General features: G+C 30.6%; 2 protein-coding genes across 3 annotated transcripts; one reads left to right on the top strand and one right to left on the bottom strand.

The window, feature by feature from the left end:
- Positions 1–15,204: 15,204 nt before the first annotated feature.
- LOC132923339 (low-density lipoprotein receptor-related protein 2) lies at positions 15,205–78,953 on the top strand. 2 transcript variants are annotated; one of them, XM_060987266.1, is made up of 47 exons: positions 15,205–15,804; positions 52,113–52,259; positions 52,688–52,819; positions 54,851–55,111; positions 55,226–55,477; positions 55,549–55,665; positions 56,231–57,166; positions 57,660–57,797; positions 57,897–58,106; positions 58,213–58,408; positions 58,862–59,115; positions 59,807–60,256; positions 60,660–60,919; positions 61,007–61,220; positions 61,593–61,869; positions 61,940–62,117; positions 62,195–62,378; positions 62,467–62,669; positions 63,110–63,294; positions 63,357–63,657; positions 63,725–63,953; positions 64,015–64,220; positions 64,297–64,556; positions 64,629–64,800; positions 64,881–65,106; positions 65,173–65,397; positions 65,548–66,068; positions 66,163–66,600; positions 66,681–66,988; positions 67,064–67,719; positions 67,902–68,083; positions 69,160–69,607; positions 70,457–71,090; positions 71,520–72,099; positions 72,522–72,813; positions 73,081–73,405; positions 73,490–73,785; positions 74,796–75,554; positions 75,646–75,906; positions 75,973–76,107; positions 76,194–76,715; positions 76,806–77,069; positions 77,143–77,295; positions 77,368–77,523; positions 77,617–77,866; positions 77,935–78,046; positions 78,119–78,953. In XM_060987266.1, the coding sequence occupies exons 1-47, from the start codon at positions 15,684–15,686 to the stop codon at positions 78,419–78,421; spliced, it is 13,929 nt and encodes a 4,642-aa protein (XP_060843249.1). In that variant the 5' UTR covers positions 15,205–15,683; the 3' UTR covers positions 78,422–78,953. The 2 variants fall into 2 exon arrangements, with proteins under 2 accessions (XP_060843249.1, XP_060843247.1); XM_060987264.1 differs by having other exon boundaries at positions 52,110–52,259.
- On the bottom strand, positions 78,935–89,259 carry LOC132923340 (clavesin-1). The gene is made up of 8 exons (XM_060987267.1): positions 88,994–89,259; positions 81,704–81,973; positions 80,878–81,037; positions 80,307–80,467; positions 80,122–80,216; positions 79,902–80,018; positions 79,492–79,585; positions 78,935–79,246 (listed from the first exon to the last, which is right to left on the bottom strand). The coding sequence occupies exons 2-8, from the start codon at positions 81,876–81,878 to the stop codon at positions 79,092–79,094; spliced, it is 957 nt and encodes a 318-aa protein (XP_060843250.1). The 5' UTR covers positions 81,879–81,973; positions 88,994–89,259; the 3' UTR covers positions 78,935–79,091.
- Positions 89,260–134,431: the final 45,172 nt, after the last annotated feature.

Below are 134,431 nucleotides of genomic sequence, written 5' to 3'. Positions count from 1 at the left end.
CACAATTATATATTAAAATATTGATTTATTCATACATGAGCCATTTTATTATTACAACACAATTTTTGTTATTTTTTTTTTAAATAGTAATATACGAGTAGAATGTAGATATTATATTTTTCGTTAAACGTATTTTCCGTATTATGATTTAACTATTTGTGCAATGGCCAATTTTAAAATTTGTCCGTAACATATTGTAATATTTAACACTGCAGGTTAGGTTGTATTTTAATTTGAAAATGTATAAATAATAATACATTTGTAACTTATAAATATATAACAATAAAGTTTTCTTTTCGATCTCCAATCAAATGTATCGATATTATTCCTCTAAACTTTCTAATACACAATTGTCTATATCATTTTATACAAATTCTGTTAGTCCTTTATGACTTGTCAGGTTTTATTCTTTACAGTTTATATACAACATATGAATCTTATGATTCTTTTTTTATCACGTGTTAATATAATGAGGAGAGTTATATCGTTGTTAAGGCTTTTTGAAATTGTAAGTATGTTGACATTCGTTGCAATGATGTATGTTAAAATTATTAAGACTACTTAAGTTGAATACGTCAAATCAATTGATTTATTGATATTTAAAAATAATTTTTTCTTCGTAATATCTAAAAATATGGTATTCTCAATGATTAGAATCATTAGAATATAGACGAGTACTTATAATTTAACGAATATAATTTTCTGTCACGAACTTCCGTGTTTTATTATACAGCCATTAAGACTTCTATACTTATTTATTCGCTCGTTTATTTATACTTGTTAATAACTAATGAAATATGTTCAAAATAAAACTTATTACTGTTGGCAATATTAATAATAAATATTTTTTTGATAATAATTTTATATTTTCACCGAATTTTTTTCCTTACGGAGTTTGCGTCCGAAATGAGCACGATTGAAAACTTAAGCCTTAAGGACAAGCCGGCGGTGGCCTACGACATGACTTGAATATATATTATGTATATAATATATCATTTTTCTACGTGTATTCGCGTGGGAATCGCGTTTCGGTTTTTCGTTTTACGATGATTTGGTCTAATTTTTCGTCCGTATGATTGTATGTACATATTATTATTATTATATGCTATCGGGGAGACGCCGCCGAGTTCGCTGGCGTTACTAATTTTCGGTTCTCGTAAAATCAGCGTAGGTACCACGTGTATATATATACATAATGTTATAGTGTTGCGATGTGTTTTTTCCTCTCCATATTATTACAAGCAGCGACGATCGTTTCAATATGTTTTTTTGTTACTCGAATTTATTCTCCAAAAAAAAAAAATAACAGGCATATACATATAATAGGTTCTACAGGTGGGTATTTTATAAATCTATTATAATATGTATTTAAACTTATGAACGTCATATTATGTATTATTAATTATTTCCAGTGCGCGCTTTGGCGATAATTATTGGTACCTATATAATAATAATAATACGTTATACCATATCATAGAAGACTTGAAAACGTGACACTATGTATTGCTAAAACAGTTGGGTGCCGGAAAAAATGGAAAACGTGTTCGTCTAAAATAATGATTGGTATATTATTCGTTACGTTAACAGACGTGTACATTTATTAAGTACTAACATCAGTATTTTGTGTAATGTAAGGAAATCATTCTCTTGTTTATTATTGTTAGGTGTTTTTTATTCAACATAACCATGAGAATTTGATATCGCGGTTTTACAATTGAATTATATACACCACGTAATGTATCTACGCAGTGTCTAACGAGTAACGATTAACTTATGACTAATTATAAAATATATTATACTTAATATACATTACACAATTACACGTAATATTATAATGTAATGCTATCGTTTATTCAGAAGTTATTTAGTGGCACAATAATTTCCACGATTTATTACAAAATAATTGAATTCCACAATATATTATATACAATAAAAATCATTTTTACACACGACCGCTGAGTTAAATTTTAATAATTTGTTCGAATTTTGAATGTTTAATTTGTCTGGAATAAATCTGTGTAGGACGTAGGTATAAAATCAAGTTTTTCAAAGAAATAAAATATATTATGGATTGGTTTATTTCTAAAATATCACGTTAGACTAGACATTAGACATATTATTACATACACGTAAAAAATAATAAAAACATAATTATTAGAAAAAAATATGTATATAATATTTTATGATATTTAATGGAAGAGATTTACTATATGTAATATGGTTGTGAATAATGACTTTATATGTATTAAGTGTCTATAACTAATATATATTAATTTGCATTTGCCCTACTTATAAATTCGTTAAATATATATGAGACATATTCATTCTTCGTTCCCGTTTCCCATTGGCGATTGGCCAATAATTGCATAGTTGTAACTCGAACATTATAACTTTATACTTATGTGTCTCATATACAATAATATAACCATAGTATAAATAATATATTTGAATTTAAAAACTCTTTAGGGACGTTCGAAATGTTTGAATGAATCGGTTTTTCTTTGTTTAACAAATCTTGTGAACTTGCCCATTAGATTTTTAGTAAGCCAAACGTATACCCCACACCTAATTATTGTCTATTTGAAAAAATATCAGCTGTTTAGGACATACCTACTTATTATATACGACACTACACTGTTTGCATTATATATATCGAGTACTAAAATAATATAATACATATTACATATATTATGTGTCCAGCAGAACAAATATAATATTGTTTTATACTCGTATGTATATGAACAGTGACAACTGACGATGATTCGTATCTTGTGTAGTTGCGTGCAACAAACCGTAACATGATACATGTTTTAATCGCAACTATATCACTGCTATTTCACCTCGATTATACGACTTATAAGACTTGTAAGTGTGCAAGAAAAAACGGCGACGGCAGCGGTGCAAGTGTGCTCGCGTACAGACGTATAGTGTAGGACTGTAGGCTAATACAACGGGAACCTATTATATATATACATATATAGGTATACCTGATGATTTATTTAACGTAAGACACCCATTATTTCGAAAACTATTAAGATTTTTAAAATTATTTACTATAAATCATTTTATATTATTGAAAATCAACAATTTTCTAAAAAAATATATACTCTTCACTATTTTTGAAATTTTGAAATTACATGTATTTTTAATTCCTTATTCCAAAGTACTATAATTTTTGGAACATTTTGATATACTTTAAATTTAATTTTAGAAGAGTGTGTTATTCGTTGTAAGTATTTAATGTTTATAGTTGAGCGGAGCGGAGTGGTAAAGGAGAGTATTCCGCAAAATGTTAGTCCAATACTCTAATTATTTTAACATTCTAAACACCGAATACTTATGAAAAGTTATAAAGGTTAAATTACTTGTCCGAAGTTTAATTTTTATAGATAAAATATATTCTGAATAATATTTTGCTTCAGAATATGAAATTAAAAATGTATGATGTCATTCAAAACACTTAAAAATGATAGTGATAAGAAAATGTTGTTTTGTAATGAATTAAAATTATATAAAAAAAATATTTTCAAAAACATTATTAGAGTTGTTTGATAATGTTTTACGTTAAATTGATCTCCCGTATACAGTGTAATTGTTGATTTCTTTTAAAGATGATACATAACGCGAAATATGTTTGTCCAATAACCAACCTTGAATTAAAATAGAGTTAAAAATACACATTTTTTGACGAATTTCAAATTGTTAGCTCTTTCATCGTGCGCATTCGCAATACATTACGGATTTTTAAAACCACTTAATTTGAATAGACTTATTTTTTTTATCTCTTTGCTCTAAAATAAATATTGATTAAATTTATTTACAACGAAGAAAGTTTTAATTTAAACGACTTTTTTTTTGAAATTTTAAATAATAGTGCTACAATTTTCAGCGTTTCTGTGAGTTTCAATCCTGCAATGTCCCCGGACAAAAATATTTCGCGTTACCTTTAACAGGAAACACACTGTATAATTTATTATGTATATGATGTACAGTATATTGTGTGTTGTGGGTTTCTTCGACGGCAATGGCAGCGGCTGCCGTGGGTGTGGGTTCGATGTCCCGTTATGCTTTTATCCCGCCGTGACTGTGCACCATCGTCAGTGGCGGCGAAATTGTCTGCCGGCGGGCCACGCGCATCGTCGACGTCGTGTTATTTTGCGTATTTTTTTCTTCGTATATACACCTATAGTCCCGCGAGCTGATTATATTAGTTATTATTATTTCATTGTGATATGATCGAAGCACCGCAAATTCTGACGATCCTGCAGCAGCAGCATCGATTCAATGTACTTATAATCTGCATGCACAGGTGTACGGTACTATACGACGTACCGCGCAGCTATTTATATTATATTATTATTTGACGAACGGATTTCGCTCTTGGCACCCTCTTGTTGTCAGAAAATTATACGCGCCACTTAAACGTGTCATCGTAATAATCACTAATATATTGCGATTTGCAGCGGTTCAATGTTGCAGGCGAGCGTATATTTTGTCGCGAGGCTTGGAAATAGTATATATTTATTATATTAAATGTTAACAGTTTTGTCTCATCGCATATAGAATTATTGGTTAGCTATCAGCTATTATTCAATTCTACTACCCTTCTCACACACACAGTGCCTCTCGCCTAACACACTATTTGGTTTTAACTAATATTGTTGTACCTATACCTATTTACGTATAATATAATATGGACACATAATATATTATACATTATAGTCTCGTTGGTCTATATATAATATATAGGTATATTTAGAATGAGGCCCTAAAGTTCCAGCGCGTTATATTATTATAATAGATATACCTATGTCCACCTGTACACATCTGCGATGCTTAGCGAGGCGGTTATATGGGGGGGGGGGGGGTGATGATGCGGTACGATGAGTATGGTCCGACGGAGTAAGTTGGTGATTCCACATTTCCACGTCCCGGACCCTATAGTTACAATAAACACGCAATTATCTGACTTGTCATCCCGCACCAAGTTTAATTGTAAAACTTTACACTTTACCGGCTCGACATACTATACGCATTGACTGTGATGTGTTTCATTTTAATACTGAATCCCTCTCTATATGTATGCAAAATGCAATACATACTCTCCGATCTTCATGTATATATAAATAAAATTGCAATGAGAAAATGAAAAACTACTGCGGTAAAAATTGATTTTTGTAAATATCTAGTGTTATAAATATATTAAATATGTACTACAATCTAAATTATAAATAATTTTTTTTTTTTAATAATAATAATCGTTCAAGAAAATTAGTATAACTTATTGTTAAATGGATCACCTTGTATTACGTTTTTATACAAAGATATATTTATACCTAACGTATAGTTGTATAGTATCTATGATGAGAAAAAGGCGAAAAAAAATACGTCCAATGTGTTAATACAATTTTATAGTGGAAACACTCGTGAACAATGAGAAAAAGCAAATTCGCATTATTATATTTTATTATAATATTATATCTATTATGCAGCAAAGTACATTTTTTCTCAATGTTTTTGAAAGACTTCCTCGTCGTGGTTTGAAAGTTATTTGCGGTTTTGTTGTTTTTTATCAAATTCCAATCACTTTTCTTCAGAATATTATTATTATTAAACAGACTACAGGAAGGTACCTATTATATATTATTATATTATGTAAACATTTTATTTGGCGATAATTTTACCGTATATTATTGTACACACTTCAATAAATTTAATTACGAGTGACGAAATAAATATGTACTACACTAAAACCTCAGATTAGCGGACACTCTCGATCACCGAAATTTCGTCTGCCCTCAAAGGTGTCAATTATTCAGAGGGGGTAAAATTTTGAAATTTTTAAAGTGTAAATGTGTACAAGGAAAAGATATGTGTTAGGTTAAATTAAATTATAATATTCTTATTTATATTTTAATAATATTATAATTTTAATATTTAACAATAGGTACATATAAATAAATAAGAATATAAAAAAGAAATGCATATGCCCATTTATATATAAAAACAATTCAATTTGGTATAAAAAAAATTTGTTTTTGAATGAGTTCGTTATCATTATACTAGTGTTAGCGTGTTTTTCTGTCATCGTTTTGTCATTATTTTTATATTAAGATTAAAATATGAATCCGCTATTTGGAGGTTTTCCTATTCAAACATAGTAAAAATATCCTTGTTTCCAAAAAAAAAAAACCGTCCGCTATTGGAAGATATATGTTGGGGAGATTTGACTGATGTATACATTATGTAGGTAAGTTTTCCAAAAGAATGCCTCGCAAGTTTCTATTAAATAAATATTGCTTATAAATTAAATGTCATAGACACTAGACAGACCTTTTTCAAGAGTTATCCACCACTGATATTTTTATAGCATTTTTTTACGTTAAAAATATAGAAATATTAAACTTAAAACAAATCAAAAATTACTTAATACCTATGAAAGTATAATAAGTATTTATTATTATTTTTTTTAAACATAAAAGTATCAATACTTTACAATACTGCACAATAAATTTCTATGCATTTTAATTACTGAAAAACTAATTGTTTTAATTTTAAATTAAGTCTATCAATATTTTTAAAATAATTATTCACCAAAATAATTGAGGATAAAAAAGGGTGGTTCTCATTTGATAAATAAAAATTTGTATCACCACAGGACGCTACTTAATTTGAATTTGAAAAAATTGGGGTGAGAATAAGTGGTAAACACTATATAATATAGTATATTATGCACAATGTATATATATATATATATACACATTGTATACACATTACACGCATTATTATAGTAAAATAAATGTATGTACTATTTGGTATAGTATGTATATTCACTTCGTAGGGGAATTATGAACTAGTGAACTATGAACTATCAAGCGTAATATAGCCGTCGTTCTTAAATACTGAATAGAAGTTTTATGTGGCAAATTAAACGAGGAGAATGTATTATCTGAAAAGTTTTAAGTTTGGTCAAGACTGCCCTGCAGTGTAAGTACAGACGATAGCAACTACAGCGTTATACACTTATACTTTAGAATGCGATAATTGTCATCACGTCAGTAACTTTGAATGCGAATCATTAACTATAGTGGGAAACTATATTTAACCATAACGTTCCCGACTGCCGTGGTTTATTATGTGGATCTAGAAACTCTACAATCATCGTAATAAACGGTGTTAGTGAGATCGAATTCCTCGGAGTAATTCCTTTTCAAATTTTCAACACAACAATTATATTCTATAGCGTTTAACATTTATCGCCTAATAGTTTTTATAAACAATTTTAAGTCATTTTTTTAAACTGTAGGTATATACCATATATAATATATAAATAGTGTAGTTGATGAAAAATTAATGTATCAGCCAACGTTCTGGAGACCAATTTGAGAGGGGAGTGGGTGAGGCGCCTTGTCAAAAACTTACAAAAACAAATCAACTCATTTTAAATTATATATCTAATCTTAACATCTATTTTTGATTTTAGTTTAGCAAAAATATCTAAAATAATAATTTCATAATTATAATCTATAAAATTATGTTTATAATCTTATTTTTATTATAGGTACACCCTTAAGCCTGGTGGTAAGGATGTGGGGCCTGATTGCCTCTAAAGTAATAACTAATAACCGTCATTGTATTCGCGCAGTAAATATTATTATTGCTTTACTTCATTTTGTACAATATGCATTATGTTATTATTTATATAAACTATATATTATATTTTATAACTTTAATAATTTTGTAATAAGTCTTTGTATTGGCTTATAGTTTTTTTAGTACTTTTAAACCATAAATAGTAAATGTATAGTGTCTAAGTATCTTAATGACATATGTACGATATACATAAAAGTATAGTTACATTAAAAATACATTATTTTTAATTACGAAAGGAATAATATAATTGTTTGCTTTTTTTTTTAATATACAATTTCATAATACTTCATACAAAATAAAGATTTTTGGATAGTTAATTTCGTATTGTTAAAGATTCTAAAAATAATAATTAAAATATTTTGTAAATACTAAATAAATAAACAATGATGTTTATTTTTTTTCTATAAACTGTACGTTATACGTACTTGATAAAAATATATTTCAATTCTTTTGCATCGTTTACTAACAATATTTATTACTTATTTATACCTACATATATTATCAGTTTATCGGTTATTATTTTGTGTGAAAACAAATGCGTGGGAATAGAAAACTAAAAACTAACTGCACTTATATACTATAATATAGTTTAGATATTTATTTATTTTAGTTTTATTCTTATAAGTATGTTTTTCATCTACATTTAAGTTTTAATATATATATATATATATATTATAACAAAAAAAAAAGATTTATGGTTGAATTTGTTAATTTTTTTAATCAATATTTTTTTCACATTTTTTGCCAGAATAGATTATACACATTACACTATATAGATATTAGATATTAAACAATTTAATTTTAAACATAACAAAGGACTATTATTTAATAATATGTGAACAATGAACATGGATAATTTATAACATATTCATCACAACTCACTAGTACCTACCATATTATCTATATAATATTAATTAATTTTATGTCTGATTATTATGTTCTTTTTTCTTCCTGTTGACCAGTTCTATTATTAAGAGATGACGGCTGGGGAACACCTCTGTGATTTAATCTGTTTTACTAATTTATTTTTTGCAGCATAATGAAAACATTAATTCTCAGAATACACGTTTCACCGTGTGCAATTTTAGCTATTGCCTATTACATCGCATTATTATAATTTGGTATGCATAGTTCATATTTTATACCCACCGGCCACCGACTTGCTGCTGCATATCTCGGTATTTGTCATTTGGCTAACCGCAATCAGTGAAATGACCAATTCCAACGTCTGTTTGTAACGGCCAGTTGTTGACTTGTAGCTGTAGGTTAAATTTGATTGTCATTAGTTATTACTTACTAGTTTATTATATTATTATGTAGAATGCATTGATCGGCAGTGGGTGAAACATTTTTATATGGTCTCAAGTGACTCAAGTCACGTCCACATCGGTTTATAATACAATATTATAAAATATTTAAATAGTATTATAGGTATGTGTGTACCTAAATTAACTAAACTCTATTGGCTAGCGATTCTCAATAATCTTTTTATATAATTATATCTTTATATCCGAATACCCCCTTGCTGCATGTCTAAGAATTTTGAAAATTTCCCTTACCATTCAAGAATCTTATATACTTTCATTTTTTGTTTTGCTTATCATAAAATGTATCTATACTTACGTTATTATAATATTATTTAGATATTAACAATTTCTAGTTGAAAAGCTTTAGTTAGGATTTAATAAATAATTATGAAAACAACAGCAATTATTACACAAAATGTGAAATCTAATATTTTATTTTTATTATGTTATAGTTATTTTATTATTTTGATGGTGGTTATGATTTAAATTCATCAACGAAAATTTGTATGTTATTTAAAATTAACAATAGGACGTTAATATTTCGGGATCTGTAATGGTAACCTTCAGTCTAAAATCATTCAAGTGATTGTCATAGGTACACGGATTTTAATAATAATTAAAATTTTTTCTTAAACCGTGATTTTCTTTGTTTATCAGCTACTTATGCGTTACGGCTTTCAGCGTTGAGAACCACTGCTACAGACTATTTACTATAATAATATGATAAACAAAAATATTGTGAAAGTAATATTTCTATACTATCAATGGATATACAAATAACCAACATATTATCTACATACCAAATAACAACTGGAGTATTACTCAGAATACCTAGAAAATGATTTATAAAAAAAATACGAAACTGTTTTTAATTTCAATCTAGATAGGGAACGGCTTTATAAAACTATCATATTTTGAACCTTATTTTTAAACAATTATTGTAATACTAATTCGTTAGGACTCAAAGTCAAATTAATGTGCAAAAATTTATTTTTGTTTATTTCTACATCAATAAAATTACAATTGTTATTTGTTAGTCATTAAAAGAAAAATAAAAACTATGAAGTTATAATAGCTGTTTGTAAAATTGAAATATTTTGAGATAAAGTATAGTAGTAGTGCTCGTGTTATTTGATGGAGGATTTTAAATTACTTTTTATGATGGATGAAAATATTATTATATTTAACAATATACTTTGAAAGAGTTATCCGAATTAATAAAAACAAGTAAATGTTCTGTTCTATGAAAGTAAACAAAGAATAAAATATAGTCAATTATTGTACATAATTATTCTAGATAATAATAATATACTTTTTGCATCGTATAGAATTAGATAGAAATATTAAAAGAGACATATGCGTACATTATCGTAATTTATAATTAAAAACAAATTAAGTACTTTATATTCTATATTACATCTTATTATTTTTATCTTTTATACCTTTCTACTTGATATTTTGTTGTACATCTTGTTAATCATTATCGATAGAGTAATTAACCAATATGTACATTCAAGTACTCAATCAAAAATAACAATTTTGATGGGAGGTATATATAGGTTTAAGGTTTTTACCGATTTTGTCGTTGTAATTTTTAGGTAGGTACACATATATTTAAATATTTAATTATTCTAAGCTGATTAAAATACAGTTTTTCATTATTAAAAAGTAAAGAATGTAAAATTTTTAGTAAGATATACGCAATGGTAAAATCCTTATAAACTACAAAGTTTTTATAGTGATACATGTATAATCATAAATATATTCTATGAGTGAAACTACGCAGTACAAACTTAAATAAATATATTTAAAAGATTTTTCAATTAATTTATATAACTAATATAAAATAAAAGAATGTGAATATTATTAAGATAAGTCTTTTGAAATTTAAATTTTTAATTAATAAAATGTATCATATATTGCATGTATTTTGGTGGTTGTTAAGAAATAGAAGTGGATAGGTCATGAATCTTGATAATCAGCTAAATGGATTAAAGCATAAAAAAATAGAACGTTACCATAGTGTACTAATGGATTTGAAGTAATACACGGTTTAACAATTTATATAAAAACAGGTTTGTCACAGCATGTAATATTATCAGTTTTCATATAGATTTTAAAAGTTGCTTGCGCATCAGTTTTTACTTGACAGTAATTTATTTATGAGTAGTTATAGTAATATAGTGTATAATATCTCTAGAGAAAATAATTTTTTGATAAATAATACTCTATACTCAATTATTTATCTTTGTTTTCTGTATAATGTGTTTATTATTTATTTGTTTGTGCTTGGATTTAATGTTCAAAATTACTATTTAATATAAATCTAACATTAAATATGTTGACTAATTAGTAAATAATATTGCATAAATAATATACGATTTTTAGTCTCTGAATTTATTTTTGTTATATTAATACATTATATCATTAAATAAATAAAAAACAATAATAATTCAATTACGTGTTAAAAAATACAATTTTATAGCTATACCTGCTCTTGCCTGCAGTATGTAATTTACATTATTCTATATTTACGTTGACTATATTATGGATATTATCATGTTGTTTTTGAATACCTATTTAAAAAATATATATTGGTTTTTATTTTTTAATATACACTTAACCAATTAAAATTTTTTTCAAAAGGAATAATATACCATTAAAATGTTAAGTACTTATAACACTTTAAGTAAAAATATCGTTTACTATAAAGCAAAAGATAAATGGTCTGGCTAATGAGGGAGTAACTACCGAACTTAAAACTTTATAGAACTTCCAAGGATAAAAAAAAACTGGTAAAATGTACCACTTTTTCATTGAGATGTATATTTGGGATTTAACATTTATACGGGGATTTTTATTCGTATCTTTTTCGCTGAAGAAATATTTTAATAAGTTTTTTTACTAAAAATTTGACATTAAAGTTTTGATAAAATTAATCATATTTATATGTATTAAACTCTTAAATGATAAATTGACACGTAAATAAATGGTTCGATTTACTTTTTTTAATTTGTGCAAAAATGTGTAGGGATTTTTCAATGATATATTTATACAGGTATATCTCGTAAGACATTTAGGAAAATTCAACGACTATACGTCTCTACAATATACATTATACATTAATTATATATATATTGATAATGACCCTAAATTGTTTTGAAACAAAGGTATTTTTTTTTCAACATATTCAATGTAAGTACAAGTAGTTGCACTGCACCATGTAATTACAATGTAACGTACACCATTATTTTTGATTTACTTGGATTTAGTAATAGCGATGATGCCAAGTTTGTCATACCTCCCCACAACACACACAAACACACACACACACACACACACACATACGATTATCCGTGGAATAGGGTGGCAGGACATCCACGGATAAACGAATTCCGCGGATAATCCGCAAAATTAAATTTTATAATAAAAACTAAATTGGAAATTGAAATTGAAAATTATTATTACATATGTATTATCAAAAAAGATACATATGTATGTACATGTATAATGAAAAATTAACAAAAATTATAAATTATTTATGTGCAAAAAAATCAGTCACAAGTTGTTGTTTCTTTGTTTGAAAACTCTTCTTTTTAACTTGTGATTGAAGTTTTTTTAATAACATACCTATAATGATTTATAATGGAAAGATACAATACGTATATATTTTTTTGTATACATATAGGTATGTAGACGATTCCGTGGAAGACAGCGGATAATCGAGAGTAAACTGTATATATATAAAGTATTATACAGGGGCGGATTTACGCATAGACAACCTAGGGTATGTGCAACATCTTTCGGGGGCGTCGCAATTTTTCAGTATATTTCTACTTCTATTTATATAATATAATAATGTTGTAATGGCTTGAGGCGGAAAAATGGTAAGTCCGTCCCTGGTATTATATAATAGATAATAGAATACTAGGTGTCTAGGTAGTAGATATATATGTATAGTTGATTATGATGTTGATACAGATCATTGATGTAGCCGTGTAAGGTATAGAAAACTGTGTTTTATTGAATATATATTTTTATATGATGTTTGTTATGATGGTAATAATATATATGTGTAATACATATTGTGTATATATGTATATTATGATAATAATAAAGCTGTATACGAATAAACACTTTAAATGTTTTTGTATTAGTCAGTGTGTTAGTGTATGTACTAACCTACAGAGAGCATATCCACTAAAAGTAATTTTAACTCTATTAAAAATTAAAATGATTCGACACGGCTAGGACGGGTAATAACAATACCGAACAATCGACGCCGAATTTATCAGACCTCTGCACTATGCCATTACGATTATCACGGCGCAGTTGTCCGTTATATAATAAAATATGTATTCAAATATTTATATATCTGAATAGCAACATAATATCAGTGTATTATATAAATAAGATATTGATTATTAGGTACAGCCAGATTTTGGTTTCAGGTGTACAATACGATCAATGGCCCGTACCTTATTCATAAAATAAATATATATATAATTTATATGTAAGTACCTATTTTAAATAAGGGGTTCTGAAACTTTTACCGAATTTGACCTGCAGATCTTGCCGATCTTGCGAAGAAAAATAATCCTTAGTTTTTATATAATATAAATTAATCGATTTTTAAATATTATTTTGTAACGATGTAGATATACTGTATAGACATTATTAAGTATAATATAATAAGTATAATATATAAATATTAAATACATGTCATTGAGTAAAGACTCAATAATAGACGGTTATTGGTTGTACGAGTATATTAAGTATTTTATTTTCTGTGTAGGAAAATATTCTTGTTTTTCTTATTTATTGATAAGGTATAATAATAAGAAATTGGTCATTTGAGAAACTAACTAAAGGGCCAGATGACCTTTACTTAGAAAAATAATTTAATTTTTAAACACAGTTTGGCCTGAATTCGTGCCCATTACTGTTATAATAAGCGAGGTTAGAATTACGAAGAATTCTAGGAATTTAAAATTTAGAGGTTTTTTACATTTTTATGTATTGTGTTACTATTTTGAGGTATTTGTATACTTAATTGCAAATTTTTTATATAAATTATTAGTTATTACATAAAATATATTTTGTTTGCTACAATCTTATATCAACTATCGTTCAATAAGTATTTATTTAACTTATTTATAAATGTATATTTCGTGTGTCATAGTGTATCAGTCGAAAGTTGCATGCTCCTAAAGTTCGAAAGCATTTTATCGTTTTTTGCAGTTAATTTTTATTTGTTGACTGTTCTATTTATATTTTTTTCTTTTGCATCACAATTCACAATCACTATACAATTATTGTAGGTATATTAGGGATGTTAACAATACATAAGCTTACATAAGTAGGTACATGTATACTTTATAAAAGTTTACTAAACGATGTATCTATATTGTCCACAGTAAGTAGTTCTATCTATGTATTTTTGTATTGACACTATCGATGTTTATTTATCACTAATAAATCAATAAACGACAGTTTTGTTGTGCACGCGTCTTATTATTTTTACTACACTTTCGCCTTTCGGCCATTTCATCACGGAATTTAATAAACTTTACTATAAAATCATATCTTAAAATCGCTAGTTCTGTCACCCCAAATTTCTAACTAAAAATATAATATTAACCGTCGTTCGCGCAGTCGTTTGGCGAAAAATAAGACAGCAATAACCGACGACGTTTGGCACTCGAAAAAACGTGGGATTATTTTTCTGTATTCGAGTGCCCAACCTGCGACCTGTACATATACCACCCCTCATCGTCGCCCTTAAGAATTATTATTATATTTTACCTGCGACGCGGTCGCGTTGGCGCCCGGCGGGTGGCTGGACGTTTTGCGGGCGGTGTAGAATGCGTATACGCGGCGCCGTTTGCACCGGCCGGGGCTGGAGGAAAACGAAACACACGATCGCCCGCCGTCCCCTATCCACATACCCACCCGAAGACGAACCAGTTGTCCGAGACCGTGTGTTGATAGCAGTGTACCTGCACGAGGAAAAAAAACTTACCTACGGCAAACGCGTACCCACACTCGTGGATCGAGATGATAATAAACGACCCGGCCGGGACGTCATCGCGTCGCCGTCCAAAGACGTCCGAAGCAGTGTCGTCCGTCCGTCGGTCGTCGCGCGCGCTCGGCCGCAGTGTGCGTGCGTGCATCCCGTGCCGAGTCGTGTGCGTGCGTGCGTGCGCGTACGGGGGAGAGAGCAGCGGCGGCGGCGGCCGGCTCATTCCAGAGGCGGCAAACGCAGTCAACAAGTAGGTAGTGCCGCGCGACGTGTCCGCCGACCGGTAGTTCATACTGTTTATAGTAGTGACTTGTACGCGCGCGCGCGACCACGACGTGTGTTTCACGTTTCGTCGTCCGACCATCGTTTATTTGTGCGTCGTGTTAATAGTAATAATAATAATAATCGTAGTACGAAATCCGTCATAGACGCGCATTATACTCTCCCTCGTATAGTGTGCTGTAGCAGTACTCCGCCACGCGACGATCGGAATCATATAATAATATAAATAAAACCGCCTTCGCGATTGTCGTTCGTTTTCGGTACGTTTCCTCAGATTTTTGCCGTTTGCGCGCGTGTGCCTGTGCGCGACCGTTCGCCTATTATCCCGCCGCCGACGCGGGTTTTCCCGGGAACGTGCGGCCCGCTGTAATGTTCTGAACCGACCGCGCCCGCACCACTTTGAACGCGCGCGCGGGGCGATGGTGACCCGACGAACGCCGGGCACGGTGGCGGCGGCGGTGACGTTGCGCTCGGCGCACGTCTTGGCCGCCACCGCGGCGGTACTCCTGTTGGCGGCCGCGGGATACGGTCGAGACGCTGGTGAGTTCGAAAACTATTTTCAATATCAAAATTTAATATTATTATCGGATACCTGATTACTTTTAATTATCATTGTATGAATGATAAGTGTCAAGTCCGTAAACTTAGATACGGCGAAACGGTTCCTTGGAACCCAGGTAAACATCGCTAGTGGAAATAAAGTAGGACTAAAGGTAACCAGAGAAACGGATTGTGTCGTGTAGGTACGTCGTCGTTATAATGGATATTTGTATGTCTGCGGTGTGGATAATAAACGCGCGTGAGTGTCGTCGAACGCCGTGGAGGGATCTGCTGATTCTGATACAATTACATCAATCAACCGCCCGCGGGGTCTCTTATATTATACTACTACAACAGTGTTATATTATATTATATTATGAGGAGACGGGTTTTTTATTTTTATTTTTTATTATTATTTATTATTATTATTATTATCATCATCATCGTAACTGTGATCCTGCCACCGCCACCTACTCCATGGATCGTTTACTACGCGGTCGCCGGCCGGCCAACGATTTGAATACGTACCTACCTATATCCCGACAACAATGAAACGCGTTACGACTGTGATATTATCCGTGTATACTGTATTATGTATCTAACGGAAATCCCGCCGGCGGTACTTTAGTTAGTATACAATGTCTATGATCCACTGAAATACTGGATTTACCGATTTGTTTTTTTGGTGTTATGCTTATACTACAACACTTCGTGTATGGATTACGTTTGAGATTTGAGACGCAGGGTTTTTAGTATAGAAAACTTAGACAGAAATACATTGTTTCAGAACATTTTTAATAGGTAAGGTGATAAAAAAGGCAGTAATAGGTAAACAGGATGATCTTTAAAAAATTCATCAGGTCGCGTGAATTTATTCTATGTATTTAACTGATATAAACTTTTAAACTTGCTTCATTATTTAGTTTTTGGAAGTGACAAATCTACGGACAAGGTTAGAGTTTACCGATGTTTGACTGAAAACGAATAGTTTGAATACCCCCTGTGACCACTTCTATAACCCCCCTATGTTAGGTCGTCCGGTTGTATATTGTATGAGTGCGTGTCGATCGTCGGTGCTGGTTGCGCAGGTGTACGGTTTGTGTATTATAATAATATGAATATGAGAAAAAAATTGCACCGCTACTCTGCGATAATTGATAGGTATAAGTGCCTCGATAAACTCGTTATTCGTTGATACGGAATACTCACCGTCACCGATTGAACTTCGAAGTTCACCGATGATTATCTCTTATATAGATTATCTAATATGTAGACATTATAATAATATTATTTCTTTATAGTTATTTGCGAGTTTGTTTAGGTTTTTAGTAATGATTTATTACTTATAATATAATAGTCTTCTATTCAATTTATCGTTGGCATTTATATGTCACAACAACGTCACGATCTAACGTAATGAATTTAGAAACACAATGATTTAACAAAAGAATATTCTGGTTGTTTGTTAGATGAGTTTAATAAATATGGAATAATATAATAACTGTTAATTATATGTTTTAGTTGAAAATGTTACGCCGCAACTTATAATCACAATTGTTTATTATATATTTTAATTTTCAATTAGTAGTTATTAAATATAGTATAAAAATACGATGTTTAAAGCAACCGTTATAAAAGTTAAACACCAAACACTTAAAATAAAAACAAATTATCTTGTTTTTGGAATACAATATTAATTTCTATATAATGTATTAAAATATATTTATACCTATAATCTATATGTATTAAGTTGTACTTTAAAAACATTAAAAACAACTTTTTAAAATAGTTATGTTTTCCTGATTTTGTGAATGTGGGTTATTACTTATTTCACGCTAAGCGAATATCATATTTATTTTGATCCAAAAACCACAGAATATAATATAATAATATAATATAATATATTCTGTGCTAAAACTGCGGGCTTTTAACATGTTACAAAACGATAATAATGAGTAAATTAAAGAGTTAAAATGTTTTGCGATTTGTTCCTACAAGCTTTAGTAGATAACACTACACACAAACCAACTTTTTTTTTTATAAAAATCACACAAATTAAATGTTATCATAAAAATCACTGACAAAGGGTTTTGGAAGAGGTGGATTACAGATAAAAAAAAGTTGGATACCAGAAGTTTCAGCAACTAAAAACAACCATTTTTACGAACATACTTTCTCACGTACAAATAGCATTGTGTGATTATCTTTTAAGTAGGTATGTTAAGACCATATTATTTGCTGACTATTATGTTATTACACCGGTATCGCAGGTTTTCTACTTTATAGTATTGTGCAAATACCTAATTTAGTTATTTACTTTTCGCTCGTTATTATACTATTCAATGTTTTTTCACAATAGAATGAAAATTAAATAATGAATTTCGTTTTAATTGTTCATTTGTTGCTTGTCTTTCTCTATATTTTTTTTTACCATTACTATTTTATGGTCCGACTGTTGACTCAAAATCTACTTGCGAATACTTGTGAAAATTGATTGAGTATCAAATTTTGTTTATAATCTATTTTAAATTGAAAGTAGACGATAGTGAAATGATTTTTAAATGTTGTATGCATTTGTACGAATGTTATTATGTTATTTTAACATTACGATGAGATGAACAAAATAATATACGCAGGACGATCGAACCTACATAATATGTATAATCATGTGATCATGTGATTATGATTCATGATCTTGGATATAGTGCACTATATTATAGACTATAGTCCAGGGGTCACCAATTTAAAAAAAATATTTTTGAAGGGCCACATAAAGAATCATACAATTTTTCGCGGGCCATCAAAATTCCAGGTACATATTTACATTATTTAAAAACCAATAATATTTAACAAAAATAATAATTTAGTATATAATTTGGTCGTAATATGTGTTATTTATTCTTTGTCTGCCGGGTGGATAAAATGTGTTCGCGGGCCATTTGGTGACCCATGATATAGGTAATCTATAAGGTTAGACTTAAATTGCGGTTGGTCTAACTTCTGTGTCCTGTGGTTATCGTCACTTTAAACCGGATGAAAACTTTATAATATAATCTATATTTTCATAATATATATATATATATACCTATTCGTCTTATAATGTGGATACGAGTTTTCTATTCTAGTATACACTGTACCGTGACCGTCTGGAATCATCAGTTTTCCGTATATACTCTACCTGTGATTACGAGGAGAGAAGATCATATCATAGTGTAGTGCTGTAGCGAATGATGACAATGCCTCCCCCTACCCTTATAACGATTATTGTATCTCGGCTCGCCCCCGTAAAGATACTACCTCGTGCTGTTAACGAGTAAACGGTGTACACAATGATAATTAATATATGATGTTTTGGGCCCGGCTCGAAAACAACGTGGATTTAAATGACGATTAAAAAACCGGTCACTACCGTTACGTGAGTACTAGTCGTCAATATTATACTGGTTTTAGGTACAATGAATAGTGGAACGAAAGAAAAAACAATACACAATAATTTTACGAGGAAAACGGTAGTTTTTTTTTTAAATTTAATTCATAGTTTCTGCTTATTACACTTGGTATAGTTTTACATCCTAATTCTGAGCAAACAGGTATATTCTAAACATAATAGTCGTTCGTCGCAGTAACGCGTTATATCAACGACGAATATTATAATAACACGTACATGATCTTATTTAGCTATACCGTTATAAAATATTAACGTAATTGACTACTTAAATACAATACGTATTTTTCAATAACACACTACAGAGTATAGATTAATAGATTAAACCATCTCTACGAATTACCAAATTTTTTTCAAGTTTGTGTGATTTCAAAAAGGGGTATGATAAAAATGATTTTAATATTACACCCACGTGTATTAGGTCGTTTAACCGTATTATTAAATATATACATAGAAAATTATTTTAATTTGACCGTAAACTATTGTTATAATATTAATCGATGTGTTATAAATTTCGGATTTAGAAAGCGGATATTTTTATATTAATATGTTGATAATAATTATGCCTTTGTTTTTCTTCCGTACATTATATTCATATAGTTTTTTAAGTGTTAAACGCCTCTACACGGTTGACATGTCAAGTGTTTCAATGTATTAAAGTTGGCGTGTTACCAAAAAAACCCGCTGTAATACGGTTGTTTGTAGAAAAATAAACGTGGTGCTGATAACGAGAACCTATCTAATCAGTCTCGATGGCCTATGCAATTGGATTTCTTTCTCGGAACGGGTTCCCGGGACAACCGGTTTTTCGCTAGCCAATATAATAACGCCACCATCGCACACACATCCGACGCGCTTTTTCCTCGCGAGTCTTATACTCTTGTTGCGCATATGCGCGCGCACACTCGTATTGCGTATTCCGTATTCGAAAAAACACATTGCACTTACGGCACGAAAAAACCATGACATTTTTTTTCCACGAAACTATCAGACTTCACGTCACGGAAAGGGCAAGGTAAACCGGCTATTTATGTATTTTTTTTCCCATTGTGACGCCCCGGCGTTGATTTCGTTTGGTTTTTTTTTTTTTCAACAATATCAAATGTATTACTTCACGTACTAACGACAACAATAATGCACGACGCGACGAGCAGGGTTGTGTGTGGGGGTGTTCGAACAGCAGGTCGTAAACAACATAATATATGTTACGTTTATTATACGGAGCGTATCGCGAGGATTTGACATTTTCTTATGTAATTTGTACTTTTTGTAGGTACGTTAAATTTTCGTTATGCACCACCTTGTACAGTTGTACACTGTTGACTCATTCACACACACACGCACGCTGGTATTAACCCGACGAGGTTTACGGATTACTTTTTTTTAGGTATAGTTTACGCTTCCTTTAAAGAAGGTTCTTATCGTAACAATTTTACTGGTATCTAAACAATGAAGGACATCGGTTACTATTGTAATGGGGGCGGCTCTCGCAGCGTGGCAAACGTTGTAACAGATCACAGTTTTTCTCGTACCGCCTGGTACAGTGTTACCTAAATATCTAATTCACTTTCTGTAAACTTATTCGCTTATTTTCGGTTGTCGTCGAAAAGATACATCACGATATTTCAGTATATTGATAATATATGGCAGCACTTGGGTTTGCGCAATTCCGGTCGGTGGCGAGGAAATCTCGCTCGATATATTGTCTGATTAATGGTAATTTTTTCAAAGGTAAAATCTGCGACGTACGAACGAAAAACAAATTGTTTATTATGCGTCACGTACAACGACCATGTCATCCATAATATTATAATATATTTGAATAAAACAATATTTCTAAACAACCGCAAAGTCTGTTTCAAACGTATAACCGTATAATAAGTCTAAGTATTTGAAATAACATTTTATACCTACACTATATTCTTGACATAGTCTTGACTATTGACGGTATTCGTAAAAAATTATTATATGCTTCTACTACGCATAGGTAGTAACAATGGGTGTTATCTATATAGTTAATTTTACAGACTAGGTACTTGTATTATGACGTTGTATAAATGTCCGTTAATGTTCGGAGGGGCTTATTGCGAGAAACGATTTCGTATTTTTCTATACTTTGTACGACCATTATAATACATTCCGATATGAGTATTCACATACAGACGTTATTTTGTCGGTAGGAAATCGAAGAATACGATTTTTTCCTTACAGTTCCGCGTGACGATAACGTGTGATGGATACCACTTGGGTATTATATGTTATATGTGCAACAACTGCAACAAACGGAAATATATTATATATAAACAGTCAACCATGAGATCTGTTATTATACGTTTATACTATACTTTGGGGAATATTGAACTTGAACACATACGATTCATAGATAATATGGGTAATAAAATCGCAACATAAATATATGTATGGTGTCCCTCTGCGTGCTATTTTAATGTAGCTATAATAATATGAATGAATCGGATTGCGCAATATTGCGCTTATTATATTATCATTATTTGCAATAATTATGAAAAAACGTCGCGATAGGTGTAAGTACTATTATTATTCGAATCAAACGCATATAGGACAAGATGGGCCATATAATACATTTTTGAGACGAATGATGCCAGCGTGCGTTTGCAAGTATTATTTATACATACGCTATGGCATTTGCGGTATGCACGTGTACAAAGCACGCATATTATTTGAATCAACACGATAATAGACCAACTAATTTCATCCGAATGAAATAATATTAAGACGTCGCTTATAGTTTTTTTTATAACAGATTTTATACCTTAATGGTAGATAATAGTGTTTGTTGACGTGTCGGTTTCTAAGCGACAGACTTAACTTTTTATTGATCGATTGATCCCCTCCACGCCCCTACACCTGCCATCTGCAACGGATATAATATAGTATGCGAAAAATGTACAACGTTTAAAATATTATTTATTTTCTTCGTCGGTACCTTCACTGTCGAATCGAGAGTAAGACAACAATGGATGTTTTATGCGCCCACTAAAATGTCTAGTGGTAATATACCTTCCTATTATGTTATTATACATCACATCATGGTCTGCAAAACAATCGACTAACGAAATATATTTAATATTCATCGCACGTTGTATCCGGTTATTTTAAAAGGTTTTGAGCAAACATTTATTTACACCAATTTCTTGATTCGCTGCGTATTGTACTTATGTATGAGTATGACTGTATGAGATGAACTCGAATATATTAGTTATTAATTAGGTATTAAATGCACCTTATTTATTTGTATTCTATTTGACATTGCTCATCATTAGGTTTAATATGTTAATAAATATTATGTAACTACTCACTAAAACGAGTTAAAATAAATTGTGGTAGTTCATAAATTAACGATTTTTTATATTTCAAGGTGATCTTGTTTCTCTCGTAGATTCAATAACATAACGTTAACTACACAAAATTCTTCTTTTTTTTCCTTTTTATGCAAGTTTTTAAAATTCAATCACGATACAGTAATAGATTTTTACCTGTTGACGATGTAATAAATTTTCATTTCATGGAGATGAATTGCGGTCATTTTTCTATAGGTATCGCCGAGTATCGCATTACTTATTGTTGCGAATACATAAATGATACGGACAAGTGCAGTCACGGTCAACGAAAATATGGCCGGCGAGAAATATAGTGAAGAGAGAAGGTAAAAGGAAAATAAACCTAATCCATACATACCATTAATTAATATCCTATAATCTAAATTATGTATATATGGCCCATTAATGCACATGGTAAATTATATATGCTTAGCTATATATAAGTAAATACATGAGTTATTACGATATATTGTCTCGACTAATTGAATATCTATTGATTACAATTTACATGAAATACTAATTAAAATCGACCAAAAATTCATAGTACATATTTATCTGCGTGTCATTATTTCTCAATTAAAAGACCTGTAATTCTTACTATTTTTGTATTCAATGAAAATTTTTAAATTTATATTTAAAGAATAAAAATAACTTAATAAACCGACAACAGGTATAGATGTATAATTAGCATATTAAATAGATAAGAATACACAATAAAAATAAAATAGCTTATAGGTAACTAATTAAATATATTTAAATAATATTAACGTACGTTTACTGATAGATGTTTATAGTTTAAAAAAAAATAAAAAAAATAATAAATAATTTATTAAATAAGTAAATAAATTATATGTTTATATATTTTTAAAATCTTTAAATTTGAATTAAAATGAATTCAAGAATTGTTGATGAGATGATCCTTAGAAATAGCGTCGGATATACGTAGAAATTGATACACTTTGCATCAACTACTACGAGTTAGTGATTAGTATTCTTAATTTTGTTTTCAAACAATCTTACATTTTTATATTGATCAAATAGTTTGTTTGTTGGAACTTAAATTTAATAATTGATAATTTGTAATCGGTTATTTTTTTTTAATTTTTACAACTATAGGTTTAATTTTGGGCTTAATATAGTAATATACTAATATTATACACCACGGTATATAGTTCGTTTTTATAATAACGTATTGAAAGAGCTTTTATAGAAATCTATTGAGAAGTAATAATAGTCTTAAAATTGTCTGTTAAAATGTGGCCCTTTCGTACCCAATAGTACCTCTAGTGTAAAAAAAAAATTTGTATCTACAACACCTACATTAGTGATGCTTTACATACCTCTATAGTCTATACACTAAGCGCGATTACTCGTCAATTTTAATTTTCTGTATACCACGAACTGTTGTTTAAAATATCGAGTGATGTTAACCTGAGTGTTGTTGTTATTGAAAAATGACACTCGGACATTTATTTATTTCCTATGCCGCAGACGCGACACTGTATGTGATAATAATCAACCGATGACACACTTACGGTGGCGTCGGGTTTACAAAACAATTCAATTTTACTATTCGACATATGAAGTATACAAGAAGAGAAGTCTGCAAGTGTGTCACACGGACTAAATTATTATTGTTATTATTATTACTATCATATATAAAATAATATCATTATACTGTGGTGACGATGACGTCTGATATATGCTTGAAATAATACAAATGTCAATGTAAACATACATTTTTAGGATATTAAAAAAAAAGTTAATGAGCCTATTTTATGAATTGAAAATTACAATGAGATTACATTTAGGTTTTTTGTTATTATATTTTTATCTGAGTGGTCGTTGTTGTTGTAATAAAAAACTATTTCAAATTTATACCTATTCAATTTTTTTCGCTATTGTTATCAGGGTAGGAATATAGTGTTTTTACTATTTTATTTTCGAAACCGTTGTACAATCGGATATCCGGTCGGTCGGTTCGTATGTTCGATGTGTGTCAGTGGCGACCGTGAAAATCGGACTTGTCCACAACGTACGCGGGCCACCGGAGAAGGGGTGACCTAGTTATTGGCCATGAAGAGATCACCAAAGCTTAACGATAAATACAATTACACATTTATAAATACATAGTATTGTACATGTTCATAATGCAATAGTATGCAGGTATTATTAGGTATATATAGTATATATACAAGTATAATATTTTAACAAATTTAATATTAACACCTTAATATGCACCTTATATTGTTGCATATTTATTTTCTATTAAATTTTACCGGCAATGTGTTTTAACCTACTTTTAAACAAATTCATGTGATATATTTCGGTTTTGAATAATGATTTTAAAAAATACATCAAAATAGTAGCTTTGTCAGCTTTGCTTTTTTTTCTAAACATACATCACTACACTGTCAGTTTAAAATTCACGTAGTGTCGATTTAAACAAAAAAGTAAGCAATTAATCCTATGTCTTATCCATGATTAAGCTTAAATATTTAGTGATAACATGAGACAGCTAATCAAAACAATCTTAAGTAGTTAAGTATTAATTTAATTAATATTTAAACTTATATGTAAAATGTACCTATTGTACCTAATAAGTACAAATCTATTTTTTAAGTAGAAATAATTATTAAAAAATCAATTGTCGTTATAATAAAACATTTTTATATTTTTATTTTTCTCTCATTTTAATCAGGATGTTATCAACTACAGTACCTGTCCATTAAACCTAACCATTAAAAAAACACTAAATTTAGACAATATACTAATATTTAATAACAGCTATAATATATACTTAAATATTATTACATTTATGTATTTTTATTTTCTAATTTAAATTGAATAATTATTTCTATTTATTCAGTAAAGTGTTTCGATTAGAATTGCAGTAGAAGTAATTAATAATATTCAACATACCACGTGATTCAAGTAACTTATATTCAAACATTTATTTTTTATTAATTATATTTCATCAATATTCTTAATTAGTTTTAATTACTTAATTAGATTTCACAGTAGACAAATAATATTATGATACTTTTATAACATGAATTAAGTAATAATTTAAACTGAAGCTATATTGTATATATTTATAACTTTTTAAGCATGATAAATAACTATAGTTATATGAAAAATACTAAGTATTAAAACCATAGGCTATATCCATAAAATAAATAATATAACACAAATATATATATTTTTTTATAAACTTATAACTCGCTTCAAAGTTAGAAATGTTGAAAAAGTTCTTTGAGGGAATAGAGATAATTATGTTATTGTTATCTTTAAGTTTTATAATAGATAAATATTCTATTATAATAAAATGTTGACTATTTATAGTCCACCCACTCTCCCCTATAATATTAAAACTGTTTGTAATAACAAAACTAAACTTCAACTGTTGAACGTAGATTTGTAAATGTTAAAATTTTATAACACTCTAAAAGTGTGAATGTAATATTGTTACGATATAAAAATGATTCAAAATTAATGATTATAATTGTTTTGTGTAATTTTTATAGAAATTACAAATTTACTTTCTAATCAGATAGCCCAGTCTATTATAATTTATAACGAAGGTATTTAATGCTCAAAAGTAACTAAATATTTTAATTTATTGTGTCAAAAGTATTCTGAAGGTACCTATATTATTTTTGAATATTTGAAAAAAGGTTACTATTGTATTTGCCTTGGTACAGTTTTCCGTTTCAAAATACCTTCTACAAGTATTTTAATATTAATTAAAGTCTGCAGAACAGAAAATAATCCCTAGATGTTCAACTGCAGCGTATAATACTATACTAATATACTTAAAATTCTGATTAGTGTATGATGTATTGCACTTTATTGTTTTTACACACAGCGTAGAAAGTATTTATTTAAATAATATTTCCTATTTTATATTAAGTGAAGAATAACATAATAGATTATATATTTTTTCTTGAAAATTATACGATGAGGTTTATGACCAAAACAAATTGTATTTATTATTGTCTTACTTGGGTACTATTATTTTGGTATACAAACTATATTATTCACTTACTATGAACACAGTAAAAAAAAATACAAATCACAAGTATTATGAGATTCAATTTTGTTTGGTCATAGTATATGTGATTGATTGTGTGATGTGTCATCATTTTAACTATTCGTCCGGCTTCTTTTTGTACACACACATACACACACACACTTACATTACATAAAAACCTATTAAATTATTATATTTTGTGCTGTACAAAATGCAGATTACGGTACATATCCTATTTTATATTCATGTACTTGTATCTATAATCTTTTGTGCATGGTTTTGCGTTGTTTTTCTCGTTTAATTTTTTAACGGTGACCTCCTCACAAAGTTAATTGTTATTAGTTGATACTGCAAAAAATGTCAATGACGAATTGTAATTTGATTAATTATTTACAAGAAATCATTTAAATAATCAATTACTCAAGGTATTTGTTTTACATTTAAGTACGATTTTTTTTTTTATACTTTTTGCTTAATCAGTAATCAATAATCATACACATTTTCTACAAGCTATGGTTATGGAATAAAACAAAAATTACAAAAATAAATAAAAGTATTTAAGAATAATTATTGTTAGATTATACGTGTTTTTAGATTTACTTTTAAAACATCATCATAATATGATTGAATGTTGTTTTATTTATTTTTAATCGTGCTAGGATTGAATAACTGTTTATAATTATATATTTATATGCCCATATGATAATCACATTTAAGATGTATTTTGCTTAAATTATATACTTAATGAGGTAAGTTTCCTTAAATAATTTAATATGTGTTGTATATCTAGACAGATTTGTAAAATTGTTAAACATCTGTACCAAAAAATATGTTTGTTATTGTTTTACAATCCTATTGATTTTTGTATTATACAGATAAACGGAAATTACAAAATTAATCATAAGTTTGATTTTGAACATATTCATCGTATTAAAAAAATGATGTGAATTAACTGTTTCACACGTAAGTGCGAATTTTTAATACTGTTACTAAAAAAAGTGAGTGGATTTTTTTTTACCAAGTATATATTTTTTTGGGGATAGGTGTACCTACTATTAAATCTATACGATGAGAGTTTACTCGCTGCAGTGTGAATTTTAACAGTAAATGGACAAAGAACGGTCGAGTCGTTTATTTTTCGCATTTGTTCTATAAATTATAATACAACTTATTAGGTTTTGAGGAAAAAACATAATTATGTGTGAAAAAAAGTCAAACTGAAAGATTTCTAAAGTCATTATTTTATCTGGAGAACGGTGTTCCTAGACCACGTATGCAGTATAATATTCTGTTACAAAACGCTTCGAATTATGAACTCCAAAAATGTGTTATAATAATTGACATTGATTCGGTTACACGTCGTACCAACCAGTATGCACGCTGGCTGATTAAATCTCGGCGTAATGACTGCAGTGTATATAGCTGATATTATTGTTTAGTAGGTATATTATATTAATGTGTGTATGCGACGAGGAGTTAAACAAACGAGAAAGTAACTTTAACTAATACAATGGTGTTAATTCTCACATGGTACGATGTTCGGCGGCGACACCGACGGTGTAAGTGAGTTATAAGCTCGTTGTATAATAATATATTATACTATAGACGTAATATACAGGTGTATGATCGTGTAACGCCATATCGTAGCGCACGAAACACCGTAGTAATTTCGTCCCTTTTTTAATTGAACTAGGTACATATTATTATTATTATTGTATTATACTGAAATTGAATTCCCCGCCGGGGAACCGTTTCCAATTAATTATGCGATAAAAAGTCTGTATAATTATTCGGGTTGGTGAACCCTTTTCGGATAGTGTGCGATCGCCGCGTCAAGGTCGAAACCGCGGGGTACACGCATCGCATACTTTCGTACATCGTACGCAGCTAGTGCGTATATTGTGTACATTGTGCGTACGCACATAATAGACGCGAGTCGACGGTTTCTTTGTAAGATTATTATTATTATTAATATATAAAATACACCTGTGTGTGTGTGTGCATGCGTATGTAGACGATGACGTAGACTAGACAACACACAGACACAGACACAGACATACATACACCACCGTTATCGGCAGACCCTTCTCATAGATATATGATGAGATTGCCTTTGACTGAAGAATGCGCGTAAGCAATTTATTTATACACATACAGATGTAATAATAATAATAATAATAAAAAAAAAAAATCATACACGTAATAAATGAAAAAAAAAATATAATATTAATTCGTGGATACACGGTGAATCACCTATAATAATATACTCTGCATTGCTCACTCTCTTTTTTTACTTTCATAATGCATTTATTCAAATTTTGATTTTTTGGAATTATTTATTTATGATAAATTATTCAAGATATTTTCAATTACTTCAATTTTTATACTAGTTAAGTATTGTCTTGTGACAATAATACAAACTTTTGTTTCTAAAATGAGAACATTGAAAATCACCAATTTTTCTGTGAATTATTTAAAATTTAAAATAGTTGTTTTTGGAAATAAAATTAGTAGTTTCCGAGTTATTAAAAATTATGTAGTAAAGATAATAGTTCATGATAATGGGTTTAAATATATTATAACAATTATTATTGTAGTAATTAATTCTAATGTATATATTAATATTTTATAATTTTTAAAAATTTTCTGAGTTTATAATAAGTTATTGATTGAATATTATAGGCACATTATTTTTATATTTTTAAAAATTATTATCTATGAACTTTATAGTATTATTATACTTCATTTTAATTACTCTGTAACATAAATAGTTTAAATTTTGATTCAGATATATTACAATAATTTTCAAAAATATTATTTTTTTAACAATTGACAATAAAAAAAAGGAATATTCTCATTTGAAAACAGAAGTTTTTATCGCTATGTCATGAAATGGTACAAAAATCGAAGTATTTAAAAACATGGTCTTTCAGTATACTTGAAAATTCCAAAAATCAGAATAAGAATAAATACATTATTAAAGGAAAATAAGGGGTGTGTGAACATGCTTCGTGAATCACCTTATATACTCGTATTTACAACATATCACGTCGATTTTATATTCACGGTGTCTGGGCGTGTGTATATAACATAAATCATTGCAGTATTGTTGGATAATCGATTTATTACAATTATGATATACTTAGTGTATAGTATATTATATTATATATAGACATGTCGAGTCTTAGGGTATAATATAATATTACTATATTATGTTATATTTATTACAATTGTCATTGAATATTTATCGATTACCCACGTAATACTATTTTGGCCATTCCGTGATGTTGGTAATGATATCCCCAGATCCCTTTCGATTGATGATCGATCGCTGTCGCGATGCTGCAGTGGCTTGTCGCCAAGTAGGAGACGTTCAAAGAATTTTTCGCATCGCGACTTGGTGGAAAGCGAGTAGAAAGGAAAAACATTAGATAACCCGGAAATAATCGAATTAGTTATATCGGTCGTACTGTAAACGAGAATCATGACAAATCTGTAACAGATCGTCGCCAAGTTTCCGTATCGGTAAATTCTTTTAAGCTTGTTAATATATATATATGTGCGTGCGCGTATATTGACAAGACGTTGGCCACGTGCCCCATCGTAGTGACAATTTTTCAACGCTAACTGTTTTACATCACGACTGTGGCATTTTGTTGCACCGTATAATATATTATTATTTGTACGATTATTACGTTTTGTGTAAAGGTATACTGCTTGGAATAATATAATAAAGGCATTGGTCCGTAACAATGTAACACGCACATTCTACATCGAACTCTTGTACAGTCACTTTGTTTCTCATCATAAGTATACGGATTTGTTTGAAGACTTTGGAAAGAATCGATTTCGTAGTGTATCAGTATTGTGTTAGAGTATTATATAAAATAAAATAACTACGTCATAAAAATAATTGTGCGTTTCCGTTAGCAAAGGTTATTTTTATAATAGTCAACTCGTCGTTCTATTTGCGCACAATGTATATAATATATATATATAAATATTGCAATTTAAGAAAAAAATGCTTGCGGTCTTCTATACAATAATCATTATTTTGATTGCGCAATATTGGATCAGCCTAGTATGTCATTCGCCATGGCCGTGAATAGGAAGTTATATTGGCCGGAAGAATGTATTTTAAATGTATCAACTTTAAGTGAAACGAAAATACCTTTCAACTTCTGCGGCGCTCGCGTATTTTTGTCAGACATTTTCGTCCGAGCGGCGAGATTATGATGGTTCCGTTGTGTGTTATACGTCAATTATTATTTTCGGTAGCACTTCCCGCACGCGTATTTAACATAATATTATAACATCCACAATATATGTGACAGCTTATTCTTCGTAACAATAATAATCATATTAATAACACGGCGACCTATAAATGTTAACAACTGCTGGACCGATGGTGTGTGCGTATCACTTAACTCTATAAAAAGAAGTGTCTAAACTAATTCTTCCGGCCAATTTGGTGGTCATCGCTCGTGTGCGAAAGCCCCCAGGTCTTATAATAATAATAACGTACTATGTATGTATATAATAATAAAAATAATAATAATAATCGTTGACGCCCTCCTGTTGCTGGAAAAAATACACTTCGTTTGAACGGCCGTGTCACTTCGTCTCGGGTCGTTGTTAAAATATTATTATTATTAAATTATTTTTCTTCATTACAGTTATTATATTTTACTTCAATATAATGATCAAATCTTCGTTTCACCAACGAGTGATGATGATTTGGTCCTCCGGGTTTAGTGTAAAATCGCGCGTTCTATATAAACGAACACGACCATTGTGAACGTTCACTATTGTGTTGTGGCGATCGGAATAATTTGGGGTCCTGTAGTAAAATAAAAATAATGACGTTAAAATTGTTTATATAAATGACAATAGGTGATACGAAAAAAATTATACATTTTGTTTCGAGCAAAAGTCGAAATCGATTTAGGCATAGAAAACGCGAACTGCAGTCCATGGTACTTGGGAAAAAAAGTCATATTTCGACTATTGTTTGGGTAACCTAGGTGAGTCCAAGTTGGACAGTTCAACATGCTTTGGGTGCAACCAAAACTGGGATTTATACATTTGAATACTTTACAGCATTATAAAGTAAAGATGCTTCAGAAATATATTTTTATTACTTATAATAAACTATAATGTACTATTTTATGTAATATGATACATTTATTTGATAATAATTAGTTTGTGAATTTCTTTATGATTTTTTTTTTTATTATTATAATTAACATTATAACAGGACTATTGTGATTAAAGCATAATATTATACAATTATATTTGTACAATAATATATTTATATAGTTATTTATTTTTAATATTTAAAAATCCTGTTGTGAAATATTCAAATGTCCTATAGTTTCTATAGTCTTGTTCATATTCTGTTGGTCACAACTAGGTTTACTAGGCAATAAGTTCGAGTTTTGTCCAAAATTTTCTGAGGTTTGCCAGGTTTCGAGTTTTGTTTGAAACATAATTATAATATAATATTATGTCGTCAACGTAACGTTTATAAAGCTCAAACGCATCTTTTTTTCAACCTGTCTGTGGTTTGCTAGGTGTTATCGTCACCATCGTCATCATTGTCTTAACTAAAAGCCAAAATGTCGCTGATCCGTGACGATTAAGATGCCCCTTCAAAACGACAAAACTTGAGGTGGAAATTTATAATTTCGGTTTAAACACGTGTTGTACAAAACGAGATTATAAATTATAATTCAAATATATTGTCGCAGTCATCGTTTAATGTAATACCTATATTGATCTTATTTGTCATTCAATTGTTTTGGGGAAATTTATTTAAAAAAACAATCATGCTGAAATAATTATATGCAAATTATAATTCGTGACACATTATAAAAACCATCGCGAACCAAAAATTGGACTCGTGATTTGAGATTAGAATATAAATACTGATATGGTGGTTAATGAGTAATGGTATCCTGGTATTCTTATATCATATATAATTATGTAATATAAGTAATATAACTTATTAGTTTGAATTTCGAATAAATTAGCTATTGGTTGATAGTGTTGATACATCTTTGAATTAATTTATAGAAAAATACTTTATGAATTTAGATTAAGTTTTACACAGTTTTTTAATTCATAATTTATCTGGGTTATACATTATAATTGTATACAAGTATCGAGTTGTATTTGTACAATATTATGTTGGGTAAGAACTAAGAAGTTAAAAAGTGAATATATTTTCGGATCAATAATGAGTTATAGTCTGTAAATTATGAGTTTATATAATTGGAAATATAACTATATAATGATAAAATTAAACTCATAAAAAAATACATTTTTACGAGTATATTATTAGATTTTATATGTTTCGTGATAGTATTTTATGCACGCACATAGATATAAGAAATTAAAATTAATTTTATTAAAGTAGAAGCATTAATAATTATAAGTGAGTGGTTAACCTTTGACTATCAAAACTTGTATAGTTCATGTCAATTATTCTGTTTTTTCCAATCATGTTGAAGTGAATGAGTTATTATGATGACACGTAAACATGTAATTCTGTCCGAATTTATATATTATTTTAAAACAAGTGCTATTTTACCTTTGTCAATTAACTGAAAACAGATAATATAATAATCATTATTAATTAATATAACCTAAGTTCTTAACGAGGAGTATTTCTTAATAGTTGGCAAATATTTATAATACCATTATGTTGTAATGTATTATAACTGAAAGTAATGCGTAACTAGATAATAGTTAACAAATGTATACAATTTCTTATTATTTTCGAAAATTATTTGTTACAGGAACGTCCATTTTGCTTATTTTGTAGCTTTGTCTATTAGACTGAGAATTCATGAATTATATTGGTATTTCATATTTCAATTTTCAACTACAATTTTTTGTAATATATAATAGAATTATTTTTAGAATAGATACTAATTTTGATGTATATGTTTTTGATTATTGTTAAATTTATAGAAATATGTATGTATAGGCAAAATTTTAAAATTAATTTTGTAAAACTAACATTAAAATCTTTCTATTTTTCATAATACTTATATTATTCGTACCTCCATAATTTTGGCAGAAATTATATTAAATCATTTAAACATTTTAACAGTCCTAAAATTCAATAGAAAAGTAAGATTTATTATGTTATAGTTGTATGGCTAAGATTTTATTTATATTGATTTTTACTTAAACAAATTTCTAATAAAATGATTTTATAGATCTGCTTTGCAGTATGTGTATACAGATATAAGCGTAATTTGAGGTGAAAAAGAAGGGGCATTTGCCTACTAAAATCTTGTTTAAAAGGAGTTGCTAAAAAATAATTTTGCTTTCTTGTTTAAGTTCTAACTAATTGAATATTATAACATCTATACTATAATATCATAAAACTGAAGAGTTTGTTTGTTTTTTTTTTTGAACGCGCTAATTTCTTGAACTACCTGTAGGATTTAATAAATTGTATTTGATAGTCTAATTCTTGAGTAAGGTTATATAGGCTATTAACGTCATATTACTAACTTTATAAGTCAAGTAAAAAAATAAAAGTTTGTAAAGAATGCTAAGCGAAATTGAAGTAATTGTTTATACCAAGTATATTGTATAAACTATACCATACGAAAACAAAATTAAATATATTGTGTATGCTGAAATACCTATACTCTAAGGGAATACATATAGCTATTATATATACTATAAAAGTAATACGAGTATTGTTTTATATTTTTTTCAAAGACATTTTATAAAATAAATTAATACCTACGAATTTTAATGGAAGTAATTAAACGCAGTTAGTGTGATGAAATGTGCAAAATTTAATTTTTGTGTTGAAAATAAAATAAAAATCTAAGTTAAACTTGAATCTTTTTATTTTTTAAGTTTTGAACATCTTAAAACCAAGTATTGAATAATGAATTGACTAACATTTGAATTATATAAGATGCAGATTTTTTACGGGTAGTCGGGCAGCGTAACACATAGGGATTGCTAGTATGGCTGTGTATCCGCGGAAACAGGGTACATTTTATCACTTATTACTCTATAAATATTTTTTAATTCTGTTTGTGGGACGTTAAACTAGACTAATAGATCATGCATTTCTATGATTTATGTATAATATGGTGTTTAGAACAAAAAATATGTACAATTAAAAAAAAAAATTCAAATTTAATAAGTTTTTTTAAAAATTATACCTAGCTCTAATTTCGTCAATTTTGGGTTTAGAATACATGTTGATGGATCAAAATTACTTAAAAAAATTGATTAATTCGAAAATGATATTCAAAATAAGGATTGAAATTAAAGAAAAATGAATTTGTGTTGCGTATGCGCAAAATAAAGGTGTTAAATAATGTAAATCATAGGCATTTATGATTCATTAGTCTAGTTTAACATCCCTTAAACAGAATTAAAAAACAGATAGTGATAGTATACCCTGTTTCCGCAGACACGTGGTATACATATATATATATTTTAAAGCATTATGCTCTTAAATATTATTTTTCTGATGCATTTTATGTATAATTATTAATTTGTCATTAAAAATACACACACACACACTAGCTGTTGTATATAATGCTATTACATGTAATGAACAGTGTTGATTTAGGGCTTAGTCTATTTTGCTCCCCACTCTCCAAAATAAGAACAAATTACCTCAAGTTAAGTCATTGTAGTGTATACAAGTATAATATATGCGTTGTGGTTCTGGGTTCATAATAGAGAAACACTTTTTTTCTTTTGCTGGCATTCATATTTTATATTATCGGCGTTGTTTGGAGCGTATTTATAGGTATCTGCTATCAAATAACAATAACCCAGAGATTAATGTTGTACGGAATAAATTATGCTAAAACTTAAAACTGCAAATAATTATAATTTTACCATTATAGGGATGGTCTGTGTATATTCGTGGTAATTACACTATAAAAAAATTACAGAAGGTTGTATACTATTAACAGTATAAACCGTAATCGACCACAGCGACTACCGGTTGTTACAATATTATGGGTTAGGTCGTTAGGAGGTATGTACCTAATATGCATCCAACTCGGTAATAAATAATAATTTAATAAATTACTACGTAAACGATGATGATCATATAATACTAATAATATACTAATATAGAATGCCTATACGAGCGAAATGTACAATATCGATGAAAGAAAGTGGCTCATTAACGAGGGTATTATTATTTTAATAACTGCAGGACGCGTTTTTTGTACACGTATATTATGTATACATTACATACAGCGTATTTCAACGTGAATGTTTCCGTCAACACTTTTTTCAAAACAATGTTTTTTTTAAATACCTAGGTATGATTTTGAATTATCATTGCATTATGAAAAAATAATCGTTATAGTAATTTTTGGTATAGTAAAGTTTTTGTTTTATTTGAGTACAAAATTAAATTTCATTAAATATGTTGGATTTTGTGTTCCTTTAGTTGAATATAATTTATTTAAACATTTAAATGTCAATTTATTCGTTATTGTCACATATTGTATATAATATTAAGTTGGGTGTATATGTACAAACATGGTGTAATTGATGTGACATTCTGTAAATAATATTATGTATGACAATTGCCATAGTATTTGTTTATTATATATTATACATAATAATATTATTACAATATATTTTATTATTTTACATATTTTACGGTGAACGACAAATTATGATAAGTACCTGTATGCGATTATATAATATATAGTTTCACGTGAGGTCTCCGAGGCAGCTATGGCCAGTGCCAGTGCCCAAGTGATGCTGCTCTGCCTGCGAACGACTTACTATACGTGCGTTGCACTTGCGTCAATAACGATGGACCAAGGACGTCCGTTATCGATCCATGTACGACGAATTTATACGTCGTATACATAATATTATAATAATATTATACACCGTATATAGATGCAATTATCGAGTGTGCAAAGCACATACACACACGCGCGCGAAATGACGTATTAACGATTTTATTTTTCTTATAGTCACGCGGATGTTTTCTTTTTTCCTACATCTTATTATTATTTCTCGTCTCTTGCCGCGCAATGGCGTCGTCGGTCTACGATGACAATGCGAATTTCGGACGTTTTTACGTACATGCCTACCTACCTATACCTGTTGCTGGACGACTAATCTTACCGGGCAATTATTCACGTTGTTGAACACACGTCGTGTTCGTCGTCACACAACGACGGTGCATCCGTGCAGGAATATGACCTCGTCATTATTATAATAATTTATAAGCTTTTATGATGCATCTTATATATATTATGGCACACGAGCGATAAAATTGCCGTCGTATACGAGTCTGCACAGTCTGCAATACCTTCGTACCGTTGAATTTCCGCCCGGAAAGGTCGATCTCGTACGAAATACATTGTGTTAGTATCGGGTATCACTATGTATGAACCCTTTGTTACCGCTTCGAAACTCACACGCTCCTGTGAGACATCACCGGATCTGTACGTCGCCAACCACCCTCTATGTAGGGTCAACGTCACGCGAGATTCAATTAGTTATCGTCGTACAACAACAATTACAACAATAATATGTGTAACAATAATGTCGAGGAATGAACTACCTATATGGGGTATATTATATTATTATTAAAATATTATCGATCTATAGGATGGTATAGGTACCCGTCGAGGTATTATATTGTATAGCCGACGAGGACGCGCGTCATGCGTGCGGCGGACGTCCCGCGGCGACGGCGCGATAGTTTGTTTACATAGCGCGTGAGTCCTTGGCGAGAGATCGATGCGCGTGGCGTCCAAACTGATTTCGATCGACCCTCATAGTATTGTATCGGCGTCGTTGAGACGGGACCGGTCTAACGTCGAACTATATAAAATGTCTGATGGTCATATAGTCAAAGAGCGGTCGTCGTCATAACTGGTAACTGCCAGGACTGTAGTTTGGGGCCAGGGGGGGAGGGTTGAAAGAAATAGCATTATTGTTTTTTTTTTCAAAAATACATTTTGCGATAGCACTGGTTGAATTATTATTTGTTTTAGAATATATACTCATGGCAATACTTGAATCAAACGATCAAGAACTAAAAGCATCGCTGCCATTTTATATAATTTGTATATTTACGGTTTGCTGTTGAAGCAATCGTTGTTCGTCTATCGTGTGCATTATAATTTTGATGTTTGGAACTAGGGAAGGGGGGGGGCACAAGTCTATTATATCGTTGGACCAATCTATAATCAAAATGTCTAGTTTCGCCTATATGCTCGCGATAATATCACCGTCGTGTATATAATAGGAGGAGCGTGCACGCTACATGAACAGAATTACGAAACATGCGGAATTCATAATGCCATGTCTATTACGTGTCTATGATGGCTAATTGAAGAACGTAAATGCGCAATTGCGTACCAAATCGTAACTATAACGTAGGTAGGAATACATACATATACAATATATACGCCCGAATAGACGTGGATTCCACATTATAATTTAATATTGTATTTTAGGCGCTGTATAGTTCTTCCGCACCTTTTCGTTTCTCCACTACTCAGTTTTATTATTATTAAACCCTCGGGCGCAACGTTGGTCGATTCGTTTCGATGTGTTACTAATTACTATATAATCTCGTGAAGAAAATCACCTGTGCGCCCTGCGCATCTGGTGCATTCGATACTCAACGCACAGTATAAGAGTGCATAATATTATATACTATGAAACACGAATATATAGTATAGTTATATAGAATTGCTATTATATACTTGTACCTAATTTCGATACCGGCAACGGGCTTTGTGTTCGCAGTTTATTGTATATTGCTCAACAATAATTTAACGACAATATTTAATACGTATAAAAATAATATGATAATATGTGGCTGGCTGGTACGGCGTCGTTTCGTCGGTGCCTCGAAAACGTTTATGTGCAAATCGCTCGAACGCAACAATTATTATCGTATATATGCCTATGCACATTCGTCCGGTATTTTCGCTCTGAAAATATAATATATAAATATGTTAGTCTGGAACAGACTTGGTCTCGCGTGACTGACGTGTGCATTGCATATCAAAGTACCGTACCGTTTATTGTGGCAAACTGTTGCAGCGGGATTATAAAACACGATCGTGCGCGTATACTCTCATAAAATGACTATAGGAATATTTTTGTGTTTGTTGTCGGTATTCACAGGTCGGTTCATCACAATCGTTATTTTTTTCGCGACTTTCAACGCACACTTTTGTCTCCTGCAGGCCTATTATACATGTATGATTCGAAATTAGAAATCTTCTGTTATTTTATAGGCTTCAACTGCCGTCCACACACGGCGATTTCCACGAGTTACCAAAACCTGTGAGAGAACGGGAGTGAAAAAAAAATCGACCGTAATACCGTATCACGACCAATTATTAATATCCAGTGCTTTTCGTTATTTGCTGACCTGGAGCGCTACCTAATACGCTCGTTCGAAAATCAATAATAATCTATGCGTTGCGATTGCGTCACATCAATAATGATCATTAGGGGGAAAGCACTATAAATAAGTTAGTATAGCTATTATAGGTATATTGTAAAATATATTTTGGTTTTTTATATTTTAAAGCGAAAATAGGCGACGCATAGTCGGCGGCATCACGTGTAACAATAATACAATAATATAATGTATTATAATAATGACTTGGAAACGCGTATTGTAAATGTATGTATTGTACAGGTATGTAATGTCTGTGGTTTTACGCATGTGTTTTACGAAATAAATGCAGTTGGACCGCAAAACCCACGGCAAACGTTAAACATGTTATCATGTATACACGTGGACCAGAAAATGTATATATTTAAGTTGATGGGTTTTGACCGAGAGAGAGAGATTTGATTTTTCAGACAATCGTTTATCTTTATGATGTATTATCAGCTATATATGTTTTAAACTGAGAGCGAACCATGAAATTCGATACGACTTCTCAATATAATATGTAGGCATATAATGCGATTGTTGCACATAGAATTTATACTGTTGCTGTAGATCTGCGTTTCTCAACATTTTTATATCCGAGTACACATCTACACGTTTTTTAAAAAAAATACTATTATTAGGTACTATAATGATCATGTTTTAAATACTTTAATCAGACATAAGTCGGTATATTGTTTTGAATGAACGGAGATTTGACGTTTTGAATTTTATGTTAGTAACTAATTAAGTTATACATCATTTTCTTCATTCAATTATATATATATGTATATATATTTATTTTTATTAGTTTATGTATATATATTAAAAAGTAATATAGGAAAGTATATTTTCACACAGGTATGTAGATAAAAATAAAAGGTAGACTATAGAGCTTGTGTAGACAATGCCAATATTTAATGTTAATAAAAATTCTATTTTTTTTAACAAGCGAGATTTCCTTTTTGTATTATCTATATGAACTTTTCGTGTACCACAGGTTGAGAAATGCTTCAGAATCTGTAGATCATCGCGGTAAGCCGTAAACGTCGTCATCTTTCGGTAGTTGCTCACGAGTGTGTATATGTATAATAATAATACCTAATATAATATCATATACTATATTATATATTAATATAGTATCTCGGCCGCTGGCGTTAAAGTCACCGTGGTGTGTTGATGATGATCGATTTCGTTGAGCAGCAAACGTACGTTAATTAAAAACTTGGCTTACCAGGTCGTAGAGATAATAGATTTTAAGGTATATATAGGTACCGACTGTGATTATATCGATTATTATTATGCTGTAGACCTGTAGTATTGTCAGCGGATAAACGAAAACCCTATTTTGTGTTAAGTCTTGACTCTTTTTTCTGTGCCGATGTTGACTTATTACTTGGCACTCTACAATAGAATATGTTATTATAACATAATAAACTGATGAGATGTCACGCCATTTTGTCTCGACAGACTATCACAGTAAAATCAGTAGGTATACCTACTGTATTTCACTGCATTTGATTGTAGTAGAGTACGAATTCCCGGAATACAATACTTAATGTTATTATGAATATATAGGTAGGTATTTTAGTTAATGCATATATCATATTAAAATATTGTATAAGTAAAACAATTATTAAAAATTAAAATAAAGTATTAAAGAATCATTAAATTAAAAATCCAAGCTATTTAAATTTTTTTTCGGTGATTTTTATTCCTATTACCACTTTGATCATTCTGCAATGTCAAAGTTAGTTCAAAACTTCAAAATATATTTTGACAACAAAATAACACGGATAAAGAGTTCGTTACTGATCATTCTTGATGTGGCCACTATAATTTATATTATACCTAGATTTAAATCTCGGTAGTTAGTATATAATTCACGTACGCGTACGCGAGATAACCGAATTTACTGCTGTGTCCTCTTGAGGTTTTCTTTACCGTTAGACTCGTCGGATTTTTGGTTTATTTATTATTATAATATTAATATAGCGGCATGGAAAACGGAAACCATTTACGTCATCGCACACTTGTCGTACCCTACATATTATAATATAATAATATATAATGCACTAATATTATTATTTTAAATACGATTTGTATCTATTATATTATATCGTTGTGTTTACGTCGGCGGCTTTGCGGTGCAGTTTAACTCGGCAATCGCTATTCATTATATTATAATAATAATATGACGTGTGTCGTCGTCGTGAGCGAGTATGTTCACAAACACGGAGCGATTTTCAGACTTAAAATAGTTAATGGTCTTGTTGTTTTTCAAAAATCCTCATCGCATGATGCACGGGCCAGTGATAACAATCGCAACCGTCCGGGTTCGCGGTACCTATACGCACTTTACACTACCCGCGTTAATGGCGTTTTAACGATAAACAAACGTATAAAGATATTATTGTATATTATCATATTATATACGTGCTTATATAGGCTTGTATGATCGTGTGCGTACACGAGTCGGCGGCAGCACAGCGCCGTGTACCCGAGTCGTAGTCCCCCCTTCATGTAGTGTTGTTCTCCCTGCCGGGTATGAAACCAGTTAGAGGTCGACTCCGCGCAGATGGGTGTGACCCGGGGAACCGGGTGAACGAACTCCGGGCCGCTCTTGGGTTGGATGCAGGTCATGTGTGTGTGTGTGTGTGTTTTATGCATGTCTTTCACGAGAAAAGAAATCAAAAGTACAGCAAAAACGGACGAAAAATGTCACATTGACATTGTGAATCGGTATAGATGGTATAGAATTCGGGATAACTTGACGGTGTCTTATGTATAGATTTTTGTTCCTTTTATTACTTATTTTTTTTTAAATATTTAAATTTTCGATAATTTTTGTCAATGTATTTTTTTTTTACTAACGAGTCGTGTTATTATGAATAAAATCGCAATAACGTTATAATACGTACTATTTTATGTGTGGGGGACATCAGCGTCGTCCTTCGATATCCACGCGGCGCACTATTTTCGATGCAAAGTGCGCGCGCGAGCTCACGTGTGCGTGCGCTACGTTTCCTGTAATTACCGTGTTTGATGGCCCTTCAACGACGTTAATGCACTCAGTAGAGCTGTTTTTCGTTCGTTCGTCGACAATTGCAAACTATCCGCATTCCGATATGATGTATAGATTAGATTTTTATTGGTGATATTCTACCATTACTGCATTGCAGTTACGTTATTGTTGTCATTATTTATTCGATGATAATGTTGACACGAATGAGAGGACTTTACCTACACGAGTCGTCCGATCGGTAGTCCACATAATTTTTTATTGATACACATCATCTTGGTGATTATGGAATGTAGTAATTTATTATTCTACACAAAAAATGTACACGCAGTGGTAAGTGGGAAAAGATACGAAAAGGTCTGCCCCGAATGTTAGTTGAAAACGAATTCGGGTTCTGTGAAAGTAGTGTAGGTATAACGAATAACGATGTTATAGATGGACATTTTTCTCCCCTAAATGAGTAATTCATCCCCATATGGCATATACCTATATTGTGCGTTTACAATTTATATGCGGTTATTTGTGGACTGTATAATTTCTATTGATTATTATATCTACCGAAGACTGTTGGGATATCTATTTATCTTTTATACTTGTTAACCTCGTGCACTTCGTTGCCTATTAAAGTTATGCCTGTTATGTGATTCAAACGTTGTTGAATTCGTTGTTTAATACTCGTCATTCGTAGTCGATACGGCGTTCCTTTTTATAGCTGTCCTCGTGCACTTCGTTGCCCGTAAAGTGATAGGTCATATTAATATATATTTATTTTTGTAAAAATGTTTTGTATCTTATGATAAGATGTGAGTCGTATGAGTCTATGACGCGAGCTGTAGTTTGGCTACTCCTGGTATACAACCTTCCTCAAGTATCATACATAGGGTCTTTTTCACTTAAGCAGCTCTATATTCTATTATTATTATAGGTAGTTATAATCTGGAAAGAAAATTTCCTACAATTCAATTATTCTTAATGAACGTAGAAGTATGTAAATGATTATACTTTATACACTATACCTACATTATAATATATAATAATTATATTAATATCACTAAAATTATTCCTTTTTTTAACAACCACGCACACCTGTAATTGAATATTAATGTTTTAATAGAATTTTATACAATTTAACGATGTTTAAACCAGTGGAGGTCAACTATTTCGTTTTTTCATCTGGCTCGTGCATTCTGTTTTTTCATTTTTGGATAATAAATTTGTGACGTTTTTTAAATGTATCATTTTCTCGATTTCGTCAATGCACAACATCCAAATGTGTTTACTACATATATTATATATTTATTTGTTAAATAATAAATGTACACCTATGGTGAGGGGTATAATAGCTAGTGTAATATAAAATTATAAAGGTATACACATAATATCATATGAATAAGAACATAATAATATACGAATTATATAATTTATATAAATTAACTTTATTTAATAAATAGTGTTGTTTATATTTATATTTTAGAATACAATGTTTTAATTTTGATTTACTATATCTATATGTAAAGACATCATTATAATTTAAACCGTTACATAAAGAGGTTAACGTTTTATACACGAGGCTACATAGGATATATTTTCTTACGCAAATTACGAACATCGAACATTCAGTACATTATAAAATATTTTTCGCAATTCATTTGAACTGTCACCAATTTAAGTTTATACTCAAAAAATACATCAATAAAATTGTGTTTAGATTTCAATGAATTCATTTTGCATTGACGTTCAACTTCAGAAATCAATCTGACTAGTCAAATTAATTTTATGCGTTACCTATGTAGGTATGCTATATATTATGACAGACGCATCTCATTGCTAACGATAATTTCTTCGATATCATTATAATATCCGTGTAATAATAAGTAGGAGTATATAATATAATAACGTGAGAAACCGAAGTTCTATAATTACTTATTAGCCATTCGAACCAATTTAAATAAAATGATAAATATAGCATCGTGTTTTAGGTGTTCCGTGAATCTGCAGCGATTCGAGATGATCGTTTCACTAGAAGTGGTGTAGTGTATTATAATATACAGTGAATATATATTATATTATTCTTGAGATTTTCTGGAAATTTAATCATTGCCGTCAAATGTTTTTATAATGTACATGCTTTATATTATATTTTTACGTCCATTAGTCAGTCCACAAGTCGTATGCCTAATGATTTGAGCCTAATGGCCTATAATGTTCGGTTAATACATTCTCTACCGCATGCGTGAAATCGGTGACATTGATATTTCGAAACGAAACGTATTTTACTTTAATAATAAATAGGTATAGGTATCTGCATCAACGTTTTAACATTTTATGTTATAAAACGATATTTAATAATATCGTGTTCAATCTTGAAATAGAAAACATACATGCAAAATTTGCTAGTTGAATGTTGAGTAATGTGGTCTGTTAAAAGAAAAAAAATAGTATTAATAATATCAGTTCGAAAATGACATCACGTTCGGAAAAATCCACTATCCAGGTCGTTAGAAAAGAAGACGAAAAAACGTCAATTATTATGGTTATATATATTCGACGAGTATAGGTGATTATATATCTATATATGCGTTATGGATTTGTTTTTTATACCGTGTTTAGTATATTAGGTACACATTATACACCTATCGGGTTTTCTCTTTTGCAAAGACGAAAATAGTGTGTGAAAACCATTATAATCGAATTTTTTTTTTTTTTTGGACACTTTTTTGCGTTTTTCCATCATTATTGCATTACACGTGCAATTTCTTAAGTTAACCTATATCGTTATTACACGTATGTGTGTATATATATATATATGTATGTATGTATATAGTAGCACGGATACGCGGACTGGAAAAAATTACGAATCGTTACATTGTTGTGGTAAATTTGCTTTCACTTCGGATGACACCGAAGAGAGGTGAATGTTGTGCGTTCTTTTTTCTTTTTCGTTTTATATTATTGTAAAACCGCGACGGCCGCGCGGGAAGAGTACCTTCAACCTTCGTCGCTCGTCACGATTACATACGTGTTGTATCTTGAATGTGTGTGTGTGTGTGTGTGTGTGAGTATGCAAATATTATAAGAATCATTTTGATGGGTATTTCCGACAGAGAAAACACACGAAGGGGTGTTTGGATGACAAGGAGTGTGAGTAGAGACTAGTAAGAGAAGAAGGGGAACATGTTTTTTATTTAGTTTATAAGATATGCGAGATGCCGAAAGATACGACGAACACTATTGTATTTGGTGATTGATTAATCGTATCATATTGTTTATAAGACTCATTGTTTGTGCTCGAGAGGTTTTCAGCTGTCCTGATGTTGTAGGTACACGAATTTATTCGTCGATCATATTAGGTATATGTATAATATTATGTACGCTTATATATAATAATTCTACGTTCATCAATTGCAGCTAGAAACACCAGTTTAAAAGTTTTTAATTTAGATACTTCCTCTTAACCATAGTAACCATACCTCCAATAACTGTACTGTGAACTATTAAAATTTTTTCAATTTTCTCGGAACAATTTAAAACCGGCAAAATGTATTTATACAGTTGTGTAATTTTACCGAAAAGTAATAAAATAACTGCAAACGTAAACATTTTAAATCGCTAAACGAAATGACGTAGGTACCTATATAGAGTTACGGACATTTATTGGTATTATCAAATTTCTGTTTATCTTTGTTATATTTTTTGTTATATTCAACCGTTCAAATCGTGCTTGGTCGGTTGGAAATTAATCTGTTATCATCACTTTAGTGATGTTATATTATTTTAAACTTGTATTGTGTTCGCTGTTTTTATAATATAATATCATATTTTTTTTATAAAAAAAATTACAGAATAATGGGGTACCTATCTGTCATTGTTTTTCGTGATACTCAATACAGTTATTATTGATTTTTATTATTATATTATCAATTAATTTTTTCTCATAATAATATAATGATATTATATTATATTTTTAGTTTATAAGTGCAAAGTGTGTATTGTGTATTGTTATCTTAATAATTAGTTGTATTTTTTTATGAGAATAATGATAAAAACGATCCGCATGAGACTTAAACTAAGGTTGAATAATATTTCTTACCTAATGCTTCTTTTTTGATGGTATTTTTCTTCATCGAGCGTAGGTACGTAATAATTACGCATTTATTGGAATATCGGTATATCGCATATGGTTAATTATGCATTAATCGTATTAAATATCATCGTTATCATATTATATAAGTGCTAATTTTAAATATGCTCAAATAACCCGACTTTAATTTAATTTTTTTATATGGCTGTAGGTATAGTGTTATTATTAACATCTTGAATTCTGTATAATTTGTATGTCACGTAATCATAATATAACTTGATATCATGACTGTGTAAACGATGTCATGTGTGCATCCCGTGATCATCGGGTATATAATATCATATTATAATAATGTAATAATTTCTCGTACCAGTCGGAAAAAATAAAGTTATAAGCGCTGTTGATCTGCTGTTGTATCGTTTTGTATACAAGGTCAACACATTTTTAACGCAAGGCCAATTATTAGATAAATAATAATTATAATAAAAAATTGAACGAATTGAAATTTTAAAAAAATATTCAAAATTGAAAATAACACCTACGATGTTAAGCTATACGGGTACATAGAACATATAGAACTATATAAACGTGCCAATATTTTATTCGTTGGTGATAAACCGTAGTTTTCATTATTTTTAATAATATATTTAAATAATACAATGTTATATGTATATAGATATACTATCAAATATATTTATACAGCACAAGGTGATCAGGGTTGACAATATTATTTATAGGTACATATAGTCCATTCTAAATGGAAATACATTTTACGATACCCTTTATCACGACAAGGTCGTGTGTGATAAATTAGGACTTGTAAAATAATTGTATTATTATATAATTTTTTTTGATGAAGATTAAAATAATATTTCAACATTATTATACGCGTATACTATTATATTAGCTTTAATAAATTGCTAGTGTATAGGTACGAGAGATAAATAAAATAATTAGTTACAGTGGCTTGATAGATGATATATAGAACATAATGTTGTTATTGTTGATGTTTATGAGATAATAATGTTTTATTTTTTTAATCACCATATTCGTTTGGGATTCTATTTTGCACGATGACAGTATGACACAGAGAGTTTTACGTTGTAACTTAATAATAATAGGTATGTTAAATTATATTTCATATTTTAACGTCATAAATAATATTTAATTGATATTTCATATACTAATATTTCTTAATGTTAAAAATATCTCAATAAATATTTCTTGGAAAAGTCTAAACACTGGCACTATACACGATATATAGATTTACTCATTATTATATATGTTGCTAATTTACATTTCGTATATCGTTTTTGAAATTTTAAAATGCAATAATCCCATAATTCAACCTTAAAACGTATATCTTATAATATATTATACGTAAATTAAAAGTTCATACGGTCAGAACCTTAGAAAGCTTATAAAATATTTTAACCAAATAAAACTCTTATACTGTCTGTTGTAAAAACAGTATTGTTACATACTGCATAATCTACAGGGCATAGATAATGCTTACGTATAAATTATAATATATTATATATATAGTATATTAAAAATAAAACTTGCAAAATTGTATTAAATATTTTTTTTGACTACAACATACAATATATAAATGAGTGTTGTTGTTATAGTGTCATAAAAAAATTATAAAAGTATTAGACCGAAAATGTATTTGAAACTTATACTTATGCATAGGCGCGACACGATGACGCATGTTATTGATTACTTACAAACTACTTAGGTACGTCATAGGTACTTGTCCAGTTGTCCGCACGGTGAATAATGTATATTCGTTAAAGTCACTTATAAAGCGTGTTGACCACCAATGTGTATCGTATACTGTGTATTCAAAACGCTGGTAACAAAATGTTGGTTTGCAAGTTTTTTTGGGGCCCAACTTTGTGTCGAAATGATCCTGTATTTAGAGTTAATAACTTATAGTTAGAACCTGACATTACTATCGCGTGAATGCTTGTAACGATGAGTGTGCGTATGTTATACGGTAGTTGAAGGATGGACGAGACCTCTCGTAAACCGATTTCAATGATCTCTCATAGATTAATGTACAGCTTTAAGTAGACTACGGTGACGATTCATACACTCGAGCGTGGTAATTAATATAATGTATAATATTATGTTTGCCCGTACACACAGGTACTTACTACGATGTATGGTATTTGACGTATGTATTGTACTTACACTCCGGTAGTGTGTTCGTGTCAAAGGTTGCATTAAAATTTCATATTTGTAGGGTAGGTACGTATTTAATTTACGCGCATCAGTGACTATGGTGACGCAGAGATAACATCATATTTGCGTTAATGCTTTTTATAATTAATTTTCTGTTACTATACATATTGATTTATAAATTAGTGTTATAGGTTCGTGCTATAAGAAAAAATGTCAGTATATAGTGCTGATACCTTTAAAAGAGTAACGGAATAAACGTTGTTGTATTTATAAAGGTGCAGGAATAATATATAAGAGGAGCTAACCAGAAGTTTTATATTGCGATAAATCCTAAGAATAATATTTTATAAAGTTTGAAATAGTCTTACCCCCTCCCCCCGAATAAATAAATAAAATAGTGAATTTTCGATCTATTATAATATTGTGTTGCTTACTTGCTTATAGATTATAGACTATATACAATTATATATAAAGTAAATTATGTCGGAGAAAGTCTTCGTAGACGAATTCACAACGGCCGCGTAGTAGCACGAAAATGGTATATACCTTTATTGTTACATACACTGCGACACTGTGAAAACGTTATTTGGTTGTTCCTGTAGGACAAAAGGATTGAGGTGTATATATATTTATATACATAAACACACATGAGTATATGAAATATTATTATATTATTAGAATTTAGAATACATTATACATTTACATATTATATTAAAACTTTTGCGAACCCGCTCTATAATGTATTTACCTACACATTATACATTTACGTATATAAAAGAGTATATTACATATTTTGTGTGTGTTCGATTTTCCAGTGTCATTACGATGGATTGAGCTAGAACACTTTTAATATAGTTTTTTTACGACAGGGTGTCGAATTCTGATAAGAAAAAAAAAGTAATTTGAGAAGTATATTATATCGCGGTCGTCGCTATTCGGTTGGTGTATATCTATATATAATATCTGTTTTACAAACCACAAGAAAGATACATGTATAGAGTCTCATATTATTGTGTATATATATTAAATGTGCATATAACAATTATATTATTATTTGAATTACGTATAGGTATAATATGGTATACTATGTATATTAATATATGTACAATATACATATATATATATATATATATTTATTTATTAATTATTCGTATTTATAATAGGTACTATACGATCGTGAAGGAATGATTGATACAATAATGATACGTCTGCAGTGCGTTAAAAAAGTATAATATATACTATATACTATATACGTGTGTGTAATATAGACTTGCAGCTTATATTTTTCTCAGTCGTATATAATCGATTCTGAATTTTATACGTATTGAATATTAATACTCTCTTCATTTTTTGCGTGATGAAAAATATCACTTAGTAATAGTTCAAATTTTTTGTTAATTGTTTTTCTTTCGTATTTTAGCTTAGAAATAGTTGAAGTAAATTATTATAACTGTAGTTGACATTTTGATTCATCTATAATAATTACTTACTATGATACTTTTTGTGATCAAAAATAGAGAAACAGAAATATTCCTAGGTCAATTATAATATAATATTAATGTACCTATCTGTATTTTAATTTTCTTATAACTGCTAGATGAGTTGTAATGGTTTTATATTATCATATACAATTTGTAATCGAACTTTTCGCCTATGCGATCCGCAATAATATTTTAATGGTGTGGGTTAATTTGCAAACGACCTGATTTCGCGATGTCCGTAAAATGCGGGCCAATATAACAATAACACAGTACAAATAATTAAATATAATAATATACACTCATGAAACAATTTTTTTTTTATTGATGTCCAATTACAGTAAAAAAAATCGTACTTTTTTCCCCTTCAAACAATACTAGCGCATGCACCACACTCATAACGGTGGCGGTGACTATCGTCCCATATAAAAATTATATTTGTATGTATGTATTATATTTATATACATGCTTATAGAGTTATAGGTATAATGTATATAAATACGCTTATTGTAACCGTGTCCGCTGCCGCTGCTGTGTTTCAGTCGATTCATTGGTTCGTAAACTTGCGAAAATTGCCCACTGCAAGTACAGAATATATTATTTTTTATTGTCAACCGTTAAAGAAAATACAAGGAATTATTATTTTTTTTTTTAGAATTTTTAGAACTGCAAGTACTGATATCATCATAGAAAAATGTAAAATTAAATATAAAATATATTATATATTTTCAAATGTTTAAGAAATTTATATTTTTATAAATTCTTTGTATTGTATTTTCTACCCGGTTCACAGTAAAAGAATTTATTATATCATATTACTTTTATAATTATTATTTACATATGTTATAAAATATGGGATATCATTACGTATGTGCAGATTTTGGTTTAAGGTATATATATACTATATAGGTATATCCATAATCAATATATGTAATATGTGATAAATTCCTGACCTTTCTTAACCTGCTCAAAACTTATACTGTCGTCCTATTCGTGTGAAGATATTTAGTTCTTGTATTAATTAGTAATTGATAGAAAAAAATATTTTAATATTTTATACCACTTAATATTAATTTAATAATACGCTTCTGAACTTAGGTATCATTTTATTTAATAATCAGTACTTATTATACAAATGATATTATATTACATACCTCAAAACTGTTAAACTATAATAGTTATTAAAGTATAAATATTAAATACGATACTATTACATAGTTTCATTTTCGTGTACAAATGCTGGTTGACGTTTTTAATTTATTTTTTGACTTTTAACCCCTTACAGATGAAAATTATTAAACCTGAGATTTACAAATTTTCATTTCATATTTTAAATTCATAAATTACCTTATTTCTTACAGTTTTGTTAATTGTAAAACTTAATTGTTTTTAAGGCCTGCACCAAAAATCCAAAGCCAAACTTAAATTATATTTTTCAATGTGTAATTCCAAGTGATGGTCTGCAATGGATTAAAAATAATACAAATAATTATACAATATTCGTGCCGTGTCCATAAGTCTATACTTTTATTACAACTGTTAGTCGCACCAACTATACGTATACCTACTCCCGAGAATGTATCTACTCAAAATTATAAGTCACATTGTTAATAAGCTTATGTTTTATAGTTTTACTACATCAATGCATATTCATTCTTAAACGGCATAATATAGATCATGTACATAATCGCACCCTAACATTTAATTTATTGTATAATATTCAATAATAAAAACAAAAAAATAAAAATGTGTATCTATCTCTCGGGTACGGGCGTAAGTGATACGTGTCTGGTTCGATTATTATTGTTATCATTATCCGTGTATGACGACGACTACCACCGGCTCCGATGGCGATGTCGCGAGATATTACCTACGTGTTGTACATACATAATAATATTATATATATTTATTATAACTTAAAAGCAGACGAACCAGTGATATATTTTATTATTTACCTGTAGTAAATGTATATTACCGTATAGCCAGTATTAGGTACATATATTATAATAATACCTATATGTATACGTTTCTGGCGTCCGTTCGTCCGAAAGGTGTGCTCGAAACACAATGGTCTCTTGTACAATATAATTTATATACCTATATTGTATATTATATCGTGGTGTGTCGTTTATTGTAGACCCGGTACAGGAGTGCCCAAAGTGTGCATACCTGTGTCGGACGGCGGAAGATTTTCGTTTTTAGGCGTTTAAATTTTAAATTTTACGACTGTGTGTATTAATCATTTTGTTCCCGTTTTTGTGTTTTAGTAGCCGCCGAAACGACGACCGGTGCTCCGGCGACGACGACATGCGGCTCGGGCATGTTTCGGTGCTCGGACGGCAAGTGCATACCTTCCGACTTGCTGTGCAATATGCAAAAAGACTGCGACCGAGGAGAAGACGAGTTTCAGAGTTGCCGTAAGTGACAATTATAATAATAATAACAATCAATACGTATAGTAGCATCATAATTTTTATCATTAATTTTTCCACTTTCGACGAATACGTAAACTTTTAATCATGAAGGCAGAGCGGACCTTTGATTTTATTTTTCTTGATGCTATAGTCAGTTTGTAGGTACTTCTTTGTTTTTCTGTACAGATTGACAGGTTGTAAAAACCTTTTAACCTAGTAAATAGTTTTTTTTTTAAATAATAGCCATTTTACGGTTAGGTAGTTGTTTTAGTTTCATGGTTATAATGTCGGTGACACATAATGTATAATAATATAAGCACACCGACCCCAAGTGCCGCGTCGGTTTTGACACACTGTGTATTATATACAGAGTGGTCAGTGACGGAGAAAAAACAAATAATAATGTCGTATCCTGTTTGATTTTCCATTAGCTCCACCCGAGTGCGAACCCACGCTGTTGCCGTGCCGTCAATATCATTGGAACAAGACGTACTGTTACCCGCCACATTACCGGTGCGACGTTACCGTAGACTGTGTGGACGGTTCCGACGAGGCTGATTGCAGTGAGTATATTATATACTTATCACTTAACCCAAACTCTACCTATATATGTTTAACTATATAACGTATAGGTACATACTGATAATTTGAAACAGAAAGTAGGCATGTGAATATAAATATCGAGTTCTAATTTGTAATATATACGAGTATATTTCCGGTCATAGTTTGCGCATCAACATCGACATGTTGACATTGTTCAACAACAATAGAAGGATATTAAAAATATTGAAAAGATGGTACTTTCATAAGTTGTAGGTTGTACATCACTTATTAAAAGAACTTTTAACAGGTACTAAATTTATGTATGATAATATAAATAATATAATACCATGTACCCAATACCTATATAACATTTTAATTAAAAATATATTGGCTTATTTACAAATTTTAAATAATATTTATAGTTATGACTTATAATACATAATATTATATTATATACTACGATAAAAATCTGTAGGTTGGCCATGGTTACGAGTCATTTGTACTTCAGTTATTTAATTTCGTCGTACATATTTTTAAACAGAAATACCTAGGTATGCAATATTTGAAAATGTAATATTACGACCGTCAAATGTTCAGTTACCTACCTAAAAGTTAGTAAACAACTCGCGATTTTTGGCATTCCTAATCAATGTTGTAACTAAGTGAATCATAATGGGTCTAAGCGTGACTATTAATGCGAAAGGACCCAAATTTAAGTTTTTTTTACACCTATCCTTGTTAACAATATTTAGGATCAATAAACTGTTTATTAGCAGAAGATAGTATAATTTATTTTTATATCGTATTAATATACATTTTTTTTTAAATTAAAAAAAAATATATAGTAGCAACTTAGTGTTTAGTTTTCATTTTTTGGATTCTCTTTCTCTTCCAGTACTATTATTAAATATGCTGACGTGCAAATTATAATATATGATAATTAAGACGTAAAGTAGACGGGAGCTGCATAACCCAAAATTGGAACAATTGCAGCAGTGTTATAAAATTGGTCAAAATGAACAATAGTGATGCACAAACAATGTACGGTCATATATATGTATTATATAAATGAATCGATTCGTCTGCAGTGTTTACAACTGCATTACAGCAGGCTACGCACGTTTAAACACTTGTCTATATCTGAATGCGGCCGTCAGCGGTTTAAACGAATTGTGATTTTAGAAAAATCCGACGACGTATAGCATTATTTTTTTTCCACTTTATCTCTCGCGTCATTCTCCAATATTATTCGAGTGCCCGTCTACACCGTGTATTATTGTATATTATAGTGGTTTGCTAGTAGAGAAAAATATTATATTATATCGAAGTAGTACCTCGCACGCGCATTCCTATTGCATACGATCTGTTTACAAATTAGACTGTTTGATAATTATAGTGTTTAAGTAGGTTTATATACTTATAATGTTATCGTCATGTGTGACTGGTGTAATAATTTCGTCGTACTGAAAAAACGGAACGATCTTCCGCGATGAGTTTTTTTCACCATTAAAACGCCGATTTGAACTCCGTGACTTGCGAATGTAAGGAGACTGCAGAGAGGTGGGGTATATTATATTAAACGACCTATAATAACAAATAACGTGCTCTCAGAGAGTTTTCAAAGATTCTAATCTAAAATTCGATTATATTGTGTGCTGCGCGCATATTATAAGTAATAACTTTATATACACATTTTCGAAATAAAAAGAAACGGGTAACCATCAAACGGGGCTTAATCGTTTCATCACATCTGTCGTACTAAACATTTGGCGGAAACGGGACGAAACCATCGGCAATGATTCGACGTCGTTTACATTTTAACTTCGTGTGTTGAAACTCACGCAAAACCTCTTATCAGTCGTGTATCGTGAAGTGTTTTGATGTTTGATCTCTCCCGCGTTGCTGTCTTGTCAATTACGGCTGGAATTTTCTTTTTCACGTCGTACCCGCGTCGATCTCGGGCTGTCGTGATTTATCTCTAAAAACACATTATTATACAACACGGTATATTATATTGTTATGATGTACATTATGTGCAATTTATTGCTTAGCGTACCGAAAATGTCAGACTGAAGACTTCCGGTGTGAGGTGAACGGTCCGGGCAGTGGTCCATGTCTGCCCAAGACCAAGCGGTGCGACGGTTACTTCGACTGCCGCAACCACAAGGACGAGGAAAACTGTGGGCCGTCCATGAACATGTCGTGTCCACTAGACAAATTCCGGTGTCTAAACGGACAGAAGTGCATCGATCCTAAACTGAAATGTGACCATCAAAACAATTGCGGCGATAACAGCGACGAAGAAAACTGCAGTGAGTATTATATATACATATAAACGCGATGATCTGCAGGTGGTAGACGTAATCGTCCATCCACTTTCGCGATTTATCTATTGGTTTCACTTAAACGTTTGATTTACCATAAAGATTTCGCGGCTTGCCACGTCGGCCAGTTTCGGTGCGGCAACGGACTTTGCATTCCGCTCAACTATCAGTGCGATGGGTACGCCGACTGTCACGATGGCACAGACGAGTTGAATTGCACCGCGCTGGCTTGTCCGGGTAAATATCTATGTCCTCAGGGCGGACCGAACAAACGGCCCAAATGCATAAACAAGTCACAACTGTGTGACGGGCATAAGGACTGCGATGATAACGCCGACGAAGAGGCAGCGTGCTGTAAGTGTTAACAAATAAATAAATTATTTTTCCCTTTCATTCTATTTTATACTTACGTGTCTTGTTTACAGCGACGCTCAGTTGTCCGGCTCTAGGCTGCGAGTACAAGTGTCAGGCATCACCCACCGGTGGCTCGTGTTATTGTTCGGAAGGAAGAAAAATTGCAAACGATTCGAAAACGTGTATAGGTTAGTATATATATTTTATACCTATTGACCGAGTCGTGAAGTGTGACGTACAAGTAACTAATTACTTCGCCGATTACGGCGAAGGCGGTTAACGACAATAAAGAACTATAATTTCATTACTTTTGACCTTTTTTATAGCACAACTCATTTCTTGTTAGTTCATCTAACTTCGTATAAATAATCTTTCAAAAAACCTAAAAATATTTACTTTGTGCGATGTTTAAATTTTAAATTTCTACATATAAAGTCATTGATAATAAAATATCGTAATTTTACAAATAAGTATATTAAATTTGTCTTACCCAATAATTCAAATAAAATATATTTCATTTTCTTTATCGGATTTCTACGAGTTCAACGTGATAGCGTTATATTATTTATATTTTAAAATACCATATAATTACGATACTTAATTATAAAATTTACTAAAAAAAATGTAGTAACTTTATAGATGATTTTTCATCGACAAAAGGTGACGCGTGTCCCGATCCGTATGACTCATATGACGTGATTTTCGACAATATGTGTGTGTGTGCGTGTAATATTATGATCGTTCTGCTTTCAGATCGTGACGAGTGTTCTGAATGGGGATTCTGCGAACAGATGTGCAAGAACACGGAAGGATCGTATACATGTAGCTGTTATCCCGGGTACACGCTGATGGAACGTAAAAAGTGCGTGGTCAACAACCGGACGCAACCGTTCCAGGTATACTTCGCCCAGGACAGAAATATCATGAAAATGGATTCCAAGTACCAAAACCAGGTGGTGGTGGCCAACGCCACGTCGGCCAGCGGCATGGACTACCATTACGCGTTGAACGCGTTGTACTGGTCTGACGTTAAGCTGAAGAAGATCAAGTCGACGAGGCTGCTGGACGTGGACAAGTTCGTGCGGGACGGCAACAACTTGTTGTCCGAGATCACGTTGCCTGGAATGTGGGAACCCATTTCGGTAGCGGTGGACTGGATTGGTAACAAGCTGTATGTGGTGGACGGCGTGGGCCAGAAGGTGGACGTGTTCGAGCTGAATGGCCGGTGGCACGCGATCGTGCTGAGCAGCAACTTGACCAACCCGTCGGACATCGCGCTCGACCCCACACAGGGGTACATGTTCATAGCGGACGGCAACCAGCTGATCCGTGCCAACATGGACGGAGGCGACACTAAAGCCATAGTCACCGACGCTGTGTACAAGGCGTCCGGCGTTTCGGCTGACATACTCGACAAGCGGTTGTATTGGTGTGACTCGCTGCTTGATTACATCGAAACGGTCGACTATGACGGAAACGACCGACACCTCATACTCAGGGGGCCGCAGGTGCCATCGCCGTCCCGACTGGCGGTGTTTGAAAATCGTGTGTACTGGTCGGACGGCACTAAGCAAGGCATACTGAGCGTCAACAAGTACGACCCAACCAGCGTTTCGTCGGTGTACAAGAACCGCGACATAAAGGACCCGAAATCGGTGAAAATCGTGCATTCGCTCGTCCAGAGAGATGGTAAGTGACACGTACAAAATTTGCGTTCCTATATATAGTATAGGTATATTGAATAACCACGGGAGACCTCTCCCTTTATTACACATTAAAAAATATTACCACAAATCGACAAGTATTTCATAACTTATTAATTATTTTATTTAAATTACAACTAAAAGCGTACGTAAGTTTTAGAAATCAGCACGTACGCGAAGTTGGCACCCTTACATTACTAAATTATTTTTTTTTGAAACTAATTTGTAATAATTTGTTTCGTAAATAAAAATATTTGAAATACAATTTTTTTTTTGGCGTTATAAACATAACATTGGGGTGCCGACTGTAGTCGCACCCCGACTTTTTCAATTGATTCGTGAAATTTTATATATATTGAGGTAATACTGTCATTTGTTTTTAATCAATGAAAAAGTTTAGTTAGTTATAAGTTAGTAGGTGTTAACGAACGATAATGCTTTAAAATATAATATTTATTATCGGTGTTTTGTGTTCTCAGTGCCGTCACCTTGCAGCAAGAACAACGCTGGTTGTCAACACATGTGTATAGTGACTAGGGGCAGCGATGGTTTGTTAGCACACAGATGCGCCTGTAACATGGGATATCAACTTGCGCAAGATATGCATAACTGCGTTTGTGAGTATATAATATATTTACAAACATTCGACAGTGATTCATGTGTTTGTTGAATATTAACGGTTATGTGTAATTGATGTTCTTCGTTTTTTATTTTAGTGGTCGACGAGTTTTTGTTGTACTCGCAACAAAGGTTTATTAAAGGAAAAGTCTTGAATAAAGTTTCGCAAGGGTTTGCTGATGCCATACTACCAGTGTCCTCGAGGAGAGCGAGGTTTGTGGGTCTAGATTTTGATGCTCGTGACAATTACATTTATTATTCCGACGTTCTTCAGGACGTTATATACAGGATACATAGAAACGGGACAGGTAAGTGTTTACACACCTTTTCACGCTTAACGTTGTCGTTACGTAATAAACACGTTTTGGTGAAAACACCATTGTGTACTAGCTTATAACCATGAAATATTTGCAGGTAGAGAAATTGTATTAGCGTCTCAGAACGAGGGCGTGGAAGGTCTTGCCGTCGATTGGGTGGCCAAGAATCTGTACTATATCGACAGTAGAAAAGGTACATTGAACGTGTTAAGCACTCGAAACGTGACCAACAAAAGAGTGCTATTGAAGAATATGAAAAGACCTAGAGCAATTGTTGTTCACCCTAACAAGGGGTAAGTTGTCATAAGAAAAAATATAATAATTTATGACTGATACCGTGATTTAAAGTTTTTTTGGGTAACCACTACTAAGTACTAAGCAATGTGATTCAGGTCCTGTGAAAATTACGTTTTTTTTTTTTACCTAAATTATTGCCAACAATTTTAGTACGTGTTTTATTTTATTTTTACATTCGTAATAGCAGTTAGGATGCCGTTTTCTCGAAAATAATTAGTTTAAATTATGATTTATACCGTTTGCAAAAATTGTTTATTTCAATGATGTATATTCATAATGATTTCAATATAAATTTTAATTATATATAATTACCATATAGTGTGCCTAATTGTGTTTAAAATCTAAAATTAATTATTTTAAATTGTTACATAACGATCATGACCGGGTTTTTGTTATTGTATAATATTTAACATTGCTTATGTTATAATATTATGGTTAATGAATTTTAGGTACATATTCTTTTCCGAATGGGATCGGCCAGCCAACATTAGTCGTGCGTACACAGACGGTTCGAATCTGATCGTGTTCCGTAACATCACACTGGGATGGCCAAACGGTTTGGCCGTGGATTTCGCAACGGACCGACTGTATTGGTGCGACGCACTGCTGGATCATGTCCAGCATTCGAATTTGGATGGAACGGACGTGCGGACCATCAACTCTACGCTAATACGACATCCGTTTTCAATAGTCACACATTACGGTATGCTTTTCAGCAATTTATTCGGTTTTGATAGGCTGTTTTAGTTTCTTAATACCCCTCCCCCCTACCAATCGAGGATTCTCAGTATCGATTAAAATGTTTGTTCTTTGATTTTAATTTTATAATACGCAATCATTACATTGAAATATATTAATATATATAATATGTTAAGTTGGTTATAAAGTTAAAAATAAAATTAACTTTTTAAGTTACTTATAGTTTACTCATTACTACTTACTAGTATCATACATTTTTGTCAATGATTAAAGTATGTGTTGTCTTCGTCTTGCAGACGTATAGTGTATAGCAAATTTTTATTACACAGTTCCAATTTTGTACAGTGCTTAAGTTTTAATAGTAAAGCAAACGAGCCCATTATAAAATTAAAAATGATGAAACATTTCTCGATAGATCATTAAAATGCTGTAAAAAACTCACTATAAAACGCTTATATTATTTTTGCCTTTTAGATTGATAATAGTGATCAGTTATGACTTTAAAAATAGAGCTCACTATACAAAATGAGAGCTTATTATTAAAACACAAATTCACGGTTTTTTAATCAACCCTCACTTCTCTCCCCCCGTCTTTATAAGTGCCGATCCCCGCATAGTCGGTTCGCAAGTTGTGCGGCTGCTGTAGTTGGCGTTTGCACAGTGGGCTCCATTGGCTTTATGGTTTTCTTGTGTAGATTGGATGTACATCACCGATTGGCGGCTGGACGCCATAATCAAGATACACAAGCTGACCGGCGTCGTGGCCAACATCGAAGTCCGGGAGCCGCAGAACAACCGGCTATACGGCGTGAAGATTTACAGCGAACACGAACAGCTCGTCGACTACTCGCACCCGTGTTCGGTCGCGTCGGACTATGGCGGTTGCCAGAAGCTTTGTTTCGCGGTGCCGTCCAATAAGTCGTCGACGTCGTCGCTACAGGCACAGTGTGGCTGTCCGTATGGCGAGAAGGTCGACTCGGATGGCAAGACGTGCGTGGCCGATCCAAACGCCGAACCGCCCGTGACGGCTTGCCCGAACACGTGGGACTTCACGTGCAACAATATGCGGTGCATACCCAAGGCCTGGGTGTGTGATGGTGATGACGATTGTCTCGACAACTCTGACGAGGAACAAAACTGCACCAGTGAGTATACTATAATAATAATAATATTATAACATTTGTTGTTTTTTAACTAATCAACGTGAAATTACATTAAAATAAGAAACAATAAAGTCAGAATATATGTTAAGTTTTATATTTTTAAATTTCTAATTTAATATAATAACTTCAATTGGAAGTTAATTTTTATTAAAAAATAAATTTAATAAAATATTAATATTTTTTTAATTTAATATAGATATTACGTTCAATTATTAGTTATTATTCAACTAAAATTAATGGCAATAACTGATAATTTTTCTAAGGTTTTCAATTATTAATCTTAATTCCTCACAGATAATAAATATTTTCCGTTTGGCACAAACAAAAAAAAGTGTGTTTACATGTTATGCATTGTTCTTTACACATTTTCATTATCGTTTTTCAGAACCTACCTGCGCTCCGGGTGAATGGCAGTGCGGTTCCGGCCGTTGCGTACCGGGAACGTTCCGGTGTGATGGCGAGAACGACTGCGGCGATTACAGCGATGAAACAGGGTGCACGAACGTCACTTGCTCTTCAACTCAATTCTTATGTGATAATGGTCGCTGCGTACCGGCTACATGGAAATGTGACTCCGAAAACGACTGTGGGGATGGTTCCGACGAAGGCGATTTTTGCGCAGAAAAAACTTGTGCCTATTTCCAAGTAGGTGTAACGCCAACCCATTGCTCGCGATCGCTGACGATCTTCAATAACAGTAATAATAGTAGGAAATTCTTCATTTGTTTTTAGTTTACTTGCCCAAGGTCTGGTCACTGTATTCCGCAGACGTGGGTGTGCGATGGCGACAACGACTGTTTCGACAATCAAGACGAAGAAGGTTGTCCGCCAATCACGTGTTCACCGACACAGTTCAAATGTGCCGACCTCAGGCAGTGTATACAGGAGACGTACAAGTGCGACGGAATATTGGACTGCAACGATGGAAGTGATGAGCTCGGTTGTCGTAAGTGCTATTGTCGTTAAATATTGGTCATTAGTCATTACGCTACACGTGATTGCCACAGTAGTTCAGTTGAGCTGAATACATTTAGAGAAAATTTGTCATGTATAGCGATACACCTTTTTAAATAATTATTATTTAAATATTTTTATGAAATTAATTTACTCACTTATGATAATGATAAAGTTATGCACTTAAAATATAAGCAGATACATAATTTTTCATTTATTTTTTTTTGTTTAAATATATTTTTTAGCAGTAAAAATGCTCAATTGCTTATATACTTGATACGTAACGTGTAATTGTTATGTGTATATTGATACAAAACTACAAATAAATTATATAAATACGAATTTATTTTTGTATTTAATTTAGCTACATTGGCTCCTAATCAGTGTGACACCGAAAAACAATTTCGCTGCGAAAAGTCGGGTATATGTATACCAAAAACGTGGTACTGTGACGGAACCGCTGACTGCGACGATGATTCAGATGAACCGAAAACTTGTGGACAAGTTTCTTGCCAGTCGAACTATTTTAAATGTAACAATTCCCAATGTATTTTCAAGGCATATATCTGTGATGGCAGAGATGATTGCGGTGATGGATCTGATGAAGACTATAGACTTGCTTGCGGAGCACCACCATTCAAGTTAGTATATTTGAAATTGTTCATTCAATATGAATTACAATTTTTACTTTGAAATATATTATTTTTGTAGATGCATGTCAGGTGAATGGCAATGTCCTAATACAACAAATCGCTGTGTTAATATAACAAATGTATGTGACGGAATACCTCATTGTCCAAATGGTGCAGATGAAGGACCTAATTGTGATCTTCCTGAATGTGACAAAGAGGGCAGTTATTGCTCAAACGGATGTAAACAAACGCCAGTAGTAAGTTAGTTTAGATTGAATGGCTAATAAAATGTTGTACTGACTTCTAGTTTTTATTAAAATAACAAAAATTATAGGGACCACTGTGCACATGTCCTCACGGTGAAGTCTTAAACACTACATATGAATGTATGGATCTCAACGAGTGTGATCCACCTGGTCTTTGCTCACAACATTGTACAAACACCAAAGGAAGTTATTTTTGTTCCTGTGCATCTGGTTATATTTTAGAATCCGATAAACATACATGCAAAGCTTTAAGTAAGACGAGACCTTATTTGTAATTATTATTAAATATTTCAGTTTTATATATTTTTCTAATGGTAATTTTTATTTCATTTTTTTTTAGATCACAGCGCAGCGTTTTTAATAATTTCCAATCGCCATTCTATATTGGTTGCTGATCTCAAGGAACAAGGTTTAGAACGAGTCCCCATCATAGTGGAAAATGTTGTAGCGACTGCATCAAACATGCATACTGGAACTATATTCTGGTCAGATATGAAACTTAAAAAGATATCCAGGCTGGACAAAAGCAGCGAGCCTAAAGATGTTAGTAATTTATATGTATATATTCAATTATAAATAATTATAGTATTCTTATGGATAGTTCTAACAAGAAATTTGAGAAATTATTAGTAGAGATATTTATATGTTAGAATAATAGAGTTAATAAACTTAATGTGATAAAAAATAAGTTATTTCTATAATTAATAAAAAAAACAACATATTATTCAAGTTTAATTTTCAAATATTAGATTGCAAGAATTGCAATATAGGCTTTATTAATAGGCATTTGAAGACCACTTCACTTTGATACTCATAATCTTCTATTGTATAAAAAAAAATATATTTCGACAATTTACAGACATTTCATAATAATTTTTAGAGTACCTATAAGACTTCATGTTTTTCACATTTTTAATAAATTATAACTTAATTAAAAATATATTTATATAATATTGAATGTTTTTTTTTGATATATTATTTAGATAATTACATCGGGATTAGATTTAGTTGAAGGTTTAGCCTATGATTGGATTGGAGGACACATTTATTGGTTAGATTCTCGACTAAATACTGTTGAAGTGGCTAATGAAAATGGAACTAATCGTATTATTTTGCTGAAAGAAAATATTACTCAACCGAGAGGAATGGTGTTAGATCCAAGTCCAGGGTAAGTTATTTAAACTTAATAAGTCAGTGAGATAAAATTATCATAACACTATACATTTTTAGAGCTCGATGGCTGTTTTGGACTGATTGGGGAGAAAATCCAAGAATTGAACGTGTTGGTATGGATGGCACAAACCGTTCCGTTATTATTAGTTCAAAGATTTATTGGCCTAATGGTTTAACCTTGGACATTGTTAATGAACGAGTATATTTTGCCGATTCTAAACTTGACTTCATAGATTTCTGTTATTATAACGGAACTGGTCGTCAACAAGTTATCGCTGGAAGTCATTATCTACTACATCCTCATTCGCTTACTTTATTTGAAGATACACTTTACTGGACTGATAGGCAGTTGAATAGGGTAACATAAATTATTAATGAGGTAATTGTAATGTTAATTTTCTATACATTTTTTATTTTACTCTTAGGTATTATCTGCTCATAAATTTAAAGGAAAAAATCAAACTGTTGTTTCTCATTTAATTTCACAACCTTTAAGTATTCATGTACATCATCCGTCTTTACAACCAATTACACCAAATCCATGTGAAAATGCTACATGTGAACAACTCTGTTTGTTGTCACCTTCATCACCCAATGGTTATACATGTAAATGTAAACCAGGATACAGAGTAGATAATGGCAAATGCAATGAAAGTAATAAACAATATGAAAATTGTATTTTTTTTAAACTGTCTAATAATAATTTTTTTCCTAGACGAATCTCCGTTTTTATTAGTCATGCGAGGTTACCAGATTATCGATGTCAGTTTAACCCCTGGTGATAAAACTACTGGACATATTGTTCCAATTGTTGGTATCGAAGGAGGTACACAAGTTGATTACGATACTGAAACTAAATCATTATTTTGGGTAGAAGGATTAAAAGTGAACGAAGAAGATGAAAGTATTAATAGTGTCAATGTATGTAACTATTATTTTTTTAATAGAATTTTATTATTACTAACAGTTTTTAATTAATATTTATATGAATGTTTAGTGTACACTAATGATGTCTCCATATCACGGAGGAAACAAATCATCTTTGTTAGGCGAACTGACTGGTTTTGTTGGTGCCCCATATGTCATAGCTTTTGACTGGAATGGTAGAAACTTGTATATTGGAAATAGAGAGTCATCCAGCTTAGAAGTAGTCAAAGTAGATGGTATAAATAAATACCGAATGGTATTATTATCAAACAACGGAAAGGACATATCTGTGGCAACGCCAACCGGCATTGTTTTGGATCCCAGCGAAGGGTAAGTGTTGTAAAATGTTTTTTTTGTACTACATTATTCCCAATACTTAACTAAACTTTTATACTTTTACAGAAAACTTTATTGGGCCGACCAAGGAGGTTTTGGTGTACCTCCTAAGATAGGTAAAATCAATATGGATGGATCTAATCCTCAAGTGTTAATTAATGACGGTCATACACCTGAAGCAATTGCGATTGATCTAGAACAGAAAAATATTTATTACAGTACACAATATCCTAGCAATGTAAATTATATCACCATATTTATAATCACAAAATATAGGTTGGTTTCTTAAAAAATAATATAAAATTTTTTTTTTGCCAGATAAAAGTCATGAGTGTGAGTGGTATGAATCATAGAACATTAATGAGTGACTATAATAGTATCGCTTTCCCAAAATCAATGGGAATCTACGATCGGTATCTATATTTCATAGACTCTAGATATGATCACCTTGTAAGAGTCAATGCTGAAGATGGTTCTGGGATGGAAAAAATTTTAGATAACGATCCAGATCTTAAATCATTAAAAGTGTTTTCAAAAAAAACCAGTGAGTTTCTATAATATTTTTTTTTGTTTAAATGGGGTAAAACTATATAATAAATAATTTTTTTAGATGTAAATCATCCATGTGCTGTGACAAAGAATGGAGGATGTCAACAGTTTTGTATTCCGAGCGAAAATGGTAACAGAGTATGCGCTTGCTCTGTGGGATACAAGAAAGAATTTGATATAAAGTGTACACCGCATTCTTCATTTGCGGTCGTTTCTCAAGTAGATTTAGTTAGAGGATACGGTCTTACTGATACACTTGATGCCATTGTTCCAATATCAGGTCCAGGTAAATAATATATGTGATACTGTAATATGTTTAAAGTCAGTACCGTAACTCTAATAATTGAACATACTTTCATACTAATATAGCATATTTTTTGTATTGTGTTCTCTAAAATTTATCTTCTAATCGACCTATATTAAAAATATTTCATAGGACATCATATCTTACATGTGGACGTCCACGTGTCCCAAAACTGGATATATTGGGTGGAGTTCAACCGTGGTATATGGAACGGTATTTACAGAATACGACCAAATGGTACCGAGCTTCAGCACGTAATTAAAGATGGCATCGGTTCTAATGGTATACGAGGTCTGACGATTGATTGGATCGCGGGAAACATGTATTTCACGAACGTGTTCCCACACGAAAATTACGTAGAAGTGTGTTGGCTAGACGGTTCAATGCGCAAAGTTCTCGTGAAGACAACAACGGACGCGCCGAAAGAACTGGCGGTGAACCCAATTAAACGATTGTTATATTGGATTGATTATGGCCAGTATCCAAAAATTGGGAAAGCATATTTGGACGGATCTAATTGGATGCCAATCGTGACCACCGGAATAAGTCAGCCTAGAGATTTAACTGTTGATATGATCACTCACGACGTGTACTGGGTGGATGCCAGATTAGATTTAATTCAGAAAGTATCGTCCAGCGGAGGTGAAAGACAAGTGAGTCCTTTAAACCATTTTCGTATCTATCCAAGGTGTATTTATTAAATACGTTTATTATACGTATAAATATTATTAAAAATTTTTTTTTTAGATCGTGCGACGAAATATTCCAAATCCGATGGGTATCGCTATACATTTAAGCGATATGTATTGGGTGGATAGAAATTTGAAGACTGTATTTAAGGCTTCCAAACTCCCAGGGAACAACTCTATGCCCATTCCGATTAGAACTGGACTTCCTAGATTGCGCGATATAGCTATATTTGACGTTAACACTCAACCTCCGGACGAGTCTAACTCTTGTTCACGATTTGGTAATGGGGGATGCGATCAATTGTGTTTCTCGTTTCCGCCTTCATATTCGATAAATAAATTCTTATTCCGCTGTGACTGTGCTACTGGAATTATAGCAGCCGGTACGGGCACCAAATGCGACACTGTATCCGAATACTTAGTATTTGCTACAAGGACTGAAATTCGATCGGCAAGTTTGGACCCTCTATCGACCACATTGCCATTTAAACCAGTAGTACGTATTTCATATTTCATTTGGTTTATGGTTATATAGTTATAATTTGAATTGATAATTTATATTTGTAATTTCTAAAGGGTAATCTATCAAATGTGGTTGGACTTGACTTTGACTATGCGGACAACAAATTATTCTTCACTCAAATAAGACCAATGTCTCAGATATCTTCTGTGTCAAGTAATTCGCCCAGTAACAGTCAAATAAAGATGATATTAGGCCGGCGAATCAATCCAGAAGGAATTTCGTACGATTGGACCCAGAAAAAAATATACTGGACAGATTCATCCAATAATTCTATTTATGCTATGAATATAGATGGCACTGAAGTGGTGATGATTGCTAGAGTTGAAAGACCTAGAGCAATCGTGGTTGACCCATGCAATGGGTAAGTAAAAATGTTTATAATTGTTAAAGTTCTTGTTTTTGTTTATTAAAAACCAAAAATCATTGTTTTATTTAGAACATTGTATTTCACCGATTGGGGTCGTTTCGGTACTGCTGGAAAGATTTTCAGGACTACAATGGCAGGATCTCTGAAAAAAGCCATCATTGATAAAGACTTATCACAGCCTAGTGGTTTGACGATTGATTTTGATGACCAAATGTTGTACTGGTCTGATGCCGTAAGAGAAAAAATAGAAAGATCTACACTGGACGGCGGTAATCGTGAAGTATTGATAACTGCAACTATCTATCCGTTTGCGTTGACCGTCCACGGAAATTATATATATTGGACAGACCTTCAGTTAAGAGGTGTTTATAGAGCAGAAAAACACACCGGTGCTAATATGATAGAAATAATCAAGAGGTTAGACGATTCGCCTAGGGATATAGCTATATACTCAAAAGACAGGCAAAAGTGTTCGGTAAATCCTTGCTCGATTAGTAACGGTGGGTGCACTCAGAGCTGTCATCCCGGACCAAACTCTACAGCTGAATGCAAGTGTGACGATAATTCGAAACTCGTAAATGAAGGCCGTATGTGCGTTAACAAGAACATCACCTGTGACAGTAACAAGTTCCATTGTCGTAACGGCAAGTGTATATCGCGCATGTGGTCTTGTGACGGCGACGATGACTGCGGCGATAACAGTGACGAAGACGTTAAATACTGCGGTATGTAAAGTTGTTATACATGATTTTCTAAAATTCTAGCAGTGTATTGTATGTAGTTTTATAGTAAAATTAATAATATTTATACAATCATCACTTAAAATCAATAGTTATCTAAAGTTTATCTTTTTATTATACTGTAGAAAAAAATGTTAATTGTAATAAAACTATTTGTATTTGTATAGCATATCATTCGTGTAGTACCAACGAATTCCGATGTGCCAACGGTCGGTGTATATTTAAAACTTGGAAATGTGATCATGAAAATGACTGTAAGGACGGATCTGATGAAGTTGGATGTGTTTATCCACCATGCGCAGACGGGGAATTTACTTGTGCTAACTCCAGATGTATTGCCATGTCACAAGTAAGTTTGTAATTACTTAAGAAATAAAATAATAATTGTTGTTTACAAATATATTATTTAAATTAAAACTAGATATTAATTTCATGATTTTTATTTATAAATCATTTGTTTCCAATGCAATGGAAATAAACATAATTTACCTACTCTCGACATTTAAATAAGTGAATATAATTATTTAATTGATGAATAAAAGTAGCGTTATAGTTAATATTTTTTCTACTGAACGAAAATACGTTAAATCATGTATATGTTCTTAAAATAATGATTAAAATAAAAAAATCTATGATTTATCAACGAGATTGCCATGATAACGTAACTATATTATTCATTAGTTTCTTGAGGCAGTCTAGATACTGTAATGCAAAACTATATAATGTTATAAACTTATAAATTAATTTCATTATTTTTTTTACTGTTTGGTCGCCATGGCATCTGTTGCACGAAATCAGTCAGAAAATAAATGTTATATCCAGTTCAAAACTATAAATTATATTAAAATTATAATCCGTTTTAAAATAACAGAAATAACCTTGAAAATAAATTACAATATATTTTATGTCGTGCAACATCACAATTTATCTATAAAAAAAAAAAATAAAATGTAAAATATAAAAAGAGCGACGCGTAACAACGGTGGTGAGGACTGAAAAGCGAACGGTACGTACGGTCGGAGTTTAAACAAAAAACTGAAACACCGATGACGACCAAATACGCCGTTCAGCGATGCGACAATCGGTTACCAAGTACTTTGGGACATAGAGTCACCATATTATGATTGGTGATATCAATGAACGCATATGCATTTTAGATACTGAAAGTATATATTAATATATAGGTATATATTTTACCACCGTAGAATATTTGTATGCTTTATCTGTATTTTTTTATATTTTCTGCTTGTTGTTTTTCTATTTTTTTTTTTTTTTTAAACTTGTTTATATGATTTTTTTTTATAGCTATAGATACGATAAATCGATAATACTTGGTTAAGGCTATCTAAAGTTTCGTTAATTGCAAATTTTTGAACCACACAATTTACATCAAATCATATCAATGTAATTTTTTTAAATTTTCAGGTGTGCAATGGTGTTAACGACTGTAAGGACAACTCGACTTCGGATGAGACCCATGATCGGTGCCCCAAGAATATAACGTGTCCAGCCAACCATCTGAAGTGTGAGAAGACGAACATATGCGTAGAACCATATTGGTTATGCGACGGTGACAACGACTGTGGTGACAATAGTGACGAGGACTCTATGCATTGTTCTCAGAGGACCTGTCCGACGAACAGCTTCCGGTGTCCAAATCACAGGTGTATACCAGCCACGTGGTATTGTGACGGAGACGATGATTGTGGTGATGGGTCGGATGAACCACCAGAGTACTGCAAGTCGGAGGGCCGTACATGTTTCGGTGACCTATTTACGTGTGACAACGGCAATTGTATACCTAGGATTTACATTTGTGACGGCGACAACGATTGTTTAGATAATTCTGACGAAGATATTAGACACCAGTGCAGTGAGTATAACTATTGCATTTGTATAGTATTTACCAAATTACTGTATTTATGAGGAATGGGAGGGAGGCGAAAGAAAACAATTGACCCGGGTAGTTATTTTTTTAAAACAAATTTTCATTATTTTAATCTTCTTATAACTTCATTGGTATATTTCTTACAATATTATTATTATATTTTTATATTTTTTCAATTTTTACCGTTATTTATAATAATATGATATTAATAAAAATCCAATAGTAATATTAAACATTAAATGGGATATTAACTCCATCATCAATTATGATAATGATTAATTAAGCATTTTCTGAGTTACGATCAAAGTAAAAAAATTCAATTATTTAACTGCCATTATAATTTAAATTTAAAAGTTCATTATGTTATAAAAAATGTTTTTTAAATTTAATAGATTGTTTTTTGTGTAATTGATGGTTATTTTTTGTTCTTGAACGGAAAATGTTTAAATACAGCCATTATATACAATACCATAAAACTTATAGGTTCACTGTTCTAACTATGCATAGTTAGGCTCCGTCGAGTTAGTAGTTAGGTAATAGGTTTGTCCTGCATAGGTTTGGATATTGTGTAATATTGTGATGGTCGATATTTTGTGGTGGTTTTTATATTATTAAAAAAAACCAACATTTGCTTAGTATTATTCATCAAAACAGGGAGGTTCTCATAAAAACGAAATTAAGTCTTTACAGATCAATTCACTAATTAAATTTCATGATAAATTGAAGTACTCGATTGTTCTTTAAAAGTGTACATAAAAATGTCAAAAATTAAAAAGTCATTCAGTCTTTTCAGTCTCCACGCGTTATGACATTAATTATACTTTTTCTCCGCAGACAACCGTAAATGTGACGAGTCGACTGAATTCACGTGTCTGGCGAACAAGGCGTGGAATCGGGCACAGTGCATACCGAAAAAGTGGCTTTGCGACGGTGACCCGGACTGCGTTGACGGTGCGGACGAGAACGCGTCGTTGCTCAACTGTACGACGGTAGCCAACTGCAGTGCAGATCAGTTCACGTGCGGCAACGGACGATGCATCAACCGTGGCTGGGTGTGCGACCACGACAACGACTGCGGTGACGGTACGGATGAAGGAAAAGACTGCCACGCGCACTACAAGACGTGCTCACCGCGCGAGTTTGCGTGCCAGAACTTCAAGTGCATCCGGAACACGTACAGGTGCGACGGAGAAGACGATTGTGGCGACAATTCGGACGAGTTTGGATGTCCGGCGGGTGGTCGGAACGGGTCGGCGACCACGTGCGCTACTGACCAGTTCCGGTGTACCAGCGGGCAGTGCATCAATGCCACATTGGTGTGCAACAAAGTTTCGGACTGCGCGGACGACAGCGACGAGCCAGCCCATTGCAACGTGGACGAATGCGCCAGGGTCGAACTCAACCAATGCGCTCATCGGTGCATCGACACTCCTACCGGGTTCACTTGCGAGTGCAATGAGGGATACAAGTCAGTCTATAATTTATATATGTAGTGTTATATACCTATTTATTAATTTTTTTTATAAATTTGAGTAACAGTAATATAATATAATACGAGTAGATACGTCTGAAAAACTTATTTTAGACAAAAATAATATATTTAAATCTATATGATAATTATCGACCTTCATTATTTTTTGAATAAGCAACGATAATATTAGGAATATGAATGTGTAATAGACAGCTTAAAATGTTAATTATTAATCGGATCATAACTAGGGTATACATATTTAACATATAAAAATCTGAGCCAAAGTATTTATATATAAGTATTTTATATGGTTATTCGGTCATTTTTATAACAAATACCAATTATGTATGCTACAAACTCGTATACTTTTATGTGTCATGAGATTTTTAGTATTTTAAACGTTTCGATGTGTTTTATTTGTCTTAGGCTTATGGAAGATGGTAAAGCGTGTGAAGATATTAATGAGTGTGTGGAAGTGCCTGGGGCGTGTTCACAGTATTGCCTGAATACTCCAGGATCATTTTACTGTAAATGCGACGAAACTTACTACGATCGGACGTCTGACGAACGAACGTGCAAGCGGCGTGACAGAAACAAACCATGGCTAATATTTACCAACAAGTATTACGTGCGAAACATGTCGTTGGACGCATCTGAATACTCGCTTAACCATCAAGACCTGTTGAACGTGGTCGCGTTGGATTTCGATTACGCGGAAGAAAAGTTGTATTTCTGCGACGTGAGCGCGAAAACCATTTACAGGACGAAAGTGGGAAGCACAGAACGCGAGAAGATCATCAGACACGATAGCCACGGTCTAGAAGGCATTGCCGTAGATTGGGTTGGCAGAAAATTGTATTGGCTAGACCGACACAGCAAACATCTAGAGGTAGCCGAGCTGAACGGTACTAATAGGAGAACACTCAAAGCAGGCATTCAAGACCCGAGAGCAATAGCCGTGCATCCGGGAACTGGTTACTTGTACTTTACAAGTTGGCATCTTCAAGTACGCTATAAACATGACTTTTTTTTTCTTAATTTTATTAAAATATACATAATATTATGTTTAAAAATTACCCATGGTGTTTACTGTTAGTTGACTAAGGTAATCTCCTAGTAAATTTTCGAAAAAAAAATCGTATTTATTTACAACACTACTTATTCCATTAAAAATATCGTTACCATTACTTTATTAACTATTTATTTATTCGACGAATAAAAAAAATATAAAGTACGTAAAATAGTATAAAAGTATAAATAGTATAAAATTATAAAGTAATATACAGATATCTACTATTTATTTAAAAAAAAATAATTATAGCCAGGTAATGAAGCATATATATATATATATACTTGTATATATAATTTCTATAGTTTTAAATTTCTGTGGTCGAATTAATGTATTGAGTATTTGTTTTTTATTTACAGGCTTATATAGGAAAAATTGGCATGGACGGAAGCAACTTTTCACAAATATTGACACACGAGAATGACATTGCTTGGCCAAACGCCCTAACCATCGATTATTTCACGGAACGCATTTATTGGGCTGATGCTCATTTAGACTACATAGCTTCGGCTGATCTGGAAGGTAGACACAAACACATTGTACTTTCTGGTGAACGTGTGCCACACGTGTTCGCGCTCACGTTATTCGACGACGAGTTATTCTGGACGGATTGGAACTTGAAAGCTATCGTAAAATCGAACAAGTTTACAGGTGAGTAATATAATAACAACTTATGCTCATCCCGTTTTTATTCAACGATACTTAAAGATCGTAATTAAATTTAAAAAATACTTGAAATACTTCTTTACAATATTTGAGTATATGTATTACGTATAACATGGTTAGTTAAAATTGTATTTATTAAGTGTATTAATGTACTTAATGTACATTTAAAAAATATTCTTAACAATATTGGTGGACTCTATCTACCTGAAATCAGCCAAGCGTGACTAACATATTGAAAATTTGTCTTTCCAGGACACGATTTTAAAGTACTCAGGAACACCACACATCGGCCGTACGATTTGCACGTTTATCACAATTTGCGACAAATTCCGTTTGCCAATCCTTGTGGCGGCGACAACGGTGGATGTTCACACTTGTGTCTCTTGCGTCCCGTGCCCGGCGTGGATACGTCTCCTGACGGTTATCTGGATGCCAAGAGTCCGGTATCGTTTACATGTGCTTGTCCCAATCAATTCTATCTGGACCCTCGCGATAACAAGACCTGCATATCTAACTGCACCGTGGGTCAGCACGAATGCAAAGAGAACGACCAAAAGTGCATCCCATGGTTTTGGAAGTACGTTAAAACCAATAGATTTCTTTTTTTATTCAACCATTGTGTTGAAAATTGAGACCTATATTTATATAAATCACGTTTCAGATGCGATGGTGAGAGAGACTGTGCCGACGGAACGGACGAGATCCAAAGTCAGTGCCCCACGAGATATTGCCGCGGAGGAGCATTCCAGTGCGCCAATCGAAACTGTACGCCGTCGGCCACAATTTGTGATGGCGTCGACGATTGCGGGGACGGGTCAGACGAGAAAAACTGCGAATTACCATGCCCAAGCATTGAATTTAAATGCAAATCAAACGGAAGGTGTATATTGGATTCGTGGAAGTGTGACGGTGAACCTGATTGTAAAGACGGTAGCGACGAAGATCCGGCGATGTGCCGTAAGTGCTTTTAGTTAATTTACTCGTAGAGTTTTTACAAACTATTTGGTATAAGTTCCCTATTTCGTTGTTTTTAAAATTAAATTAAATTTTGAACACTATATTATAGTGAAAAATTCGTATATTCACATGGATATATTTTTGGGCCGGATAAAAATGTAATCCTCCTAACTGTGATGGATTTTTGTAAGATTTTTTTCTGACCGATTTCGCTCTACAGCTGTACCAGTTTACTTAGGTTGCCATAGCAACTAATGCATACAATAATATGTTACCATAATAACCTCGTAGATATATTTAAAAAAATGATATGATTTAACTTTACCTTTTAAATTTTTTTCCCCTTAAGTAATTGCACTATAATTTATTTTAATAATGAATAAATACAATTATTTGAAATTGTTAATCATACTAAATAGTATATAATTAAAACTTAAGTGTATTTATGATTCATTTTTTTCCCGTGAAACTTAAAAAATATCAAGTAACATGTTAATTATATTCTTGATTGTGATGTTATTTTTATTTATTCTCTAGTATTTTAATTTTATAACTAAAAGCAAAATATTTTTATAAAAACTCAGATCTATTAATATTAAAATTTTTTTTTAATATTTAATTTAATTAAATTTTAAAATTTAGATGAGTGGAGTAGTGAATTACATATTTATACTTATTCAATATTACATAAAATTATATAGTAATCGATGATACATCAAAATTATTTTGCCTCATATTGCATTAAATTAAAAATGCAAGTTATCACTTGAATTATTTAAAAATGTATTAAGTAAAAAATATTTTTTACTGTATTATAAATCCTTCCAGTTATACAAAAAATACAAAGATTTCCTTGGAAAATTAGGTTAGCTAGTTAAACTTTTCATATAATGCTAAAACTTTTTGGAGTTCACAAATGCCTTATTTAATTAATAAATCAAACAATAACAGTTTATTGTGTGAGCACAACATTTAATAATATTATTTGATTTTTTTTTTTTTACTTGTAGATAATAGAGAATGTGACCCGAAATCAGAATTTTCGTGTAAGAACGGTCGATGTATACCGAAATTGTGGGTTTGCGATTTTGACAACGACTGTGGTGACGACTCTGATGAACCAGCTTACATGTGCAGACAAAGAAACTGTACGACCGGATGGCAGAGATGTCCGGGAAAAACCAATTACAGGTGTATACCGAAGTGGTTGTTCTGTGATGGCAAGGATGATTGCCGTGACGGTTCGGACGAACTTCCGGAGAACTGTCCGAAGTGCCAAGCTGCCACGGACTTCCAGTGTAAGAACAACAGGTGTATACCAAAAAGATGGCTGTGTGATTTCGAGAACGATTGCGGTGACAATTCAGACGAGTCGGAAGACCTGTGCAAAGGATTATATCGACAGTGTTCGGAGTCTGAGTTCCAGTGTTCCAACGGAAAATGTATACCAGGTCAGTGGAGGTGTGACCATGACGATGATTGCGGAGACAACTCGGACGAACTCAACTGTGGCGGTTTCCAATGCAAGAATGGCACATTCCAGTGTAAGAGTGGTCACTGCATTGCGTCTTACTTCCGGTGCGATGGCGACAGGGACTGTCGGGACTTCAGCGATGAGATAGGTTGTCCGCCCAGGTATCCTGATGGCCGGTACTGTCCTAAAAATAAGTTCGAGTGTAAGACCACCAAGCTGTGCGTTTTCAATTCTGAGATCTGTGATGGAGAAGACGATTGCGGTGACGGTTCCGATGAAGCGTCTGAACTCTGTTGTGAGTGACATTTGATTTTATAACAACAATATATAATATTAATATTATAATTCGTGAGTACTTATCACCAGTAATATATTTTTTTTTACAGCCAATATGAGTTGTACCCTCGATAACCGTTTCTCTTGTGACAACAAACACTGCATTCCGATGTATCAGCGTTGTGACGGCGTAGACAATTGCGGAGACGGTTCTGACGAAAACGACCTGAGTGTGTGTGGTATGATGCACAACATCAGACAGTGTGATCATTACACAGAATTCACGTGTGCCAATCGCGAATGTGTCAACAAGTCAAAACTCTGTAATCTTCAGTACGACTGCGAAGATCTGTCGGACGAAAAAGGATGCCGTAAGTTAATACATTTGATACGATTGTGACTGGTTTTGTGACACGGTTGGCGTTTTCTCGTTTCAGACTATTCTGGCACGTGCTTAGAATCCACTAAAGGTGGTTGTGAACACTACTGCTTGAACGTTACGTCAGGAAAAGGATTCAGCTGTGCTTGTTACGCTGGGTACGAGATCGGAGAAAACAGCAAAAAATGCGAAGGTAAGTTTAAACAGCAATTATGTATTGTAAAAAAGAATTTTTGTGTTTCTACTTCAAGTTGTATAAATGACTCAATACCGTTATAGATTTGAACGAATGTGAGTTGGGACTTCACCATTGTTCCCAAGACTGTACGAACATAAATGGATCTTTCATTTGTTCGTGTCGTGATGGTTTTGTATTGAGTGATTTGTTTAGTGGTGTATGCAAGGCCGTGGATCCGAAGTTGACTATAGTATACACCAATGGTCCTGAATTACGTGGATACGAAGCCAACGAGAAGAAACATTTGTCGATTCTCAGCAATGAAAAACGTATACGAGCTATTGATTTTGATCCGAAAACTGAAATACTTTATTGGGCCGATTCGTACGACCATTCGATAAAGCGTTCGTACATGGTGGACGCCAAGAGTGGAGAAGTCAAAGTGGGATACCCGCAAGATCTAGATATCAAAGGAACATCCAAGCCTGTGGCAGTCGCTATAGACTGGATGGGCGACAATCTCTATTGGGCTGAGGTGGACCTATCAAAGGAGGATAAACCAGCAGGCCGAATAATGGTTGCTAAACAAGATGGAAGATACAAAAGGTCGATTGTTAGCAGCGGTATGTATATATATGAAGGATAGATCTATAAAGTTATTTAAACAAAATGTAGTTATATTATACAACTAAATGTCTGCTTATTTTCTGTAGGATTGGACACTCCTTCCTCTTTGGTCTTGGATCCTGAAATGGGTAAAATGTTCTGGGCGGACGTAGGAGAAACCCCAAAAATTGAAATGTCTTGGATGGACGGATCTAGAAAAACGCCATTAGTCACCACTAGACTACACTATCCAACTGGGCTGACTGTTGATACGGCTATGGACCATTCTTTGTATTGGGTGGATACCAAACTCAATGTCATCGAGTCAATTAAATATGATCAAAAGAACAGAGTTGTCGTGATACGTGGAGGTGAGTGTCGATATAGTTGTAATGTATGTCAAAACTTGTTAATCATTTATTATGTTTATCGTTTTATGTACAGAACACCTGCATCACCCTATATCGCTGGATCTGTTTGAAAACCAACTGTATTGGCTATCTAGAGAAACCGGTGAGTTGATGAAACAAGATAAGTTCGGTCGTGGAGTCCCAGTTACCATTGCCAAAGATTTGGTGAATCCTACCGGTGTTAAAGGTTGGTTGCTCTCAAAATAATGTTTTTATTTCTTTAAATCAATTAATTCATAAAATTATCCTTTTATTTTAGTTTATCACCGACAAAGGTATAATTATACAATGCCAAACATGTGCCAATCGGCCGGATGTTCACATCTATGTCTATTGGTACCTGCTGGTGTATATTGTGCATGCCCAGACCATACTCACGTACAGCAAGGTGTCAGTGAAAAAATTTGCGATGCTGGTAATTATAATTGATATATTATAAGCCTAAACAAACATGATATAGGTAGATAATAAATTGTAAAACTAAAATTATGCTTTTTATTAATTACAGCCGAAGAATCACCGAAATCAGCACCACGAATTTGTCGTTGTCAAAATGGTGGTATTTGCAGCGAAGACTCATCGGATGGTGAACTCAATTGTTTATGTCCACCTGACTTTAGCGGTCGCGTATGTGACATCACTTCGAAACGGATCAGACGACAGGGTATTTTCAGTTCCATGCTTATCATTCCACTGACAGGGCTATTGTTGCTATTAATCGCTGGTGCGATTTTCATTTTCATCCGCAAGAGACCATTGTATGTATTATCTATTTTGAGTTATAACTAACGATAAACAACTATTCATGTTAATTTTTTTATTGCAGTGGTAAGGGAGCAGTACTTGGAAGCTTGACCAACTCTCAGAGCGTGTCCTTTAGACAAGGAACGAATGTCGAGTTTGGTCCTAACGCATTCAACAACGGTCCAGGAGGAGGGGTAAATGAGAAAACTAAGAAAGAAACTAAAATTGTTTTTTTTTGTATTAACGCTATTTTTATATGTTTACAGGAGCCATTGGACGTGGAGTACAACATGACAGACATAAGTGGCAAGAACCGTGACTTCAGCAACCCGATGTACGATGCTCTCGGCAATATGGAATCTGATGCCGGTAGTGGTATATATGAGGTGCCTTTAGACGTTACCAAGACCAAGGGTCTTGTACAAGAGCCTGCTTCAGCCATACTAGCACCGTCCAGTATTATACAGAAAGCATCGCCCCAAATACAGAGGAGACACAGAGAATTAGAACCGGCCACAACGGACACGGGAAAAGACACTCAGATGTTAGTTGAAGAGACCGACGACTAAATATTTTATGATTTAACAGACGCAATATAATTTCTCCTCCCTCTCCCCGGATGGAAGAACCTATCTGGTGCGTGTATTAATTTATTCAACTTTGAATCCCCTAAAATGATACGAGAGTTAAAAGTATTGTTTTGATAAGTTTATATTATTATTATTATTTTTATTATTATTATATATTTTTTTTTTGTAAAATATTTTCATGTTTGCCAGTGTTTAACATCGTCTTTGTTTTACTTCTAGTTTTTGTTTTACTAGTAGCGACTGACCAATACCATGGTGTAAGTGTATAATAATAATAAAAAAAACATGAGCATTATTTTTGTTTACACCATGACCAAAACGCGTTAATCGTTTGAACTTGTGATATCGATTATATATCATACTTTAAAGAATAATATTTTTGTTAAGTGTATTATAATATTTAAATTACTATATATTTTTGTTTATGTACATTTTTTTAATTACTACTAGTGACAACATGTGTAATTTAACAGCAAAAATAAGACAATAAAATTTATGAAATTTGTTGATATTTCTAAAATAGTTCTTTATTAAAAGAAAAAAATAATTCTAAGACATTATAAAACAAATAAAATCTTCACGAATGGTGGTAATGGACATACAATAATATTATGGTAACAATAAAAATAAAAATTAATAAAAATACACATCAATCGACCTCCAATTTTCTGAATGATCCGGTTAGTTCTTTTTGCATATCGTCGAATTCACTAATTATTTTCCCTTTTCCGTTGATGTTGATTTTCATGTCGTCTAGAGCCATTAACATTTCACGTTTAGCACGGAGTTTCTTCTTTAGTTCGACTGTAATAAGACAAAATAATTACAAAACACATAAGCTACAGCGATAAAGTTATTAACATGATATATTAATGTAAAGTATGTTATCAGCATTGCAATTTCAATCGAACTATTTTTTAAATATATTAACAAACGTCAAACACATTTTAATATTGTGTCCGTTGAATTTATAAAATCGAGAAAATAAAAATATATTAAAAATTTTTAATCGCCTCTACACAGATTCGTTTATGTAAAACGTTACAGACCTATCATTGTGGCCAAAGGTATTTCACCACCGTACTCTTTCGGTAGGTATTTGGGATCGATGAATTTCTGTATGTCTTTTTGACCGCTGTAGAACTGAAAATAACGATACACATGCATAATTAGTAACAGTTTTTTATACAGTAATTAAATATAAGGATGATATTACAATTAGTAATAACGTTGTGTTAATTAAAAAAAAAAAAACATTAATAACATTATTTAAATTTGTATTTTGGTGATAGTATATTTTCCATGACGTTAAAGGGGAAGGGGGTTCAGCCCCTTACCACCTAATACGTGTCTAGTGTGTCTACGGTCCTGATTAGTAATTAAATCGTGACAATTTCAGATTGAAAATACTATCGAATATATAGGCATAGGTACTCGTAATAAATATAGTTAGGTTTACCTTTACTCGGCTCTTGAGTTTGGAGTTTAAAAACGAAACCGTGGCCGTGAAAAACTTGTCCGCGAAATTAGGGACGTTTATGAAGTACGTGGACTTGTGTCTCATCGGTGTCGAACTCTAGACGAACAAAAAAAAAAATAATAATAAACCGATTTAAATGTGTTCGGTTAGTCTATTTGCTGCTATCATTAAATACTATGAAAATTTAATAAACGCTTACTTGCAAACACCGTATGATGCGTTTTAGATCTGAAAACGACCACAGCGTCATGTGTCCCATCAACAATCCGGACTCGTCGTTGACATAACTGTACCCTGTGAGAGAAAGTAATCTGTGTTAATATAAATATTTATACCGAAAGGAAACCGCGGTTGATCATCTATTCTCAATGTGTGTATACTGACCTTTGATTTGGTTTTCGGGGTCGTCCATAAGGCTCTCGCCGATTAGTGCGTGCACGCGGGCCATATCCGCGGATGTGTACTTGTATGGATCGAAACGGCCGGCACACGAGAACATGACGCACCTGCCAAATTCATCTCGGCCCGGCAAAGGCACCAGGTATCTGTCAATAATAATACATGGTATGCGTTTAATTTACATTATTACTTGTTGTCCAGAGATCAGTAAGTCACGATGAGCAAGTTTTCATATTTTTTTTTGTGTGTGTGTGTGTGGGGGGGGATTTATCGTGATGACGATGTTCTTATACCATATGGTTTGTGGCTCGAAAGCGAATCGAAAACGCTGCAGTATGTTCCCCCTTTCACCAATATATTAGTGAGTGATTATTTACGTGAAGGGGTCTTCAAATTTTTAGACAGCAGACAACTTAATATTTATTATTTTTTAACAACCTTAAGGGCCAACGTTTACAAAAAAATATATTTTTAATAATAAAAGTTCAGCATTTGTTTTTAATAACATTGTAACAGGGGTGAGGGAGGTTGACAAACCAAACTTGGAGACACTCACCCGCTGTCCAATATGTCGGATATGATCGGGTCGTCGACGTCCAGTTTGGAGAACCACTGTGGGTACAGTTGTCTGATGACCAGGTACCGTTCCAGCATATCTTGTGCCATGGGAACGCTAAATTTTTTTGTTCTTAAAAATCGCAATAGGAATGGTGCGTCTGGAAAATAAAAAAAAAACGAGAAAATGAATAACAGTGTTCCATAAAAGTGTTATCAATTATCAACGAATTTTTATAATACATTATAATGTTCATGTTTTAACACTTATTCCGATGACCTTTCTCCCACAACCCAAATTATATTTTACATTTTTTAATATGCTACATTATTTGAATACGGCCAACACGAGCTTTCTAAAATATTAAAATAAAAATTCATTTTTTTAATTATTGTAACAGAACGATACAGGTGATGACTTGTTTACATTTTCAAAATTACTTACAATGTATTATTTTATGTATGATTATATTATACTTATATGTATATATGTTGTTATTAATTATTATATATAAAACCTATTATTATCATTGCGTTTGAAATAAACTAATAAAAACGAATTCTATAAGTATTTTTACGCATGGATGAACTTATCCCCCCCACAACAATATATATAAATACATTTTAAGTATAATTTTCGATGGAAACGTAATAAGGTTTTCATTAATTTTCAATTAAATTTTTTATGACTATTTTTGTTATTAAAACATAATCTAGGTAGGTACATTTAATTTTTATGACGTCAAAAACTTATTTAAATTATTTCTAAAATATTAATTGATGATCTCTATACTAAACAGTGTGTTGTCAATTTTTATCATTGTTACCTGTGCGACAGTTAACGATGTCCGGATGCTTCCTGATCCAGTTGCGCATTGCTCGCAACGAGTGTGTCCTGATGATGTCATCCTCGCGCAACTCCTGTTTGGCCACTAATCGCAGACCGTCGGCCAGTGGACATTCTTCCACGGTGTTATCGTCGCTATCGTAGCCTACACCCATTGTGATATGTTCGTGTGTTTATTCTGCGACCGAAAGACTGTAGTTATCAGAAATGGCCGCAGCGCTCGTCCTGATAGGTGTCTATTGTTATAGACCTAAAATTAAATTATGATTTAAAACATCAGTAAATAAATAAATCATAAATTATAAAAATATAAAAAAATTAGAACAAAATATATGAATAGATATTTTGAAAACCGAGTGAAAATGCATTTCATTTTTATAATTCCTTTTATGGAGTAGGAATAAACCAACTATTTCAAATTGCTATTTACCTTATCGATTTTGAAGTATATTTATTAGAATTTTTTAAACACCAGTCTCATCTCAATGCAAGCATTGCAAGTGGAAATAATTGTATTAAAATCATACAATTGATTACGTTTACAGAGTAGTGTGGGAGCCAAGACCCAAATAGTGTGACGCGTAGCCTATTTGATTTCTAATTTCAACTTCCACTCAAAAAAAAAAAATGTCTATGTATATATTATAGAGTACTTGTATATTATTCTGGAGACGTTCGAGCAAACGCGAATTTTAATAAATTATGTAAACTATTCCGGCTCCGTAACATGTTATAGCGGTATACCTAAACAGCTGGTAGCAGCAGCAGCAGTTAGTAGGTATATATAGTGTATTACATGACGCAACGTTAAACGTGTAATACTCGTATAGATACGCGATCAGGTCTACCGGATCGATTTTTGTAGCATTTATATAGAATATAAAACATTAATACGCTACCTCCTGCAGACCACCCGGGTGGATGATAATTACGCACCATATATGCCAAATCAGATTTTAAAATGACGCGAGACAAAGGATTATAATAATATTACATCACGAATCGCACAACTCCAAACGGATAACGGTAGATACTTCCGACAACGCCACGACATTCGATTTAAAAACATAAAAGCCCAGTGAACTATTTACTTTGGAGCCATTTTAATAAAAAAAAGATTGCTAACAATTAAAAATAGAATTTACAATACATCTAAGGAAATCGACTACCGGGCACCGTCATATTATTATCGACGTATTTCAACGTGACTGATATACTAGAAATATATTATGTACAAAGATTATGATAGATAGCCGACCGATCGAGTATTTGCGTTTAATTGCGGTGACTTGTTGGCGGAACCTAAAAGAATCGGAGCGCTGCGAAGTTGGCGAAGAAGAAGACGAATGTGGAGAAAAAGAAATATATCACCATAACGTGTTCGAGGAAAAGCGCTCTCGCAACCGAATAGAACGCCAATATTTTGGGCGGTAAACAGTGTTGTCGAACACATTTCTGAAACGCGTTATTGGCCTCTAGAACGATGTCTACATCACGAATAACCAGTATGGAACGTATTTTTTTTTATAAATTCATCGATTTTCCACGACTTCGCGGTACTGCACCTTACTCGCGTCCGGTACCACGACAGACGTCGATTACAAATCGTGCGTGCCAACAAGCTTTCTGGTCTTCGTACTCGACTGTTGAACGGGTAAAAGAGTTCTGCAGACGACATTGTAATGGGCGCCGAATATAAAACACGACTACACAACGGACGTAATAGTATTATTATGTCCAGAAACGCGTTGGCTCTGGTTCACGGCGCCATAACAGGTATATAATATATATATATATATATATATGGGTGTGTGTGTTTATATTATTATACATGGAAGTCAATGCGTTTACACTTATTATACTATGCACACGCCGACCGCCGCCGCGATTCGCTTCCTTGTCCGGAAGGATTATCCCATCGTAATACAGCGGTTGCGCAACACACACCGGTTTCGACCACAACCACAGCGGCGACCGCGTAATAGTTTTTTTATTCGTTTACACGATTGTAAAAAACGCGATCAGCCGCTGCTACGGAATAATATCATCGACAACGTCGTGTGCATAATATATAGGCGACGCGTTATTTCGCGGACACGTGTGGTTGCATATTATATATTATAGTATTTATATACGTATATGTTATACACGCATCGTAATATATAATAATTGTTAATAAAAGTCTGCCGTAGCCGATCTCTTTTGATAAAAAATTCAACTTTCATTAATGATATTTTAAAACAAAATATATATTATAGGTAAACATTATTATAAAGTAATACGCGCGTATGGAACAACGATATGAATATATAATGTATATAATATCGTATGACGTGCAATGTGTGTATGTGTGTACGATAAGTTTGCTAATCACCAATGTGTCGGTTGTTTTTCAATAATAATATGGACAATTATAAACATTTGATTTTAGTATTGTACGAGACACAATACTACTTTGAAATCTATTCGAACACGGTAAAGACAATTTTTTTCTTCTATACAAACATTTTGACAATCTGTATATGACTATATTATCTTATTTTTACCGTGTACCCCCGTAAAAGATAGTCAATATAATGACATAAGTACCATAATATATAAATAGGTACGCAATTTATTTCGTTAACGGACGTGACATTGCGTATTCGTTACGCGTCTGACGATCTGTCACAGAATTTGAGATGTGAGACCTTCGTTGCCTTCCTGTGTTTCATTGTTGCTCTACAATATATACCGCGGTCGTGATTGGCTCCGCATTCGTCCTTTTCGTCGAAAACTATGATATCATTTATACATAAATGTGTATTCGATGGGTTACTGTATATTTCACGGTCGTTATCAATAAAAGTCTATCGGTCAACAATACCATCGCCCGCCATATAATGTAATATAATATAATTTTAAGTTAGGTGAACACAAGATCGTTAAGTTAGAAATTAATAGTTAACGAATAGTACAATTAATCATCCGAGTTTGCAGAAGTATAGATATGGAGAAAATATTATCTCAGTTTAAAATAAGTTAATCGATTTTTTTTAACTAGTACGCGGAATGCGGATCTTATAAAAAGATAATTTTATGCCCATCTATGTATAACATTATTTTATCAAGAAACATTAAGTATTATAGTATTAGATTATTCTGGTATTGAAGATCGCGTGTACAGTATAATTTATTAATGTATATAAAAACCATTAAAACCAAACACTTCAAAAATATTTGTAATTTTAACTTGAGGAATTATTTTTAAATTAACAGTAAAATAGCTAAGTTATTTTAACAGTAAATTAACCTAGCTAATACTATTTAGAAAATTAACTTGAATTTTTTTTAACTTTTTAACTAGTTAATGCCTGTCATTTCATCATAAATATTATTATTAGCGTGTTTTGTTCTATACAATTATTTACACTATTGCGTGTCGTATCGTGGCGAGGCCAATTCGTCTGTTTTCGGAACGGTATGATCAAAGTAGCAATCGTCGAAAATCGACATCGGAAAATCTTCAACCGCATCATATATTTATAATGGAAAGCGCGAAACGGAAAACCTCAGCAAAAACAACGGATAGCGGTCGTCCCAGGTTACGTACCACACAGCGGGTACCATTATCGCTGTTAAAAAAATATTATGGTTACGTCATCGGCACCGTACTTTCACCAGTTCTGCGACGACAATAATATAACGCTAATATTATGTACGTAGGTATCTATACTTAACAATAATACGTTCTGCCGGTGCGCCCAATGCGAATGAAAAGAAAAAAACCGGAAATGCTCGGATGTGAAAAATAATATATAACAATTCAATATGACAAATACCTATGTAAAGATAAATAAACAAAACTTTGTGAGGGGGGTAAGGCCCCCTCAGAATTGTCTGAAGCCACTCTGTTTTTTTTTAATACTTGCGTTTCTTATTTAATACATTTTAAATTTTGTTTTTGTTTTTGCTAAAAATTATGTTCGACAATAAACAAAACATATAAAAATTCAATTATATCAACACTCGAGTATTGCGGCAATAAGTGGCTTACCGTGACATATCATATCATATCGATATATCATTAAAATTGTAGAAAAACAAATATTTCCTTAGCATAAATCGGAAGTTCTCGATACACCAACACTCGAATGAATTTAGTCTCGATGATACTAGGTCCTAGGTCCAACTATGACATAATGTAATACTATTATCGTACGCAGAATTCGTGTTACCGGACAGCCACCAGAAAGGTTTTTTTTCTCAGTCAATACACTCGTGTACCGGACGGATTCAGGAAAAGCAAATACGCATGCGTATATCTACACAGCTTACACATTATTTATGGGCGGTAAAAAATACGTCGAAACGAAAGCGACGGTGAACTCTAGAGAGATTGCATAACCGAATACGTAAAACCGGTTGTTCCGGGCCGGTGGGCGGCGGCGGCACCGGACGCGTCGGAACGCCGAAAACGGACACGCGCATAGCTAGTCGTCGTGTGATGCAATAATATTGTCCATGCGATAATAACGATAATAATAATAATAATAAAAATAATGGCGAGTAAAAAAGCTGTCCGGCGTTGTAATAGAATGTATAAAGGTAAGATCGTTAAAGAGGTACGGCTCGGCGCAGTTTCGCCGACATCGTGACCACGCGACTGCAGGGCGAAATAATAATAATTATGTCAAGACTCGTAAAAATGCCGTCGGTCCGCCAAAAGTCGAACCGGGACACGACCAGGAAGACTTATCAGATGCAACACGGAAACGACGGATTTGATTTGCCCGAGATACGACTCAAACCATAATATATCGCGTATACCCGTCAGCACACCGCGATGATATAAATATCTAACCGTAAACGATATGTGCATTCGACGCCGGTGTTCGGGCATACCCGTTGAAATTTGTCCAACTATATATTGCAAACGTCCGAAGGGTTTAAGTCGATATAACCTGTACTGCATGCAATTGCATAATACATATAAATCGTACGTCTATAATAACTGCGTTTTCGAGTTGATGGATCGCACGCATAACGATTGTGCAGTTGATGTATATATACATTATATATATTACATATATACATTGACGACGATCTCGAGATGATTGAACACTTTACACGAATCGTATTATACAGCATCAGGTCGTTAAAGTTTGCCTTGCGAATATTCGCGATACGACGACGAACTGCAATCCAGACGATTCCGCAATGATGCATTCTTTGTTTTTCGAATCGTTCAAAAACAGCAGCAACTGCATCGAAAATCGTTAGTTTTCGGTGCAGTATTTAAACAACAGTCTTACCTACCTGTATATAATAATATACAACACACGCGTGAATCGAACGGCGAGCGCTCGTATCCCGCCGATAGGTCAATACGCGTACTCAATGCAAGCCAATAACATTAATAACCGTAGCCCGTCTGTCGTAATTTTCCAAATCAGATTTTCGCAATTTTTTTTCCGTCGCACCCTAACATGCGAGAGAAGTGCCTATAACTACACGTCGCGCCAATCAACCGCGTCGAATCGCTGCTGACTTCCCGCCGGGCCGTCAAACGCGTGTCGCCCGAAGTTTCGTAATTATTCTGTTCTGCGCGTCACTCATTGTAGTTGTTTGTATAATGATATTATGCGCACAGATGTGTTGGCGATTTGCTTGACGCCATCGTGTCGAAAACCCTATCACTTGCGCCTGCTCCCGTCAGCGGCAACAACAAAAACTGAACGAGAGGCACTTTGTCTCCGCACAATACGTTATTATTATATTACTATTATTTTTGCGTACAACTAAATAGTAAATAAGCAGAAAGTCGTATTATAAATATTGTTCTATAATAGTCTATTAGTATTATACATTAAAAGAATAATCGTATAATAATGCAATATATACCGTATGAAGCTTTTCTATAACGGACACCTCTAAATAGCGGACGAAACAACAGAAACGGAGGCTAGTAACCTAAACTAACCCAACTAAAAGTATATAGTATACTTTGTACCATCTCCCGTGCTACCGTCGATAAGCGCGATTCCTTTTGTCGGTTTTTTCACCAAGTCTTCGCCCCTGGACAATATAGGCCATGATCGATCACCACAAGGTGTATAAATATATAATATATATCAAATATATTGTATGTACTGACGCCATAAATCGACACGCTGTACTCTCAAAAACGCGTTTTTAACATAAAATTTAGCTCGTAACTAACGACGACATCACCAATAATTGAATCATCTAAAACTCATCTAAAAGTTTGAGTAAAGTACATGATTTCACGTAATACATATTTGCATATATCTAGTCATGACGTGTATACGCGTTATATAAGCCGAAGTAATAATTTATCGATATATTCTACGACGCGACAAAATTAAACTCTATGACCCCCCTATTGTAATAGTGTACCTATATATCAATAGACGCATTACAATAATATAACATTATATCGTGCCACGCACTCTCCGCAGGCGCTCCCCAAAATCCTCCAACGCGACGGTAATTTGTTCGTTTTTGTCTTAGCCAGCTTTGAACGCGTTGCGATAACCCGCGGCTAACCCACGTGTAAATAGCACAGTATCAGCTATAGACACTACATAATATTATATTACCTGCTAATGTTATGCGCGCGTGATTCATTTCAGCATTTCTCGCAAGACATTTACTGGAAGGATGTTGTAATTCGTATATAAAAACTAAAAATACGTAAACACTCGGCGCGTTTCAAAAATATTATTATAACGTTACCCGCAAACGATAAACAACCTTGGGGTCGCGTTTTTCTTTCTCCGCGCACACTTTTACCTCTGGAAGTTGGTTCTGTACAATTCATTACACACACACACACACATAGCGGCGCACTTGCAATAGACGACGGCCTCCACCTCGTTTTCAAACTCATACCATCCATATACATAATAATAATATTGTGTATAATATAATATATATAATGATATATATCATTATTTTTTTTTTCACATCGGCTGATCTCTCGCCCACGTCAAACGACCTAAATCTCATTCGCGCGCGGTCCAATCCCAAATCCGAAGGACGGTGTCTCAACGCAGAACTCAATACACATAATAATATTGTATATACTTAACGGCGGTCAGTGAACCTATTTTATGTTCGTGTAGTGATCGTACTATATATTATAATAATGTTATTAATGTTAATAATACGCCGGATTGAACATTATAACGAAAACAGAAAACGGAAAGTCGCGTAAGAGATATTTTAGTCGTCGGTTAATTATTTTGGATTTGGATTTTGTATTTACCTGCGAGCTCGTAGTGGATGCGGCGACTCCGAACTGGACGGCTGCTGGTCTGGAAGTACTAGAAGAAAACAGACGGACCCGGTCGGCCGAGGATCCTCTCCCTTTCTCCCGGCGGCGCCCGGTCGTTCCCTCCACACAACGCAGTGTCACAATGGCGATATAAGCGTATATATTATATCAATAGGTATACCGACTTAACATAGCACGTACTATGTATTAATGTGTTATATACAATTCCGTCGTTGTTACATGTGATTATCGCACAGTATAATATATAATATATACCGATACGCTTATATACCTATGTGTGCCGCCTGCAGCTGTATGTAAGACTTAAATGGAGAGTGGGGGCTTAGGAGGGCTTATTCCTCCTCTAACCAATAAAATATTTTAAATAAGTTTTAGAGTTTTGTAATATTTTTATAATAACAACAACTCGTTATACAATTTAAAATGTATTATTTTGTTTATTTGCGTACGTATACGTGATTCATAATTCATTCGTATGGAATATATATATACAGAGAGCGGAAGATAACATCTACAAGTAACATGAATAACAAATAGAGATTATAGCCAATGTAATTTTCTTATAATTTTTGAATTTTGTCTCATAACAATATAGTATATACAATAACTATATGATATGTTATTTTTCCACAAAATATATGCTTTGGAATGACTATATTACATATTATTATATGAGTATTGCGAATTTACAATAAGGGCGTTTTAAAAGATGATCCAGTAAAACAATTATATTATATGATTTCGGATAACCTATAAACCAAAAAGTTCGAAAATTTAAAATTTAATTTAATGCGAGCTGTGTTCCAATTAAATTATAATATTATTGTGAGATGTATCATCGTAATATGTGATAAATAATTTAAAAATTATGTACAAATGAGTGAACTAAAATCAAAACGTCAAACACATAGTGTGGAAATGTTTAATTTGAATAATTGTAAAAAAAATATTATACTCTAATACACGATTTACAAAATTCAAAAATAATTATTTGAATATTACTTATAAATTATAATATTTACATAATGGCCGTCTGCCGCATCGTGATGCTCATAATATGGACGCCCAAAAGAACCGGCCAAGGCCGATGGCGATCGTCTCGTTATAATCGGTCGTTTGTTTATAATAATAACAACTATTATGTTGTAGCTACTTACTTTTTGTTTTTATTATTATACTAATAAACCAATCGCATTTTCAACTACCCCTCCGTTGTATATGTATGTGCGTTTGAAAACAACCCAAAAACAAAACACATTTTTAAATTATATATATATAGGGTGATTCTTTTATCATTAAATACTCATTATTTCAAAAAGTGTTGGCTTTTTTCAAAATTTTTAGTTACATGCTTTCTTAAAACTATATAAAATATTTAATTTTTTTACCCTTAAATTTAATAGTGAAATCACTATCAATTTTTGATTTTTAAATGGCAACTTATATTTAAAATTTCATATAGTAGTAGGGCTAATTTTTTTTATGAATTTTACCGTTAAAATTATTATTTTTCATTTAACCGTTAGTGAGTTAAAGCTGCTCAAAGTTGGGTGATTTGAGGTTTTTAGTTGTTCGTCCTACAAGTTATTACGGCTATGAGGCGTTGGTAACTATTACAGTACTAAGTTCATCACTGCGTCGATAGTCGATAATGAGTGTATTACATGAGATTATAAAGACCGAAAACTGTCCAACTTTAAAAAGTTATATCTTACTAAAAAATTAACAAAAAATAATAATTTGAATGTTAAAATTCACAAAAAAAAATTAGCCCTATTAGCTTTGTACATTTTAAATAAAAATTGCCATATGAAAATCAAAAGTTGATAATGATTTCACTACAAAAGAGTGAAAAAAATAAAAATTTCATACAGTTTGAAAAAGCATGAAACAAAATATTTTGAAAAAAAAAAACGAAAAAATGTTAATACTTGAAGAAGATGAGTATTTAATGATCAAAAAAATCACTCTGTATATATATATATATATATGTATGATAATGATAAATATAATAGATATTATGTATTATGTATATCATATTTTATAATATAGACATTATTATATTATTATGCAGATGAATTTGAATACATTACTGTATATCGTAAAAAACTACTATAGTGTCATCGTTAAGCTTAATTGTGCAGTCGACAAATTTAAAATATGGTTTACTACAACAATATAATATGTGTGTTATTGTGAACGAAAAACAAAAATGCTGATTTTTCAAAACCAAATTATCAGTAATTTCGTTAAAACTGTAATTATTTAAAGTATTATTATTCTGTTTCAGCCAAATTACGTTTAATTTATGCATCGAGTGACTCGCTATTAGTAGTGTATATTCGAATCAGATGTATTATTTGGACTCCAGTCCATATAGTCGATATAACGTACCTTATATGTATCTATTATGTCAGTACTTTACTTTAAAACGATAATATCAATAAAAGCACAAGACATTTTCTAGATAATATTATTCTTACCTTTAAATTTGATAATGGGTAAATAACTCTAATATTAAAGCTATAACGTCACAAAATGTGTTCTGCTGAACGAAAATTTGCTATGATGTAGGTATAAGTAAGACAGTAAGACAACACATGCAGGTATAAGTGATGTAACGTCCTCTTAAGTAAAATTAATTAAAGTACAAAGTATAACATTCTCTCAATCAAACTATTAATTCGAACATTTATTTTGGTCCTAAAAATTAAAATGTTTGTACTATAATATTATTAATCAATTATTATTTAGATGATTTAGATTGAGTAAAAATATTGTTAGTTTAAACTGCAGATAATCTATAAGGAATGAAAAATAATAATTAGTTTTGTTTTTTCTATAAACATAAAAACCAGTGGAACTAAAAATAAGAATTGTCACAAAACGTCAACACCTATTTATGTCAAAAATATCGTTCAGATTTCGGTGTCGGTTCCATCCCCGCAACAGAAGTCGTCGCTTATGCGTGTATATTTTAATCAATACTATGACGTATAATAACACATTTCAAACATAATAACATTTTATTGTGTTGCAACACCGTAGCAGCAGTACTATAATCTGTGTTTTTTTTATACGTCTACAAATAATAATTAAAAATTACGATAATAATTATTTATCCTATTTGTTATAAACAGTATACCTAATATGTGCATTGCAAATAATATTATATTCGTATGTGCGTGAATGAGTACCTAAATTAAAAAAGATGTCGGATGACGCAACTATGTACTGCTGCACCGGTCGGTTATACGCATAAATATAATGTACACATAATTTTATTAGAAACGGTAGTCGACGCAAAACAATCGCCACTCGCGTAGTGTAATATATACCTACATGGGTAATACATACATATATTATTACAGTCAATGCATAATATAGTAATAGACGTTGTTGTATATTACATAGAAAGGCGACGCGATTCCGGTACGAGATTTGGCGGTTTCATACAGCGGTAGTATGATAAAAAAAAAATCGTATTATATTATTCGCAAGAACGGAAATCGTGTATTCGTATATTATTAGTATAAAATATTACGACTCGCGGTATTCATACCGTATGCCGACTTGTTTTACATTCAGAATGATATTAAACACGGGGACAGCGTTCAAGCTGCCGCAGTGTATTACATAAATGCTACAGTATTGCTTTATACGACAGGGTGAATTTTTTCGCAATTTTTTTTTCAATTAATTAAACCGCATTGGTATTTTGAAATTCAAAACTTTCGATTTTTGAAAGATTCCAAAAAAATCATATGGAGTTATCATCGTTATAATTTTGTAATTTTACATACTGCAAGTTGGATATATAATACGCAGTTACTATACTCAATTTGGGACGAGATCATTTGAGTCCAATAACCAAATGAGCCAATAAGGCGAATGACCCCCAAATAATAATAATAATAAAACTTGTTTACTCAAAAAATATTTATTTCAATTTAAGCTATTATGTAACATTCTGTTTAAATAAAAATAAAATATTGTAATAACCTAAGTACTCAATTTTTCTACCACACTCAAATTACGGCGAATAAAATTTGCACTCAGAATATTTAAAAATGTAATCACAGGTGATTACGCAGCATCATACACTGAACACGACAACGCCTATTCCTTTATACTATGTCACTACCTATCGTACTGACATCTTCAACTGTTTGATTTATCACGAAAAGGTAATTCGATTTATCTTCACGATAAGAACAAAATACCGGTACCATTTTTTATATCGTATACATGTATAACACGTTTTTTCAATGTATGTACATATTTTCTTTATTTATCTAATTTTCAAATGAAATCCCATTAACCGGCGTGTGAGTCGTATAGACGAATATTTTATTGTGTGTTACTGTGTTAGTAGATGTGTGCAAATCGGGTCCAGCCGTTTTGAGTCTAATTGGCGAATAAGTCAATTATAACAACGAGCCCAATAAGCGCCGACCGCACTGTATATCCATATTGCATTTAATTGGTGTTAGTTTCGGTTGGGAGTCAGCATATATATTATAAAATATAATACGAGTATTAATCAAAAATCATATTACTTAATTTTTTTTTCTCATTGCAGTGAACGTTTTCTGAAAACATAGTAAGTACCTATATACATACGTCATAAATTTATAATTCACTATATAGACGTGTTAAACTGTTAATGAATTGATATTAATTATTTATCAAATCGCTCAATCGTTTATGACTTATGTTTAAGTTTACTCGCACGTAAAGAAAATGCCTATGCAATATATTGTGATATGTTTATGACAGTTCCATTTTTCGAAAATCACATAAAATAATATTATAATTTTTGCAAATTTGACATAAATTTTGCGATACGACCCATCATAGCCATCAATCATCTCTTTCGTAAAAACATAGTACACATTTTTTATGTCATTATAATCATAATGTTAACCCCATTATATAAGTTGTGTGTATTATGGACATTATGGTATACGCAATATTATACAACCAGGTGTACAATAAATGTGAACGAATCTTATACAAATGAGGGTAAATTATGAATAAATTAATGAGTTTGAGGATTATATTTTTACTTTATCAGCACGTTTTGATAGAGTTTTGGACTCGTCATATCTATACAATTTAACACAAAAGGCGATGTATGGGTTGCAGCTTATAGATTAAAAATACACGAGAACGATTTTAACAAAAATTTTAAATATTATCCTTAGAAATAAAAGAAAATGTTGAGAGTAATTTGAACAACGTTCGATCGGTGATACTGAACAAAATGCATATTTATTTTTATTGATTACATGTCATGTACATTGTTTTACTGATTAACAATAACAACTATAGTGCCATGTTTTAAAATTGTTTATTTTCACGGGCGGAGGTACACCTAAACCGATTAGCTTATGCAATTATTATAATTAAATCGAATAATACACCAAACTTTATATCTATTATCACGAATTTAAATTTATAATATGTAATTTATATACCCACCATAATAATATTGCTGAACTAAAAATATTGTTACATGAATTAGGTACTATTCGTAAGGATTGCAAATGGTCTATATAGATATTACAATTTTGACTATAAGACGTACTGCAGAACGACGTAATTCCTATATATATATATATCGCCTATCGCGGATGGGCGTTATTTTTTCGAACGAATCGCATAGTAAACGCATACAAGTTATATTTTATAAGTACTTACCTATATAATTTATATGCTATATTACCTATATATGTATTCGAATAAAATCGTTCATGACCTACGTAGCGCATTGGCAAAATATAAATATTTATATAAGTGATATATAGGTAATAAGTATTTATTTTTATACCGCATGATCATTTATCGCACTCGCCGCATCCTACAACGGATCGTGTCCTTCCGATTTTATTCGAAATATTATTATTATTTACAATTTTGTCTGGGGATCAAAACATGGATAAGTGCTGCTGGAGAGTTCATGGATACGCGTCCTCACGATAAACATGTTTTTTCCTATCCTCGACACCGTTAAAAAATTTAATAACATTATCGTATCGCATGCTAAATATTACCTACCTTTACCTATATAATAGTGTATAACTATATATAAAAATATCTACACACAAAAAAGCGCTGATATACTTAAAGATAATAATTATTATATAGGTTTTACATTACATACATTTCATTAAATTGCATACACAAAACGTTTGTTGGATCACTATCGGCAAGTGTACAATGACACGTTTCAATCAAAAAGTATATAATTAAGATTTAAGACGCATTTCTTAAGACAAAAATAATCATTTTTTATGATTATTAATTATGATTATTTTGTTTCATTAATTATAGAAATGTATTATCTATCACACGCACACACACACACACACACACACACACACACACACACACACACACACACACAATCTCATCGTATTGGCTGAGTATGTTTCAGTATTCAACTGTGCAGTCGTGCAGATATTCAATTATATAGGTAGTAAAGCTAGGAGGTTACCTTTATTTTTTAATAGTTAAATAAGTTCAGCTTAAGTAGTTCATTTTTGTTTCATTTCAATTTTAAGTTCATTTTAACTAAACATATACGAATAATGTATAGTACATACTTATTATATTAATGAACTAAATTTAAAAAAATAATATTAATATTTGGTATGAAATTGATGTGCACAAATTATAGCACTTCTATAAGCATATATAGATATATTTGTAAAAATTAAATTTGTTAAAAAACATTATACGCGATTGTAAGGTTTACACAAATAATACGAAAAATATTATTGAAGAAATGGCGTTTAATAAAATGAAATCAATATTTCATCATCGTTTAACATATCTTATATAGAAAAGCAAAAATAAATAAAAATAGTGTATTAAAACTGTGTGAAATTATTATTGCCAATCAATAATGATGTAATGTAATATACCTAACTAATATTGTATTACGGAGTGTTTATTTTTTGTTTAGACTTTTAAAGTAATACTATACAGAACTGGTAATTTTCTACAGGAATTGTGCGTCGATTTAGAAACATGCGTATATATAAACCAAATAATTTGACGAATTTCATATTATAATATATTTGGTAAATTTTAATTGATTGGTATAGGTGCTACATGCATTATTTAGGCTATTTAGGACATTTAGGTATAACTAAACGCAAATTATGAAACTATCAAGGCGGAATGAGAAGAATTCTGTGGCCGATTAATACATTCAGCAGTTGAACAGATTACTTAAGATAAATTATTTAGAAGCATTAATGTTGATCATTTGATTACGGGCTTAATCATTATTTATCACGTGCAGAATTATTATATTAAAGATAATAATAAAGATCTTATATATTGAAAGACTTTAACGCTCGCTCGATATCAGGGACCTAACATATTTTACTGGTTTGTTAGTCGAATATATAGCTTTCATCATGTATTTATAATGAGATTATATTATTCACATTACCAATTTGCACTTTATAGACAATAAATCACACTCGAATAGCGCGTGTTTATCGTTTCAAAGGAGAAACTCTGAATCATATAATTACTATGTATATTTTATCGAATAATAATATTATATAAAATTTACCAAAAAGGCTTCACTTACTTAAAAATAATTTTTTTTACCATTAGACATAAGATATTAATGTCAATAAACAATTAATATTATTGAGAGTAAATTTACGTAAAACGTTGCTATATTTAATTGACTTTTAAACTATATTCAGCACTTTGAATTTTTTTAAACTAACAATTATATGTGTAACGAAAAATAATAATAATATTAAATATTGTTGCAATAAGTTTTAATAAATGGTTTATCAATTGTTATTAAAATATGTTATAGAAACGTTTTTAGTCATAAATTTAATAATTATCATTTTATAAAGAAATGGTTAGGTATAATATTATACATTATGGCTTATTAATAAACAATTTGTAATAAGTTATACCTATATATGTATGTGTAAATTTCCATAACGTTAGCTAACGTCATATTCTAAATATTTTTAAATTCAATAGGTACAAGGTAAATTTTGCATCATAATGTATTATATTTGTTTTTAATGTTAACTATTTTGTCTTTGTATTTTTCCTTATTCTATCGTAACTCATTATTAACTCTAAAAAACGTACCTTTGACTTTTGTAAACAAAAAAAACACCATAATACCTTAGTCATCAAACTTTGTACAAATATTCGAAGTTGAATTTCGCTAATAATCTAGATTAGTACCAAATATCACCCCCAATATCGTTCAATAAAAATAGTTAATATATGCCAATACCGGGTAAAAATTTACATAAATTGAGTATTTTTGATCGTATTACTAAATTAATACTCCTAAACGTAGTATTTCAAATATTATAATATAATATACATATATTTTATTTTAGTTATATGCATCGTACAACATAATATTCCATATTCTCGCTATTGTCGTATAATATATAGACATATATAATAATACCTATACTATACAGTCTACAATCGTTCCTCTTCCTCGTAAAATGGCTGTTCGCTACAAAAAACTGTTATTTTACACTTATTCCACTTTGTTTTTTTAAATAGAAATTAATTTGTTTATCATATTTCCGTACATACACAGCGAGTATTGTTGCTGCTGGTAATACGTAATAACATGGTTAAAATTATTATCAATCACAATGATGCTTATCGGCAATTTTCGTTCATATAATTTATTATTACACGTTTTGTGTTTTAGTTCGATTGTTCCGAGTTGCATGATGTGCATAATGTTTGGTGCTGTATTGTTGTTTTAAAATTATTTGTAGTAATTATGTACTTACTTGATTTTTATTGTTGTTGTTGTTTTTTAGGTGCAATTTTAAATATGCCACGTGATTACAAAACAAAGGTATTGCGGTAATATGAAATATAGGTATACACTTTAGTAATAGTGAGTACAACGCAAGGAACATCGTTATAATAATGTTTCCAAATGTTCTTTTTTCATTATCATATTATTATGTGCAATAATTTAGACATTAGTTTAACATTATTATATTTTATTATTACTAAATCGTCGCATGCATTTATAGACAATGCAAAATTCTCAAAAACAGAAATATTCGTTACTTTAAAGTTTAAATTTTTCTTTGCTAATTTCACAGCGGTGTTATTGTTAGTTTCTGTTTTTTTTTTTTTTTAGATCAATGGTTTTTTGGTGGTACGTGGATACGCGGGTAGGTGAGATGTTACTCTGAACTATTAATTATTATTGCATAAGTGTAATTAAATTCTGATCCGGAATTACAGTAGGCGAGAATACAAAAATCTGCTTTAAAAATGGTTATTGTGCGATTCATTTGCCATAAAAACGTACCTTAAACTTTTAAGTTAAGCTTTTTTATTTCAACTAAATGTTACCAATATTGAAATATAATAATATTGTATATAGGTAGACAGCCTCGTTCGTTGATAACAACATTACAACTATCGTTGATGTTTAATATTTAATCATAATCATAAAATATAATAACTGTACTTATACCTATGAACAATATAAACAATAAAACGATTGATTAATATTTTACTCAATGTAAAATAAATGTTATTATTTTTATTTCTAATTAAAGTACCTACTGCCTTTCTCATAATTGTATAATTGTATTTTTAAGAGATTTGTAGGTGGTACTCAGATAAGACCATTCCCAGGACAAAGCAAACGTGTCCTTCGTTTCACGCGATTTTTTCACATATAGCATTCTATACACAATATAGAAAAACTAATTTTAAACTGTATAGTTTTTAGATAATTATATTTAGTTTATTAGTAAATAGATAGATATAGTATTTTAAATTAACTATGATTACTATCAATATTTTTCTGAATTTAAACTATTGAATTATATTTGGTGTTTAAAAATTATATTTTGATCATCGCATGGACAGTTACTGTAATACAATTAAGAGGACGTCATACTTGCATGTACTTTTGCCCACTTTACTATAATTTGTTCCAAAAATGTTACTGGGAAGTTTTGCCAAAACAACAAGAAGACACAGAACATCATAGATTTCAGTCCAAATAGTAATATGAATATATGAGGTGTTATTCATAATGGCATGGAACTATGACTGTTTTACACTTGACAACGATGTCTTATCAGAGACATTTTATTAACATACATATTATGTTTTTTATATTAAAGGCTATACATAGATGTATACTATTAAAGTAAAATTATTATATCTAAAATAACATAAATTAACGTTTCTAAAGTTATTAAAAGTATATAGTATCCTCTCAATGGATTAATAAATGAAAATCTTAAAATTTACAAACAATTTATAGTTTTGAAACGATCAATGGATCATGGCTCGCTTTAAAATTAAAATATCAAAAATCCTACGTAATGTGCCCACGATATCGTGGATAACTTATGTTTTTTTTTGAGAATATAATGCACAGAACCTATAAGGTACTTGAAGAGGCTTCGATGATAATAAATTGAATTTTAATAACTTTTTGTATTTACTACACTATTCTTAAAAATGTCCATACTAACGATTTATTTAAATAAACTGTTCAATTATTTTATTTTTTGTTATTACGAGTATATTATAATAGGACGTAATAGTAATAATATTGCCACTATACTTAATAACTGTTGAAGTTTTCACCTCGTCTCGTAGCTAATTGAATTAGTATGACTTCGGTTTCTTTCTCACAAACACTTGAGGATAGTTTATGTATAAGACGAATACGGTTCTTATTATTTTTATTTCCAGTTTATTGTATTTTCATCTGCAGGTCCATCTATCTGGCATGTATATAGTGATATAATTTGAGATACAAAATTATATCGCGTTGTTCGAACACCGTGAACCGCGTTTTATTATTGTTTTTCCGAAAGTGTGAAATTGATTGAACGCTCGAAAGAATACTTATATTAACATTATTCGTTATCTGAGTCCATAGAATACTAAGATAATTCATTATGCGTTTAAAGTGTGAATTAGATTTTGATACGCACTCGGAAATATAATTTCAACGGTTTTACTTCAATTCCGGTCTTTTCGTAATATTCGTCTTCTATTTTTTTTAAACATTAACATTTCATTTTTTGAGTTTTTAGTCAACTCAATAATAATACCAATTATCTAATATTTTTCACTGCGTCAAGTAAGAGTAAAATATGTTCCCTCATAAATCGAATATATTTTATTGAAATAGATTGAACTTACTTATTATCTATTTATTCATACTGTCATACACTATATCGTTTGAGAATTATTATAAGTTCTATGCAATTTTAAGAGTTCATAAGTTTTTGTGTAAAGTTCCCAATTATTATTTTGGAAGCTATATAACATATATACTATGGAGTATTGTATGACCGAGTTTAAATTAAATTGTCAAAAAAAAAAAAAAAAAAATCGTGAAAGGAATGACATTGATATATTATCCAACACATATAAAATAATATCGATGTATGTGTACCTATATAATATATTATGTGGCTGAATATTTACGTATTGGTGCATTATAATAACTGCTATGCGAATAGAACATACTGTGCATTATAATAAATCAACCTCGGCAGACACATGGGAATGTATTAAGTGAAAAGAACATCACGGATAAACCAACGAATACAGTACATATAGAGAGTAATATACTAAAATATAGTAAAATATATTCGTTAATGTGTACAGTGACATTGAACGATATAACTTAATGTTATTATAAAGTATACAGCGCGTGGTGTGCATTTGAAATTGAATGTTAATTAATTATATATAATATTTTTATTATTATTATTATCATCGTCGTTATTACCGAATAGTTGTTTGTATAGTTGGTACCATTAAAACGCACGGAGTGTATGTTTATGTATGTACTGTTGTTAAGTAGGTATATGTTACACGTTATTATCATGATATATATTATATTATATTAGACATATAAAATAACTAAATATTATGCAATATAATTATTTCGTGTGAATAATTGTAAATTATTGTAGTTCTTAATTTTTTTTCGTGCAGCAAGGTAAATAAGAATCACAATCAAATACGTTGTTACATGATAATATAATTAATTTATTATATTAATTAAAAATGAATATTATGTATACATATTATACCTAGGTATACCATAACACATAATTGTATGTATACATACCGTATATGGTTTATGCTAAAGCTAATACACTAAATATGTAAGTAATATATCAATTGTTTAACCGTTAAGTCTCACAGGAAATTTTAACTATGTTGACATATCATAATATGATTTAAATATTTAATATGTAATTTTTCTATTTAAAAATTGTAATTATAATGTAAATGATTATTTATGGTTTATGTTATAATATTATGAGATACCAGGTAGTTTACCAAAAAAGAATTTAACTTGTTATGACTGCATAAATGCCTTTATGATCGTGTGTGTATATATATATATATCTGATACATATTTTATAGGTATACGTAACTAAAAAATAAGTATAAATAATAATATAATATATTATAATAATGTAATAATTATACTACGTATGTTGTTTATTGTAACAGATTTCGTTTTTATGCAGATGAAAATCAATCAAAAATAACGTTTTTAAGTTGTGACATGATTGGCTTGTTTGGATATAGTATAAGAAAAATGTATAAGTACATAGAGCTCTAGCTTCTAAGACCAGTTCTATAGCATAATAATAAGCTCATATAATAATATACCAGTTTAACTTGGTTATTAGTTTTGTCCATTAAATTACTATTAGAAAGAATGGAGAATTCTTTAGTTTTTGAGTCACGCCAATTAAATATTTAACTTTTACACTCGTGTAATATAAATCTATAATCAATATCTTAAAAATCCGACGAGAAGCACGACTATTAATATTTTTTTCAAGCACTTTAACATAATACTCAATATAAACCTTAACCCCCCTCATCACCCCTGTTAACCCTACAGCAATCGGTTAGTAAATATTATATTATAGATATTTGTGCAATAATTAAGATAAGAAATGTAGAACATTTAACAATTATTGTCAAGGAATTTTGACACTTAGAATTTGTGCATATTATAATATGACAGTATATTGCTATTGAAATCTTTTAAATATTATGTTGAATAAATAAAATGCAATAATAATATGAATATGAATATACAATATAAATGATATTGTATGAAATACTAGCTGATAATTCATATCATCGTTGCTGCAGATGACAATTTATATAAATAAGATTTACAACTTATTCAATTATTATGACTATTTTTTTTTAACAAATGGCAAAAAGATAAAAGTAAAAAAAAATAACAATAGTTTTCTATGAGCCAACTGTATTCATTGTTTATGTGTTGATAAGTAAATAGTAAAATAAAGAAGTAAAAGTAAATAATAGTACAATTAGCCTATAGATAGCAATAAGGATTTTGCTAGATCTTATTATCTTGTAAAGTGTTGTTACCCATGACGAATTAAATAATGCCAGTGGATTTATTTCTTAAACATAGTTAAATGTAAACTGTACATATTTTTTCCATTTTGGTAATTTTGAGCCAAATTGATAATACAGATCTAGATTTACATCAAATTATATTATTTATGTTAATAAATATTTTATTTTCTGTAACCAATGGCAATTTTATACAGTAAAAAAAAAAAATTAGTTTTCCATTTGCCGAAATCAAATTTATGTTTGAGCCCATTCTTAACTTTATTCATATATTTTACTCGTAAACCAATTTAATATATAATTTATAATTAATTTACTGAAAATATAAATAATGTGCCCCCTCTTTAAAAAATGTCTATGATCACCGCTGCTTACGTCTGATTTGTTAAAATCGCTTCCTCCTGACGCCGTTAAACAAATTCTTAAACACATGACCCAATGGTCCATCAATATAACACGTAAGTAAATAATAATATTTTATAAACGGCTCCGGAAGTGTTTTTTATTGTAATAATGTGCACGTGGCCACGCGAATAATTATTGCGAATATTGACGATGGACGTCACTCGCAAGACGTTTTGCGTCAAGAACGTCTAATGCGTATTACAAATAACCAAGTTTTATTTTTACTGTATTATAAATTATAATACCTAATTAATATTACCCGCAGCATGACATAAAGTATTGTGTTATGCCGCAGTTGCCGGACACTGATTTCCGGATCGTTGTAGGTCATCGAATATTACGATTTATAAGTAAAGCTGATGATTTTATTTTTGAAATCCACGAATTCCGACAGGTGGAATCGGATACACTTACGAATTTACGATAGTTGTTATGTTAGTTATATATAGTGTAAGTACTGTAAAATGGTTATTTTTCCGCCGCAAGACACTACCTACGATTATGCGGTTATTTTATTTTCAGTCATTTTTTGTGCCATATTTTGGTATTGTCTAGTGTTAAAAAAATGAATACGATTAAAAAACAGTTTTTGTTTTTACATTGTGTGTATTAAAAAATGACAATAAAAAACAAAATTTCTTCATTAAATTTTAAATTTGTAACTATTTAAATTAATTATAGTTATATATATCATGGTATTATTGCCATATTATAATTGTCAATTGTTATACTTTAAATTAAATAAAAATTAATAAAATATTTTAATATTATGTACATTATATACATTCGAAGCACGTTGGCTACCATGAAATTTGTTGACACATTCGACCGTTGCCATTGGAAATCAATCGTTTCCTCAATCCGCTTAGAATTTAAAACAAGCGATTAAACAATTCAAATCACCTGCATCAATAACGCATTATCCTAATAAATAATGGAAATCGATTTGGCGACCCCGAAATGGTAGTCATAATATTATGCACATTAAGAAAAGAAAATGATATAATAAATAATATCTTTTATTAAGCATTAAGCAGAATAATACACAAATGACAAATATACCGAATTAATTAATTTAAAAATGTAAGAAAATACGAGTACGATCAAATATTCGATTACCTATCACAAAAGAGTTACATGTTTATTGTAATATTGTCTATACTAATTTGTATACTAATATATCTATCTAATTACTATATAGTAAGGTTTGGTCTAAGCTCTAAGCTGTAAATGTATTCTCTCGACATATATCATGATATTATATATATATATATATATACACAGGGCCTCCACATACAATAGCGGGTCCCTGTATTGGCTGTAGGTACTAAATGTTTGTCCGGGCCCTTCATAAAACTTTATAAAAATTACAAATAAATTTCAACGGGCCCACGGACCCTTAAAATAGCTGGGCCCCTGTACTCAAGGTCCATCAGCCCCCCTTTGTGGGGACCCTGTATATACATGTAATATTATAATGAAAAATAATATAAAATACAATAACGCTAGGAAAGTTAACTTATTTTTTTAACTCATTAAGTTAGTATTAGCTAAATTCAAAATTCGATAAAAGTGAATATACAACAACAAAATTTAATAGAATTATATGTAATACAAGAAAATTTAATTAAAAATAAAAATAACAGAAAGGGAGGTCATCCAATTGGCAATGTAGAACCTTACAAATAGATATTATTAATTTTATTTTATTATGTAAACTTTCGTTTGGTTAATTATTTTAGATACTGGGGCACAACGTATATTTCAACATCAAACTGGGTTATTTCAATTATTTGATAGTGTTCTTTGTTATTGTGAGAGATTTGAAAAATTAGAGTTAATATGTTTGGGTAATTGTTTTAGTAATTTGTTAATGGGAATTTATATTGTAACATTGTATATTACAATAAAAATTTAAAAATTTTTATTCAAATAAGGCAATTTCAACAATAACAATATTTCAATATGACAGACTCGGTGAGTCACAATTCTAAAATGAATATAATAAAAATCTAATTATAATTATATTTTTATGAAAAGAAAACGCAATTATGTGAAATTTTTTTTGAATGCAATTATTGCTATGGACTTAACAATTATTAATTAACCTAACCATATAATATAAATAAATCGTAGTATTTTATGAAAATAAAGCAATACTTCAATATCATTTATCAATATGGATTAGACTTGAAAAGCCACGATAATGACAATTAATAATATTGTAAGCGTATACATTTTTTTAATGTTTTTACTTTTTAACCAAGCAAAAATATTTTTCAACAATTAAAAAAAAAAAAAAATCAAAAACTTCAATTGTCTATAAATAACTTTAAAATTAAAGGTATATATGTACTATGTAGATTTAAAACGAAATGTTGCAAATGGATAATTGCGCAGATGCAGTGATTGTTTATCTAAAATTATGAAAACAGTAAACTAGTACACCAGTGTGCTGTATAATTATAATTAATATCATGTGGTTCGTCATTTGACGATTATAATCTTCTATTTTTCGCGCCCTTTTACTTTCAAAATACAATTTAAATTACTTCTATAATAATATGACATCGACATGAAATGAAATGATTACTACGTGACTATAATATAATCGTCATGAACGAATAATGAATATCGTAAAAATATAAACATATTATTGGTCTAGTAAGTTTTTCAACCAACAACTTACTAATCATTGATTAATTTAGTTATAATAATATATTTAAAATATAACAAATACAAATATACCAATGTCATATTGTACACTCATTATTTCAATTAATATTATATTATAAGAATAGATTCTAGCCGTTGTCATTGTTGTATTTTTCGAAGGTCACAATATTTGTTCTTGTTAACTATTTTTCAGTTTCCTCCATTTATTGTTAATCATCCACCACCTTTTATATATTAAATGTTTTTATAAAGTCCTATTATGCGAGAATGATATATTTGTATACTCGTATACATTACTATATTAATGATGATTGATGATAATAATTGTTTTTTATACTTACCTATTATTATATTATTATTAATTGATATAATATATTCTGTTTTGTTACTAGTGACATTATAGTGTTTAAACTGGTTTAAAGTGAATTGAAATTAATTTTTACTATTTTTACCGTGTGAAAAAATGCAGAATTATAATATTTATATTTTTATTACTTCTATATTTCTTCGTTGAGCGACGATGATGGATTTATTGAACATTATACCGCACGGACATGACGTGTAAATGATAACCATAATAATAATAATAATAATATCAAGCGTTGCTTGTTTTAATTATTCGTGGTTATATAATATTATTATTTAGTGTCTTCGTCGAGCATTGGATGTGTTACAGGATTACTCAAATCGTTTGACATCGCTTGTTTCGTTTTGGATTTTTTTCCTCTCGCGTGTACTCGATCAGACACAGCCGTCATAATTACTCGTATAAAGCTAAACTAATGTATACTTACATGTTACATTAAAACGACATTCACAAAGGGACACGGTTAGGCGAAGCGTGACGAACTGTGTCACAGCGACGGTCACAATGCACAATTGGCAACAGATGAAATGAAAAGTAACGTCGTCTGCGGACGATTTTTTTTTTGCTGCCAAAAAACGGAAAAGGAATTTTCAACATTTTAAGTTTTCGATTTGATCGTCAAAATTGTTATTCTAGTTAACCATTTGACGATTATAGTCGTTTAAATATTTTTATTTTTGCTTTTCATTTTAAAAATTCATTTGATACTAAAGACCTATAATTATAAATAGTGAATGTTTATGAGTTGTATTATGTGTTAAAGCTTTAGTTTAATATTATGTAGGTATTTTATAATAATGGTATATTTTTTAGTTATATTCATTCATGTTTAAAGAAGTATAAATAAATAGTTGCTGAAGAGTTAAGGATGTCCACGCACTATGTAATTTTTCTCTTTGACTCATGTGTAACCGAACAAGTTTATGTTCAGCAGGACCAATCATGTATTAGTTTTCACATTGGAGTGTTGTTTTATTATTAAACTTAAAGTTACGAAGAATTACTACAAAAAAGGAAGTTAAATGGATGTAAAATATTACAATTTAAAAATGCTTTTACAGAAGTCACTGAAAAATTGAACTATCGTAAAAAGCTCACTGTGATATTAAAGTTAACAATACAAGATTAGTTCTGCTGAACGCATATTTATTATTTATTATGTTATCCATAGGTCAGAGAGAGAGAGAGAGACAAAAAAATAGCGTTTTAACATCCTCTTAATGACTTTATAATTTATATAGTATTTAATACTAAAATACTAGTCATCTTGCGAATAAATTAAACTTTTTAGAAACATATTCTATAGAACATAATGTGTTTTTACTTGATTTCTTTTATCATTATTTATATTTATGTTCGTTCATATGTTCTTGTTTATTTTATTTTTTATTTTACATAATTTTATTAGTTTTTAAAGGTGTGTATATGACGAACGAACTCTTTTTTAACATAAGGTTTGCTTTTAAAAAGGGAATTAATGCTTAATTTATTTTATCTTATTACTATTTGTAATATCTATACTTGTAATATTTAAAATATCAAATAAATATAATCATTATAATTTCAGATCAATAGGCCATTGTATTGTTATCATTATTATTACTAACACGTGTAATACAATAATAAAAATATAATCGTCAACAACGATCCGAGCTGCACGATGTAAATTATATTGTAATAGTTATTCATTATAGCGTAATAATAATAAAGGTATTTTAAATATTACGATTTATCGACGAGGAGGCATTGATATTATTAGATTATTATTATTATTAATATTGTACTAGCGTTGAATAATTTAGTTTCGAATTATTATCCCAACGGAATGTAATAATATTACGATATATATGACATGATATTAATATAATATCCGAGACTGTTTCTAGTGTTTCTACACATCGTTGTTGTGCATTTCAGCACCGCACAACTTACAATACATCACTGCACCTATTACGTTATGCCCATAACGGTTTTCGCGCATATAGTCTCAGTGCGCATTATTGTAATCGTATATTAATGTTACGACACAGCCACACAACAATATTATTGCGTCGTCGTCGTATCGGACGCGACTATTATCCAATTAAGAAACGAAGGCCCGTGCAGTATGCATACCGATTTTGGATATGATGACGATTTTTTTTCTAATTTAAATTAAAAAAAAAAATAAGACATCGTTTCCGTTAAGTATGCATTTGCGTGTAAAGTGAAGCGATGCTTAAAAGTCAGTTAATTTAGAGTATACCATTATTTGTTCTTGTTGGCCCAGCTCCGGGTATTGATAACATTATATAGGTACCTATATTAAACGTACAACTTAACAATATAACTCTCACGAGAATTTCGTTTTGAATCAAAAAAAATCGATTATATATTATATATATAACAATTAATGTATGTTTGTTGCTCATATATTCAAAAATTACTCGATCAATTTCAAAAAAAATATCTTTTGAAATATCAGACAATTTAACAGAATTAGCGAATTAGTTCACAAAGCTATAGATAATATACCGATTACGATTCATTCATGAACTGAGGTAGAGGTAAAATCGAGATACACCTTGTTTCGTAGTTTATATTATTTTGTTCATTTTTTCAGAACTAAGTCGGGTACGCAGATAGTAATTTAATAGCGGCTGGAGATTATGATATTATAATATAATAATATGTCTAATTGTTAAAAACTTATTAAAAAACTGTTGTTTAAGCTTTGAAAAAATATATTTATAGATTTTTATAAATATCTACGTATTTTAAATATTTTTCTAAATTAATTGTCGATATTTCAAATTTGCCAATTTTCATACTCCTTAGTAACGTAAACATATTTTACGGCGTTTTGGGTAGGTAATTTAATGACATTTGTGTGTTGAATGTACATATCGTCAATTGCATGAAATAATAATATAATATTAAATAATTATAATATTATATAATATTAATCGCTTAAAAATCATAATGATTGTGATATTTTTTATTTTGTTTTATTTGATTTAATTTATTATGTATGGTGTGACAATTAATTGCGATATTGTAAACACTATATATATTACCAATTAAATACAAGTGTTATTATTATAGAAAATAGTAAAATAAAATTATTATTGATAGTGTTATTGAAAACTACAGTAATTTAGTTATTTACATAACAATACGAACAAATCGTATAATATCTATAGTTATTGTTTTTTGACAAATTATATATAGGTACAATCAAAATATGTAATTTTAATTCGTTAACTTACTAACAATTAAATAATATTAAAAAATCGTTACACTTACACCTACACTTATACTAATATTACACTAATACGTTAATAATAATATAAATATTATATGTATATTATAAATAAAAAATTGTAATATGTTAGTATTGTATTGAACTTACTGCACCCACCACAAGCTATCCTTTTGGGTCGGCGTCATTAATTGTTTTATTTTTATTAATTATTGTTATCTTTATGTATGTAAAATATTATTTTGACAATAAACTATTATTATTATTATACTATTATACTAATAATAATATAGAAACATAGAATAATATAATTTTTCGTTATTTTGCTAAAGTATTTAGTTTTATATTGATTTAATTAACTATTCGTTATTTTATGAAATATCTAGTTATTATCTACATGGATTAACATTTAACTTGATAACTTGAATTACATATACATTTACGCCTATAACACAATGTACAATATAATAATATTATATACTAACTCAATAAACTTGTTGTTATACCCGGAGCGAAGGTATTCAGGTACCTATACTAATTCATATAATGCCATTATGTGCAATTTAAAAATGTCAAAAATGTCTACAAATAATATGTCGAGTGACGTCCGACCGAACCGGCAAAAACGGCTCTGGCCGACCTTTTTTACATTATATTGTTATATTAGTATAGTATAGAGTATTCAGCTACACGCAGGTGTAGCGTACATATAATAATAATATGATCTATACCTACCGCGGAACTCCTGCACCCGATCCCAATTCTGCGACGTTAGAATACCTACAGCAGCGCTCACGAATTATTCGTTAAGTATTGTGCCAAGAAAAGTATTTATTTTGCATTTCGTACTACTTAGAATGATCCGGATTAAGCAGATCGGATTATATCGATGGCCAGAATCGATTTAATCAAATTCCGACGTCTGTTGTGGAGATGAGATGGGTACGCTGATAAAAGTGTAAATAATTAAAAACCACAGTTGTAATAATACTCAGTTGTAGAACAAACCAAAATAAAAAATCGAATTTATAAGTCATTTTGAAATATAAAAAAATTGCTCCAATATTGTACGCTATCTGTTAAAAAAATAAAAAAACAACACACAAATAGGTAACCACTCTTTTGTAAACAGTTATAGGTGTCGAGTGAACATTATTACAGAGAATATCACCGTAAGAGATTATATGCTAAGTTTGAATTTAGTGATTAATCATTGCTTACGAATAACGATTCGAACGGAGATGGTTATCATGGAAATATGGAGGATTTTAAACGGTTTTACGGCTTTTAATGGAAATATGGAGGAACTTTAACAATTTTATGGTTATTTACAGTTATTATAAGGGAATACGGATGAGTTTTAACGATTTTACGGCTTTTATCATGGAAATATGGAGGATTTTATACGGTTTTACGGCTTTTAATGGAAATATCGAGGATTTTAAACGGTTTTATTGAGATTTACCGTTATAATATGGGAATACGGAGGAGTATTAACGGTTTTAGAGTTTTTAATGCTGATATGGAGGATTTTAAAGAATTTTATGGATATTTATGGAAATATGGTGAGTTTTAAGAATTATATTGATATTTACGGCATTACCATGGAAATATGGAGGATTTAAAACGGTTATAGGGTTTTTAATGGAAATATGGAAGAGTTTTAACGATTTTAGGACTTTTATCATGAAAATATGGAGGATTTAAAACAGTTTTAGGGTTTTTAATGGAAATATGGAGGAATTTTTGATAATTTTATGGATAATTACCATTATAAGATGGGAATACGGAGGAGTTTTAACGGTTTTACGGAATTATCATGGAGATATGGAGGATTTTAAACGGTTTTATGGATATTTACCGTTATAATATGGGAATACGGAGGAGTTTTAACGGTTTTACGGCTTTTATCATGGAAATATAGAGGATTTTAAAAGGTAATAGGGTTTTTAATGAAAATATGGAAGAATTTATGGAATTTTATTGATTTTTACCGTTATAAAATGGAATACGGAGGAGTCAACGGTTTTACGGCTTTTAATAGAAAAATGGAGGATTTTAAAGAATTTTATGGATTTTTACGGCATAATCATGGAAGTATGGAGGATTTTAAACGGATATAGGGTTTTAATGGAAATATGGAGAAATTTTAACAATTTTATGGATATTCCTCGTTACCTCCATAAAAGAGCTAAATAACTGTTAAAATCCTCAAAACCTCCATACTAAGAGCCGATACTTCGTTAAAAATTGATAAATTCCTGTAAAAATCCTTAAAAATCCATAAATCTCCTCAATATTTCCATTCAACATTCACTAATATCTATAAAATTCCTGATAATTCTTTAATATTCCTTGTTACCTCCATAAAAGAGCTAAATAACTGTTAAAAATCCTCAAAACCTCCATAAAAGAGCCGAAAAACCGATAAAAATAGATGAATTCCTGTAAAAATCCATAAAACTCCATTAAGAATCCTCAAAACCTCCATAATAAGAGCCGATACTTCGTTAAAAATAGATAAATTCCTGTAAAATCCATAAAAATCCATAAATCTCCTCAATATTTCCATTCAACATTAGCTAATATCTTTAAAATTCCCAATAATTCTTTAATATTCCTTGTTACCTCCATCAAAGAGCTAAATAACTGTTAAAAATCCTCAAAACCTCCATAAAAGAGCAGAAAAACCGTTAAAAATCGATAAATTCCTGTAAAAATCCTTAAAAATCCATAAAAATCCTCAACAATTCCATAAAACATTAGCTAATATCTTTAAAATTCCTAATTATCCATTAAGAATCCTCAAAACCTCCATAATAAAAGCCAATACTTCGTTAAAAATAGATTAATTCCTGTAAAAATCCATGAAAATCCATAAATCTCCTCAATATTTCTATTAAAAATTAGCTAATATCTTTAAAATTCCTAATAATTCCTGAATAATCCTCATTTTCTCCATAAAAGAGCGGAAAAACTGTTTATAATCCATTAAGAATCCTCAAAACCTCCATAATAAGAGCCGATACTTCGTTAAAAATAGATGAATTCCTGTAAAAATCCATAAAAATCCATTAAGAATCCTCAAAACCTCCATAAAAGAGCCGAAAAACCGATAAAAATAGATTAATTCCTGTAAAAATCCATAAAAATCCATTAAAAATCCTCAAAACCTCCATAAAAGAGCCGATACTTCGTTAAAAATAGATGAATACCTGTAAAAATCCATAAAAATCCATAAATCTCCTCAATATTTCAATTAAAAATTAGCTAATATCTTTAAAATTCCTAATAATCCATTAAGAATCCTCAAAACCTCCATAAAAGAGCCGAAAAACCGATAAAAATAGATGAATTCCTGTAAAAATCCATAAAAATCCATAAATCTCCTCAATATTTCAATTAAAAATTAGCTAATATCTTTAAAATTCCTAATAATTCTTTAATAATCATCATTTTCTCCATAAAAGAGCAGAAAAACTGTTAATAATCCATAAATTTCTGTAAAAATCCTTAAAAATCCATTAAAAATCCTCAATAATTCCATAAAACAGCAGTTACTATCTTTAAAATTCCTATTAATTCTTTAATATTCCTCGTTACCTCCATAAAAGAGCCAAATAACTGTTAAAAATCCTCAAAACCTCCATAAAAGAGCCGATACTTCGTTAAAAATAGATGAATACCTGTAAAAATCCATAAAAATCCATAAATCTCCTCAATATTTCAATTAAAAATTAGCTAATATCTTTAAAATTCCTAATAATCCATTAATATTCCTCGTTACCTCCATAAAAGAGCCAAATAACTGTTAAAAATCCTCAAAACCTCCATAAAAGAGCCGAAAAACCGATAAAAATAGATGAATTCCTGTAAAAATCCATAAAAATCCATTAAGAATCCTCAAAACCTCCATAAAAGAGCCGAAAAAACCGATAAAAATAGATTAATTCCTGTAAAAATCCATAAAAATCCATTAAAAATCCTCAAAACCTCCATAAAAGAGCCGATACTTCGTTAAAAATAGATGAATACCTGTAAAAATCCATAAAAATCCATAAATCTCCTCAATATTTCAATTAAAAATTAGCTAATATCTTTAAAATTCCTAATAATTCTTTAATATTTCTCGTTACCTCCATAAAAGAGCTAAATAACTGGTAAAAATCCTCAAAACCTCCATAATAGGAGCCGATAATTCGTTAAAAATCGATAAATTCCTGTAAAAATCCTTAAAAATCCATTAATCTCCTCAATAATTCCATAAAACAGCAGTTACTATCTTTAAAATTCCTATTAATTCTTTAATATTCCTCGTTACCTCCATAAAAGAGCCAAATAACTGTTAAAAATCCTCAAAACCTCCATAAAAGAGCCGATACTTCGTTAAAAATAGATGAATACCTGTAAAAATCCATAAAAATCCATAAATCTCCTCAATATTTCAATTAAAAATTAGCTAATATCTTTAAAATTCCTAATAATCCATTAAGAATCCTCAAAACCTCCATAAAAGAGCCGATACTTCGTTAAAAATAGATGAATACCTGTAAAAATCCATAAAAATCAATTAATCTCCTCAATAATTCCATAAAACAGCAGTTACTATCTTTAAAATTCCTAATAATTCTTTAATATTTCTCGTTACCTCCATAAAAGAGCTAAATAACTGTTAAAAATCCTCAAAACCTCCATAATAAGAGCCGATAATTCGTTAAAAATCGATAAATTTCTGTAAAAATCCATAAATCTCCTCAATAATTCCATAAAACAGCAGTTACTATCTTTAAAATTCCTAATAATTCTTTAATATTCCTCGTTACCTCCATAAAAGAGCTGAATAACTGGTAAAAATCCTCAAAACCTCCATAATAGGAGCCGATAATTCGTTAAAAATCGATAAATTCCTGTAAAAAATCCTTAAAAATCCATTAATCTCCTCAATAATTCCATAAAACAGCAGTTACTATCTTTAAAATTCCTAATAATTCTTTAATATTCCTCGTTACCTCCATAAAAGAGCTAAATAACTGGTAAAAATCCTCAAAACCTCCATAATAGGAGCCGATAATTCGTTAAAAATCGATAAATTCCTGTAAAAATCCTTAAAAATCCATTAATCTCCTCAATAATTCCACAAAACAGCAGTTACTATCTTTAAAATTCCTAATAATTCCTGAATAATCCTCATTTTCTCCATAAAAGAGCGGAAAAACTGTTTATAATCCATTAAGAATCCTCAAAACCTCCATAAAAGAGCCGATGCTTCGTTAAAAATAGATGAATTCCTGTAAAAATCCATAAAAATCCATAAATCTCCTCAATAATTCCATAAAACGGCAGTTACTATCTTTAAAATTCCTATTAATTCTTTAATATTCCACGTTACCTCCATAAAAGAGCCAAATAACTGTTAAAAATCCTCAAAACCTCCATAAAAGAGCCGATACTTCGTTAAAAATAGATGAATACCTGTAAAAATCCATAAAAATCCATAAATCTCCTCAATATTTCAATTAAAAATTAGCTAATATCTTTAAAATTACTAATAATCCATTAAGAATCCTCAAAACCTCCATAAAAGAGCCGATACTTCGTTAAAAATAGATGAATACCTGTAAAAATCCATAAAAATCCATTAATCTCCTCAATAATTCCATAAAACAGCAGTTACTTTCTTTAAAATTCCTAATAATTCTTTAATATTTCTCGTTACCTCCATAAAAGAGCTAAATAACTGTTAAAAATCCTCAAAACCTCCATAATAAGAGCCGATAACTCCTTAAAAATCGATAAATTTCTGTAAAAATCCATAAATCTCCTCAATAATTCCATAAAACAGCAGTTACTATCTTTAAAATTCCTAATAATTCTTTAATATTCCTCGTTACCTCCATAAAAGAGCTAAATAACTGGTAAAAATCCTCAAAACCTCCATAATAGGAGCCGATAATTCGTTAAAAATAGATGAATTCCTGTAAAAATCCTTAAAAATCCATTAATCTCCTCAATAATTCCATAAAACAGCAGTTACTATCTTTAAAAATCCTAATAATTCTTTAATATTCCTCGTTACCTCCATAAAAGAGCTAAATAACTGTTAAAAATCCTCAAAACCTCCATAAAAGAGCCGAAAAAACCGATAAAAATAGATGAATTCCTGTAAAAATCCATAAAAATCCATTAAGAATCCTCAAAACCTCCATAATAAGAGCCGATACTTCGTTAAAAATAGATAAATTCCTGTAAAATCTATAAAAATCCATAAATCTGATCAATAATTCCATAAAACATCAGTTATTATCTTTAAAATTCCTAATAATCCATTAAGAATCCTCAAAACCTCCATAATAAAAGCCAATACTTTGTTAAAAATAGATTAATTCCTGTAAAAATCCATGAAAATCCATAAATCTCCTCAATATTTCTATTAAAAATTAGCTAATATCTTTAAAATTCCTAATAATTCTTTAATAATCATCATTTTCTCCATAAAAGAGTAGAAAAACTGTTAATAATCCATAAATTTCTGTAAAAATCCTTAAAAATCCATTAATCTCCTCAATAATTCCATAAAACAGCAGTTACTATCTTTAAAATTCCTAATAATTCTTTAATATTTCTCGTTACCTCCATAAAAGAGCTAAATAACTGTTAAAAATCCTCAAAACCTCCATAATAAGAGCCGATAATTCGTTAAAAATCGATAAATTTCTGTAAAAATCCATAAATCTCCTCAATAATTCCATAAAACAGCAGTTACTATCTTTAAAATTCCTAATAATTCCTGAATAATCCTCATTTTCTCCATAAAAGAGCGGAAAAACTGTTTATAATCCATTAAGAATCCTCAAAACCTCCATAATAAGAGCCGATACTTCGTTAAAAATAGATGAATTCCTGTAAAAATCCATAAAAATCCATTAAAAATCCTCAAAACCTCCATAAAAGAGCCGATACTTCGTTAAAAATAGATGAATACCTGTAAAAATCCATAAAAGAGCCGATACTTCGTTAAAAATAGATGAATACCTGTAAAAATCCATAAAAATCCATAAATCTCCTCAATATTTCAATTAAAAATTAGCTAATATCTTTAAAATTCCTAATAATTCTTTAATATTTCTCGTTACCTCCATAAAAGAGCTAAATAACTGGTAAAAATCCTCAAAACCTCCATAATAGGAGCCGATAATTCGTTAAAAATCGATAAATTCCTGTAAAAATCCTTAAAAATCCATTAATCTCCTCAATAATTCCATAAAACAGCAGTTACTATCTTTAAAATTCCTATTAATTCTTTAATATTCCACGTTACCCTCCATAAAAGAGCCAAATAACTGTTAAAATTCCTCAAAACCTCCATAAAAGAGACGATACTTCGTTAAAAATAGATGAATAACTGTAAAAATCCATAAAAATCCATAAATCTCCTCAATATTTCAAGTAAAAATTAGCTAATATCTTTAAAATTACTAATAATCCATTAAGAATCCTCAAAACCTCCATAAAAGAGCCGATACTTCGTTAAAAATAGATGAATACCTGTAAAAATCCATAAAAATCCATTAATCTCCTCAATAATTCCATAAAACAGCAGTTACTATCTTTAAAATTCCTAATAATTCTTTAATATTTCTCGTTACCTCTATAAAAGAGCTAAATAACTGTTAAAAATCCTCAAAACCTCCATAATAAGAGCCGATAACTCCTTAAAAATCGATAAATTTCTGTAAAAATCCATAAATCTCCTCAATAATTCCATAAAACAGCAGTTACTATCTTTAAAATTCCTAATAATTCTTTAATATTCCTCGTTACCTCCATAAAAGAGCTAAATAACTGGTAAAAATCCTCAAAACCTCCATAATAGGAGCCTATAATTCGTTAAAAATAGATGAATTCCTGTAAAAATCCATGAAAATCCATAAATCTCCTCAATATTTCTATTAAAAATTAGCTAATATCTTTAAAATTCCTAATAATTCCTGAATAATCCTCATTTTCTCCATAAAAGAGCGGAAAAACTGTTTATAATCCATTAAGAATCCTCAAAACCTCCATAATAAGAGCCGATACTTCGTTAAAAATAGATGAATTCCTGTAAAAATCCATAAAAATCCATTAAGAATCCTCAAAACCTCCATAAAAGAGCCGAAAAAACCGATAAAAATAGATTAATTCCTGTAAAAATCCATAAAAATCCATTAAAAATACTCAAAACCTCCATAAAAGAGCCGATACTTCGTTAAAAATAGATGAATACCTCTAAAATCCATAAAAATCCATAAATCTCCTCAATATTTCAATTAAAAATTAGCTAATATCTTTAAATTTCCTAATAATCCATTAAGAATCCTCAAAATCTCCATAAAAGAGCCGAAAAACCGATAAAAATAGATGAATTCCTGTAAAATACCATAAAAATCCATTAAGAATCCTCAAAACTTCCATAAAAGAGCCGAAAAAACCGATAAAAATAGATTAATTCCTGTAAAAATCCATAAAAATCCATTAAAAATCCTCAAAACCTCCATAAAAGAGCCGATACTTCGTTAAAAATAGATGAATACCTGTAAAAATCCATAAAAATCCATAAATCTCCTCAATATTTCAATTAAAAATTAGCTAATATCTTTAAATTTCCTAATAATCCATTAAGAATCCTCAAAACCTCCATAATAAGAGCCGATACTTCGTTAAAAATAGATGAATTCCTGTAAAAATCCATAAAAATCCATTAAAAATCCTCAAAACCTCCATAAAAGAGCCGATACTTCGTTAAAAATAGATGAATACCTGTAAAAATCCATAAAAGAGCCGATACTTCGTTAAAAATAGATGAATACCTGTAAAAATCCATAAAAATCCATAAATCTCCTCAATATTTCAATTAAAAATTAGCTAATATCTTTAAAATTCCTAATAATTCTTTAATATTTCTCGTTACCCCTCCATAAAAGAGCTAAATAACTGGTAAAAATCCTCAAAACCTCCATAATAGGAGCCGATAATTCGTTAAAAATCGATAAATTCCTGTAAAAATCCTTAAAAATCCATTAATCTCCTCAATAATTCCATAAAACAGCAGTTACTATCTTTAAAATTCCTATTAATTCTTTAATATTCCTCGTTACCCTCCATAAAAGAGCCAAATAACTGTTAAAAATCCTCAAAACCTCCATAAAAGAGCCGATACTTCGTTAAAAATAGATGAATAACTGTAAAAATCCATAAAAATCCATAAATCTCCTCAATATTTCAATTAAAAATTAGCTAATATCTTTAAATTTCCTAATAATCCATTAAGAATCCTCAAAATCTCCATAAAAGAGCCGAAAAACCGATAAAAATAGATGAATTCCTGTAAAATACCATAAAAATCCATTAAGAAACCTCAAAACCTCCATAAAAGAGCCGATGCTTCGTTAAAAATAGATGAATTCCTGTAAAAATCCATAAAAATCCATAAATCTCCTCAATAATTCCATAAAACAGCAGTTACTATCTTTAAAATTCCTAATAATTCTTTAATATTCCTCGTTACCTCCATAAAAGAGCTAAATAACTGGTAAAAATCCTCAAAACCTCCATAATAGGAGCCGATAATTCGTTAAAAATCGATAAATTCCTGTAAAAATCCTTAAAAATCCATTAATCTCCTCAATAATTCCATAAAACAGCAGTTACTATCTTTAAAATTCCTATTAATTCTTTAATATTCCACGTTACCTTCCATAAAAGAGCCAAATAACTGTTAAAAATCCTCAAAACCTCCATAAAAGAGCCGATACTTCGTTAAAAATAGATGAATACCTGTAAAAATCCATAAAAATCCATAAATCTCCTCAATATTTCAATTAAAAATTAGCTAATATCTTTAAATTTACTAATAATCCATTAAGAATCCTCAAAACCTCCATAAAAGAGCCGATACTTCGTTAAAAATAGATGAATACCTGTAAAAATCCATAAAAATCCATTAATCTCCTCAATAATTCCATAAAACAGCAGTTACTATCTTTAAAATTCCTAATAATTCTTTAATATTTCTCGTTACCTCCATAAAAGAGCTAAATAACTGTTAAAAATCCTCTAAACCTCCATAATAAGAGCCGATACTTCTGTAAAAATAGATGAATTCCTGTAAAAATCCATAAAAATCCATTAAGAATCCTCAAAACCTCCATAAAAGAGCCGAAAAACCGATAAAAATAGATTAATTCCTGTAAAAATCCATAAAAATCCATTAAAAATCCTCAAAACCTCCATAAAAGAGCCGATACTTCGTTAAAAATAGATGAATACCTGTAAAAATCCATAAAAATCCATAAATCTCCTCAATATTTCAATTAAAAATTAGCTAATATCTTTAAAATTCCTAATAATCCATTAAGAATCCTCAAAACCTCCATAAAAGAGCCGATGCTTCGTTAAAAATAGATGAATTCCTGTAAAAATCCATAAAAATCCATAAATCTCCTCAATAATTCCATAAAACAGCAGTTACTATCTTTAAAATTCCTAATAATTCTTTAATATTCCTCGTTACCTCCATAAAAGAGCTAAATAACTGGTAAAAAATCCTCAAAACCTCCATAATAGGAGCCGATAATTCGTTAAAAATCGATAAATTCCTGTAAAAATCCTTAAAAAATCCATTAATCTCCTCAATAATTCCATAAAACAGCAGTTACTATCTTTAAAATTCCTATTAATTCTTTAATATTCCACGTTACCTCCATAAAAGAGCCAAAATAACTGTTAAAAATCCTCAAAACCTCCATAAAAGAGCCGATACTTCGTTAAAAATAGATGAATACCTGTAAAAATCCATAAAAATCCATAAATCTCCTCAATATTTCAATTAAAAATTAGCTAATATCTTTAAATTTACTAATAATCCATTAAGAATCCTCAAAACCTTCCATAAAAGAGCCGATACTTCGTTAAAAATAGATGAATACCTGTAAAAATCCATAAAAATCCATTAATCTCCTCAATAATTCCATAAAACAGCAGTTACTATCTTTAAAATTCCTAATAATTCTTTAATATTTCTCGTTACCCTCCCATAAAAGAGCTAAATAACTGTTAAAAAATCCTCAAAACCTCCATAATAAGAGCCGATAATTCGTTAAAAATCGATAAATTTCTGTAAAAATCCATAAATCTCCTCAATAATTCCATAAAACAGCAGTTACTATCTTTAAAATTCCTATTAATTCTTTAATATTCCACGTTACCTCCCATAAAAGAGCCAATAACTGTTAAAAATCCTCAAAACCTCATAAAAGAGCCGATACTTCGTTAAAAATAGATGAATACCTGTAAAAATCCATAAAAATCCATAAATCTCCTCAATATTTCAATTAAAAATTAGCTAATATCTTTAAATTTACTAATAATCCATTAAGAATCCTCAAAACCTCCATAAAAGAGCCGATACTTCGTTAAAAATAGATGAATACCTGTAAAAATCCATAAAAATCCATTAATCTCCTCAATAAATTCCATAAAAACAGCAGTTACTATCTTTAAAATTCCTAATAATTCTTTAATATTTCTCGTTACCCCCCTCCATAAAAGAGCTAAATAACTGTTAAAAATCCTCTAAACCTCCATAATAAGAGCCGATAATTCGTTAAAAATCGATAAATTTCTGTAAAAAATCCATAAATCTCCTCAATAATTCCATAAAACAGCAGTTACTATCTTTAAAATTCCTAATAATTCCTGAATAATCCTCATTTTCTCCATAAAAGAGCGGAAAAACTGTTTATAATCCATTAAGAATCCTCAAAACCTCCATAATAAGAGCCGATACTTCTGTAAAAATAGATGAATTCCTGTAAAAATCCATAAAAATCCATTAAGAATCCTCAAAACCTCCATAAAAGAGCCGAAAAACCGATAAAAATAGATTAATTCCTGTAAAAAATCCATAAAAATCCATTAAAAAATCCTCAAAAACCTCCATAAAAGAGCCGATACTTCGTTAAAAATAGATGAATACCTGTAAAAATCCATAAAAATCCATAAATCTCCTCAATATTTCAATTAAAAATTAGCTAATATCTTTAAAATTCCTAATAATCCATTAAGAATCCTCAAAATCTCCATAAAAGAGCCGAAAAAACCGATAAAAATAGATGAATTCCTGTAAAAAATCCATAAAAATCCATAAATCTCCTCAATATTTCAATTAAAAATTAGCTAATATCTTTAAAATTCCTAATAATTCTTTAATAATCATCATTTTCTCCATAAAAAGAGCAGAAAAAACTGTTAATAATCCATAAATTTCTGTAAAAATCCTTAAAAAATCCATTAATCTCCTCAATAATTCCATAAAACAGCAGTTACTATCTTTAAAATTCCTAATAATTCTTTAATATTTCTCGTTACCTCCATAAAAGAGCTAAATAACTGTTAAAAATCCTCAAAACCTCCATAATAAGAGCCGATAATTCGTTAAAAAATCGATAAATTTCTGTAAAAAATCCATAAATCTCCTCAATAATTCCATAAAACAGCAGTTACTATCTTTAAAATTCCTAATAATTCCTGAATAATCCTCATTTTCTCCATAAAAGAGCGGAAAAACTGTTTATAATCCATTAAGAATCCTCAAAAACCTCCATAATAAGAGCCGATACTTCTGTAAAAATAGATGAATTCCTGTAAAAATCCATAAAAATCCATTAAGAATCCTCAAAACCTCCATAAAAGAGCCGAAAAAACCGATAAAAAATAGATTAATTCCTGTAAAAATCCATAAAAATCCATTAAAAATCCTCAAAACCTCCATAAAAGAGCCGATACTTCGTTAAAAATAGATGAATACCTGTAAAAATCCATAAAAATCCATAAATCTCCTCAATATTTCAATTAAAAATTAGCTAATATCTTTAAAATTCCTAATAATCCATTAAGAATCCTCAAAATCTCCATAAAAGAGGCCGAAAAAAACCGATAAAAATAGATGAATTCCTGTAAAAATCCATAAAAATCCATTAAGAATCCTCAAAACCTCCATAAAAGAGCCGAAAAACCGATAAAAATAGATTAATTCCTGTAAAAATCCATAAAATCCATTAAAAATCCTCAAAACCTCCATAAAAGAGCCGATACTTCGTTAAAAATAGATGAATACCTGTAAAAAATCCATAAAAATCCATAAATCTCCTCAATATTTCAATTAAAAATTAGCTAATATCTTTAAAATTCCTAATAATTCTTTAATAATCATCATTTTCTCCATAAAAGAGCAGAAAAACTGTTAATAATCCATAAATTTCTGTAAAAATCCTTAAAAATCCATTAATCTCCTCAATAATTCCATAAAACAGCAGTTACTATCTTTAAAATTCCTAATAATTCCTGAATAATCCTCATTTTCTCCATAAAAGAGCGGAAAAACTGTTTATAATCCATTAAGAATCCTCAAAACCTCCATAAAAGAGCCGATGCTTCGTTAAAAATAGATGAATTCCTGTAAAAATCCATAAAAATCCATTAAAAATCCTCAAAACCTCCATAAAAGAGCCGATACTTCGTTAAAAATAGATGAATTCCTGTAAAAATCCATAAAAATCCATTAAGAATCCTCAAAATCTCCATAAAAGAGCCGAAAAAACCGATAAAAATAGATGAATTCCTGTAAAAATCCATAAAAATCCATTAAGAATCCTCAAAACCTCCATAAAAGAGCCGAAAAAACCGATAAAAATAGATGAATTCCTGTAAAATACCATAAAAATCCATTAAGAATCCTCAAAACCTCCATAAAAGAGCCGATGCTTCGTTAAAAATAGATGAATTCCTGTAAAAAATCCATAAAAATCTATAAATCTCCTCAATAATTCCATAAAACAGCAGTTACTATCTTTAAAATTCCTAATAATTCTTTAATATTCCTCGTTACCCTCCATAAAAGAGCTAAATAACTGGTAAAAATCCTCAAAACCTCCATAATAGGAGCCGATAATTCGTTAAAAATCGATAAATTCCTGTAAAAATCCTTAAAAATCCATTAATCTCCTCAATAATTCCATAAAACAGCAGTTACTATCTTTAAAATTCCTATTAATTCTTTAATATTCCACGTTACCTCCATAAAAGAGCCAAATAACTGTTAAAAATCCTCAAAACCTCCATAAAAGAGCCGATACTTCGTTAAAAATAGATGAATACCTGTAAAAATCCATAAAAATCCATAAATCTCCTCAATATTTCAATTAAAAATTAGCTAATATCTTTAAAATTCCTAATAATTCTTTAATAATCATCATTTTCTCCATAAAAGAGCAGAAAAACTGTTAATAATCCATAAATTTCTGTAAAAATCCTTAAAAATCCATTAATCTCCTCAATAATTCCATAAAACAGCAGTTACTATCTTTAAAATTCCTAATAATTCCTGAATAATCCTCATTTTCTCCATAAAAGAGCGGAAAAACTGTTTATAATCCATTAAGAATCCTCAAAACCTCCATAATAAGAGCCGATACTTCTGTAAAAATAGATGAATTCCTGTAAAAATCCATAAAAATCCATTAAGAATCCTCAAAACCTCCATAAAAGAGCCGAAAAAACCGATAAAAATAGATTAATTCCTGTAAAAATCCATAAAAATCCATTAAAAATCCTCAAAACCTCCATAAAAGAGCCGATACTTCGTTAAAAATAGATGAATACCTGTAAAAATCCATAAAAATCCATAAATCTCCTCAATATTTCAATTAAAAATTAGCTAATATCTTTAAAATTCCTAATAATCCATTAAGAATCCTCAAAATCTCCATAAAAGAGCCGAAAAACCGATAAAAATAGATGAATTCCTGTAAAAATCCATAAAAAATCCATTAAGAATCCTCAAAACCTCCATAAAAGAGCCGAAAAAACCGATAAAAATAGATTAATTCCTGTAAAAATCCATAAAAATCCATTAAAAATCCTCAAAACCTCCATAAAAGAGCCGATACTTCGTTAAAAATAGATGAATACCTGTAAAAATCCTTAAAAATCCATTAATCTCCTCAATAATTCCATAAAACAGCAGTTACTATCTTTAAAATTCCTAATAATTCTTTAATATTTCTCGTTACCCTCCATAAAAGAGCTAAATAACTGTTAAAAATCCTCAAAACCTCCATAATAAGAGCCGATAATTCGTTAAAAATCGATAAATTTCTGTAAAAATCCATAAATCTCCTCAATAATTCCATAAAACAGCAGTTACTATCTTTAAAATTCCTAATAATTCCTGAATAATCCTCATTTTCTCCATAAAAGAGCGGAAAAAACTGTTTATAATCCATTAAGAATCCTCAAAACCTCCATAATAAGAGCCGATACTTCTGTAAAAATAGATGAATTCCTGTAAAAATCCATAAAAATCCATTAAGAATCCTCAAAAACCTCCATAAAAGAGCCGAAAAAACCGATAAAAATAGATTAATTCCTGTAAAAATCCATAAAAATCCATTAAAAATCCTCAAAACCTCCATAAAAGAGCCGATACTTCGTTAAAAATAGATGAATACCTGTAAAAATCCATAAAAATCCATAAATCTCCTCAATATTTCAATTAAAAAATTAGCTAATATCTTTAAAATTCCTAATAATCCATTAAGAATCCTCAAAACCTCCATAAAAGAGCCGATGCTTCGTTAAAAATAGATGAATTCCTGTAAAAAATCCATAAAAATCCATAAATCTCCTCAATAATTCCATAAAACAGCAGTTACTATCTTTAAAATTCCTAATAATTCTTTAATATTCCTCGTTACCCTCCATAAAAGAGCTAAATAACTGGTAAAAATCCTCAAAACCTCCATAATAGGAGCCGATAATTCGTTAAAAATCGATAAATTCCTGTAAAAATCCTTAAAAATCCATTAATCTCCTCAATAATTCCATAAAACAGCAGTTACTATCTTTAAAATTCCTATTAATTCTTTAATATTCCACGTTACCCTCCATAAAAGAGCCAAATAACTGTTAAAAATCCTCAAAACCTCCATAAAAGAGCCGATACTTCGTTAAAAATAGATGAATACCTGTAAAAATCCATAAAAATCCATAAATCTCCTCAATATTTCAATTAAAAATTAGCTAATATCTTTAAAATTCCTAATAATTCTTTAATAATCATCATTTTCTCCATAAAAGAGCAGAAAAACTGTTAATAATCCATAAATTTCTGTAAAAATCCTTAAAAATCCATTAATCTCCTCAATAATTCCATAAAACAGCAGTTACTATCTTTAAAATTCCTAATAATTCCTGAATAATCCTCATTTTCTCCATAAAAGAGCGGAAAAACTGTTTATAATCCATTAAGAATCCTCAAAACCTCCATAAAAGAGCCGATGCTTCGTTAAAAATAGATGAATTCCTGTAAAAATCCATAAAAATCCATTAAAAATCCTCAAAACCTCCATAAAAGAGCCGATACTTCGTTAAAAATAGATGAATACCTGTAAAAATCCATAAAAATCCATTAAGAATCCTCAAAATCTCCATAAAAGAGCCGAAAAAACCGATAAAAATAGATGAATTCCTGTAAAAATCCATAAAAATCCATTAAGAATCCTCAAAACCTCCATAAAAGAGCCGAAAAAACCGATAAAAATAGATGAATTCCTGTAAAATACCATAAAAATCCATTAAGAATCCTCAAAACCTCCATAAAAGAGCCGATGCTTCGTTAAAAATAGATGAATTCCTGTAAAAATCCATAAAAATCCATAAATCTCCTCAATAATTCCATAAAACAGCAGTTACTATCTTTAAAATTCCTAATAATTCTTTAATATTCCTCGTTACCTCCATAAAAGAGCTAAATAACTGGTAAAAATCCTCAAAACCTCCATAATAGGAGCCGATAATTCGTTAAAAATCGATAAATTCCTGTAAAAATCCTTAAAAATCCATTAATCTCCTCAATAATTCCATAAAACAGCAGTTACTATCTTTAAAATTCCTATTAATTCTTTAATATTCCACGTTACCCTCCATAAAAGAGCCAAATAACTGTTAAAAATCCTCAAAACCTCCATAAAAGAGCCGATACTTCGTTAAAAATAGATGAATACCTGTAAAAATCCATAAAAATCCATAAATCTCCTCAATATTTCAATTAAAAATTAGCTAATATCTTTAAATTTACTAATAATCCATTAAGAATCCTCAAAACCTCCATAAAAGAGCCGATACTTCGTTAAAAATAGATGAATACCTGTAAAAATCCATAAAAATCCATTAATCTCCTCAATAAGTCCATAAAACAGCAGTTACTATCTTTAAAATTCCTAATAATTCCTGAATAATCCTCATTTTCTCCATAAAAGAGCGGAAAAACTGTTTATAATCCATTAAGAATCCTCAAAACCTCCATAATAAGAGCCGATACTTCTGTAAAAATAGATGAATTCCTGTAAAAATCCATAAAAATCCATTAAGAATCCTCAAAACCTCCATAAAAGAGCCGAAAAACCGATAAAAATAGATTAATTCCTGTAAAAATCCATAAAAATCCATTAAAAATCCTCAAAACCTCCATAAAAGAGCCGATACTTCGTTAAAAATAGATGAATACCTGTAAAAATCCTTAAAAATCCATTAATCTCCTCAATAATTCCATAAAACAGCAGTTACTATCTTTAAAATTCCTAATAATTCTTTAATATTCCTCGTTACCTCCATAAAAGAGCTAAATAACTGGTAAAAATCCTCAAAACCTCCATAATAGGAGCCGATAATTCGTTAAAAATCGATAAATTCCTGTAAAAATCCTTAAAAATCCATTAATCTCCTCAATAATTCCACAAAACAGCAGTTACTATCTTTAAAATTCCTAATAATTCCTGAATAATCCTCATTTTCCTCCATAAAAGAGCGGAAAAAACTGTTTATAATCCATTAAGAATCCTCAAAACCTCCATAAAAGAGCCGATGCTTCGTTAAAAATAGATGAATTCCTGTAAAAATCCATAAAAATCCATAAATCTCCTCAATAATTCCATAAAACAGCAGTTACTATCTTTAAAATTCCTAATAATTCTTTAATATTCCTCGTTACCCTCCATAAAAGAGCTAAATAACTGTTAAAAATCCTCAAAACCTCCATAATAGGAGCCGATAATTCGTTAAAAATCGATAAATTCCTGTAAAAATCCTTAAAAATCCATTAATCTCCTCAATAATTCCATAAAACAGCAGTTACTATCTTTAAAATTCCCAATAATTCTTTAATAATCTTCATTTTCTCCATAAAAGAGCCGAAAAAACCGTTAAAAATCCATAAATCTCCTCAATAATTCCATAAAACAGCAGTTACTATCTTTAAAATTCCTAATAATTCTTTAATAATCATCATTTTCTCCATAAAAGAGTAGAAAAACTGTTAATAATCCATAAATTTCTGTAAAAATCCTTAAAAATCCATTAATCTCCTCAATAATTCCATAAAACAGCAGTTACTATCTTTAAAATTCCTAATAATTCCTGAATAATCCTCATTTTCTCCATAAAAGAGCGGAAAAACTGTTTATAATCCATTAAGAATCCTCAAAACCTCCATAATAAGAGCCGATACTTCTGTAAAAATAGATGAATTCCTGTAAAAATCCATAAAAATCCATTAAGAATCCTCAAAACCTCCATAAAAGAGCCGATACTTCGTTAAAAATAGATGAATACCTGTAAAAATCCATAAAAAATCCATAAATCTCCTCAATATTTCAATTAAAAATTAGCTAATATCTTTAAAATTCCTAATAATCCATTAAGAATCCTCAAAATCTCCATAAAAGAGCCGAAAAAACCGATAAAAATAGATGAATTCCTGTAAAAATCCATAAAAATCCATAAATCTCCTCAATATTTCAATTAAAAATTAGCTAATATCTTTAAAATTCCTAATAATTCTTTAATAATCATCATTTTCTCCATAAAAGAGCAGAAAAACTGTTAATAATCCATAAATTTCTGTAAAAATCCTTAAAAATCCATTAATCTCCTCAATAATTCCATAAAACAGCAGTTACTATCTTTAAAATTCCTAATAATTCTTTAATATTTCTCGTTACCCCTCCATAAAAGAGCTAAATAACTGTTAAAAATCCTCAAAACCTCCATAATAAGAGCCGATAATTCGTTAAAAATCGATAAATTTCTGTAAAAATCCATAAATCTCCTCAATAATTCCATAAAACAGCAGTTACTATCTTTAAAATTCCTAATAATTCCTGAATAATCCTCATTTTCTCCATAAAAGAGCGGAAAAACTGTTTATAATCCATTAAGAATCCTCAAAACCTCCATAATAAGAGCCGATACTTCTGTAAAAATAGATGAATTCCTGTAAAAATCCATAAAAATCCATTAAGAATCCTCAAAACCTCCATAAAAGAGCCGAAAAACCGATAAAAATAGATTAATTCCTGTAAAAATCCATAAAAATCCATTAAAAATCCTCAAAACCTCCATAAAAGAGCCGATACTTCGTTAAAAATAGATGAATACCTGTAAAAATCCATAAAAATCCATAAATCTCCTCAATATTTCAATTAAAAATTAGCTAATATCTTTAAAATTCCTAATAATCCATTAAGAATCCTCAAAATCTCCATAAAAGAGCCGAAAAAACCGATAAAAATAGATGAATTCCTGTAAAAATCCATAAAAATCCATTAAGAATCCTCAAAACCTCCATAAAAGAGCCGAAAAAACCGATAAAAATAGATTAATTCCTGTAAAAATCCATAAAAATCCATTAAAAATCCTCAAAACCTCCATAAAAGAGCCGATACTTCGTTAAAAATAGATGAATACCTGTAAAAATCCATAAAAATCCATAAATCTCCTCAATATTTCAATTAAAAATTAGCTAATATCTTTAAAATTCCTAATAATTCTTTAATAATCATCATTTTCTCCATAAAAGAGCAGAAAAACTGTTAATAATCCATAAATTTCTGTAAAAATCCTTAAAAATCCATTAATCTCCTCAATAATTCCATAAAACAGCAGTTACTATCTTTAAAATTCCTATTAATTCCTGAATAATCCTCATTTTCTCCATAAAAGTTCGGAAAAACTGTTTATAATCCATTAAGAATCCTCAAAACCTCCATAAAAGAGCCGATGCTTCGTTAAAAATAGATGAATTCCTGTAAAAATCCATAAAAATCCATTAAAAATCCTCAAAACCTCCATAAAAGAGCCGATACTTCGTTAAAAATAGATGAATACCTGTAAAAATCCATAAAAATCCATTAAGAATCCTCAAAATCTCCATAAAAGAGCCGAAAAACCGATAAAAATAGATGAATTCCTGTAAAAATCCATAAAAATCCATTAAGAATCCTCAAAACCTCCATAAAAGAGCCGAAAAACCGATAAAAATAGATGAATTCCTGTAAAATACCATAAAAATCCATTAAGAATCCTCAAAACCTCCATAAAAGAGCCGATGCTTCGTTAAAAATAGATGAATTCCTGTAAAAATCCATAAAAATCCATAAATCTCCTCAATAATTCCATAAAACAGCAGTTACTATCTTTAAAATTCCTAATAATTCTTTAATATTCCTCGTTACCTCCATAAAAGAGCTAAATAACTGGTAAAAATCCTCAAAACCTCCATAATAGGAGCCGATAATTCGTTAAAAATCGATAAATTCCTGTAAAAATCCTTAAAAATCCATTAATCTCCTCAATAATTCCATAAAACAGCAGTTACTATCTTTAAAATTCCTATTAATTCTTTAATATTCCACGTTACCTCCATAAAAGAGCCAAATAACTGTTAAAAATCCTCAAAACCTCCATAAAAGAGCCGATACTTCGTTAAAAATAGATGAATACCTGTAAAAATCCATAAAAATCCATAAATCTCCTCAATATTTCAATTAAAAATTAGCTAATATCTTTAAAATTCCTAATAATTCTTTAATAATCATCATTTTCTCCATAAAAGAGCAGAAAAACTGTTAATAATCCATAAATTTCTGTAAAAATCCTTAAAAATCCATTAATCTCCTCAATAATTCCATAAAACAGCAGTTACTATCTTTAAAATTCCTAATAATTCCTGAATAATCCTCATTTTCTCCATAAAAGAGCGGAAAAACTGTTTATAATCCATTAAGAATCCTCAAAACCTCCATAAAAGAGCCGATGCTTCGTTAAAAATAGATGAATTCCTGTAAAAATCCATAAAAATCCATTAAAAATCCTCAAAACCTCCATAAAAGAGCCGATACTTCGTTAAAAATAGATGAATACCTGTAAAAATCCATAAAAATCCATTAAGAATCCTCAAAATCTCCATAAAAGAGCCGAAAAACCGATAAAAATAGATGAATTCCTGTAAAAATCCATAAAAATCCATTAAGAATCCTCAAAACCTCCATAAAAGAGCCGAAAAACCGATAAAAATAGATGAATTCCTGTAAAATACCATAAAAATCCATTAAGAATCCTCAAAACCTCCATAAAAGAGCCGATGCTTCGTTAAAAATAGATGAATTCCTGTAAAAATCCATAAAAATCCATAAATCTCCTCAATAATTCCATAAAACAGCAGTTACTATCTTTAAAATTCCTATTAATTCTTTAATATTCCACGTTACCTCCATAAAAGAGCCAAATAACTGTTAAAAATCCTCAAAACCTCCATAAAAGAGCCGATACTTCGTTAAAAATAGATGAATACCTGTAAAAATCCATAAAAATCCATAAATCTCCTCAATATTTCAATTAAAAATTAGCTAATATCTTTAAATTTACTAATAATCCATTAAGAATCCTCAAAACCTCCATAAAAGAGCCGATACTTCGTTAAAAATAGATGAATACCTGTAAAAATCCATAAAAATCCATTAATCTCCTCAATAATTCCATAAAACAGCAGTTACTATCTTTAAAATTCCTAATAATTCTTTAATATTTCTCGTTACCTCCATAAAAGAGCTAAATAACTGTTAAAAATCCTCTAAACCTCCATAATAAGAGCCGATAATTCGTTAAAAATCGATAAATTTCTGTAAAAATCCATAAATCTCCTCAATAATTCCATAAAACAGCAGTTACTATCTTTAAAATTCCTAATAATTCCTGAATAATCCTCATTTTCTCCATAAAAGAGCGGAAAAACTGTTTATAATCCATTAAGAATCCTCAAAACCTCCATAAAAGAGCCGATACTTCGTTAAAAATAGATGAATACCTGTAAAAATCCATAAAAATCCATTAATCTCCTCAATAATTCCATAAAACAGCAGTTACTATCTTTAAAATTCCTAATAATTCTTTAATATTCCTCGTTAACCTCCATAAAAGAGCTAAATAACTGTTAAAAATCCTCAAAACCTCCATAATAGGAGCCGATAATTCGTTAAAATTCGATAAATTCCTGTAAAAATCCTTAAAAATCCATTAATCTCCTCAATAATTCCATAAAACAGCAGTTACTATCTTTAAAATTCCTAATAATTCTTTAATAATCATCATTTTCTCCATAAAAGAGTAGAAAAACTGTTAATAATCCATAAATTTCTGTAAAAATCCTTAAAAATCCATTAATCTCCTCAATAATTCCATAAAACAGCAGTTACTATCTTTAAAATTCCCAATAATTCTTTAATAATCATCATTTTCTCCATAAAAGAGCCGAAAAAACCGTTAAAAATCGATAAATTTCTGTAAAAATCCATAAATCTCCTCAATAATTCCATAAAACAGCAGTAACTATCTTTAAAATTCCTAATAATTCTTTAATATTCCTCGTTACCCTCCATAAAAGAGCTAAATAACTGGTAAAAATCCTCAAAACCTCCATAATAGGAGCCGATAATTCGTTAAAAATCGATAAATTCCTGTAAAAATCCTTAAAAATCCATTAATCTCCTCAATAATTCCATAAAACAGCAGTTACTATCTTTAAAATTCCTATTAATTCTTTAATATTCCACGTTACCTCCATAAAAGAGCCAAATAACTGTTAAAAATCCTCAAAACCTCCATAAAAGAGCCGATACTTCGTTAAAAATAGATGAATACCTGTAAAAATCCATAAAAATCCATAAATCTCCTCAATATTTCAATTAAAAATTAGCTAATATCTTTAAAATTCCTAATAATTCTTTAATAATCATCATTTTCTCCATAAAAGAGCAGAAAAACTGTTAATAATCCATAAATTTCTGTAAAAATCCTTAAAAATCCATTAATCTCCTCAATAATTCCATAAAACAGCAGTTACTATCTTTAAAATTCCTAATAATTCCTGAATAATCCTCATTTTCTCCATAAAAGAGCGGAAAAACTGTTTATAATCCATTAAGAATCCTCAAAACCTCCATAAAAGAGCCGATGCTTCGTTAAAAATAGATGAATTCCTGTAAAAATCCATAAAAATCCATTAAAAATCCTCAAAACCTCCATAAAAGAGCCGATACTTCGTTAAAAATAGATGAATACCTGTAAAAATCCATAAAAATCCATTAAGAATCCTCAAAATCTCCATAAAAGAGCCGAAAAACCGATAAAAATAGATGAATTCCTGTAAAAATCCATAAAAATCCATTAAGAATCCTCAAAACCTCCATAAAAGAGCCGAAAAACCGATAAAAATAGATGAATTCCTGTAAAATACCATAAAAATCCATTAAGAATCCTCAAAACCTCCATAAAAGAGCCGATGCTTCGTTAAAAATAGATGAATTCCTGTAAAAATCCATAAAAATCCATAAATCTCCTCAATAATTCCATAAAACAGCAGTTACTATCTTTAAAATTCCTATTAATTCTTTAATATTCCACGTTACCTCCATAAAAGAGCCAAATAACTGTTAAAAATCCTCAAAACCTCCATAAAAGAGCCGATACTTCGTTAAAAATAGATGAATACCTGTAAAAATCCATAAAAATCCATAAATCTCCTCAATATTTCAATTAAAAATTAGCTAATATCTTTAAATTTACTAATAATCCATTAAGAATCCTCAAAACCTCCATAAAAGAGCCGATACTTCGTTAAAAATAGATGAATACCTGTAAAAATCCATAAAAATCCATTAATCTCCTCAATAATTCCATAAAACAGCAGTTACTATCTTTAAAATTCCTAATAATTCTTTAATATTTCTCGTTACCCTCCATAAAAGAGCTAAATAACTGTTAAAAATCCTCTAAACCTCCATAATAAGAGCCGATAATTCGTTAAAAATCGATAAATTTCTGTAAAAATCCATAAATCTCCTCAATAATTCCATAAAACAGCAGTTACTATCTTTAAAATTCCTAATAATTCCTGAATAATCCTCATTTTCTCCATAAAAGAGCGGAAAAACTGTTTATAATCCATTAAGAATCCTCAAAACCTCCATAAAAGAGCCGATACTTCGTTAAAAATAGATGAATACCTGTAAAAATCCATAAAAATCCATTAATCTCCTCAATAATTCCATAAAACAGCAGTTACTATCTTTAAAATTCCTAATAATTCTTTAATATTCCTCGTTAACTCCATAAAAGAGCTAAATAACTGTTAAAAATCCTCAAAACCTCCATAATAGGAGCCGATAATTCGTTAAAATTCGATAAATTCCTGTAAAAATCCTTAAAAATCCATTAATCTCCTCAATAATTCCATAAAACAGCAGTTACTATCTTTAAAATTCCTAATAATTCTTTAATATTCCTCGTTACCCTCCATAAAAGAGCTAAATAACTGGTAAAAATCCTCAAAACCTCCATAATAGGAGCCGATAATTCGTTAAAAATCGATAAATTCCTGTAAAAATCCTTAAAAATCCATTAATCTCCTCAATAATTCCATAAAACAGCAGTTACTATCTTTAAAATTCCTATTAATTCTTTAATATTCCACGTTACCTCCATAAAAGAGCCAAATAACTGTTAAAAATCCTCAAAACCTCCATAAAAGAGCCGATACTTCGTTAAAAATAGATGAATACCTGTAAAAATCCATAAAAATCCATTAATCTCCTCAATAATTCCATAAAACAGCAGTTACTATCTTTAAAATTCCTAATAATTCTTTAATATTTCTCGTTACCCTCCATAAAAGAGCTAAATAACTGTTAAAAATCCTCTAAACCTCCATAATAAGAGCCGATAATTCGTTAAAAATCGATAAATTTCTGTAAAAATCCATAAATCTCCTCAATAATTCCATAAAACAGCAGTTACTATCTTTAAAATTCCTAATAATTCCTGAATAATCCTCATTTTCTCCATAAAAGAG

Source organism: Rhopalosiphum padi, chromosome 2 (genome assembly GCF_020882245.1).
Source record: "Rhopalosiphum padi isolate XX-2018 chromosome 2, ASM2088224v1, whole genome shotgun sequence".
In the NCBI taxonomy this organism is placed as follows: Eukaryota; Metazoa; Arthropoda; class Insecta; order Hemiptera; family Aphididae; genus Rhopalosiphum; species Rhopalosiphum padi.
The sequence above is the reverse complement of the archived record's forward strand: the minus strand, read 5'-3'. Positions and strand labels throughout refer to the sequence as shown.

Excerpts from the sequence above, each read along its gene's own strand:
- LOC132923339 (XM_060987264.1), top strand. The coding sequence starts at position 15,684 with ATGGTGACCCGACGAACGCCGGGCACGGTGGCGGCGGCGGTGACGTTG. Across the intron at positions 55,478-55,548 it reads CGACGAAGAGGCAGCGTGCT|CGACGCTCAGTTGTCCGGCT; the intron begins GTAAGTGTTAAC and ends TCTTGTTTACAG. Across the intron at positions 76,108-76,193 it reads AAACAGCAAAAAATGCGAAG|ATTTGAACGAATGTGAGTTG; the intron begins GTAAGTTTAAAC and ends ATACCGTTATAG.
- LOC132923340 (XM_060987267.1), bottom strand. The coding sequence starts at position 81,878 with ATGGGTGTAGGCTACGATAGCGACGATAACACCGTGGAAGAATGTCCA. Across the intron at positions 80,468-80,877 it reads TCCGACATATTGGACAGCGG|ATACCTGGTGCCTTTGCCGG; the intron begins GTGAGTGTCTCC and ends TATTATTGACAG. Across the intron at positions 79,586-79,901 it reads AACTCAAGAGCCGAGTAAAG|TTCTACAGCGGTCAAAAAGA; the intron begins GTAAACCTAACT and ends CGTTATTTTCAG.